The sequence below is a fragment of the Dufourea novaeangliae genome, unplaced genomic scaffold, assembly GCF_001272555.1.
Source record: "Dufourea novaeangliae isolate 0120121106 unplaced genomic scaffold, ASM127255v1 scaffold168, whole genome shotgun sequence".
NCBI lineage: Eukaryota > Metazoa > Arthropoda > Insecta > Hymenoptera > Halictidae > Dufourea > Dufourea novaeangliae.
The window spans coordinates 1,987,459-2,131,637 of record NW_015374062.1 but is presented as its reverse complement, the minus strand read 5'-3'; the positions used below and the strand labels follow the sequence as shown (position 1 = coordinate 2,131,637).

At 36.7% G+C, this 144,179-nt stretch overlaps 11 protein-coding genes across 12 annotated transcripts in view; 4 read left to right on the top strand and 7 right to left on the bottom strand.

Moving 5' to 3' along the window:
• Window positions 1-3,319: 3,319 nt before the first annotated feature.
• LOC107190192 (laminin subunit gamma-1) lies at window positions 3,320-17,195 on the bottom strand. Its single transcript, XM_015578956.1, has 14 exons — window positions 16,973-17,195; window positions 15,456-15,714; window positions 13,332-13,633; window positions 12,572-12,777; window positions 12,033-12,136; window positions 9,420-9,608; window positions 8,625-8,850; window positions 8,037-8,293; window positions 7,719-7,891; window positions 7,412-7,544; window positions 7,114-7,338; window positions 4,179-6,460; window positions 3,646-3,763; window positions 3,320-3,555 (listed from the first exon to the last, which is right to left on the bottom strand). Exons 1-14 carry the CDS (start codon window positions 17,123-17,125, stop codon window positions 3,320-3,322), a joined length of 4,863 nt encoding a protein of 1,620 aa, XP_015434442.1. The 5' UTR covers window positions 17,126-17,195.
• A 2,622-nt stretch (window positions 17,196-19,817) lies between these two features.
• On the bottom strand, window positions 19,818-21,331 carry LOC107190171 (rhythmically expressed gene 2 protein-like). The gene is made up of 2 exons (XM_015578924.1): window positions 21,029-21,331; window positions 19,818-20,300 (listed from the first exon to the last, which is right to left on the bottom strand). Exons 1-2 carry the CDS (start codon window positions 21,311-21,313, stop codon window positions 19,818-19,820), a joined length of 768 nt encoding a protein of 255 aa, XP_015434410.1. The 5' UTR covers window positions 21,314-21,331.
• Window positions 21,332-29,419: 8,088 nt separating this feature from the next.
• LOC107190236 lies at window positions 29,420-36,169 on the bottom strand. 2 transcript variants are annotated; one of them, XM_015579011.1, is made up of 6 exons: window positions 36,120-36,169; window positions 30,921-31,019; window positions 30,669-30,822; window positions 30,401-30,578; window positions 30,147-30,312; window positions 29,420-30,041 (listed from the first exon to the last, which is right to left on the bottom strand). In XM_015579011.1, the coding sequence occupies exons 2-6, from the start codon at window positions 30,992-30,994 to the stop codon at window positions 29,420-29,422; spliced, it is 1,194 nt and encodes a 397-aa protein (XP_015434497.1). In that variant the 5' UTR covers window positions 30,995-31,019; window positions 36,120-36,169. The 2 variants fall into 2 exon arrangements, with proteins under 2 accessions (XP_015434497.1, XP_015434496.1); XM_015579010.1 differs by lacking the exon at window positions 36,120-36,169 and adding an exon at window positions 31,095-31,108.
• On the top strand, window positions 34,636-35,749 carry LOC107190170. The gene is given in 5 exon segments (XM_015578922.1): window positions 34,636-34,641; window positions 35,171-35,297; window positions 35,300-35,324; window positions 35,496-35,600; window positions 35,695-35,749. Coding segments are annotated over 5 exon segments (318 nt in total).
• An 848-nt stretch (window positions 36,170-37,017) lies between the features above and the next one.
• On the top strand, window positions 37,018-38,271 carry LOC107190242 (ras-related protein Rab-21). The gene is made up of 4 exons (XM_015579017.1): window positions 37,018-37,207; window positions 37,577-37,744; window positions 37,802-37,920; window positions 37,997-38,271. The coding sequence occupies exons 1-4, from the start codon at window positions 37,067-37,069 to the stop codon at window positions 38,235-38,237; spliced, it is 669 nt and encodes a 222-aa protein (XP_015434503.1). The 5' UTR covers window positions 37,018-37,066; the 3' UTR covers window positions 38,238-38,271.
• Window positions 38,272-41,821: 3,550 nt separating this feature from the next.
• Window positions 41,822-45,484, bottom strand: LOC107190231 (rho GTPase-activating protein 1). Its single transcript, XM_015579003.1, has 10 exons — window positions 45,287-45,484; window positions 44,531-44,638; window positions 43,797-43,940; window positions 43,352-43,532; window positions 43,045-43,263; window positions 42,841-42,939; window positions 42,571-42,758; window positions 42,296-42,496; window positions 42,108-42,214; window positions 41,822-42,018 (listed from the first exon to the last, which is right to left on the bottom strand). Exons 1-10 carry the CDS (start codon window positions 45,333-45,335, stop codon window positions 41,845-41,847), a joined length of 1,470 nt encoding a protein of 489 aa, XP_015434489.1. The 5' UTR covers window positions 45,336-45,484; the 3' UTR covers window positions 41,822-41,844.
• A 2,653-nt stretch (window positions 45,485-48,137) lies between these two features.
• On the bottom strand, window positions 48,138-104,945 carry LOC107190269 (protein-methionine sulfoxide oxidase Mical). Its single transcript, XM_015579048.1, has 28 exons — window positions 104,658-104,945; window positions 82,682-82,867; window positions 73,825-74,122; window positions 73,316-73,640; window positions 72,593-72,951; window positions 71,735-71,992; window positions 71,132-71,334; window positions 69,928-70,061; window positions 66,166-66,413; window positions 65,818-65,940; window positions 64,662-64,892; window positions 63,137-63,376; window positions 62,034-62,175; window positions 60,940-61,061; window positions 60,667-60,870; window positions 59,857-60,016; window positions 59,593-59,756; window positions 59,306-59,508; window positions 59,063-59,244; window positions 58,512-58,636; window positions 51,350-54,820; window positions 51,211-51,240; window positions 50,386-50,530; window positions 50,163-50,310; window positions 49,968-50,077; window positions 49,722-49,895; window positions 49,517-49,631; window positions 48,138-48,379 (listed from the first exon to the last, which is right to left on the bottom strand). The coding sequence occupies exons 3-28, from the start codon at window positions 74,110-74,112 to the stop codon at window positions 48,283-48,285; spliced, it is 8,001 nt and encodes a 2,666-aa protein (XP_015434534.1). The 5' UTR covers window positions 74,113-74,122; window positions 82,682-82,867; window positions 104,658-104,945; the 3' UTR covers window positions 48,138-48,282.
• An 872-nt stretch (window positions 104,946-105,817) lies between these two features.
• LOC107190248 (UPF0428 protein CXorf56 homolog) lies at window positions 105,818-106,910 on the top strand. Its single transcript, XM_015579022.1, has 4 exons — window positions 105,818-105,950; window positions 106,051-106,207; window positions 106,408-106,636; window positions 106,713-106,910. The coding sequence occupies exons 1-4, from the start codon at window positions 105,830-105,832 to the stop codon at window positions 106,857-106,859; spliced, it is 654 nt and encodes a 217-aa protein (XP_015434508.1). The 5' UTR covers window positions 105,818-105,829; the 3' UTR covers window positions 106,860-106,910.
• A 281-nt stretch (window positions 106,911-107,191) lies between these two features.
• LOC107190279 lies at window positions 107,192-117,947 on the bottom strand. Its single transcript, XM_015579061.1, has 9 exons — window positions 117,754-117,947; window positions 116,252-116,476; window positions 114,653-114,781; window positions 110,798-114,543; window positions 110,312-110,727; window positions 110,032-110,223; window positions 109,416-109,952; window positions 109,102-109,335; window positions 107,192-109,004 (listed from the first exon to the last, which is right to left on the bottom strand). Exons 2-9 carry the CDS (start codon window positions 116,443-116,445, stop codon window positions 107,925-107,927), a joined length of 6,528 nt encoding a protein of 2,175 aa, XP_015434547.1. The 5' UTR covers window positions 116,446-116,476; window positions 117,754-117,947; the 3' UTR covers window positions 107,192-107,924.
• A 2,306-nt stretch (window positions 117,948-120,253) lies between these two features.
• On the top strand, window positions 120,254-122,414 carry LOC107190280 (cyclin-dependent kinase 9). Its single transcript, XM_015579062.1, has 7 exons — window positions 120,254-120,360; window positions 120,458-120,542; window positions 120,804-120,894; window positions 120,991-121,157; window positions 121,404-121,645; window positions 121,717-121,864; window positions 121,925-122,414. The coding sequence occupies exons 1-7, from the start codon at window positions 120,254-120,256 to the stop codon at window positions 122,231-122,233; spliced, it is 1,149 nt and encodes a 382-aa protein (XP_015434548.1). The 3' UTR covers window positions 122,234-122,414.
• Window positions 122,415-123,811: 1,397 nt separating this feature from the next.
• The window catches only part of LOC107190244 (SPARC-related modular calcium-binding protein 2), a 26,940-nt gene continuing 6,572 nt past the window's right edge, over window positions 123,812-144,179 (bottom strand). The window contains exons 2-10 of the mRNA XM_015579019.1: window positions 134,309-134,468; window positions 133,162-133,533; window positions 132,351-132,575; window positions 127,289-127,369; window positions 125,191-125,271; window positions 124,511-124,744; window positions 124,271-124,443; window positions 123,996-124,161; window positions 123,812-123,900 (exon numbers count right to left, since the gene is read on the bottom strand). Coding sequence (XP_015434505.1) covers window positions 123,812-123,900; window positions 123,996-124,161; window positions 124,271-124,443; window positions 124,511-124,744; window positions 125,191-125,271; window positions 127,289-127,369; window positions 132,351-132,575; window positions 133,162-133,533; window positions 134,309-134,468 — 1,581 coding nt within the window. The remainder of the gene's footprint in view (window positions 123,901-123,995; window positions 124,162-124,270; window positions 124,444-124,510; window positions 124,745-125,190; window positions 125,272-127,288; window positions 127,370-132,350; window positions 132,576-133,161; window positions 133,534-134,308; window positions 134,469-144,179) is intronic.

The following is a 144,179-nucleotide window of genomic DNA, read 5'->3' as shown; positions in this document are numbered from 1 at the left end:
CTGATAGCTTCCGTCTTGACCAAGCCTTCCATTTATAGCTTGAAGAACGTAGATTAATCCCCTGTCATTGATAATAGCAATAAGTGTCCAGAACACTGTTAAAATCGCATTTAATCGCGGAGTACCACTATTTTTTGACCAGTGGCGCCATGCGTGGCGAATCGCTGAAACTACTAGCCAATTATATGGCTACCAGTTTCAGCAATTCGCCACGGATGGCGCCACCGTTCAAAAAAATAGTGGTACTCCACGATTAAATGCGATTTTAACAATGTTCCGGTCGTTTATTGTTATTGTCAATGAGATGGGATTAATCTACGTTCTTTAAGCTACAAATCGAATGCTTGGTCAGGATGAAAGTTGTTAGTATAACGTTGTAAGAGTTGTTCAAAGTGAATTAACCGGGGTACGCATGGCGAGATACAGTGTCAACCGTTGCAAACAAATGCGATTTTAACAATGTTCTTGTGATTACTGGTTTCCAGCCGTTAGAGAATAGTAATCTACGTTCTTTAAACGTTGTATCTAATGCAAAACGAAGAAGAATCATGCCCGTTTAGCGGTGTAAATGCAATCGAAATATTTTGCAATCAAGTTGTCGCCCCATAAGAGGTTACGGTAATGCAGGCATAACTAATTTTATTAATTCAGGGGTTCTGCACTATTGGGTCCATACATTAAGTCCTGAGGGACAATTTGAGACTAACGATGTTTATTTTGAGCTCCTAATTAGTGAGATATTAGCATTTTTCCACCGCCAGAAAATTCACTCACCTGTCGGTATAATTTGGCTAGCAGTTTGAGCAATTTGCCACGGGCGGCGCCACCGGTAAAAAAATAGTGGTATTCCGCGATTAAATGCGATTTTAACAGTGTTCTGGTCATTTATAGTCATTTTCAATAGACGTGGATTAATCTACGTTCTTTAAGCTTCAAATCGAATGCTTAATTAGGTCGATATCTGTCCACATAACGCTGTAAGAGAGGTCCAAAGTGAACTAAAAGACGTACGCATGACGAGACACAGTGTCAACCGTTGCAGATAATTGTGATTTTAATGATGTTCTTAATATTCCTGGTTCCCAGTCGCTACAAAGAATTAATCTACGTTCTTAAAACTTCGAATTTAATGCGTGACGAGGAAGAATCATGCCTGTTTAGCGGTGTAAACGCGATAGAAACCTGTTGCAAGTAGGGTTGTCGCCCCATAAGGGGCTACGGTAATACAGGCATAACTAATTTTACTAATTCAGGGGTTTTGCCCTATTGGGTCCGTGCATTAGGTCCTGGGGGACAATTTGAGATTAATGACGTTTATTTTAAGTGATTAATTACTGAGATATTCGCATTTTTCCATCACTAGGAATTTTCACTCACCTGTCGGTATGATTTGGCTAGAAGTTTCAGGAATTTGCCACTGGTGGCGCCACCGGTCGAAAAAATAGTGGTATTCCACGATTAAATGCGATTTTAACAGTGTTCTGGTCGTTTATTGTTATTGTCAATGAGCGGGGATTAATCTACGTTCATTAAGCTACAAATCGGATGCTTGGTCAAGACGAAAGCTGTTAGTATAACGGTGTAACAGCTGTTCAAAGTGAACTAAACAGGGTATGCATGATGGAATACTGTGTGAACCGTTACAAATAAATGTGATTTTAACAATGTTCTTGTAATTACTGGTTCCCAGCCGTTAGAGAGTATTATTCTACGTTCTTTACGTATTATCTACGATTCTATTCTCTTACGTATGCTCCGGGGGTTCTATGATATCCCTTTCTCACACACGTGGGGTCTCTACGTATGCTCTGGGGGTTCTTTGATACCCCTTTCTCACACACGTGGGTCTCTACGTATGCTCAGGGGGTTCTATGACCCCTCTTACCAAGCTACGACACAGTATCATGGCTCTTACAGGAATAACAATGAAATAATAAAATAAGCTACAATTTTTTCATCCTGGAAGAATAGTTCGCATTTGATTCACTACACTCAACACTCACAGGGAGTTGAGGTCTTCAACGAGGTGTGTATATAAACAAGTGAAATAATACGAAAGATTTAGCATATATTATATGAACAAAGGTCGTTTAAAACTTTATAAAACAGTTATGAGAAAAATTCGAAATACGAAGGGAACAGTAACGAACTGCGACTCGATTCGATGATTGTTTATTTTCTTATTCATATCAGATATGTAACAGTGCTTTATAAAAATGTTATACATAAAAAAGTTTCGTAGCGATATACATTGCATAATATATATTTAGGCTTCTATTGTTCTCCTTTTGATTACTCAAATGTTTCTTCTCATGTTTCAATAAAATAGTCGACATAAATGTAATGCATTATTCCGCTCTTACAATCATATAAATAAGTCACGCAATGTAATACATTCAAGTGTCTTGTATTGAGAATTAAAACACTTGTCTTTTTCTCAGAGGAACTGTAGAAGCTCTACTAGAACTTAAAAGAAAAAAAAAGACTTAAAAGCGTGGAAATTATAATGAAATGAACATATATAGATACTATATACATGTTTGTACAAAGACGTACAAAAATTGTATTACAAAGACATTAAAAGAACTGAATAATGCAAAAATGGTCCGGCAATGAGAGCAGAGGGAACATATGTCTACTATATAAAATCTTTGGTATAGGGTTCGTTATTGCATTCGCTTGTATACGCACAAGCGTAAAGAAAGAAGTCTTCAAGAAGAATGTAAAAAAAAAACAGTTCTAAATATTCGTTAAATAAAATAATCTAAGTATAAATGCACAAGTAATATCCTGCTTGGCTAATGATTCACTAGTATGATATACTATATCTTAGCAAGTATAATTATAATTTTGTAATTCATATAAAATAGATTTTTATAAATTTCGTGTACACAGCTGTAATGTACAGTACACCCACGAGCAAACATGGATTCCGCTAGAGGAAAAAGCGGCGTAGGGATAACGGTTTTCTATTACTTGGTATCAGAAAGTACTGAAATTTATGCTAAATTAACGTTATATTTAACATTTATTTCAGTACTTGAATTAAATTTACCAAGTGGTAGGAGACCCTTACACTTACGCCACTTTTTCCCCTAGTGGAAGCCGAGTTTACATGCGAGGGTACATAATGTTTTGGTTTTAAAGGGAGGTCTAAATTGATTTTAAAGTTACAACTCTAAATACGTTATTCAGATCTTTAGTGTTTATCTTAGCTCATATTCTTTTCTCATAAATGTACGTAAGGCACCTGTAGCGATATGAAAATAAAAATGGAACGATCGCACTTTTAGTATAGTAGTTCATAACGTACTACTATTTATGGTTCCAATCGTACATGCTTGTGACACCTTTTTGGCAAAACTTTTCTTATGTCGCTAATATTTTCAACTTCCATTCTTAATCTGCTAACTTCGTTTTCATAATTCTTCACCCATTGTGTCTGCAAATTCTTTGCGTCAGTTAACGACCGGATTCTTTGATCCAAATTTGCGGCAGCAATCTCTTTTTCAGCTGCCACCAGACGTTCTTCCAAACGATTTAAATCAGCGTCGTCTACATAAAAAGGTAGAAATGTAAGGGCGTAATATAAAAAAAGAAAATGAAATTGGTTAAAGAACTTTCAATAATGAAATATTAACCAACCTATTTCTGGCAGATTTTCAAGCTCCTTTATAATTTCCGCTACTTCGTCTAAAGCTTTATCCACTTGTTGCGATGCTAATGTTACATTGTTCTTCGCTTGACCAACTTTATGGTATGCCTGAGAAAGATGAGCAAAGTAAAGTTTATATTATCTAGTAAAATGAAAATGTACTATGAAATGTACTATGTAGTATGAAATGATAATATGAATAATAACGAAAGCATTATGTAATCGATTAATTATATGATCAGATGGTGAAACGTGATTGCGCGGTTTTCCTAATTTTACGGTACTGTAATTTTTAAATATTTTTAGCTGTGAAAAATTACTATATTTTTCAAAATACAATTTTTTTTTAGTGGTTCGAAGAAGTGGTTATTAACTCAAATTCAATCAACTCATTTCTGTTATTAAATAAACTTAACTAAATCTCTTAAATATCTCAATTTCTACAAAAATAGGACGTATCGCGTTTTGTCACCTGACCACAGAATTATAATCTGCACTTTGACACGTATGATTCATGTCTTACTTCCGCTGTGATATTTGTGTCCTGGCCAATTTGAATTTCGTACTGTTTCATCATGGAGTCTGTAGTGTCAACTCTGAGGTGCAGCTTCTCAGCTTCATTTCCAACACGAAGTGCTTCTATTTTAGTCTTGTTTGCTTCAGTTCTAATAGCATTTGCCTTTGCACTAGCCTCCTGTGCATATGTCTGAGCATTTTGGGCCACCTTACGAGTATATTTGGCGTTATCTTCAGATCCACGTAATATTTCTTCAGCTCGTACAGCTAGCTCTGTCGTGTCTATAATCATGGTCTCGATGTCTTTAAGATCTTTCAGAGCTTCTTGTGCCTTGATACGTTCACGCTGTACTTCGGCATCAAATTCACTTAATTTCTTCAATGTTTCTTGAGCTTCTTTCAAAGTCTGATCGCCTCGTTTTACAGCATCATTCGCTTTTTCATTGGCTCCGTCCAATTCCGCCAAGAGTTCAGCAGTCGCTGCCTGCTGATCCTGCGCTCTTTCAATTAATTCCTCGCTTTTCTTTACTTTCTCTACCATTTCGTTAATCAGACTTTCATGACGATCTAATAACAATTGTGCTTGCTCTTTTAATCGCAATCCCTCGGCATTGACATTATCGACTTGATTTCGTAACTGCTCGATGTCAATGGTTGGGAGCGTCAAATCTAGAATCAATAAATCTATCGCCTCCTTAGACACAAACGACGATTTAGTGGCCGCTATGCTGGTAAGATTTTTCACCTCGTTCATGCGGTGCTCTAGTAATTCCAACTTATTTTCCAAGCCTCTAATGTCCTCGGTCAGGTTAGAATATTTTGATATAGCCTTCTTTGCAAGATTGTAAGCCTCTATAGTTGTATTCCGAGCTTGTTCCGCCAGGGTATGAATTTTCATAGCTTCGTCGACATTTGAGTCTGCCAATACGCGTGCTTCTTGTGCGATTCCAGTCATCTGTTTGTTCTGTTGACCGACTTGTTCCGCGCGGGACTTTGCATCAGCCAAAGCAGTTGCCCCGTCCGTGGCCAAATAATCTTCTGCGTCGGTTAACTGAGCATGAATCCTGTCGAGCACTTTTTCTGCTTCGTCGATGCTCATCAATCCTTCAGAAGTGGTTTTCTGTGCCTCGGAAGCAGTCAAGACCACTGTTTGCGAGACATCGCTAATTTCGTTCAACTGATCGCGCAACTCATCCAATTGTTCTACCAATGTTTTGTTCTCGCTGCCAGATCCCTGTTTCGCAATCTTCAGGAGATTTTTCACTTTGGTCTGAATATTCTGCAATTCCTTTTCAAAGTCCGTGTCTTTTATAACAGTCGGGCTACTGTTAATTTTTTTGAGCGTGTTCTCCAGTTCAGTCAAACGTTCTCTATGAGCGTCGGCAGCATCTTGAACGAGATTATAACAATCTGGACAATCGACGCAACCATTCTGTCTGTTGTACTTGTTTTCTTTGCAACGATCGCATCTTCGTCCTTCGACATTTGTAAGACACGGACACTGCCCATTGGCATCGCACTGTAAATCCTGCGAGCCGATGTTGTCGCAATCGCAAGGCTTGCATCCTTCTCTGCTGAAACCATACTGATACGGAAGACAGGCGTCACAACGTTGGCCGGTAACGCCAGGTCTGCATTCGCATTGGCCGTTAATGGGATTGCATGTACGATTGTAGGAACCTTCTGGATCGCAGTTGCATGGTGCGCATCCTTCCCCACTCAATATGTGATAATACCCTTCCTCGCATTTGTCACAGTTGCGACCGACTACGTGCGGTTTGCATTTACATTGGCCTGTCAATTGTTCACAGGGTGCTACTCTACCATCGTCAAGTTCGACCGTGCCCGGTGGATAGCACTGACACAGCTTGCATCCGTCTTCTTTCCGATCGGACAGCGCTTCTCCGTAATAGCCGGGAAGACACTCCTCGCAATGAAAACCAGCCGTATTATTCACGCATTTCAGACATTCGCCAGACTCGTGATTGCAATTTCGAACAGCGTTCAAGTCGATATTGTTGTTACAGTCGCAAGGTCTGCAAGCTATGCCCTTCTCGGGATTTCCAAAGTATCCGTCCGAGCACGTTTCACACCTGGGTCCCGTCCTACCCAATGGACATTCGGAGCAAATGGGGTCCGGATTATTGCCAAGCAATATACACGGCCCATTGTCAGGGCAAGGACACGGTTTGCAATCGTCGGGTGTGCCCTTTAACGGATGGCCGTAATATCCGCGTCTACACAATTCGCAGTTGCTACCCGCCGTGTTATGCTGACAAATACACTGACCTAAAAGTAATTAGTATTATTAGTAAACAAAAAATCTTAAAAAGAGAAACATTTTTATTGCGAGAAGCTTATACTTGGTTATACCGTTTTCATGGAGCGGGACCCTCGACTGATTTTACAACTAGGCACTAGGTTTGGGCGTAAAACCTGTAATATGAGACTTTTATCGCATTCGACCTTCGTTCAGGGCCGCTAATGTCAATTTGGAACTGCTTTTTTGGGGGGTATATTTAACAAAATTTTGTACAGCATACAAGTTAAAAAACAACCGGTTTTATTACACGTCGTCTACCTTTTCAGAATGAAAGAAACTAACTTGCCATTGTAAAATTGCTATTATATTCGTGCAAATCTATATTCGTCGTAAATAAATGTTTAAGTTGTAGCATTCACGGAAAATGTTCATATGTTTCTTAAACTTTCAAAACTATAGGTTACTCTTCGTTAATACGGAAATTACATATTACTGAGCAAGAGATGACGGGGGCCTGAGATGCAAAGTAAATGTATATATTTTCGTAAGATACACACGGCCCTGGTTGCGGTTTCATCAATGAGCCTTCGGTCACCCTCAAAGTGCCTCATTGTGGAACCAGTCGGGAGTCCCGCTCCACGAAAGCGGTATAACCGACTATATTCGTCTAAATAAATACCAGTTTCAGCTTCACAAATATCTGCGTGACCGTTACAATTGCATGGAACACAAAGAACGAAAGGACCACCGTTTGGCGGGTCGTGGTGGAATCCAGGTGCACATGATTCACAAAACTGACCCACGTAGCCGTGGGGGCATTGACAATGCTCTACCCAATCGGCAGGATCACCTGCCGCCCCCCGGTGTGCTGTTTCCAACTTGACGTCATCCAAAAAACCTCTACCTGCGAGAATATAGCCGTTAGGAATTTCACTAATGTAACCATAGCGTAGTTTCGAATGTCATCGACTGTGTACCTTGATGAGTGTAGGTTCCACGAATTTTTATAGCAGTTAGATTAGACAAGATGGACATGAAGGCTCGAGCAGGCAAATGTGGTTCCCAGCCGTATTTATGATGCTCATGAAGTTTAAAGTGGTACACTTGCGGCTGTAACAACGCAATGAATTAATTTAACACCAAACCTTCCATTTCTAGCTTGTAATTACATAAACAAACATGATTATGTAATACATTAATTAGAACAATCGGAAGGATGGATAATAATTTTTTAGATCTCAATAGATTCGACTTACAACTTGATAATTATGTTACTTCACTTACCGTCACGGTGGGTAAACGATTGCTCTGCCCGAAGATCGGTTGTGTTATCTGTTCGCCATTTCCTCCTTCGAGTATTATATCCCGAGCTGTAGGCGCAGGACCAGCCTCCCCAATTCTCAACGTAAATGATAAATCTTGATTGTAGGACGCTCGTTGATCACCAAGGAATCTGTCTGCGCATTATTGATTTTCCCTTAATATTACACATTCATAGTGCTTCTTTACTATTGATTTTTTTTCCATATCTTAATTTAAATATTAATAATAATATACAACATTATCATTGCAACACGGGATGCTGCATGCTTGTATATTTACCAGGGGCAACGAAATAAACGTTGTCTCGGTCCAATGCCGTAGCAGATATCGTTTGAGTAAGGGGATCATAATGAAGCGGTATCGGGTTTCCAGCAACGGTAGCTGTCCAGCGTTCGGCTGCTCTCACAAACATACTCTCGATCACAAGCTTGGAATAGCCAGTTGCTGGTCTGCACACCGACGAGTGTCCGTAACAAAAGCATGGCGTACAACCGAATTCATTCTCTGTTGCAAGATTGAAATACCCTGGTCGACATCTATTATCAAACGCCATTAAGTATAATTAGGACAAATAAATCGAATCGCTTAATTCAAAGATTGTTTAGAGTCAGCACATTAAAATCTCTATAACATTCTTATTGACATATCCGTTACCATGAAGTATTTTACGAAATGTTTCCTTTCTATATAGCATCGATCTGATGAATGTTTTCATCTGTACTAATGCTGCTTCAGTCACACTGGCGAGTATGAAATAATCAGTGCCAGAAAAGTGATTATTTGACTATTTTTTTGCTTTCTTATTTCGTTCTTGGAATAGAGATTCTACTGTACTATTCAAATATAAATTCTAATATCCGAACTAACACTCGACAACGTTTTCCTTCAACGTTTTCTTTACAGCGGCAAGTGCCGCTGACAGGATCACAATTTGGTGTGTTCGCAAATGAACCAGCTGTGTCACATTCGCAGGACGTACAACCGTATGAACCGAAGTTGTAGTAATTAGCCGCACAACGATCGCATTTGTCTCCTGTCACGCCAGGTTTACACTGACATTTCCCTTCTGTGTTGCATTGCAAACTTCTAGAACCTGCAACAGAGTTCGAATTATAATCATTTTTCGATAATACCATAATAGTAATTTTTTGTTTCGTTTATAAATATAAGAATATCTAACTTCACAAATGCTTTTTCTCCAATTTCCTCTCGAAGTTATGCTTTTATGGGAATTACAATTCTCTACATTCTGCTAAGATAATCAAACTAGTACTACATAACGTTTCCCCGTTTATCAGTTTACACAAACTAAATTCGCCTATTAGTACATACGAACTTCTAATAACTATTACCGTTTAAAGCCGAGTATAGTTTATAGTGTGTACGACTTTTAATCTTAATTACTCGGAAAAGAAGCAATTACATTTGTAATACATTTTTTACTAAAGTGGACTGATCAGTTTTCAATCTCATAACACTCCGCCTTGCGCGCAAGTTCTCCAGTTCTGACTTTAGAGAGGACCATAACCTAAATAATCATTATTCACGAACAAACTTGGAAGTTAATCTGTGGATGATACTATAGAATATCCATCGAGGTAACGACCTCCTTCTGTATGCTAATATTCAAGACACGGTTGAACGATGAACGCATCGGTTTACCAATTTCGTTGCAGTTGCAGGCAACACAGTAATTGTCTTCTGGACGCTGGTAATAGTTCTCCCGGCAACGTTCGCAATTCGCGCCATCACGATTCGCTCGGCAATCCAGGCAATGACCACCGTGGCCAGTCGCCTTATACAGTTCCTTATCGAAGTAGCATCTCTCCGAATATCCGTTGCAGCTGCAAGCTGAAAAACGATAAAATTGCAATTTGTTAAAACGGCTGTAAAATCGTAAACAAGCATAAATGACACAGTCCACGAAACATCCTCCCCCCCCCCAAAAAAAAGAAGAAATAGAAACTACTTTATGGTAACATAAACATTCATTAATAATAAATTTATCTAGATATTTACTAGATCCTGAGTACCACGGAAGAATCCCGTCCCATCTCGACGATGTTGATATCGTTACGTTCACCAATACCAATGCCACGACTAATATCACATTCCATAAAAATCCCATCGTAAATATTACAAACCGAAACTATGCCTGACACCAGATTATCCTCACTTTTCACGCGAATTCTTATTCATAATTCCAGGTCTGAAGAAAAATACATGAAATTCCGGTGCGACATGATCGCAAAGAATCTAATATAAAATTAAATCTACTCGGGGGAATTGTATATAGATTTAACAAATTTGTTTGTCGTTCAGAACCATCGTTTAAAGGGGAATCGATCGGAAACTCAAAAAAAAAAACAAGCAAGTGAGTAATTAATAATCTCTATCGAGACGATCACGTCGATTAGCAAGTGATTGATCACATCGTTACAGGATCACGATCATTCTTTCTATTCCTGGATCGATTGCATTCACGATATCCGGCGTAACTACGCGGCTTAATCGTCCCCGATAAATAAACAAATAAATGATCGCCGTGTGTATCGCGGTGTGTATCTCGGCCACTGAGCTCTCGACGGTCTCTACAGAAAAGCTGCATTGTGTGTGCCCCTGCTGCGCTGCCAACGATCCCCACTTCAGAACGCGCAATGAACGTAAAAGGTAAAGCTGGTTAGGTAATGCCAACGTGATCGTGAACGCAAACTCTCGTCGCCGCCTCGGGAACGCCGATACCCATAATGCCGTAGAAGAAAAATGTTTCGCCAACGCGGAGTACAAAAACACTCTTCTGAGGATGAACCGGCAATAGTACGGTTAAAAAATAGGTGGTAGGTGAAAGTCAAAGGTGTTCTTAAAATAAGCGAATGTATTTTGAGTGGTGCATTCTTAATAAAAAAATAAAAAAATCTTGTTTGTATTTTTTCACGGGGCACCCTGTCGATGTGTTCACCCGTATGAGGAAGTAGTATTTATGTTAACTAAGTAGTAGTATGAAACATATTTATTTAACATTGAAAAATTATTACAACATAAATTTGTGAACCAACAACTTTTAAAAATGGTTCATTCATATTTGTGAAAATCTATTTCGCAAATAATATCATTGGGCCAATAAAGTCGATTTCTATGCGAGGATATTTCTTTCGGTATTGCTTGACTAATAGCAACAAATATTGTTATAAATACTCTATAAATCCGACTCCAATCCAATCGATTTGTTTCGCGATAAGCAGCTTGTCTATCGAAGGCCGGCTGATTGTTTAGATCTACGTGTCCGTATAATAGAAGATTGTCAAACTATTTGAAATAATAACAATACTCCCGTATGTATTTGATAATCCATGAATGCTGTGAAACATTTTTGCTGAAGGAAGACAATTTGCATATGATTCATCTAATAAGATACTCTGAAACACTGAAAACCATCCTGCATACACTCGCAGTATTAAAAATATTTTTATACGAGATAAAAATGACAAAAAGTAACTTCTTCGTCAACTATAAACGTTATCCCCCCATTATTTTTTCAACCTAAGATTTGAATCACGAAATTGACGTATGATTTTCGAAATTACATTTCTGTCAACTATTGTAAAAAACGGATAGGGTACATGAAACCGTGATTTACGATAATGGTCAGCACTGTTCTTTGGACACCGGATATAGAACGGTGAAAAACGGTCGTTTGAAGAGCAGGTTTGCCAAGGCCCACCTACACACTGACCAGAATGCCGACCTTTCAAAGATATCCTCTCCCATCGCCCATACAGCTGACGGGTGTGTGTTAGTTCATAGGACACACACTCTTACGGCACGTTCTTTTTCGTACACTATATAACGTTCTAACATATATACATACTTATATTACGGGTCCCAAATACTGCAGACACATAATTTGTTGATAAAAACTAACTATCAGATACTACATATATTATTGTTTAATATGCCTCTATATAAATCTTTCTTTATATAAGGTTTATTCAAAACATACAGAGTGTCACATAATACCGACGTATAATGTTAACGACGAATTATCTTCACAGAAATGTATAAAGAAGTTCACATACCCATTCATTGTACTTGATCTTGTCTGTGAATTATGGGGTTTTGTCTTATAACTTTGACCGAGTTAACATGTGTACCTTTGATAATATGTACAAGATCTGCGGTTTTTATTTTGGTTCCAGTTCCAGAAAACTGGGTACAAATATTTTATAACCGAAAAATACAATATAAAAATTTGAAAAAGATAGTTTGGGTACTCACGTTTACATTCATGCGCATCTGTAGTGGTAGCCCGTCCCCAAGGTGCATCGTTGAAAAATGGCAAACATTCATTGCAATCGGGTCCCGCGGTATTGTGTTCACATCTGTATAAAATAAGTTTAATATACACTTTAACAAGGTATTTAAAAAATTTTAGAAAAACTAGAAAACCTAATCAGTTTATAATTTGCATAAGAAAATTAAAACAAAACCTAACGATCGCAACAGAATAAGAGGATTAATGCAAATTATTTTTGGAAACTGTTGTGTATGAAAATATAACATAAATCTACAAAATCTAATTGTAAGAGACTTCAATAATAGGGGAGGGGGGGATGATAAGACATTTTTTTAACTTTTTTAACAGAGTATATTGCATAAAAATGGATAAATATTGACCTTGGTTTTCAAAGGGAAAATGAATTGTGCAATACTTCTGCAGATGTTTGGTTTATTTGAGTAATAATTAATACCCATGTCGATCTCTGATTGTGTTAAGTAAATCAGTATTTGCTAAGATAAATACGTCTGCATCTTACCTACATACTCTGCGAGTTCTTCCATCCACGCTGGTACTGTTTACACATTCCCCCGCGTGGCCATTGCAGGCACAACGTGCACCAACGGCGACGTCAGCGATCGCATAGTAGTAGGATTTCAATACCTGATCATCGCCAAACACTTCGTCACCAAATGTGTTCAGTCTATCCAGAGTAATTCTTAAGTCTATAGCTTGAACCCAATCCTAGAAACAAAAGCAACGTTCAACATGAATATCTGACCATTAATTATTATTAAATCTTTTCCGCTATACAACCGACAAAATTAACATGAATTATATTTCTCAATTATAACAATCTCAAACATACATTTTAAAATCACTGTTTCATATAAAAAAAAAGACATAATAAAATCGAAAATTCGATGAACCTAACGCTATTTTCATATTAATAACTCTCTTAATAATGAACCTACATTTCTATTTTATTCTATTTCACGCCACTTCTCTTACTTTGTATTAGAAAAGCGTTATCCATGGAGCTTTAAAATCCCATAAACAGTATTTACTTCGAATCTTCAACAATTTTATGTTTCATTACATTTACTTCGTATTCGACAAGTATCCAAATATTTATGAATAGGATTGTATGTAACCCCTTAATATGTTACATTCCGTTGTGTCTTCTATACTTTAACCGTTATAAATAAAAATAAAACATAACAGCCGATATTTGAGCAGTAAAGTTTCACTCCTACCGTTCGGTAGAGCAATAAATGTCCAAGGGAACGAAGTTATACCTGCAACGCCGCATTTGTTTCGAAGTAGTAAGCGGAAGGTCGACCCTCCAGCGTGGAGAACGCAACCGTACCCTTTGTCAAGGGTGATATATCGGAATACTCCGAGGTGCACAGCACCCTCGTGTCGTCACCTCTCACGGTCTCCTTCAAGTCCGGCAGACCGTAATTGTCTCTGCAAGACGCAGAATAAAACTGATAAGCCTCCCATGACGAGTCCTCGTTTCTCCTTTTGTAGATGCCCCAGCTTTCCGGACGCGGTGACTCGAAAAGCACTCTGACGTACGTTATGTCGAACGTCTTACCTGTAATTAGATTCGTTTCAAAGAGCTTTGCGAGGAACAAAAATGTGTAAATTAAAATATCTACCAGGCGTACTGAACGACTTACGTATATAATAATGTCTAAAATATTTCCAACTTAACCTTAACCCTTTACACTCGATTGTCCCCTCTGGAGGGACAAAGTGTATGGGGAATTAAGAAATTCGGAGTGCAAAGGGTTAATCTGATAGAGAGAAGTTAATATTATTTTTAGCTTTCATTATTCGCATAGTATTATTATTATTTATTATTTACGTAAATATAGAGAGGTTGTGTTATGAAATAAAACAGTTTTTTTTCATTTCTTTCGTGAAACTTCTGGACCTTATTACAAAAACCAAAATAGTATCGAAATTAATATTAATATTTTGCGAGTTTTCGTTTAATTTAGTTAGCCAAAAATATCAGTATTATACGGGTACTTTATACTATAAGGGATGTCACGAAAGCGTTAATGAATTCTACGTTACCGTATGCCCTCCCGCTATCATTTAAAGTTAAATCACATTGACTTTGAATATCAAAATTACGGAGAAATAAATTACATTTACGCCACTGTGGTTCACTCCCACGTTTGCTTATATAGAGCAAACGCGATTAATTAAAATCGTTATTCTACATTGTTAAAATTATATTTCATAAATGTTATCATTGGACTGCAGATGTTTACATAAGTTCAAAATTTTGTTGATTAATTATTAAAAACGGGATCGGAAGCACAATTTATTTCCTTTACCAAGACTAGCATTCGATTGAGAATGAAATAAAAATTTCATTAAACTTTGTTGATAAAATCGTGAAATGTGGAGACACAATTGTAAATGCAGTTACGATCAAAACTAAAAAGAATTACGAAGCGTTATGCTGGTATTAAAAATTTATTATGGGACGAGTTCTACGCCACTGGGATCTTCAGTGTAAAGCCAGCGGGGTGCAAGTGGCTGATTCTTTCGTGAATGAACATGTGGTGCACAGACAGAGATTCTACGAAGTTCCCATTTTTACGAAGTCTACTATTATCCGGATTCTTGGTGCCGTCTTATAAACCGTCTTCTATTCATTACAATTATTTGTTAATAGAATATCAATTACACCGCGATAAGAAATGGAATTTAATAAGTGCGAACGCGTTTGTGGCCTCGGAATAGTTTAGAAGATTATCTTCTAACGGCACACGCTATTAACGAATGCAGAAATTGCAATGTCAGCCTTCTTCTAATCGCAGTAGCTTTCCTTTCGCTGCAGTGATCTTTTCTGTACTTGTTTATTCAATAAGAAAACACCTGTACATTATTCAATATACTTATAATTTTAATGAGAAACTTAACCGATATTATAGCGAATGATAATCGAAAATGTCCAAATCCCCAAAGATCAAATATGACAGCTTACAAAACGAGAAACTCGAGCCCGTCAAAAAATAAAATATTCAAGCTCGAGCTCCATATGCCATGCCTGTGTTTCTTCATCGTTCGTGTTCCGAGAATTATCTCATCGTGCACGCATCCTGATAGATAAGGAAGTAAAATGGAAAAAGATGGCGGGGCGGCGCTGAGAGAGACAGAGAATAACAAACATTGAGGACGTGTTAAAAGTTCATCGGGGATACCGATGAATGAACTCTCGTTCTCTCTATCTGTCGTTGTGAGATTCACTAAGCTTTATCTAATTCCGAGAAGAACTGTCACGACGGTAATTTCAAGTAAAGTAATGAATCTCGATTGAAGGTTGGCCGAATCAATCTTAACATTAAAGATCTTTTGTGTTAGCAATTATTTGTAAAATAATCTTTTCGAGGTCCTACCTAAGTGAAGAGTGAGATTAACTTGGTTCGGATATTCGATGCCCTCGAACATTGTTTCGGACTGCCACCAGGTCGCATTGTCATTGTTATCGTGATCGGTAAGGAACATGGCCGGATGATCGCCGGGCCGACATATCTCGCAGGACTTCTTTTGAACGCCAGTCTGTTTACAAAACTCTGTTGGCCTGTCCTGCCCACACGTGTTCGTTGCTTCCATCGTCACGCTGAACGCTGCGTTCTCGAAAGGTGGTATACACCTCTGCAACACAGCACGTTCGACAATAATTTCTGATTAATAAAATTCAACATCCTGTTCCGCCGTTTTATTATACGTAACCTAGAATTATATTTCATTTTGTTAGAAACGAACAGTCTGCAGATTTTTAAATAAATTACCTTAAATTATGTAATTTTTAAATAATTACCCAAATTTACTTTTTTGGAGGCAAAGATTCAAAAATGAACGTGAAAGTCTAATTTTATTCGATCGAAGGATTTTTTTGATCAGACTTAAGAGAATCAGAAAACTTTATGAGGTTTTATATTATATTATATGTATTTTATTTTGTATATTATGAATACATAAAAGACGTAATCTAACTGTTAACAATTTTTCAATGTTACCTATTTTTTTTCCAAATCAATAAGAATAACGAATTTGTAAACATACGATGTACGGAAGAGAACAATGCAAAATATTTTCTGTAGGGGTACAGGCATTACTATGGAACCAATTCTGTACATAGTGTGGTCATACATTTTGGTCGACTAGCCGCAGGTAGTTTCGTTCTAAACAATTCCAGGAACAATTTTTACGGGGAAATCCTTATAAGGGCATGCTAGCATTCCAGAAGGGCTCTGAAATATCCTACTTGTTGGAAATTAAATTTAAAAAATAAAGATAATACGCAGATTTATTGAAAGAAGAGTTTGTAAGTTTGATAATTTTAAATTCACAACACTTCCGCTCCGATATCTGGGTTAGCTGACTAATTCATAAAATTTCAAGATATCGCTATTTTACTCTAACCCTAGACGCTTTGATAAGGAACATAAATTTTTAAAAACCGTAAATTTCCATAGATATTCATAGATTAGTTACTATTGGAAGCGTCCAGAATTTTCACTATTTATTACAGAGTAACAACTACTACAGAAACAAATTTCGTTTTCTAATTTTTACATTTCTTAAATGCTTTAAAGATTAGGGTGTTCGTCTACTTTTATCTTCCCGTGGCTATCGACGAACGTTGATGTAACTTCGAACCTTACTTTGATAACCTAATGTAGTAATATCCTCCAAAAAGTCGAAACTGTGGAGACTAAGAATAAATAGAAGCCTGTTCTGGGCTGTATTTATATGTCTAGACTAGTGTTATTACTTATAGTTGATTTATATCAGAGAAAAATGAGATAACAAAATGTTATAGCTTAACGTAACCCAGAGATAAAAAATATATACACATAAATTAGTTATAAGTATGAAATAAATCGATAACAATTGAGAGAGTACGAACCTGTGGCTTTCCAGTGTCATCATAACACTTGTCTTCATCTCTAGTTTTTGCGAATCTACTGTAAAGTTCTTCCGAAGGTTCAGGCTCCGCAAATACTACCGCCATGGAGATAACAAGTAATATTAACATCTTCTTGTGTCTTCCTCGCGTCATATTTAAGCTTCGCTCAATAGCCACTTTTTGTTTAATTTTCGATCCACTTTCTTCGGTGAAAATCCGTAGTCTAATTTGAACCCTAACTTTTTCCTATTTTTTTAAAGGTTAGGGTAAGCACTGTTTCTCGATCGAGTCCATCGGCATCAATGTGATCCACAACAAAATTTTTTACTTTTTACTTCCAAGGCCGCATTCCGTGAACTGTCCTCCCCTTCTTATCTGTCTAAGTTTTATTAATCCCCATATTAGTCTTGTGAATTTCTATTGCATCCTAATACCGAACTATAATATCACCGGCTTTTTTCTTTTGTATATGTAGTATAATTAAAGTATTGAGAATAGATAGATACATACATACATATAGTAATTCTGATATAGTAATTATATATGTAAAGTAATTCTCGATTAAATTACACATTTCTTTCAGAACCAATAAAACAATATTACATAAGTAAAATGAAACTGTCAAGTCTAAAATTTTAATTCAAAATAAGCGTTATATTAAAAGTTATTCTATAGGTAGCGTTTAGTTAGGCAACGTCTATGCATTTGGATAACTTTTGAAACTACAACGATTCTAAAACTACGTTCAATACTCCAAAAACATTTCTAAAATTATTTTATCGTTGCCTGTATTCAATCCCGTGAAAGCAACACATATATATATATATATAATATAAATCACTGAACGAAATTTAAACAGATATCGACCAAATGAAAAGAAAATGAAAAAACCAGAAGTGTTACTTCACGATTATCATTCGAAACAAGCGAATAATTTCGAGCTAAAAAAATCTCGCGCCTCCTATGGAGGGAGGAGTGATATCTGCAGATAGTTTACATTCACATGTGGAATGGAACACAAAACTGACTATAAATCGTTCACTAATTTATAAACGAACAATGCTCGCACCAAGTGTCACGGACTCTTCGAAACAAAAGGGTAAATTCTCGTTCTAACCTCTTCGACCGATAGAAGACTGGGAAACCGTGAAGAAAGGCTCTCTCCACGCGACAGTTCACTGGGAAACTGAACGAGAGGAGTCGTGAGTGAGGCTGTGCGTGGGGAAGTCGAGTGTCCGACGCCGGGCGTTTGTGGTGGTAACACGCCGCCACTCGTGGTAGAAAGTGCAGGCCAAGAACAGGCCGAGAGAAGCGCAGTGATGGAATTATAGGGTTTCGTTATACATATTATTATTAACAGAAATACATATATACAGGTACAGTTATTGCTAACCTAGATATTAAAGATTTTTAAAATTATTATATAAACAGTACACATAATTATCGAACATAACACATAATTTTTACATCGGTGTTTTTATTTCATATATAATTTGATTTAAATTCTCCTACCTATTTATGAAATCTGCAGTATGTAACACTCAATGAGACAACAAAATTTGACCCAGATTAATAAACTTTTTATCTTATTTTGAATTCAACAATCTATTTAATTGATGAAATTAATTTTTCCTTCATTCCGAATTTGATGAAATAGTATTTAAAAATAGCAATTGGTATGAAAAGTCGCTGTTTAGTTATCGGTACCGACTAAACAAATTTTTGGAAATTTACAAAAATTGTTTGGTTTTGTTACTTCTTTTGAAGATAGGTTTGTATTCGATGGAGGCCGGTACAAGAAGAATGAATTTATAGATTTATATTTCTATACGCGAATTGGAAAATTATAGATCGCTTTATTAGTGCTCGTACATAACAATCAGTATCTCGTTAGAACGGAAGTAAGAAAGAGATTACTCAGGAAACGATGACTTCTTCCTTCTCTTCCTCCTACACCTTTACATGTGACTACTTTTTAACTCTTGTTTTTGTACATTTTGTTCTGTAACACTAACACTGCAGGTATTTAAAATTCTACCAAAAGTCGAATTGTAAATTTTTGAAATCATAAAGAAACTATAAAAATCAGGCACGCTGACGATTGATTTCAAAGAATAAATGTTTAAATATTGGAAAACCGAAAATCTGTTTGGATATTTAGTCGCGAGTGTAAAATTTACTAATGTCTAAAATTTACTATTCATCGCTTAGGAAGCGTTAAGACAGTTATCTTTTTACCAGGAAATGTGAAGTGATATCATAATACCACCTACACGTTTACACTTCTTTGAACAGTAGACGATTAACTAACAAAATTTCGTTAGAATTTTAGTGTCTGATAAATGTTCGGTTTTACATAACCATATAAACGAATATTGAATAAAATTTTAAAAACCCAACACCTTAAATATTCTATAAAAATCATTTAAGCTGGTATAACAAAAAACTTACTGTTATATAAAAATATAAATGTATACTGTGTATACTTTCTGAAAATCGCTATTGCTAGTTATTGAATTCAATTATCGTTAAACGTTTAAAGCTTTAATTACTTAAATTAATATCAGTACGTACTATATTGTTAATTTTAGTACTTAAATAGACGTATTACTACATGTTTAGTCTATAGTCTATATAATCTAAACACATATGTACATCAGAATAACAATAGTTAATTCGTTAATTATTATGTCCATTGAGAAACGTTATCACAGTTCAAATGTTAACGAGCAAATAAACAATAAAAATCATCTACGTCACTTTTTTTTTTACGAAAAAAAAGGTTACATCCATGCTTGAATATTTTTTAAGGAACGATACGTTTTGTGACAATGATTTCGCCAAATTATGCATATTTAATTTTCCTGTCGAATAGCGTTGAAAAGTGTAGTCGCAATTCTTCAAGATTTTTAACGGCGTCTTCTTTAGGGATTTTCTGCTTGGTTGCTGCGTCGTTATCACGTTTAACGAGAATGGCATTCCAATTGGAGTTCTTCGCGCCGATGTAGTCGTTGCTTATGGAGTCGCCGATATGTATCGCCTCCTGGGGAGTCACATTGATACTGTGACGTTCTTTTGTTAACTTGATCGCTTCGTCGAAGATCGTGGGGTCCGGTTTCTCCACGCCGAAATCATAAGATGTTAAAACGAACGAGAAATAAAACCGTATTCTGGTGTCCAGAAGTATCGCTTCCAATCTCTCATCGAAATTTGATATCACCCCCAATATCAGGCCCTTTTTCTGCAGATACTCCAGTAACTCGATCGTGCCGGGATATTTCTGCCAGCACATGCTTGTGCTGTAGCACTTTATCAAACTGTTAGCAACCTAGGGGTCATAACGATAAACAGGGTCATCGATAGTTAGTAGCAAGTTCGGTTAAATGAGCTAAATTCGGCGCTTCACATTTTTTTATAACCTATTTTTGGAATTCCTTTAGAATAACTTTTATACGGTGTACTAAACAATAAGTAACTTGCAATGATGAAAGTAGAAATATTTACATCGAATAACAAGTAACAAGTTTATTAATTATATAGAACTTTTTATACAATTGTTTGTTATATAAATATTAACAAATTGTTAATTTACTTTAGCTTTCACTTAATCTTTTTTACTTCGACTGATTGGAATGGGTCGTACAAACAACATCGAGTTCTCGAAGGTTTAATAGCCCCGGGCCTGCGACTATGAAGCAGAACAATTCACAATATGTATACTTACATATGTACATATATTATATCAACCATCCGCACTTCAATTATAATATTTCGTTGTTTCACATTCTACTCGCGTAGTATTCGAGTTTGCAAAAGCACGATAATAAAATAAGTCGTACGTAATAATAAATGTAGTTGATTGATATAAATACAATTACTACGTTGTTTATTCGTATTTTTCAATAGTTTCGATAATTTACTCAAAAGTCTTAATGCGCATAATTTATCCGGATGCCAGCTAATCTTATTCGCGATATCTAATACAATCATGTGGCAGCATCCGATATTTGTTGTATTTAGAATAATGTACATCCCTGATATTATTACGATTATCACCTTGTCCAGTGTGGCTTGAGGGATGCAATTGTGTTGATCCTTGAAAACATTGTGAACTATCCGCCGCCACCAGTTTTCCCATCCAATACCTGTATGTTTGCCGTACACGGGATGCTCAATGCTTAACCTGTGGAAATTATTTTTGAAGCTTCGCGCCAATTTGCAGGGATCAACTGACAGGCCGTGCTGAGTCCCGATTTGGACGTAATGCTCCTCCAACTTCGTCATGAGCAACGTACCGGTGACATCGAATGTTACTAGTCGCGGTCGGACGAGCTCAATCATCGTTAAATTCTACCTACAAAGAATAACACCGAATATGTAACACATTGATCCCGCAGCACGTCTAGTTCGCGAAAAATAAGTCATGCCCGTTTCGCGTCGCGAACAGTACTACCAATCGACTTGCCTGAACGAAAGCATTTTCCAACACCCCGAGCGCCGCCAGAACACGATAATGAAAGTTCGAATTTTGACATATAAAGACGTATCGACTGATATTTTTATGACTTTTTCGTTGATGAATTTCGTATTGTTTTTTCTTGTGTAGTATTGACAGAGGTTATAGTTAATATGTGTATTGTATCGTCGGTGCTATGAAACGTATCTTTGTCGAAATAAACGGTATTCTGTTCAATTATTCGAAGGACTTACATAAACTGTTTCTTTCTACTGATACATCGTAAAATGTTAACAAGCATTTCTTCGATGTATTGAAAAGTTTATAACAACAGTCGGTTTAAAGGATAATATAAGAACTTACCTATATTATAACGAAAGCTGTATGAAATGTAGGCAGGTTTAACAAGTAACTCCTTAGATAAACTCATCCACCTCTTTCATCAGCAAAATGTCAAGAGTAACAAAATGATGACTATTCTCACGCCGTCGGCACGTGACATGTGTGCGAGAACAATGTTTAAACACTGTAGTATGTATGCCCCCTATTTATCAATATATCTTATCAAACAAAAACTAAATGTTATTCTTTAACATTACCTGTATAATAAAGAAATATTTTTAATTTTCATTATCTTATAATTGTTTTAAACAAACTGTATATTTGATCATAGTAGTTTCTGATACTATTTTAGAATTACGCACATTTTAATCTATTAATATTACAACGGATTCATGTTTAAATTCATTTGTGTGAAAAAATCTACAAATAAAGTGTATGTCGCGCAAGTATGCAAAAACTTTACTGCACAAAACAAGTTAAGAATAATGCATGAACTTTGTGTACAACATTTTAATCAATGCTCAACAATTGGAATAAGTACATAATACTTTTTCGCAGTTTGATCACGGCGCAGTAGTTAAAAATGTTCATTCAGTATGCGATTTACACAAGCATTTTAAAATACGCATACACGTATATATATATATATATATATAATGTATATCATCCGTACGTATATGATGTAAAAAAACTCTTATGTACAATAGTACCTATACAAAGACGAGTATAATATGTATACTCGTGTAAGGATATAAATTACAAAACATTGCTATTCGAAATATTTATAGAGTATTAATATAGCGGCGTTAAACGGTTGATTCTTGCCGCTCGTAACTGGGCGGCTTATGGATCGACCGGTAAGAATCATTCGAACAGTGTGTACAATAGTATGTACGTATGAAAAATTGCGAGATCTTATTGGAGCACGTGTGTTACCAGGGAAAAGGATCTCGAGTGAAAGTTTGACCCTTGAGCATTGTTATGCCAGTAATCCTAGTTATTGCGTGTGTGTGTAACTATCATTTTTCTGTCATTCAAATCGCACTGCGTCGAGTTTGACTACACGTTCGATGACCTCGTTTTCGATTTTGTTCACGAACGAATTACGATCAAGATCATCCATCCCTCCGTATCGCTATTTGGCTCGTACTAACGATATAAAAAGTTAACGAGGAAAAACAGTGTCCTTAAGAACATAACTCGGTAGAGCAGGGTTTCTCAAATTGCCTGATACTCTTATCAATGACATTATCTCTATTGATCACTTAATGTCAGCCGTTCGTTTTTCATGGAATTTTGCTACTTCTTTCGGTTTTCATTCTGACTTTTCTTTTATTACGATTAATTAAATATAGGATACAAGGAATTTCTACAAAATGTTTTCATTATGGGATTATGTATATATAATAGATTTTGTATAAGCATTTTGCACTTTCATCGGTCCAAGTTTAAATGCGAGTACTATGATACAATTGTTCGAAAATATTCAATTTACAATTTAACCCTCTATCTGCATAATTATATCGTTCTTCTAAGGAAATGTCTTCGGATTACCGCAACACGTCTTTAATTGCACTTTCATCGTTTCTTTTTTTTTAGACGTTTACGAAAAGGCGATTCGTAAAACTTTTCAATCCCGAACACCATTTAATTTTACACAAACCTATCGGTCTACTATAAAAACATAGAGGGTTAAAGTATTGACTACTCGATTTAAGACTTAACAGTTACCAGATAATCAAGCTTCCAAATGCAAAATGCTTCGAAACAATGTTTTTTTTTAAATAATCACCTAATCTTACCGAGATTCAAATAAATTTTTAAAGATCTCCAAACTTTCAAATACGAAATAGATTGAGAATCCCCGCAATAGCTCGATTTCTCGGTTACAATCGTTCATCAAACTGATGTACCTTCATAAGACCGTCATGTCGTATTGACTAATCATCACAGCAGAACAACAACGACGTAATATAGATAGATAATTCTATTTCTGTAAATCTGTATAAACCAAAGAAACAAAATGAGAGATACACTTAATAAAGAAAGATATATTGCGCATCCCCTAAATGTTTATGTATATACTATATATATATATTCACGTAATTCTTTATTTATCTATCAAAATTTGGTATTTCACAGACTTCTTTTATACGCGTGTATATATATAGATGTATATATAATTATTATTTCTTTTTTAATATAGTATAAATCCATTGATTCACGATTGGTGTTAATTTGACTTTTCTTTTTTTTTTAAAAAAACAATTTCACGACACACGATGGTGAAGAAGAATTATATATTTAACGCATATAGTCTACGAAATCGAATCAGAATAAAACGGACACGTTCCGTACGATCGATCGATTAGAAATAGTTACCCCCATGTTTCGCGTTCGTATTGTTGTTCCGATTTTGTACGACTGATGGTGTCTTAAGTGTTAAACTGTTTTATTACAAAGTTGTACATAGTTTGAAAGTGGCATATTCTATTTTAAAATAATTAATGTTTATACCATACAATATTTAATAATCATTGCGATAACGAGATATATTTGTTGCGGCAGTCGTCGTTCCTTATTATTAGAATTTCATGAACGTATGCACGAAATGGTACAATATACTTGCCTATCTCTAATAGTTGTATGTAAATAAAAGTTATCTGCTAAATACATCGATCAGTCTCTTAATCGTTAATTAAATATTGATTTAAAAGTTTCCGATCTTCTTGTTACTGCAGCACAATGCACGATGATGGACTAAGTTGTATTACAGTCGGAACAAAATCAATTGACCATTAACAACCACCGAACGCGACTAAACTTTACAATGCACCTCAAAATGTACGAATATCGTAAAAGTAGAAATTCCTGCGTCGTTTTACGTTAAGGGCGATAGCCTTTATTAGCCAATCGAGTTTGATCTAACTGTAAATATCTTCACGATATATACATATATACATATGTATTTTCTTTGACATGTTACAAAATCGTTTTATCAAATGCCTGTCAATCTCTCTCTCTCTCGATTTATGAATTACAAGAATCTAATATGCTACCGAGTTTTGTAACTGAAGTTCACTTTATTCATAAAAAAAAGGAACAAAAAAAAATGTTGTTAGAGACTAACACCAGTACTTTCGGCAAACATAAATAACAGATGTACAACGAACCGTTTAGAATTCCAAATCGAGTCTTGCACCACATGGTTCTTTTTGCGCGATTACACAAAATAAATGCAGTTATAAATTATCATGCCTCGATAAATTACTTAAAATTACAAGACATACAGAATCACTGTGAAAAGAACAACGATCACTCTTCACTGCCAACAGACACGCACTGCAGATCGTATGATCCTTCCCATTTAATTCCTATCTACTTTCGAGTCACTTACGATCCTTTAACCCCTTGCCTCGTAACATCAAGTCAGACACGCGATGACAATTTTAAACTGGATTTAATAAACACGTATACTATTTTTCGAGTCGAACTGAAATTCTGTTTCATTGGTATTAATATTTAAGATTTAGAGTAAATTGTTACACTTGCCACGAGAATAAAGATCCTTTTGTATCTGAGAAATTATTAACGATAAAATAATTCTCGAGTGTACAGTGTCAGAACAGACCGTAAGGCAAGGGGTTAAAATCTTCGATATAAAAAGTCCGACATAGAAAAAAAGCTTACAGGGTACATTCAGAAAGTCATTCGTATGTTCCATTTTCTCTTCTATCATCGTAAAATATTCAATATCGGAATCTGCCAGGTCACTGTAGTAAAATACTCGCACCACATCTTCCTCTACCTATATTTCTTTCTCGTTATCCCTAGCTCTCTCTCTCAGTCAGTTATATTATGAATTCCGAGGGCATTCGGAAGAATGATCGTGAGAAGGTGAAACGTGATACGACCAACCAGTGATTCCCCAAAAAGTCACACGCAGATCTTGCAAGACCACATTCATCATTATCATAGACTATATATATGTGTATATATTCATTTCTTCGCATTCTGAGTTCCTTGCCAACATGTTACATTCTAACGTATTCCCAACGATGCATTGCGTATGTTTGAATTTTGACAGTAGTAATGTACACGTTTATTTAAATGCATATAAAAATCGAGCAACGTGTTTTTTCTCTATGATTTGCTTTCTGTGTTCGTTTCATATAACAATCACTCCCCGCCCCTAAAAAAATGAGAAAAAAAAAACTGACACGTCGCGAACGTGTACATTCATATTTCAAAAGGACGCACATCCGAGGGACCATATGTGATGTTTTCTTTCAACTTAAAACTATCTAAATGATTGTAAGATTTACTGAAAATATGGAACAGAAGGTCTTAATAACGGAGTTGGTAATTTTAATGGTTTGCTTTATTATCACCAGTTTTGAATATCGTTTACCAAGAAATGTTCATACTTTTAGTTTGATAACTGGGACGATAAAGCAAGTATATGGAAACACTTTAGAAAGACAAACTGAGCAGAACAAATATTTTAAGTACATTGTGCTGTTGTTCCCAACATGGGTATTTCAATAGATCTTACAAACTTTATGGTTTAAAATGATAGTTTTCTGTGAATTTTCCATAAATTGTAATACATGTTAAATATTTACGAATTATTAATGTGTGTGTATCTTCATACAAAAACATTAAATTGAACTTACATGATAGCAATGCACGAGAATTTCAATTATGTTACTTTATTCAAACAGTTCTGTTTTCTCAAGGATGTCTAACATATTGGAAATGACATACGTTCTTCCTTAAAGTTAATGTAACATCTCAATACCTATGTAAGATAATTTGATGTTCATCCGCAGCTATTTGTGTTATTCATAAGTAATATAATTTTAATAGCTGCACATACAATATATTCATTTATAATCTTTTTATCTATAAAGTTTTAATTTATTATCCTCTTTCTGTTTTAAAAACACACGCAATTATTTATATCCTTTATGTATCACGCAATCATGTTATTTTCACTATGAGACCATTTTATATATATGTATGTATATCCATTTACAAAATTTCATTACGCAAAACTTATGAATGGTTCTAGTGCCTAATCAATCTGTGGGCACTATTTATAGTTCTCTTAAGATTTACATAATTCAAAAATTCGATTAATATTCATGCTAATTGAAAATAAATAATTCACCGAATATTGCCAGCAGATTGACCTGGAATTAAACGTTTCTCTTTACGTTCTTCTTCCCTGGCAGTGCTACAGAAAGTTTATTTCATAAAAAGCAAAGATTAATTTGTATAAAAATATATATATAAATTTACGTAGAAAAGGAATAATATATATTGCAAGTAAATAAACTTACAAAATAAATAAGTTAAACAAGTATTTCTTATTCTTTCATTTAGAGGAAGGATCATAGACAGATATAAAGATCATTTAAAAAATTATATTAGCTATGTGCTGAACGAGTATATCATAGAAATCTTAATTGTAATTTGAGCTTCGCGAGTCGCAAGATTCATTATTTCTGACTGTTAAAAGATCGATCTTACACGATAGTGCTAAATATATGGCTGTTAATCTATGATCCGTCCTTAATTCTTCACATATATTAATTATTATAAATCATAACGTGTGAGTTACAACAAAAAAAACATAGCTATTAATATTCACAATAAAGAGATCATAAAGTCTCCTAGTCCAAAGAAATGTACAATAAAAATTTGTCAAAGGACAAGGTGATCAACATTGTCCTTGGACAAATTGTAGTTTCGATGTTTGATTCCATATGAAAAACTGTTATCGTTTCCTTGTTATATAACGATTGTCAATTAGCTTAAGCCAGATGGGCAGCAAACGTAGTACTTTAAAATATAAACCCAGTGTTTGTCAGAGAAAATTCACTATGAACATTGCCAATATCCCAGAAGTAGAGTACTCTTAAATTTTGCTATTACCTATATTAAATTCAACTATAAAAATCTCTGATATTTTTCTTTATTTTTCAATATTAAAATTAAAAGTTCTGTATCATGTTCGATGTTATATAAAATCAAAACTATGTATTGCACATTCATAAATTTTTAGTTTCAATTCCGCAGTCAGATATTACATTTTAATAAAAATTTTTGTGACTGACCAAATTATTTGTAGTTGCTATAATGTAATGTCAATCTTTCGCACATCTTTGGCTTTATCATTAAGATTATGTTAACTGTACTTTAAAACTTGTTACGGATGTTAGTTTTCAATGGTATTGTGAGTTTATACGTTGCTTGAGATGTACCTTATAAAATATAATCTTAAAAACCTTGTTTGTTGTGATCATCACTCCTGGGTTCCGCCACAAAGAACTCGTCATAGTTAAATTTGGATACTCTTTGTGCGTGTATCATTCAATATTGACCATAGAATGAGAAAACAAAATAGTTTAAGAAAGTGAATAATCCAATGATCACAGTTAATCTGTTTCCTTCAACAGGTACTTTTATGTGCTTTTGTTCGGTAATGCGCCCATCTCTGAAAACTAGGAACTAACAGTTTTCACTTATTTAGCATTATACTTATTTCATATGTCAATAATTTGCTGTTAATCCATTCGTTTTTTACATTAATGTTGCAGTCACCCTGAAATATTATAACAAATTTTACTGGTCCAGTTTGCCAATCTGATTGCCATATTCTCGATCAATTTTCGCTCTCTACTAATACTGCCTAAATATATCATCATACCGATATGATGCTATTCAACAGACTTCATTTATTTTATTATAAAGTTACTCTTCGTTATTATTGCTATTAATGGGTCAGGATTTACAGTACCCGAACACATTCGTTCCTTAAGTTGAATTACTTACTTTTAACGTCATGGACCTTTGCATGAATCATATCAAATGCATTTGGTACAATGTAGCTATCATGACCCTAAGAAAATTTTAGTTTTTAAAAACTTTTGGACCCAAATATTTGAAAAGTGATTGGCATCTTGGAACTTCTGTACAAATCTTCACATATACAATTGCAATGATAGATAAAGCCCAGAAAACAAAAAGCTATGGATAAGATTTTTTACACCCATATATGGTACTTTAACTAATGCTTAGGACGAAGATACCATAAACTGCCACTTGCCGAATAATAATCTTATATCTCATGTTACATTATAATGTCATCACAGTATTTTGATGTACGTAACTAATTATTACACTTAGAAAATAATTGAAAACTCTCCACATAGTGCAGAACAGTTTCTGGAGAGTTAACAATTAATAAGTTCATGGCAGTTTATGAGTATTTTTTCTTTATCTATGCTACAAACGGCATTCAGTAGAAACATTGTGCTCTTTCTCAACTATCTTCCATAAGAATTATCTAACAGACGTGAAACGCGCTTCAAGAACTCACGTCCATAAAGACAATATCATATATAATTATATATATATCTTTTTTCAACAACCAACGATCGAGGACACGAATCCTGTGCAACCTTTCCTAAGAGCACTATCCATCTACCGTGTATTATAACAGTTATTCTAATTACAAGAATTCACTTTTTACCATTCATAACGTTATAAACTCTCTGTGTTCGATATGATAAAACTTATGTATATATATATATATATATGTATAAGAAAAAAATAAATTAAAACTCTATAAGAGACTGACATTAATTAGAGACTGATTGCCTTGAGGAGGCTGCGTGCATGGCAAAATCGACGAGTGGATTACTTGGGACGGTAACAATGGAGTGTGAAGTACTACTGCTTAAAGTAACATTGGCAGAAGAAACTAAAGATAATGGCTTACAGGATAATTGATCAATTTGTTTTATAGGTACCAATTTGATTGGCACATCTGTTTTTAACCTGACAGCTTCCGATACTGGTATAGCTTTTAGTTGAACACTTTTCAATGGTTGTATCTTGACTGCTTGTTTTACAGTAGCACTCGTATTTTGAATAATTTTGGTAACCTTACTCTCACCAACTCCTTGGTTGGAAGATTCATCGTAGCCTGAATCTGACGACGAGTCACTAAACGTCTTACTTGTCTGTTTAGAGACTGCTGTCTCTGTACCAGACTCTACACTGTGAGCAGGACTAGCAGACGCAGAACTATGGACAGGACTCGCTGATGCAGAGCTATGCGCTGGACTGCAACTTAATGCATTTGTTTGTTGTTGTCGTTGTTGTCTAGCTATACAACCAATGCAAGGTTTTATTAATGAAGGATCCACTATTACTTCTCCATATGGGCCTTTGAATATTGTTCCACAACAAATAACCTCCCTAAAATAGCGAAACAACAAAATTTATATATGTCAAAAAATTGAATATTTCTTTAATTATTAGTAAAACATGAATTATTTATATAAAATTAATAATGAAACTGACCTCTTGAAGTAAGACAGATCAATAAAACCGTTAACAGTTAAATCATCCTTTGATTCTGAAATATCCTGCACATCTAACTGTTTTTCAGTAACTGGAATATCATCACTACCTACAGGACTACCTGCCCGACTGGAACCCTTACTGCCATTTCCATTCAAATAATCCTCTGCAAAGCGAGACAACAACATTGTAATCTAAATTTGATTTTATAGTTTAAAATGTTTTTAGTCGATACTTGTACTCTTAATACCGACCTGTTAAATCATCACTCATTGCTGGACTTTGTTCACGATCCCTGTCTGTTTTCAAATAGATGTGTTTCTTCTTCATAATCTTCTCAAACTTTTCTGGTATATCTTTTATTTTCTTTTTATTTTTTGATTTGAATTTTGTCAGTGATTTTATACCAGGTCCAGCACGCGCGTCGACAACCTGAAATACATTAAAAATTTCATACTTAAGTAATACTATAATGAATAAAGAAATACAACTAAAAAAAATAATAAATTTGGTAAAACTCACATGTCTCCAATTGCGATTGCTGCCTGCTGGTAATTTTTTCCACCTTTTTACTAAGAGTACACATGCGTTACAAATTTCTCCTGTTCGTCTTTCCTCAAGTTGGAAACATTCTATAAAGTCATCCTCATACTTTTTACTGTCTGTAAATCTTGAGCTACACATAAAAAAAAGTATTCTTAATTCTATTGTTCCTCTTCTTAAAACAAGGGTTTCTTATTTCTTTATGGGCATCAAAATTATCTTTGTGTTTACCTGCTAGACTTGGCCTTACAAATGCAACACCCAGTACTAGATCGATACACCTTTGGCTTGTGAAAACTAAACATTTTGCACGTTATTTTGAGGCAGCTCCTGTAAATGCAAAATCATTGAATAACACTTTTAAGTCGGTGAAAGGTATCGGATTAAAATTTTGTAAAACCTTACATAAACAAAGTATATCACATGATAACAAATTCATAACAAAACCAATAAATGTTTATTCCAACCGAATTCACTCCAATATTGTTGAGAATTTATACTCGGTTTACACTTATAATTGTAAGTAATTACCTACAAAGAAGAATTGTATATAGGTACAAGGATATAATGCACGTTAACCGTATGTTGAACGCGTCCTGAGCGTAATGTACCTTTATTGAATACAGCATGTTTCGATGATCGTGTGTGACAGTAGCCGAAATTAGCTTCGTTCTGTCCGTACGGTATGTATAAAATCATGTATAAAATTCATTCGCGATAATTCGTCACGACGAGAAAAACCGTAGATCGTCACCATCTTTATTATACTCGTTTACATCGATTTGTTGCCAGTTTTGTAACTATGTAACACCGCGATTTCAGCTTGACAGTGTGTATACGTGCAAGACGCTACGCGCCGTGACGCACGCATGCTACTAGGGGGCGTCCATAATCTCACGAATCCCCCACTTATATTACACGATAAAACTGCAAAGAAAAACAACGTGCTGATCTGAAATCGACACTTCACAAAACACTTCTTTCTACATAGAATCACCACTAAAATCTGTCACTTATATTATACATCGTGATTGCTTATTTTATATGCATTAATGCTCAGAGTGTACAATAATGCGTTTTGAAAAAGAAAATCACACTTTCATCCAGCACGAATAATACCTTCTTTCCAGAAACTTATTAATGCCATCTGCCTTCTGTCGTGCGAAATTTATGATTACTGAGTAAATAAATCGTATTTTATACAATTAATTAAAGTGTGAACACTTACGATGCAGCGTATTATTTGTTACACATAATACAAACAGAGAGGAGTTTTGTAATTGTAAAAGTACGGTTTCGTGTGAAAATGGCTGGAATTAACTAGAAACACTTAATTCAATTACAACCCATAATTCAATTTACAGAAGCATTTTAAGTAGCAATTTATCAATGAATACATACATAGAAAGGCCAAATAACTTTGATATTAGTGCGATAAGCTGTCTCCAGCTTTAAAAAAGAATAAGAAACAGGAATAGGAAACTGTCCGTGTGCCGGCAAAACATGGGTCTAAAAATAGGAAGCGTGAAACCACAATAAAGTGCAATGCGAGGCTAACATGATGAAGAGTTGGGATTTCGTGAAATATCATTTCTGTTCCTTCGATAAACTTTTGTAACGTTAATTGAACCGTACCAGCTAACAAATGTATGCATATCCTTTGACTTATATCTGTTGTTCATTAAACATTAAACATGTACCTTACAAGATAGTGAGGTACTTCTGAAATGTCAACGAAACAGAATGATCTGTCGTTTTCACGACCTCATTTTTACAAGGGATGGTCATGTCCACTGATGCGACTTATATTTCCGAGGTGACCGAATCAATTTCGATATCTATTGTAAGTATTTTACAGCAAATTTTTTGTATTTATAGTACGCAGTGTGTGGATAAAATAACAAAATAAAAATTTTTATAAAACCAATAGAATTTTTATTTTAATCCATCAAAATTCTGAACGAAAAAAATACTTGTTTTGCGGTTGGTCTGTAAACCAGTACAGAAAAATGTGAATCTGCATAAACATCTAACAATAGTTATTCAGTCTTTTATTCTGTATTCCTTTTGTTTTAAGTAAATTTCGAAAACAGGGCAATGATGTCGCGTGGTACATCACAGACACCTGCCAATGAAAATTTGTAAATTAGAGGGGAGCGTTTAACTTAAAGAAGTTCGTTGTTCAATAGAGGAATATACGCGTGAAGCGGAATTCGAGATACAACACGCATCGTAGTAGGTGCAACGCGCGGAGGCAAACCAGTTTTCCTTCGATATGCCGAATTTGCTCTGTATAGTACCCTATCTGTCCTTGTCTTTCTCAAGGATGACTTTGCCCAGGAGCGTAACAGTATGCTCAATGATTCGCATGATGTTGGTATTACATACGTGCCTACACCCCCATACTCATATTGATTCATCTCAATTAACCCCAGGACTAAAAGAGGCCAAAAATCACGAGACGAATTCATTGCTGTTAAAATAGTTCTTCTTAAAAGATACTTTGTAAAAAAGAGATATGAAAAACGTAGGTGGATAACAAGCATCTTTTCTTAGTCCTTAACACGACGATTGTTTTTCTACAGTTAACATTTTATTTAACTGCATCTTAAGAAGAATTCTTCTATAACTATCACGGAATACTAATTACGGAAATATGTTTATAAACATATAATTAGGAAATTTATGCAAAATATAATTAATAATTGCAATAGATATAGTTTTTAATAAATTAGGTAAATTAATGTATTGGAAAGACTGAATGCAATTTTAAATCCCTATGCCCGACAGTGCACAGCCCTGCATACTAAACGTCTTTCTCCGTCCAGACGCACGACATATTTTTTTCCCTGATTCTGGGAGTGGCGCCATCGGTAGTTGAAACGACAAAGCAAGAATGTTGCAACGCACCTATACGCTTGTTGCCACGTGGTTTGTTGATCGGTTGCTTCTTCATCCCGATACGACTCAGATCTCTGACCCCACTGTGCGTATATTAAATAATACTCATATTTTGTGCACACGACTGCATGGCTTTAATATCGATAAAAATAACAGTAAAAACTGACAGCAATTAGTAACAATTTCCCCGATTATTACCATTCTAACAAATTCATTGTACATATATTTCTTTTTAAAGTCATAACATTAATATAAATTTAATCTGTTTATCATTATAATGATTAATGTTATCGTGAATGTGTCTGTAAGGAGATAAGTAGTAAAAAGGAATTAAAATGCATCGACGAGATTGTTCGCGTTAATTTTTTGTTATTTTGGATTGAAAATGAAAAGAAATGTACGACAAAGATGCTGTAAATAGTCACGTTAAAATAAAATGTCTAAATCGAATTCTCATATTTTTATTGTAACAACTGGTGTTTACGACATATCGTATCTATTTAAGGGAGAAATGGAGAAACAAAAAATGCATCGTGTCTGAACGACATGTCCCTGACACGCTAACTCAGTAGTTCAACTTTCGTTCTCACTTTTACAGTTGCTCTGCCGTTTTAAAAATAGAAGAAGGTACCATTTCCCCATGTAAATACGTGTCATCTGATTATACGAGTTTTTAAACAAATTGTAGAATGAATCGCGTAATTATTTACAAACTGAACAAACAATTAGTAAGATTACCACTGACGATAAAATTACTCCAGTCCGAGAGACTTCGATTTCGTTCAGACGATGTTTAACGATGTCGCAAGTATCTGATCGAGATGACCTACATTATGATAAAACAGGTTCCGGTATTTTGGTTGGAATAAAAATATCAAGACATATTTCTCTACCTTTGTGATATATAAAATCGAAGAGGCGAGATTTATTGCAAGTTATAGTGTATATTTAAAAATTAATTATATCTTGAATAGTGACAGTTAATTATGAGCAATATTGATTACAATTAGTATGTTCAATTATAACTTGTGTAGAACATGTCACAATGACTGTATGTTCACTTTACAGGATTATCGATCACAACTTTATTACAGAAAATAAATATAAATTTACATAAAAACTACTATAAATTTGATTGAACATTGCGATGACCCGTGATTAAAAAATTAGAGAGCGTATAATATTAAAAATTATACGTGTGATTTTTAAAAGAATCAACGATCTCATTTATCCACGACGCAGACATTTGGCACCATTGTTAAATTTTCTTGTTATAAGAATTGTTAAATTAGCAAAAAAAATATTTTCAAAGTTATTATCAGAAACAAGAAATGAAGCTGCAACGAAAAGATACAATGAATATGACACCATCGTTTCAAAATTCCCGTAGAAGGAGAGTGGATAGAGCTCATTCGTGAAAAAGTGCATAAGTCGGTAGACCGCGGATCCCGTCTAAAAATGTCTTGGGTTTTTTTTTTATTCAGCCGGAGGTAAAAAAACCTATCAATTTTCATAGCATATATAACATTGAACGTGGCTGTGAGACTCCCTTTTATAAATGTGTTGGGCTCCTACCAAAGATCGCTTGTGACAGGTCGTGTGCCATTTTCACGAGCAGAGACAAAAAAAGAAATCCACAGACAAACGTGGTGCACCGAACGAAGGACGTGCGCGAGCAGGAGACCGACATGGCGCGTGGCACGGTACGGTCGCCGCCATGGTCGGTTCCTTCCCTTCCCTCCGCCCTAACCAACCCCGTTCTGATCAACTCGCAGTATGTCCATCCGGACTATCGAATAAATGTAACATTTTCATTGACCGATTCCCCCGAAATTATTCGAACGGTTCCCCTCGAACAACCTGTGTGACAATACAGACTGACACGAACCTTAAATGAACAACAAGGAGAAAAGTCAGTGATACGATACCCGCCACAAGCGGGCACGCCATGACAGATGATACGGCACGCACAAACAAACAAGTCTACTTGCCAAGTGGAGCACCGCGCAGGTAAAAACGCGGGAATCGTTGTCGATCTGAAAGATGAACAACACGTAACGACACATTGATCGCTCTGATGATCCGCGAATGACCATTCGTGTAGGTTATTCGGTGTCCTGTCAATGCAACAGCCAGTGCCGACAATGAAAAATCCATGAAGGTACGCGCGGTACCTACGGCGATCTGGTGAAAGTTTCTTGTCGCAGTTGACATAAACTATCAAGATTTCAGCGATTACAATAACGTGCTGCGAGAACGGATTAAGAGAGGAACGAGTGAATAGGCCGGATCGAGAAATAAATGTCAAATGTATCGGCGATAATACAACAGCAGCCTGGCAGATCTCGTCACAGAGCCGAAGACGCTGACATCTCCGAACATATTTGTCCGTAACACATGAATAGTTCTGTGTGACAATCCACAAAGCTGCTGACAACACGTCGCATTATCAATACATCATATTTTTGCGACGCGTGCTCACGAAATTCACATTAAGATGTTAAGATTAATGACAGCAGACTCACTTACCTTTTCAATACAGGTGACGGCCAGATTTGAGAACTCCTTTGCGCAGACTCACGGCGCTGGCTCTCTTGTATACTCTAATCAAACGAGCATCTGCGAGCATTAAATTGGAAATTATTATTTTCGCGTGTCGTCGACTTTTTTCATTCTCAATAAACATATTTCTGTACAAATAAATTTTTTCCACACTGTTTCTGATTCATTTTAATCTTATACTGAGTTTAAAAGATGAATTTATCCTTATTCGTATGAGTTTGATTTCCGGTGAAGGATTTGATTTTTGTTGGACATCAGTTCAACGAAATACCACCAGGGCTCCGAGACAGCAAAAATTCATTTTTTCAGATACAAATACAACTGAATCGCTTATGTCAATCAAACTTCGGCTCGTAAATCTATATGTAAACGAGAATGTTCCTAAAACTTGTACGAAAATGTCTCCTATCAGAATAACTCCGAGACAGTTGCGGCAGCTTAGTAACAATGAATGCAGCGCCATCTTTGCGAGCAACGAACATGCTGAAAAAATGCGTAGATACTGGTTTCTTAAACATAACGCATTAAAGAGAAAAATTCTTTTATACGCACTATGTTAAATTCTGCCTGGATTACATTGAGTTAACGCATAATAAATAAATCTTAATAGTGTATAGTTCTTTAATATTGAGATATTCGTGATGGATGTTCAGTACTGCCTTTTGAACTTGGTGCACGGAAGAAATCTTATTGCATATCCATGACTTGCCATCTACTGGCAATACGTTTGAAACGAGAGAATAGATGTTTTTGCTTTTTGTTTGCTCAGTGGTCACTGAAATGAAAACAGCTGATTGTCTCGTTTTAACCTTATTTAGCGAAAATAAAAAAATAAGTACATATTGTCGTAAGCCCGTGACAACTTCAAATTATTGTGTCGTCTTCTAAGTAGATAGATTAGTCATTTGCAAATTATGGCCAGTTCAGTTAGTACTATTAGTAATGGTTATAATTTCAAAGTGGTTCTACTTGGTGAAGGATGTGTCGGAAAAACCTCTGTTGCATTGCGATATGTTGAAGACAAATTTAATGATAGACATATCAGCACGTTACAGGTAATAAATAAAGTCTTAATTAATTTTGTCACACTTTGTATTTTGTTTTATGTTTCACTTGTAACATCGTATGTTTTTGAAATACATTGATATAATGTTTTCATACATTTATTATCTTTATTTTGACATATCAGGAGTATGCTACAGGTGATATAAATTTTCATGGATTAATGTACTTCGACACAATTCAAACGGAAAATTATTTATTTTATTGTGGATTCTATTTCATTATAAATAACATAAAAACTTTATTGAATTTACTATATTGAGTATCAGTCACTCATTAATATGTGAAATCTGCAATCTGAGCATACAGTAGGAATTGTTGGAAATACTTCAAGATTTATCGGAAGTTTTGCTGTCCTTTAGGCCTCATTTTTAAATAAGAAATTGACTATAAATGGAAAGAAGGTGAACTTGGCAATATGGGATACAGCTGGTCAAGAAAAGTTTCATGCACTTGGACCAATTTATTATAGAATGTCTAATGGTGCAATTTTAGTTTATGATATTACGGATGAAGATACATTTCAGAAGGTATGCATTTAGAAAAAAATTATTTTGTCGTGGTGTCTAATATTGTTTGTTTTACAGGTGAAAAATTGGGTTAAGGAACTGAAAAAAATGTTAGGCAGTGACATTTCTTTAGCGATAGCAGGAAATAAAGTAGATTTAGAAAAAGATAGGAGTGTTTCTCTGGAAGAAGCTGAAGAGTAAGTCTTATTTATATTGGAAAATATTTTGATTTATCATGAATATTTCCAATAAAGGTAAATATTTTAATATTAGATATGCAAAACAAGTGGGGGCTATGCACTTTCATACTTCTGCCAAGTTAAATCAAAGTATCGAAGAAATGTTTGTGGATTTAACAAAACGGATGATGCAACATGCAGATGAAGTCGAACAAAAGTCTACATTAACAAGGACAAGCAGTACACGACGTAATGTTGTCGTAGTTGAAGATGAGGTTGAAGAAACCGAACCAGTTAAGAGTTCCTGTTGTGGTGGCTCTTCACAGGCATCTTAAATTCAGATGTTTGTTTTGAGATGGTTTCTACTTTTAAGAGAGTCGTATATATAAATGTATGTGTATATAAAACATGTCTTTGGTTTGCAGGCTACCATAAATATTTCCTGTCAAACTGACATACTTTTTTTGTAGACTTATAAAATGATCATATAATGATTATAAAGTTATGTTAATGATGTTTCTTCTAAACTGCATTGGTACAATGCAAAAAAATGTACTATAATATTTTTGTACAGAATTGAAACTATTTTTTGTTTATATTTTATATTCTTTAAGTCGAAAATATTATTAATTTATATTTATATGAAGTTTATATGTTGAGTGTTTTCTTCTTCTTTTTTTTGAACGTTACTGCACTAAAATGAATGACTAATGAGAATTAATAATAGAAGTTAAATAGTACTGCAATATTACAAGGATTCAGTGTTCTTATAGCATGGACAAGTAATTTTGAAGATTTTGCATCTACAACGATTGAACAACTATTATAAACATTATGAATTGAAAATCTTTTATACATATTTACACAAGTGAAAATTAATTTTAAATGTCTCTTATAATATCTTGAAAAACACTAATTAGTATAATTATATAGGGTATCTCCGAATTAGTAGTACAATCCAAATACAGTTAATTCTACATGAAAAAATGAGTGGAAAATGTAGAGTAAGATTTATGATATGAAATTTTATTTCCGAATAAATCGTTACTGAAAGTTCCTTGAGTACTTGTGAACTCGTCTATACCTTGATTTAACAGATCTCGCAATAGCTTAGCCCTCGTTGTTTTCATATTTATAAACATTGTCAAGTCCATGGGTTATAATCGTGTCAATTTTACTAGCTTAAACTTGTGAATACAAATTGTTAGTTTCTATCATTGTGTCGATATGGCTACGCACAGTATCTGAACAGCTAGGACAGAAAATTCTCTGGAAATACTTTATAGAAGTGTAATACACACATCAAAATTATGTTGCCCCGAAAAAAAGCAGAATTTATTTCCAACAATATTTATCTTAATAAAAAAATTCATGCATAAAATATACTTTTGTTTCATTCTTTATCCTTCAATTAGTGATACGATAAACCCAAACAGCAATATAAATATTTTGCAATGAGATCTGTTAGACCTGGGCGTACATAAGGATATACGAAAGTAATTGTTGAATATTGAATATCGATTGAAAATAAAACTCATATGAAAAAATGTTACTCTACACTGTTGACTTATTTTTTCATGTACTCATCACCTTTCGGGTTGTAGCAGCAGTTCGAAGACAACCCGGTATACAAACATTAATGATAATGTACATATTAATATTAGTAATGTTACTGTACAAAGTCTACGAAGGCAGCGACTGATAAGCTATGTATATCATGAAAGTTGTAATATTTTCTTTCTTTGAATAGAATGGTAAATTAGCTATAAAATGCGAAGCCTAAAAATAATTTAACTGAACGTAATATAAGAAATACTGATTATATTTTGAGAGTTGATTTTCATATATTTCAATATTTCATTACATTGACAAATCCTCAGTTGAGTCATAAACCAAATATATTGCTATTAATGTATATCATACAGCTGGAAGATTTATTATAATTAGCAGATGTATGTATTTCTGTCATATAAATGTATGTATATTTAAATACCATTGTGTTTTAATAAAAAGTTAATTAACATGTACATACGTGTAATATAATGTTATTTCTTGGGATGTTTTGTTTCTTATAGTTCACAATTTAGATTAGTTTATAATTAGTTACAAACTAAAAGACTGCTGGAAAATATCGTTATCTTAATTTAATCACATGCACGGCATTCATGAGACTAAAATACAAATATTCTACTCTATCACAGGTACATACGTGGATCACAAACATCCACAAATCCATCTATTGTAGTAATATAATCATTTTTCACAAAGAGTCATTAATTTTAACATAATTTTTAACACTAGTTTTATGTAGTTTTATGGATGGACTGCCCATGGCCGTTTGTGTGTGAGAAGAAAATTTTTTAGTATTGAAAAAAAAAATGACAATTCAAAAAGAACGTTATTAATTCCATAATATGCATTTCATGACACAGTAATTATCCTATTTTTGTATAAATAATCATGTTTTATTACAGTAATTTCATTCTATCGATAATAACAAGGAATGTAATTGAATTGTATCAGTTCTATATAGGTGGTCTGGGTTAGTCTTTTATGATAACAAAAAGTGATATTAGACAATTCGCCTCTATTTTATCCCAGAAACCCATAATGGCAGGACTATTTAAGAATATGTATAAGGATACATATTTAATCCCAGAAAGATTAATGTAAGTCTTTTATCCTTGAAGCAATAACAGACATTATGCTAAATATTACTATTACACAATACCCTGACAATGATTTTTAATCTAATTGTTAATTTACAATAATAATGATTAACAATTTCTATATTCTCCATTATTGTTTTGAATTAGAAAATAATCATGTAGATTATTTCCTTGTTTCCAGATATCTGTTGCTTCACAAGCTACAATTTTGTTGAAAGTTATGGGCCAAACATCACATAAACATGCTAATCACATCGACAATGTATTCCACTGTATTTACGCTGTAATAAGAAGTTTTATTGCAATTTAAACTCAATTTCACGGTGTAATGCAATCCCTTCAAAAATTCATTAAGAACTTTCATAGTTATGTTGTTACGAGGATAATTTCATTTAATCCGGCAAAAATTTTATATTACTATCCACTTTTGAACGTATATATATATAATTTCAATAAAGGATGCCATATATAATATTGATAACTACTAATTCGTTACATTTCGCTTTGGCTATACTAATTAACTATAACAAGATATAATTAATCGTTAAATAATTATGACTTCCATGAATCTTGTCATATTCACTTCTCTTAAATTAATAAAATTATGCGATCAAGGCATCCTGTACATCTTCGTACTTTTGCTTCTCTATTTTTAATATGTTGTACTAGTCCTAAATAATCCTAAATTTTACAATAATTGTATGAGATTTGCATGTATCTTTGGTATACCATTAATTTCCACGTACGTTTACACATTTTTTAGCTAGCATTCACAGTTCACTGTATTACTTCAATAACCAGTATTGTTCATACCGAAATCATCGTACCAATTCATTAAAAAATCTTGTGCAGACTGTATATAACTAAGCGCTATTTGTGACATTAGTAGGTATGCAAATATTTATCTGTCTGTATATTCAAATATAAAAATATTTTAATCAACGAAGTACGGATGTTATAATTAAATATGAATATTATACATGATTTGTTACGTTCGTTCCTCAAGTTCCAACAAGTTTGATATGACTTCGAAGAGCGAACACCGATAAATGAGATTCTTTCATTTTTCACTCTCTACAACGGAAATCTAAGGAAACTTGTCGAACTTCTCGTTAAAAAGCCTACAAAAATTTTCCTTCGAAGTTAGTTTTGTGTTAGTTTATACAATATCCAAACTTGGCAGCAAAAATTTGTAGGATTTCATTTCTATAACACTCGTAAAGTACTAATTTCGTTTCAAATTAGGCCTCCAACATTTGCTTCTATAATCCCTTTAAATAATAAATATTGTATCCTGGTGAGTGAATAGAAAATCTATGAATTGATTAATAGGACCTATTGCAGAAAGTGACATTCCACGCGACGGTGGTGCTCTGACAAGATTTGGACCAAATACAACAGCAAGATTACTGGATGTCATTTTGTTTAAATCACATCTATCCATTACCTGTGGAAAAGAACATATTTTATTAGAAATCATTATTCGTTATATTAAAACAGAGTTTAACATAATTATTAGAAAAAACAATATCTCACCCTTGATAAAAATTGTACAATGTACTTTAAAACTTGGTAGTTGTCCTCTGGAAGTTTCTCAAGAACTAATATCTTGACTTTTCTTGGACGTTCATCTTTCGACACAGCTGCAGTAGGAGTATTTAATCATTGTTAGATAGTTTACATGAACTGAAAGCAATGGAAATGTAGTAGACGGTTATACATACTTTGAAATTGTGTTATTTCGTCATATAATTCGTATGTCATAAGTGGTTCATCTAATTCACGCAGAAATGTTTTAAGAAGAACCGCTGCTATATGTGGATCTCCATGGAAATTGACAGGCAGCCCCTGATTACAACGACTTTGTAGTTCTTTAATGACTGCTACATTAGCCGATCGTCTAAATATCCCTTCTGTTTCTAATGCTGCAAACGTAAGATATTTTTATTATCACACATAGTAAAACATACTAACAAAATAATTAATTAATTGTACATACCATCAGGAGTATCAAGAAATTCAACACATTGCCGTACTATTGGTGGTATGGGATCACCACTGCTGTTTTCTTTTATGAAATGGAGACTAGCTCCGAACTGAGTGGTACCAACCGGTGTTGTTACCGTACTCTGAGGTGGACTCGTGGGTAAATTTTTTTTATTCTTTAACATTAGCTGTTCATTGTGTCTACAAATTAATATTAATCAATTAGCGGAGCAGTAAGATTACGGATGTAATGAACTTTTATAATAACAGAGATGATGCTCACTCTATTACTTGAGGAGGTATAATAAGTTGATCAAGATTAATATATTGTGCTAGTTCCTCCAAATAATTAACATACATCATTTTACGACCAAACTTCACACTGAAATGATAAAAGCAATAACAACATCGTTCTTATTAACTCTTTTTTTAATGACACAGGTTTAAGAATATCAAATATCCAAGAATAAAGACATAGAAAAGTTACCTAATGACTGGCTTGAATAGTTGCCATACGAATCTAATAAAATACGTTGGGTGTACTAAATATAAAGCTTTTAAATTTTTTTTATACTTTCTATCAAAAGCTTTATATGCTTGCCATAACCAGGAAAGTGGTGGTTTATTCTTCGAAGTGAGACCATAGTGAAAATAAACAAGGCTATAATCTTGTTCCACAAACGTATCTAAAGTATGTGTAAGATACCTGTTGTATAAAAATGTTATTATATGTACATATATATACACAGAAAAGTGAGTAAATTCGAACAATTTCAAAAGAAATATAAACAAACCTAAGGAACTTAGCATGATTAAATGTTTCTTTTCCAACGGGAGGTAATTTGCATGCAGATACGACAATTACTTTACGACCAGCACTGTCGTCTCCAACCACTTCTACAATACCGTATCTTGATATGTCAAGATAATCTTCTTCGTCTGCGAGTTCACCTTCCAATGCAGCCAAGTCCTCTGCTACTTATCACAAAAGATTACTTTCACAATAAAATTTAACATTACCTTTCTTCTTCTGTGTTCCCACTCTTTTTTTTGTACGAAATAAAAACCCAATATGATTTAATGTTAATACATTACAACAACTTGTCAAATAATGTTTCACTTCTGTGCACTGTTATACCATGCAATAATAAACTGTACAATGGTCTACATAATTCACCTGCTATGCCCCAAATGCCATGACATTTAGTGGCTACTAACAGAAGATAAAAGGTCACACACCGGATTCGATAACTGGAGCATCTACCAAAGCTTCTTCAAAGTTCTCTTCAATTGTGCCATCGCTCACTGGACTCTCCAGATAATCAATTCCGGTACCGGCGGCACTGCTAATTAAATCCAATTTTTCTTCTAAAAGCTGTACAGCTACGAAATAATTATTTTAATTATATTCCGCAGTAATTACGTTGAATTAAATTTAACATACTTTGGCAGACAGTTTGCAAATGTTATTTATTTAGAATTTGCAAACGCTACAATAACATTAACAATACGGTCATGAATATACTGCTGATTTTATACATTTTTAGTAGATGCAACTAAATGAAACACAGTAAAAGAAAAGCTTTATTGAAGTTTATGGCAGCCTTTATTTTTGGGTTTACCTAATGTAACTATTAACCCATGATTAATCTGACAGGTATCAGAAATTCCATGATTTCTATTTTGTCATATTTCCATTTATTTTGGTAACATTTCCTGCAATTTGAATTTAATTATTCTGCAAACTTTACCAAGAAAAATGTTTCAAGGTACCTTATATCCCACATCCTACATTTTAATTTCCATTTTTTTTTATATTAGTAGTGTGTGAATGTAAATTTGCATAAACATCTGCAGTCCAATCACGAATTTAGATTCATTAAAACAATAACATATTTAATACCTCTTTAATATACAAGTACATAATCCTTATTTAAAAAGTCAGTATTATTATTTGTGTTAAAATACTTTACCAGTATTTGAAGTAGTCTGTAACTCAGTATCGTCGAACTCCAAGTTAGGCTCATAATCATGATAATCTGACAAACTTGGGTATGGGTCTTCGACGTCATTAGCTATTGCTATTGTACAAACAGAATGATGCGCATTATTTTCTTTACCAAATATGTATGAATGAATCGCAGAACACTGCATCGACCAATGCAGTTCTTTATTTAATCAATGAGGTTTGTCTTATAAACAGGTACTTAAATATTGTTAAGCAACAATTAAGAAAAACAAAGGAAAACACGTTTGCGTAAGAGGTATCATAACAAATTGACGTCTCATAAACAGCTCGCGGTTTCGCGTTTATATATCATTTTCCCGATCACATTACACGGTATACGATCTCCGATTAACATTTCGTCGCTTTTCATCGATGTTTACGAACCGTCGTGAAACCGTGTATTATAACGAAAAACGAATTTTTAACAGATACACATATTTTAATCAGTCGACAGGACTATGTTCAAATACAGCAGAGTCTCCGATTTTGCGACACGCACTATCGTACTGATACGCGAAATTATTCGTCTCTTATTGACGTGCGTATTCACACGGCGGATGCCCATTGTAAAACGTTCTTTTGTAAGAACGAACAGAAAAACAAAGATACATGTTGATCGTCAAGTTATCTTTTAAATCACGATTCGTAAAGGGATACGTACTTGACGTGACGTTTATTTGACACCTCGGGCAGCGTCAACAATCGCGACATATAAGCTCACCTGTCAAAGTTCGCGTTGGGCTTAGCGTCGGTTGATAGCCCGCTTCCATTTTCTGGCAACTGCACGAACAAACAGTGCCGTGATTAATTAACGGGGCGTTTTGCCTACTATGCTTTATAAACGAACAACGTTTCTCTTCTCGAACGACATTATCTCGACGCGGTATGGCAAGCCGACGTATTCACGTCACGCTTTCATCTGTTGTGTCGCTAATTGTAATTCGTAGTCGCTCGTCACTCCCTTTCCCCACTGCGCGACTAACGAATATCTTCATACTTCGCCTCCTATTGGTCCGTCCTATGCTTTCGCGGGTACGAACGATGCGCGCTAAAAATATTTAAGAGTCACGTGATAAATTTAAACGTTAAATTAAGGTAATGTACATATCGATATATTTTGTAAATAAATAAAAGTTAATTATAGATGATTCGCTACACGACATCGTTGATTCTCTGAGTCGTGACACGATTTCAAAATAACATCGAAGGTAACTGAACTTTACGTGAACTCTACAAGGCGTAGGCTACACCTGTTCATCGATTTATGTTTCTCTGTTTTACGTTGTATCAGTTTACGGCGTAAACTTTACACGGTCAAAAATAGTCTTTTTTCTACTTTATGTGTACGGTAGGTAAGAAATAATTGTATATTTATCTGGTAGACTCGATTTACTGAATTTATGCGAAACTCGTACCATTATATTTAAATTGAACGATCGAGGGGGTGTTCAACTTAAGGTAAATACATGCATGTGTATACAAGATCTTACGATACTTGAAATTTATGTGATTAAGACAAAAATGTTAGATTAAAATAATAAGGAAATTATTTTAATATATACCTTTCTTTATAGCTTAAAAAAAATTAATGGTGTAGACGCTACTGTTATAGAAAATTCTTTTTATGAAAGTATATTACACCTGGAAAACGCTTTTATATTTTATTATAAGAATTACATTACAATTACATATCTATGCATATATAATTTGGTAAAAAATGCAATTCCTGTTACAAACATAGAACAATACAATTAAATTAAGTACTCCAATAAACGTTATACAGATAGCAATACAATTATTCATTTCCTTTTTTTTTTAAGAGACTAGCTTTATTTGTAAAAAATTACACAGTTTCATGAGGATTTTCACAAAAAACTCAAAATGAACACATGAGTTCCCAATTTACATTCCTTTTCAATTACATGTGTTGCACAATTCCAGTTTCTAGGCACACGTGGTTCCTACAATGGTAATACAACTTTCCCAAACAAGGTCGAATATTGTATTTCAAAGTCTGATGAAAACAGATAATTAATTTACAGTTATGAGGCACATTGTATGATGAAGTATTTTTAGTCGTAAAAATGGTAACTAAGTAAGATAGAGTTTTTGCTCTATCATGAAGCATATATTATACAATAGAAATCCAAGTGAAGACTAGTATAGAACTTGAAAATATGGATATATTAAAAATAAAAGTAGTTTATTGGTCTTAAATGTCTAAACTTCTAAATTACTGGTCTATTAGTTAATTGCATGAGGTCTATGTAGTACTATAACATTTAATCCAGGTCTTTGTTATTTGTAATAACTTACATGTAAAGAGAAAACGTATTTTCCATATTTTCTTGCTACACTTTTTCATTTTATTCTGCCCTAAATGTTTATATTGTATAAATCTAATTAGCACATCTACAATGGCATTTCTAATACATGAAAATAGTTCTATATGTTATGTTTATATAAATTTTCATGATTATTTTGATGTTATATTTTCTACTTATAATTTTAAACTTTTTTTCATAAGGTTTACAGAGAACTTTCATGTTATATATGTTTACTTATACATTAAACGTTATAGTTTTCTTCTGTGTCATTTAACTGTTTAAATATCTAATTTCTACAACTAAAAAATTGGCAGTTGGCTTCGATGTATGTACCTAATGATGTAAAGTGTTGTGTGTATTTGTGGATGTGTATGCTGACCAGAGCAAGGAAATTAGAGGCTGACTTTAAAATCGTTTTCTGATTGTAAATATAAGTTCATTTCTCAATTGTGGTTACATTTCATACAAAACTTTACATGTTTGTGGCTTATTAATATTTCATAATTTTTCATACATTGTGTTTACCAGTCTCTTTGTAAACATAAAAATAGATTTATACAATCTTATTGAATTATAGAATATACATATCATTCATGTGTGTATATGCAAAAGATATTTACTATTATCACTTCTTCTTTAGTCATTTTGTTAATTTGCAAAATACAACGTTTCCTGTTCCTAATAATCGCGCTATGTATGAATAATGATTATATTTTGATTGATTCACGTGAAAAGGCAGAATGTTCTTTTCTGTGATAAATTATTTCACAGCTATGGTTGATAATATTTCGCGGTGACAATATATATATATATATATATATATATGTATTCACAATATATTTTTCAAATCCGTATGTCACATTTGTATTTCTATACAGACAGCACAATAAATGTGCAATGATGCTCGTTATGATTATATAAATATTATTGATCGTATTGTTACTCGTGATTAGTCTTACCTTACGATTTAAGCGATAAGAAACGAAATCTATTTATAATACAAGTCCACGTGCTTGGACAATTTGTAAATGCACGGTATGTATGTATGATACAAAAAATGTATACTGTAAATGAATGAATTTAAAGAAACATACAAGTGTACGATTCGAAATAAAAATCCGTTCTATATGATTTATAACGTCAATGATTCAAAAACAGAACATTTGGTCCGTGTTTATAAAAATCAGTATGCACGATTCATTCGTAATCGAATGAAAGACTTATAACTCAGTATATATTTCGGTATGCATAAAAATTACATGTAACTTAAGCTTCGATTCGTGTAAGTTACTACGCTCCATATTTACAGTATCATTAATTTAGTTATTTGCTAAAATTCATCAATGAAAATATAGAATGGAGTATATGTACAATAGTAATGTGATGCCTATTAAACTGAATACTTAGGACCACATTTTTTTATTGGCGTTAATCTGAGGCCTTTAGCCAACATTTGAGCTTCAAGGTCGCGATCTTCATCTTGATACCTAAAAGAAAAGTATGTTTGCATTAACTGCTAAATATTATAACAAGATGTAATGATAACATCTTTATTTCGTGCAGATGATTGGTCGTAGTTAATAATTGATGCAAAAGCAAAAAAAAACATTCAAATAATTTGTTACATAACAAAAATGTTCATTATTATTTATTACAAATTTTTCTTCTATATTTATTATCACAGGCAAGATTACGTGGACATGTAAAGTTATACAATATACTTCCATTCTTTTAAACATTTGTGTATATATTAGTAATTGCGTTTTTCAAAATATGTATGTCTAAAACACTCCTGGTTCTTACCAGCTTGTGTAACAGTGATATGTGTTTCGGAAATAATTACCATAAACACATGAAATAACATATTTTATTCCTTTTAAATTATCCATTAAAGGATAGTTAAAAATTTAACAATAGTTACATCATCATAATTGTTATGTTATGATGTTATATTTTTAATTTCTTTACACGACAAAAAATACTGTTAAGTACAACTAAAATATTTTCATTCTTACGGTGGCACTTGTAAGAGAAAACAATAACAAGAAATAGTATCTAAAGGAATTCCATGCACAATTGGATCATGATTAAGGTTTAAACTGTATAAAAGAAGTGTATAAAAAATCATGCTTATATGCCATGCATTATAAATTCACGAATAACAAGTGAATGGAAGGAACTGTAAGAGAACACTACTTTGTTCATTAGTGCCGACTCAATGAACCTTTGTTATTTAAGAAAGCAAACAGATATTGAATACGTATTGCACTATAATAAAATTCAACATTTATAATTGAATCTTGTAATACATGATTATATTCAAAATTAATTAAAAAGATGGAATTCATTATAAAAAATTACTTTTTTGCATTTATGAAATTGTAATTATGTACACCATAAAAAAAGGAAGTCATCAAGATTTGAAAAATGTTAAAGGCTCTTCGTAAAAGTTAACAAAGAATTCTATCAAGTTAGTAAAGAACACATACGCGAATAATATGACTAGTAATGTGAGCGCCGAAGATGTATCGTTCAAGTCATGAGAAAAATTAGGTACATGCGTGGAACAGACAGTTCTATGTGTAGGAAAATGAGTGAGTGTTTGGCATGTAGTTTTACACCACCTCTGTCGCTCTTCTTCTAAAAGGGCGATGAGGGAATCCCTCTTTGCGACTATTTCCAACATTTCTGTCAAAATTTCTCCTTCCTTTTTCACATCGTCACTGGTCTTCTTGTCATCTGCGGAATTTTCGTACATTTCAATGCATGTAGAAATGATTTAGGGGTAACGCATTCATCGCTATATTAACAGAATGTGAAAATATTTACCATCGTCAGCTAAGCGTTCTCTTAGTTCTTGCTGTAATCTTTCATGGCGGTCTTCAAGCTGAACCTCCTGAGCTCGTACTAAAAGCTCCTTCTCATATCTACGTAATTCCGTACGTTCTTTCATGAGATCGAACCACTCTCTAAGTAAATCCGCTTCTTCTCGATCGGAACATTCTAAGTAAAAGTAAATTCTTTTAAGTATGCACGTTAAGATTGATTAGTAAATCGTGCGATGTTTAATCCAACCTCCTTCTCCGCGGAGTGCTTTCTCGACGCTGACTCCTCGACTCTCGAGTTCTCTCTGTTTAACTTCTGTTTCTTCTAGTTTCCTTTGAATTTCTTGAGCCATACGCAACCTTTAAAGTTTTTACAATTTTAATAGTTGTATCGAAAAGTATTACTTCAGTTAATATTCGTGATAAAAGTTCTGTGTGATGATACCTCTTTAACTGTGCTTGTCTAGCTATTCGTTTTGTAGTCTTTGATTTTCGTGAAAAACTGTTACACGATCCTTCAGTTACTGTGGCTTTCAGCATGCACGATGTCGATACTGCTGTTGTTTTCGTATCATCTTCGGATAGGCTATCATCTGTCAAATGGAATTCAGTCGATTCTCTTTAAATGAAGTTTATAAATTATAATGGTAAAAATATATTACTCTTACCTGACACTTGTGTAGTAGGAATAGTATAATTAAGCGGAGGAGGTGGGATTGGTGGTGGATTTTCATTTCGGAAGTTTCTTGTTAGCATCCCCTCGCAAATACTTTTTGGTCTTGCATTAATCTTTGGTGGTGTGACTTTGTCAAGCTGAAAAAAAACAACCATACTGTAGTACTCATTTTTTATTATAACTTTTGGGTATATAAAAAGATTGAATTGCTGAAATTGTACACTGCTTTAACATTGAAAACATAAAGTGTAATAAAGAAAAACCCTGGTAAAACACTGCAAGCTCAGCTATATAAAGTTAATGCAATTATAAAATAAACACTCACACACACAGAATTAGAAAAATTATACAGTTTGAAATTTCTGAAACTTTTACCCGAAAGGATAACAGATTGGATTTATCTATTAAAAAAGAGCTTATTAAAAAGATGAATGTAATATTAATTGTCAAAGTAGACAACCCAGCAATTTGTAATGAAGTAATACTGTTATCGATTTACATTCAACACTTATGTTACAGATACATAAAACAGCATGTTAAAGAAACAAATGACCAAACAGCACTTTATATGTACAATCAACATGCTTGATTTTAGGGAAGATTATTATTACTACAAGCATTTAACTGTACATGGAAAATAAAATTGAACACAGCTTATATGGCAATCAGTATGTTACCCCTTGAAAGCGGACGATAAAGTGCAGCAAACGAAAAATAAAATCATAGTACCTGCACGATATACAATAGCGAATACAAATAGTGGCATAAGAAAGCTAATACTGGAAAAATTAGTATCAATGACTTATGAGTTGCTTACATCAGACCCTTCCGAATACGATTTACATAACTGAAACATTTTAGAACCTAATTAGTTGTGAGAAGATCAGGAACATATTTACTTTTTGTACAACAGAAGAGATGTAGAGTAATACGTGAAAAGACGACTGTATACGTACTTTGCCTTTTGATTTAGATGTCAGACGGAACATAGATAACTTGTCTTTCTGATGGGACGGCGAAGGAGAGGACTCCTTTTTGAAAAAGAAGTCTGACACTGCTTGAATAATACTCTTTCTTCTTTCCGGATCCTTTGTTTTTTGCTTCTTATCTCTTTTCACAACTGTAATAGAATTGTTGGATTTCGGCGAACCACTAGCATGTAATAGTTGGTCCATTGATTTTGCATTAGCAGCAGATAGACCTCCGAAGTTTATCGCTTCTGTCACAGCCTTCATATTATCTGTGCTCTTGCTTGTCTGCAATTTCAATCCAGTGTTGTTTGCCCCGGCACTGTAAACTCTGGCTCGAGGTTCGTGTTGCACTTCTTCACTTTTTTTCTCGTCCATCGAAAGCTTTTCCCTGGCATCTTGTCTTGCTTTTTCAGCTGTTCTTTTCGCTTCTTCGTGTTTCAATCTGGGTGGAGCTACTGGCGTTTTAAACAAATTTCCTGCTTCACCGCCTGTTCTAACTATTGTGGTATTTTCAGTAAACGGAACGTTACTTATATTCTTATCATTGTATGTATCTTTCTCATTCTCTGGTGTCCATGGGAATTGCCGAAAATCTCGAGTGGATTCTGCCTCTAATAATTTCTTGGTCTCAGCGAAAGTGGTTCGCAGAGGACTATATGTTGGTGTTGCTATTGAGGCTGGTACAAATTTATTATTTGGTAAACCACCAGGGATAGGTGGTTTTATAGGCGACAAAACAGGCGTAGAATTGAAAGAGGAAGCTCTGGCAGCTCTTCTCGCTTTCTTTTCCGCGGACTTCTGTTTGTGAGCTTCTACTTTGTCCATCAACAAATCCTGTATCACATTCTTCTGCTTAGACCTTTCTCTGGTAATTTCTTCCAATTTCCGAGAGGTAACTGGAGAATTAAAACTGTTATTTACTGCAGCTTCCTGACTCTTGATCTCCTCCGCTATCATTTCAGCTGTACGAGATTGTACAGAACTTTTTGAATTCTTCCTCTTTGATTTTCTAACGTCTATAGAGTCTTTGGCATTACTGAACTCCGCGATTCTAGATTGTAGACGCTTCACGTATTCCAAGTAATCCGGATTGTTAGAATCTGCCACAGTTTTCATGTGCTCTTCCTGATTTGGTTCTTGGGTCTGGGAACTTAGATTTGGAACTAGTGACACTTGTGGATTAACAGGACTAGCAAGAATTGTGATTACTTCACTGGTAGTGGTATCTTCAGCTGGTTCGACAATCAACAGACTATCTTCTTCCATTGACGGATACATTTCCCTGTTCACTGCTTCTACAACGGGTTGATCTTGCCGTGTACTATTCAATTTCGTTTCTATGTTTAACTTAATTTCACCGTCAGGTTTGTTCACTGTACTATTCAACTTATTCATTACATCATCCATGGTAACTGGGTTTATCTCTATAACATTCCTGTCATTGTAAGCCTCCTCTTCTGAACACGAGTCATTTTCTATTTCCAATTTCGCTATGGGAGCGTCTGTAGTTAATTTATTTTGTAAACTCGTATGCATTGGAGTGCTCTTAATGTTCACAAATTCGACATAACCCCTGTTCTTGAGTAGAACCATATTGGAAGCGTCTTGTAGACTGTCGTCTAATAAAGAATCATTATCCGTATCCATGAAGTCTATGTTTTCGCCATTGGCTAGAAGCTGGGAGGTATTGTTAACTGGTATGCTTAGCTTCTTGTCAGATTTGAAAGAGTCCAGATCTATGTCTGTCAGGTCTTCTTCTTTGGCTATTGTGATTGGAGTATAACTTAATTTTGTAGAGTTCGATAATGCAGTCTTCCTTCTTGTAGTTATAAACTCTGGGTTAATATTGAACTCTACATCTCGTAGATCATCTGAGACTAGAACATCCCCGTCGCGAGCCCATTCTGAAAATTCAGTTTCAGTGAGTGCTGCAGTAGTAACATCATTCTCCTCGGAATCATCACGTTTATTGGATATGCTCGAAGCCACTGATGTCGGACTACTACAATTGCTAATACTTCTCTTGCCATCATCTTGCAGTTCCAACTGTTCAATTTCATTTTTTACTATTTCCAGTTCAACTGACGTTTTATTTGCAGAAGAAATTTGATTTCGCATAGCGGGGTTTATATTTTCATCTAGTTCTTTGTCTCGTAAAAGGGAACACTCTATAGAATCAGGTTCGAATGACTGGCCGTCATCGAAATCCTTGCACTTATCAGCTTCTTCGTCTAATAATAAATACCCGTCTGTGCTGTGGATTTGCAACCGTGGTGGGGATAGATTGATATTAACTACTTGTTGGTTCTGTGCCCTTTCTTCTGCTTCACCATCACTAGAAGATAAGGAATCACTATCTATCTCCGAGTCTCCGGTGCTAGCAACTTCCTTCGCTTCTTCGTTCTTTTTACTCCAATCTACATGCGGTACAATGATTGTTGTCTCATGCAGTGGACTCCGTGGTCTGAAACCATTGTTTTCATTTGCATTAGCTGGAAAGTTACTTTCCGTATTTTGCGAGTTTCTTACGTTTTCCAGTATTTCGGTATTTTTTATATGGCTAGGTACTACTTGATCCTTCTTGAGTTCTTTGTCCGCTGCGTTTTTTGACTCGCTGCAAACAATATTCGGGGCAGTTTTTGACTTCAGAATACTAGATTCCTTTACCAAATCTGGCAACTGAGTTTTCGAGATTTCTGGTAAAATCGTAGCCTTACAAATAGGGCTGTCATTATTCAGTAAATTCTGAGGTGAACGATTGGCGGTGTATGGTCGTATCGGAGATGAAGAGAATATAGCAGTGGGTGATATTGGGGACAGTTGAGTATTGTTTGATCGCAGTTTGCTCGTTCCCTGTAAAAATGCTTGCATTGTAGGGCTTGGCTCTGGAGCTGGGTTTAGAAGCTTCTGATGTTGAGAAATAGCATCGCTCAGATTTCGTAATTGAGTATCCACGTTTGATGTTGATCCAGATTTCATAACAGATCCGCCTAAAGCTGAGCCACCAAGTAAATACTTCTTTTTAAGTTCTAAAGACAATTTGGACGCGATACCCTCTGTCGAATGAGTTCGGTTCAATAAGTAGTCGCCTTTACGTGGATTCATTAGAGGAACTCGGTTCCTGTTATTGGATTCTAATAAATTCGAGTTACCTTCCTTTTCTGTCTGAGAAGGATTTGCAGTATGATCTGTTTTCGTTAACTGTAATTTCGGATCCGAATTTGTAATTTGCTTTAGGTTTCCATTGATCGATGATATAACTTTACTCTTCACTTGAACTTTCTTTGGCTCCACGTAATTTCCTCTGGTCTTTCGGACGTATGAATCGTTGATTGTGATTTTTGGAATCTCATGTTGGTTTGGAATCGCACCATCATGTTCGAATTCAGAGTCCGTAGATATTTCCGTGGCCGAGTTTTCCTCACTCTCTTCTGATGTTCCATCGCTAGAGGCGACCTGTAGGCAAATACATCGTTTAATAAATGAAATTAGCATAAAAATATTGTATGTTATGACGAAACAGAAACTTATTTTTAGTGGATTAGTGAAAGATCAAATAAAATGCTAAAGAACATATTGCATACCATCCGTACAATGCTCTGCATATAAAACTTCTGACTCTCGACACTCTTTAGAACTGAACCAAACAGATGATATAAGTGAGTTGTAAGTGTAACGTAAATGTATTAAAAAAAATATATGAGACTCCTAATTTATTAATTACTTGTAATCATTCACTCTTTACTGTGATACGAATCATGATGCTAGCTGCTTGATTTTTTTTTAAGATGACACAGTGAGATTTTTAATAAAGTATTGGCTGGTGGTAATTTCAGAATTAATACAGTATTGGTCAGTTACATTACCAGTTTTAGCATGAACACTAAACAAAGCACAAACAATTAATCGGTTTGAGTCACTGTTAATACAAAATTAGTTTAATAGATCACTCCATTCATATATAAAAATGCTTTACCTTTTCTTCAATGGCCTTGGGTACTTTTAAAAATGATACATCACCATCAGCCAACCGTAAATAATATCTAAGTTTACTTTATTAACATATCTCACAGAATTTTTCTAAACGTAAATCATAAAACTGAAAAATACACTTTCTTATATGTATATATGTATATGTATATGTATATATGTGTTACGACACTACACATCTATCTTTTTTTGATCTATCATTCTTAGGAGGCACGGATTTTGTAGATTCATACTGGTCAGTTTTGATTGATGGTGAAGACTTTGTGGGATAAGACTGATTCTGTTCCATAGACGTATTTTGCAATGCACAAGAATTTTTGGGTATGTCATTACTGTTATCAAATTCTACCGACTGTTCTAAATTAGTTGTTTCTCCTTTTACTATATTTTTATGTTTCTCATTAAGGATATCCGGTTCAGCCAATCTTTCATTCGTTGTTATAGAACTTGGTTGCATAGTAATGGCAGCCTCTTCCAACGCAGATGAAAGATTAGATTTTCTTTTTGCAGACTTTTTCCTTACAGGAACTTCAGGAACAGATGATATGTTCGAAGTACTAGAATGTACCAATGAACTAATGTCCTGCTGTACATGCTTTCTTTCTGGTCTTTTCGGAACTTTGTTTAGAATATTTGCAGAAACCGTGTTACTATTTATATTGATTTTGTCCACTTTCTTTAAAGTGTCGATATTTTGTTCGACAACTTTAACTTTCGCTATCGATTCATATTTCGGCGAGAAGCTTGCTAATTGACAAGAAGACTGAAAGCTTTTATGTAATCCATCATTAATAATACCTCTTGTTATGTTTAGATTACCATCACTTGCATGCAGACTGTTGTTTTTGTTAATTTCCATTGCATTCACTTTGTTGAGTTGCGGATTCAGCATTGTTTGCTTTATATTAATTTTAATATCTTCATGGGATTTAATTATATTCTTCGTTTTATCTCTATTTGATATACTTCCTGAACTACCATTGTTACATTGTGATATTAATGCTGGATGTTTCATATTAGTTTCTATATTGTCATTAACTGTAACATCTGTTTTATTTGTAAGGAGCTTAGTTTCTAAGATGTTACTGTTCACTTGAGGTAAAAACGTTTCTTTACCATTTTCTTCAGACTGTTGTATCATGACTGCTTTATCTTTCTGTAATTTATTTTCTTTCGAGTCAGTAGCAATACATTCATCAGATTGGATTGTGCCTTTTATTTTCGCTTTACATAACTTAATTTCCAAAATATTATTGTCTTGTTCTGGACATAATATTGTAATGTTTGTCTTTCCTTCGCATAATTGATTGTTCAAAATATCAGTTTTTTCCTTTATATCTTTTTCCTCTACAGAGTGCATTTGAAGTGCAGAAACTTTATCTTTTGGTTCTTTAGATGATTTCTCTACCATATTTACATTTTCTATATGATTTAGTACATTTGTGTTCTCTACATGCAATATCGTGGGTGGGACACTGACATCTAATCTACATTTTATATTTTCGTTGTCAATTGAAAATATTTCTTCACTTTGTAATTCTATTTGGTCAAACTGCTGACGAATACCATCAATATCGTTATCACAAAAGCTTACACTTTTATTGCATTCATTCTCAGATTTTCTAATATCACTTAAAATTTCCAATTTCTTAGAACTCTCAAGTTGTGTTTTCTCATCGTCACAGAGACTTTCCAATTTTTCAGAAGATTCAAGTGCTGTCTTTTGAAAGTATTTCATTATGTCTTTAGCTTCAACTCTTGTAGACAGTTTAGGTTTAATGTCCAACTCAACAATTTCAACGTCGTATGAATTCTTATCCGGAGGATTTATATTTGTCTTCTTTGGCTTTTGTTTTTTCTCCTCGACAAAATATTTATTCATCTTTTTTTGAGCATTCTCTGTGGATAACGGTCGAAGTTCAGCCACGGGAATTTTGTTTTTCGCTTTCCTCTGTCGTAGATCTCGTTTCAATTTATCGAATGAGCTGTTCCCATCAGACTGTACTGGTTGCTTACGGACCTCTTTAGGAACCGTTAATTTAGCGGCTTCGAGGGATGCTTGCGCCGATGGTTTTTCATTGGTCGGAGATGGAGATGTTATGGTTACAATTGGAATTTGTTCAACGTCCATTATGGATAGCTTCAGTTTGTTCTCCGTTTTGGTCAACGGATTATTTTCCAATCCCTTCGTATCATCTGATTCGAATTCATCTGTAGCTTTATCCAGATCATCATATATATATGATTCTTCGTATAACGTTTCATTTGATTCGAAAGTTTCAGACGAGGTAGATGGTGATGATTCTCCGCTGCGTTTTGGGGAAGAAGTTACCAGGTCTGGAAGTTTGTCCGTGAAGTTTGCAGCTTCTTCGGTGTCAAGTTGCATTCTACTATCGAAACTAGCCTGACTAATTGGAATAGCATCTGGAAGCATAATTCCTGCAAACTCTGTTTGCAGATGAGAATTTAATGTACCACTTGCATCTGGAGTTGTAATATCTGGACCAAGGGTTACATTATCATTCAATTCATTATCGGTAGTAATTACATTTTGAGGTGATTCGTTATTAACAAAATTTATTTTACTTAATTCATCATTGGCAGAAATTATATTTTTATTTAATTCATCGCTATCACTATCATTGATCTCTGACGTAGAAAAAACAAGATAATCTGCACTTGGTAGATCATTTATAATTTTTTTTATTATATTTGAACTTGTAAGAACATTATCTTCTATTAAACTTGCATATTCTGAAAAACATTCTTCTGCTTTGTTGTACTCATTTAAGTTACCGTCCTCTATAGGTTGATTGGGAGAAATATCAAGTTTAACAATATTACTTATTGTTGTATCTGTTATTAAATCGAATGGGGGATGAGGTATAGGAATTACGCTTCCACATGCTTCACTTCTGCGTGTGTTCCCTATTTGTTGATCTGTATTATCTACGGGTGTATGAATCTTTAACGTTTCTGTGTTTGATAAATTTCGAACATCGTCAGCGCCAATAATGTTCTGATCAATTACGATTTCACTATTTTTCATGTTTTTCTCCTGGGACGATATTAAATTAGAAGCTTGCACGGAAACAGATTCGGGGGCTACGAGTGACTCTTGAATTACATTCTCTACAGAATCTTCAGAAATTTTCACCTCCGTTTCCGAACCAGTGTCCGTGTCAGAACTGCGTGTTGGATGTTTCAACCAAACTTCTTGCTTTCTGAGTTCCCGAGCGCGTATGTCATCTTCATCTTCCGTTGCAGTAGTACTCTCATCATCTGAATAATAATAAAAACAAAAAAGATAATTTATTTTTTTTTTTTAAACTGATAAACGAGTGGGACGCACTTCTGTGTCAGGTAACTTTGGTGTTTCGTAATTGTAATTACATATGATATATTATATCTTAATTGTATCACAAATAACGGAAATAATGCGATCGTATCTTTATCCTGTTCAATTTAACGTCCGAGTATTCAAGTGATAATTTATAAATGTCGAAGCCTTCTACTATTGACGTTAGGGACTGATTGTGAGTTGAGTTTAGTTCGCAGCGCCACCGTTTTTATTCATAGGTGGCGTAACGCTTGGTATTTTAGAACAGATGATACAAACGCTTACGGCTCACAAAATGACAGGTCTATACTATAGTACATTTGTTTTTCTTTTTAAATTTATGATAAGCAAAATTATTATAATATTACCATCATTAGTATACTCATTACTGGAATCCTCATACTCGTTGCTGCCGGTGTCAGATTGCCCCATTGCAGCATGTGGATGAGAATACCGTAACGTCCAATTTTTAGCAAGTTCAAGGGTTCCTTCGGTCGTTAAAGGCTGATCTATTGCTTCTTCGTATACTTCGTTGTCGTCGTCCGAATCACTATTGAAATATTATAAAAAAAAGTAATAATAATACTCTTAGCGAGCTAGACGTGACTTACCTCATATCCGAGATGTCGTCACTGGAACCCATTTCCGCAGTGGAAGCACCAAAATTTCTATCTGTCCATTCATCCTCGTCCATTTGACTTTGTGGTTCTTCAGCATCCGATATGCCTGCCAAATTTTCAAATTCTATTCTTTCGGGCGTTTGCCCACGATCGAGCAAGTCAAGTCCAACAACGCCTTCCAATGGTATCTTTACCTGAAGAGCAATGTAATTGATGTAAATCTAATTTATATTATTGACTTCGAAAAAAAATGTGTAAAACAGAAATTTGTGTGATACCATTTCAGGTGTTTTTACATTTAGAGCTGCAGTAGGTATATTCTCTTTATTTAGCGTAGTAAGCCTTTTCTTCTCTGCGCGGGCTTTTATCGTACCAGCAAAGCCTAAATGTTGCGTGCAATAGAATCGTCCGCCATTCTTTTCTCTATCAAATGTATGGTTTCCTAAAATGGGAAAAGGAATAAATAAAAATGAATTAATGAAAAGAAGTGTCGATTATTTAGATCTTATATACTATTTGCATTACGAAAAGGAATATCAAACCTATTCTTAATGAGGTAGAACAATATTCGCAACGGAAACAGCCCCTATGGAAGAATTTTCCTTCGGCACTAAGTCTCTCCATCAAGTAAACTCTCTTATTGCAGAAATGACACATCTCCGAACCTCCTTGAGCCGGTAACGTTATTGTAGGTTTAACGTTCTGTAAGATAAATTTGAAATGCCGAAGTAGTAATTATTAATTACAAATCTTCAATACAGAAGAATTTTAGTCAGCACATTTTATTATGTTCCTTAAATATGCAATTATACAGCATTCTTAGTAACGGTGTTAATCGTTGTATTGTCATGTATAATTAAAGATTTATTATTTCGTATTATTATAAAAGAATTATTATTTCGTATTATGAATGTTATAGGATTAACACGAATAATAGAAGGAACCTTAACAGTTGAATAATATGTTTAGTTGGGGACAATTTATGTGATACTACGTGTTATATTCGTTACATGTTAACCCTTGTGTAGTAAACCGGGTGCCTGGGTATCCAGGTATCCATTTCTAAATTTCCTTTCACAATTTTTTATGTTTATCTAATCTGTCAGAATAGGGGTATTCCGATTGCTCAATAACCGTGACTATTTTGGTTGCCCACACAAAGGATTAATACAACGTGTATACTTTTGTAACTTGTATAACCTAAATAAATCAGATTTCCAGGTGGACGGGTACATAAACACGATTTTCACCAACTAAATACTGCACGATATAACAACGAACGTGGACAACGACTTCGTAACATCTTGCTGACTACATCCTCGAGTACTGAGATTCTGTAATATCGTATTTACCGATTTCTGCACCTTGGGCTCCGCGTCCTGATTTTTATTCGAAAATTGCTCGGCCATAGCCGAGACTTTATTGTACCCGAGCACATTACCCTCTTTGATCTTCTTGTCTATATTCTTCAGGGTACTGTCAATATCAGCGTACTTACTATCTGACTCCTTCTGATCCCGTCCCTTCTTCTCCATCTTGATTTGTCGAGCTAAAAACTGAATCAAGCATATACACATCTGAAAAAGCGTTGACTACCGACGATTGTTAATGTTTTATGTGCCAACCTGTTCTCGACTCCATTTTGGCACCCGTTCTAATTTGTCGTGTCGGGCTGAACGACCCATCTTACTCTCCTCAATTTTCTTTTCGATTTCCTTCACATTCCAGTCGGTCTTCTCAATTTTGCCTTTATTATAATATGGTATTATTAATGTGCAATGTGTACAAGATCATGATTTAATTGAATACGGTTGTAATCATTTTGGCAACTCTATAAATATTGATATCAATAAAATATAGTGAAGAATAATACCGTACATTTGAAAACAGTTAATATATTGTACCATGAGAAACCTTTTTCCAGTTATAGTTTTCAGATATTATATATTTTTTTACACTGGAAAGTTGACTGTAACATTGTGATTATTTGTTTCTTAAAAGGATTAATTAGGCGGAGTGAGGAGACAAGAGGCACTCTGGCATGGTAGTGACTGGCGTGAATAGGATAGCTTTTCAATAATCTTGAACCTAACACGAGATTTGATTGCGATTATATTCGCACACCTTTCTTGGAATGCAATACACCTTCAAAGAAATACATCAACACTTTCCTTACTGGAAGACTATTTAACGAGTTTTCTGTGGAGATATTTTAACAGCCCAAGACTTTGGAATGTTTTGATCCTAGAAGCAAATGAAAAGCATAGTGTAACGGATCGAACTTAGTAATATTATGTAATATTATGTTCCTACAAATTTTGATTTGATAGATATGGCATAAATTAAATATCGATTCAATAAACCAACAGTGTGTAAAACGTTAAGATTTAACAAGAACGATATAGAAAGAACATCTGCAGCATGGATCTATCAAATACAGACTCTCATTACACGTAGAAGGCGATGGAATTTCTTTTAGGATTACCTACAACTTTTCTTAGAAAAAAAATAGAAACATTGATCTTCACTTAAGGAACTGAGGGTACAGTCTTGAAGGATGTCTGGGGCATGTTTGAGAGATGTCCTGAAATTTATAAGCGATAAACAAAATTTTTTAATATTGCAGCGGTACGTTATCGATCGATATTAATTTTTATTAAAGTCAATATCTATGGAGAAGCGGTTACGAATTTAATCAGAAATAAATAATAATACAAACCAATGGCGCGTAGAAGATCCCTGGGTTTCTTCTCGGACGGTGTCGCTCCCTTTAATTTGTCTTCGATATTTTTTATTCGTCCCGAAAATTCTTCATCTATGCTATTTCTACGATGACCAGCATGTATCTTCGGTTCTCTGTCCTAAAAGAGATTCACGTAATGAAATAAAACTGGACGCACGATGCGAACAAGATGATGGACAACCACAACTTTGTCAAACTTGTAAAAAGAAGCAAAAATGCGGCACAATTTGCAATCGCAATACGTATACATTAGGAAACTAGGAATCTCATTAATACGCGTTTCTAGGAATAAAATATTAACATTTCACGTTTATTTTTGCCCTAATATGTAATGTTAGTGTGCCAGCTTGTAAAAAAATATATAAACGCAATCTCTTTACATCACAAGTATTGTCTTTTTGTCAAACTAGTTAGTAGCATTCTTTGGAGTCTTCAGTTTGCATATTAATAATATACAGGGTGTTTCAGCTAACTTGAACACCTCGAATAATGATTTAACGGTAGCCTTTATGAAAATTTTGAGGTGTGGAACTTAAATGTCATCAAGGGGCACGTCTTATAAGGTGCGTGCGTTGTTTGTGGGTGGAGGCATTTCAGAGATTTCCAGGTCACCTTGATTTTTTTAAACGGAATCCCCTATTTTTAGGTAGTATCACCCTCTACCCAGTTGTACCACCAGTTACATAACACCCTGTATATATGTATATATTACATATTGTATTAATATGTATATTACATGCATAAAATTCATGTAGTCTCTTATTCCTTCCATATTGTTAGAACAATATGTGAATACACTCGGTATTTAATTTGCAACGAAAATTATTCGAATGCATTATAATAAGATGAATTAGTATGTAAACGAACAATCCATGCTCGAGTCATTCACATAAAAAATTCCTTCAGTATTATAACAAAACACATTTGTCATTATATCACGGTCAATCTCGTTGGACCAGTAATAACAAACAACGATCGTTTAATTACACAAAAACTCGTTTAGTCAAAAGGAAAGAGAAAAAAAAAAAGAAAAACGAATTGGCACACTCCGAAATCATCGTTCAGTCTCCAGAGCTTACTGGGTATAAGATTTTCTGTTCAAGGTATTTCACTCGATCCTTGAAATCCGGTGCGGTCTGACGGTACAAGAATATCGAATAATCCTCGAACGGCTCGTCTTTCTCGCGTTTCGCGTTCGCCTGCAGCATCTGCATACTTTTGTAGAATTGCTGCGTCGCCATCTTTCGCAAATATTGCCGCCTTCGCATGCGTTCCACGCGATTCTTTTCGATATCGGCCAGTCTCTTCTGCCTTTCCTCCTTCGCGCGCGAAAAACCGTGCAAACACACACACATATCTTGACATTAATTTCATCCCCTCGAATACAATCGTTGCGTCTCTTCGTTCGACTTTCAAGACAAACGGTCTGAATGTCCTTAATCTGCACGATAACGCAGACATATATCTCGTGTTACGGTGCCATTTGGGTCATTTATCAAGTCTATACAATCACACACATGACAAAAAGGGGTAAAATAGACGATCGAGGTTTCTCTATCTCGAGTCTGGCTACGCTACAATCTCGTTACTTTCTGCGGATTCTAATCTACTTGTTCCAACCACCAAGGGAAAAAGTCTACCGTGAATCTATATATGGTATTGATGCGTTCTGTTTTTGTTTAGTAAATGGGGACAAATACAAAAGCTTGCGTCGCAAGTATAGTACAACAAAAACATATGTATATGTATATATATATATATAGAGAGAGAAGGAAGTATAGAAAAAGTTTACAACATAACCGATACGTATTCGTAACGTTCCCACTGATACTTTCGTCGACTATGCGAAGCGATTAGAATGCAATGACTTCCTTCAGCGCCATGGTAATGGTCACTCCAATTATTATGATTAACGTTACGATTATCCCAGAATACATAACTGGTTTAATCTTCTGCCAGCGTGACTATATAGGATATAAGCATTGTAAGTTTCGTGTAAATGTATGTACGAGAGACGTTAGTGGTCGGTTCTTCAACCCCTTATGGAAAATATTCTTGTGCACGCAAAATATGTAGGTACTTGTCACTTTGGAAATTCAATATAATCGAAATAAACAGGAAAAAAAAAAGAATAATTCGTTTTCGTTTAATAGTCAGCTCCAACGTTATACTGTTTTAAAAATATTTTCTTATTCGTAAACAAAAGGTAATGGAAATTAATTCATTAAAATAAATTTAGTTGTCAAATAATAGTTGCGCAAGAATTTCTCGATTTCTGTCAATTGACACTCCACGAGCAACGAATGTGCATAAAGGGTTGAATGTACGAGTCAACCGTTTGCATTGGACTTTAATCGTTTCTATCGACAAAGGTTCGAACAAAATCTCGAGTTAAGATGCGCAAAGGGTTGATCTCAAATATATAAATAGAGAAAGAAAAATTAGACTTTAACCTCGGACGGTCTGCTAACTAAAAGCTTTCGAAGAAACGTACGATTAAAAAATTGATCGATAAAAGACGATCGATAGAGATCGTTGTTACAATAGTCGGACACGTTGAATGGTTTTCTTGGATCGCAGAGAGAAACAAAGATTGGAACTTACGACTGTCGCGCCCATTTTCTCCGTGCTGCGTCTCTTTCGAGAACGTCGACTGATGGTATCCCCTTTTTTATCAGCGGGATTCAAATTCTCGTTATGCCTCGATCGCGAGTGTCTCGTTCTCGTCGCGCTCTCCTGCCGACTCACGATTCGGTCGAGTAAATGAACTTTTTGGTCGACCGTCAGCTGGCTCAATTGTTTGCTGTGCGACGGCCTCTCTTCGTTTTCCGGCTCCTTCATGAAACACGATCAGTATCACGTTAGTATAGTAATTAGACCTGTGACTTCATAAACAGATTTTATTTACGAAAGTTGCACGGTAGCAAGGGGGTCATGTATTCCAGGTGATCAAAGTTGCACCACTCTATATAATCGTGTGTGATATAGAAGAAAAACATTTCGTATAAACTACAGAAAGAACCCGCTGCCCCATTTTGGATTTAATTAATAGAGATTCGGTTAATTCACTTTACTATTTTCCATACGAAAGCATTCGTGGCATTCTACATCGGTACGATTAGTGGATTCAAACATTTCCCTCAATGATCCAAATCTATTTCGTGTCCAGCCTTTCGTGGACCTTTCATCCTCTGCAGTAATGTTATTTGATGATATCCTATTGTTATTACAATCGAGTGAACTGTTGGCTTCTTGGTGGAACGGTCGAGGAATTGAATTAATGGATATTTTTGATCGTCGATTGTGAACGTTGTATGATGGAGTACGATTGTTCATGCAGGATGAAGGGTCAGGCATTCTTGGACGAGGATTGCTGAGTGATCGGCGGTCTGGCGGCGGAAAATGGTGCTCGGTCCGTGATTTTTGACGCGATGATAAATACTATAAAATAGGAAGTTTGTGTTAAAAATCTTTGGATCGCCTTTTTCATTGGATCTACCAATAAGTCATTTTTTTTTTGTTAAATAAACTATGGTTATCTGGGAATTTGCCACTAGAGAATTGCTAGATAAATCCTAACTTTTGGATAACAGTTTAGTTTAAATTATAAACATCTTCCCGCCCTTTTCATTTTTTAGAGTGATGGATGACATTACTGAATGAGGACGAACATTAATCCTAAAAAGTAAAAGTGAACACTTAATAAAAAATAGTGTATTTATTATTAGTGCACCTAATATTAAGGTACCAATCTACTTACGAATTTTGGATGTTTAACGTAAGGAATTTCGCCGCGGAAGACCTCGTATATCTGCGTCAAATAGGAAAACATCGCGAGCTTGTCAGGAACGTCACATCGAGCCATTTCTTCTCCGGTCATTATCTGAAAAATTTCGAATGTACATTACAATATTTTATTGTTCAAAATAGAATTTATATTATGCTTTTCGAAACAATTCTTCCGACTCTGTTATTCCATTTATATTTCCTTTTTCTATTTTTCGAATCTAGAAATCCAGGATAAAGCCTGGACAATAATCGTGTAGAGAAAGCCAGACAATAATCGAGAGGAGTCTGTAACTTTTACTTGAATAGTCGATCGACTCACCGGCGGTATACCCAGTTCTTTCTCCAACACGTCGAAGGCCAGTTGATTGTTCTTTTCCACGTCGTTCGCTTCCAAGCTGTGGAAGTCTATCAGATCTGGACGGTATCTGTGAATGATCGCACAAATAGCCAGACCGCTTTTGAACGAGGCGCCCATGTCTTCGATCTGGACGGTGTCGTACAGGGCGACCTGCTTTTGCAGCCAGCGAAGCAACATGTCTGGATGGATCTGTGAATCTCCATGGAGATCTGTACAATACACTCGAAATTAATTTAAATAAATCAAATTGACAGTTAATTTGCTATATCGAGCGAACACTTTTTTTTTGGTCTCTTTCTTTAATTCAATAAGTACTTTAAAACGCTGAATTCTTCGACGTTTTCTTTTTTAAATTATACGGGTATAGCGACATAAGAGAACAGTGCAGTGCAGACACGATGATCGATTTGATTGCTTTAAATACAATACAATATTTGGACCAAGTTAAATATCATTTCGAAACCGTAGAACTGCGTTTATAGATACTTCATTACACGGTACATGAATTATTTTCGTGCAAGGCAAACAGGAGCATTTGAATGGCGTCCGAAAGGGACATTTCCGCAGAGCTGACATAATTATACATTGTCCAGAGTACCAAATAGAATAAAGAGATGAAAAGAACGACAATGAAGTAAATGTAGAAAGCATAACATAGTAAGAAATATATATAGGCGAACAAATGAATGGTAATATGGACTCTAACTATATTGCCACTAAACATATTGCCACCTGAGGCACTTTCCTTTCACACGTACTTAGCATGGAGGGGGCTCTTAACTCATTGCCATTTTACTCCCCTACAGCGAACCATGGCAATATAGTTAGAGTCCACTGTACTTGCAATTTTTTCAATACTATCGCTATTATAACAAAAGCCGCTGACCCACAGTAAGATGAATGCACAAACAATAATTAGACTACGGATATTCATGCAAATTGCCATTTTCTCCGGATAGTTCGGGAAACGCAGAATCACTAAAAAAAATATGTTTCTTCGATCAATGAGTTTAGTGAGTTAAAAATCAAATAGAAATAGAATTGTATGATTTTCATTAAAGTTTTGTAAATATAAGCATCCGCAGTCTACTTCACATAGTGTTTTACTCTTACATGAAATTGCTGCATAAATTCTGTATTTTAGTTTTACATCAAATATAACGATAGTGTTTCATTCATCTTAACGAACCGTCCTCATCAAACCTACTCAGACAATATAAAAGTAATCTGTTAAATATATCAACGAATTCACAGCATATTTTTAAAAATTGAATTTCTGATCAACGCGTTGATTGCCATTTCGGTGACATTAAACTGTTCGGAAAAAGCAACGAATTTTTAACAGTACCATTTACAATCTTGCAAATATAACTGTACAAGTCGACGTATAAATATTTATTTCGTAAAAGAGCAAGAACGTACACAGATCTATTTTATTACGATACTGTTCTGACTAAAAATTTTTAGCAGTCAACATGTTAATGTATGTTCACTAAGGGTCAAAATTTTCGCAGCGAAACAATGCATTTTACGTAGAAGAGAGGTCATTCTGGCGCGCAGTGGGTAAAATTTAAAGGCTCATCCGCCAGTGAATGTGTTATCGTTAGATTGTTGCATTATTAATGTCATTTTTCAACGTGATTCATTTCCCTCGCTCGAGAATCGTTAAATATGGGACCAAGAAACTTTGTGACTCGTTGGTAAGAATTTATCGGCTCGAATGGATTTTTCCTGGATGAAAAATATTTCCGTTCGTGACAAGTTATATAAATTATGACTCATAATCGTTCAAGCTATTATAGTTTAAAATCGACATTTATTATGCAACAATGTAACACATAAGTCTCGATAAAATTAAACGCTTTGCGCCTGGTAGCGGTACTCCCCAAGCGTTGAAATCACCGAAGCTTCGCGGACGCTCACGCGATACTCGTGATGTTATTAAAACGGGTCACATTATCGGTTTGAATTTATTCTTTATACAATTGCACGTTCAACAACGTGTTACAAAATTAACATTTAGGCAATTAATGGCCGTGGTGTTACCTTCCTTTTTCTCTCGTGGGATGCACAACTGTATAATCGATACAGGAGGATATACAATTCACATCACGTTTTGGTTTTCATTTTGCTTTTGTAATTTTCCTTTTATTGGGCGAAATATTATTGGATTTACAAGAGTGCAAGTCGAATACACAATTTCAGGGGGGGGTTACGAAAATGCTGTCGAAAGCGTCTTCACTGATAAACGGCGTAAATTCAGCGTAAATAAAACTAACAAACAGCAGAAGCGACACATGTCGTGGGTATACGTTATCCGGTGCATATATGATATTTGTAACTGAATAAATGATATAGATGGAAAACAATGATGAATTAAGATTAATAAAGCCTTTTATTAGATAATTATATATTTAACTTAACAAATTGTGAGACAGTCTATTTTTTTTACGAGACGATCTATAAAATTAGAAATTGGCACAAACATCTGCAGTCTAGTTAATCGTTTGTTTATCACAAGATTGCGGATATTATTATATATGAAAACTGTACTAAAATTCAATACAGCTTCACTTCAGTTCGAATTTGATAAAATCCTTAATGAAACGAATAACTTCTCGTTTTATTCCTTTTTTTGTGAAACTTGCCCAGAAGAATTTGATTTTACATAATGATCCGCAGTCTTTTCGTAACAGAAGATCGAAGGTGTTTCGTGTGAATGTGTTCTAGATACTACAAATATTTATTTCTACAGAACTAGCTACGATCTGGATGAAACTCGCTGTAAAATGTAGTAAACAACAGGCATAAATATGACAGTATTGGGTTGCTGCGTATGAAACTGCAACTTTATTGGCAGGGATATTTATGAAGAATTATCGAAACTTGTACTGAAAGGTGACACGAGGCGATTCGTTTCAGTAGACTTCAGTCCAGAAATGAAAAATGTATTGAAAACGAAGAAACCAACGATAATGAAGCGTGTGATTCTTTCGCGAAAACGATGCAAATATCACGATTCTATCTTCTTTAATCTGGAATTCAATTCAATTTCTAAAAGGAGTAACTCACTTTCCTAAAAATCAGTGCTTCAGAAATAATGCAGCAATAAAAAGCACGTTACGGGAATGTATTTAATATAATAGGAAAAGAAACAAGAAAAAAAACAGTCTTTAATAACTAAACTAATCTAAATATGACGAAAACTACAACCCAGGCTCAATTAAATCGATTTTCAAAATTGGGCCTATATACCTATGTAAATGTGTGAACCGTTGGTATGCATCAAGTCAACAAAATATCAATGGTTTGTTTGTCAAAAATCAGACATGTTAAAAATTAGTGAACTAGCCCGAGTCTTCCCTACAGAAGTTCAGTAGTTAATCGTGCCGATGAAAACTGATAAGAAAAGAATGGTGAACATTCCTTTCGTTCGCAACTATCTCGATTAAAACGACACTTTCATGTGCACCAGCCCAATACGCACGAAACATTAATGGCTAACTGTCGGATTATTTCTACGAAATAATATTGTCTAAACGCTAAAACTCAACAAAAAAAAAAAATTCGACGAACAAATATATCATGCTCTGTATGTATATTAAATTTTCGAAGATGCATCGTCGGAAAGTGATCGGCGCCCTCTGAGCGGCGCCAAGCTTTTTGGGTTTAGCAAGGACACGTATATTAATCGTTGAATAAAAAGTGATTCGCCAAACTTACCGCGACGACGCCGTTTCTTAGGGATATCAACGTCGGATATCACAGGGGGCTGCTTGATGCTGTCGGGATCATCTGTATCGAGGAGACTTCGCACTTGCATTGGAGTTACAGAGGATACATTCAGATTTGGGTATCTTAAAGAGAATTGAGTTACTGTAGACGGCGAGAGTAGAAAATTGTCCTGAGCTAATGAGAAACGTGCAATCACTGGATCGGTGCATAAAGTATATCAGTTTTAGTGGGCTCTAATAAAAATGTTACCAACGTAATTATATTTGGTAATCTTCCTTCAATTAATGAAATGTATTTTAAGTTCAGTGGAATGTCAAGTGTCATTAAAAAATCCAACATATGATATGCACCGAGGTGATACGTTGAAATTTAACCCTATAACGACATAGTGCTATCCTTATGGAATACTGTATACAGAATGTACAATATTTTTGAGGTATACAAAGAGAACAGTGAAATGTTTTCAGGGGCGTCGACGACCCCAAAATGTCGTTCTAGTGTTAACATGGAATAAAAATGAAGCACTGTTTTAGAAACCAACGGAGCGTCTTATTACTCACTGGTTTCATAAAAAAAAAAAGATTATTAGGAAGATAAACTGAAGAAAAAGAAGGTATAAAAAATAAATGGTCAATACGACAGACACCATGAAAGATTGGTAATATTCACGCTACAAAGCTATAGATGTTAGTAATTCCATTCTAATACATATTTCTATTTAAATAACATATCAGTTTAGCAATCAGAATCTGTCATTCATTTACAAAATATTAAACTAGAAAATGAAACAGTGAGACTCTGTTCAAGAATTTTCAGGTGCTAAATTGAATACTTTCTGTCGTTTGTAGTATTTGTTTTTCACACTGTGTTTGTGGGACTGTTTTGTCTCCTCAAGGTACCAGTGAATATCAGGACACTCTGTCTACGAATTACGAATCTAGACTGTAATTCAGAAAAAAAAGTGACCACATATTTGTAATTTCATATCAACGTATAATTCTAATTGTTATCTGAACAAGTGACGCTACTGGTGTACTTCCTTTTTACTTTTGTGGAAACGTGTAAACTGTGCTGCTATTAAATTCACATGCATCGAGTTTAGTTGTATAAATAATACACACAGGTATCGTGATTAAAAGTAGACACAGTAATTAAGCCGACCGTTGTATCATTTTTAGGAACTACATTGTACCTGGTGTGAGGGTCCAGAGTGTACGCCGCGTAATCTCTGTTCAAATTCTCCGGCGTAGTCTGCCCGAGTAGTCTGTAGATCGATTCTCTCTCCGCGATCATCTCCAACGGCGACACCGAGGCGCCCCATTGCTTGATTGCCCAGCAGGCGTCTAATGAACTCAAAAACCCCCTCGCGCAGCCAGAGCCCGTCGGCCAAAACGGCTGCAATAGGTTTTCATCTCATTATCTGATGCTTTCCAGAACTTAAATAATATTGTGTCCCTAATTCAGGGAGATGCGCAATCTATACTTCAATGTCTATGGTTATAACTAGACTGCGGATTTTATGCATTTATAGTTTACAGAGGTCTCTAGAATACAGTAAACAAACAAAACTTTCATTAGAACCAATCAGTTTTCTAGTTTAATCCGAACTTAATATGATACTTAAGAAAAGAAACATTTGCTTTTCACTGTATCAATTACTTTAGAAAATACCATTTTGCATAGAAATCCGCAATCTAGTTATAACGATATCTTGCAGAAAACAACTTTCCGTTCAACCCAATAATATTACAAAAATAAAACATGTGCACGACAACGAGGAAGCAACTGAATGTACCTCGAGTAGGCTGTCGCCGACAAGGATCATGAGCAGTCTATGACCGCGACGCTCCAGAACCCGACTGGCATTCTCCGCCGCATACATTGATGTGAAATCGAACATGGCCACGTCTGGTTGCCCGTAATGATTCACTGCGAATTCCATGTCCATCATTTGGTATTCCGTGGAGAATTCAGCCGCCTCGCGAGCGTAAAGCATCAGTGCCTCGCGATCCACATTCTCTTTGGCGAGTAATTTGGCAGTGTCTGCGTGATCCTGACGAACAGATAAAAAAAAACATTATCACCATTTAAATACCGTCAAAACTTGTTTCACAATAGGGGAAGTCGAGTTGGATCATGAGGATACATAAGTATTAAGGCATAGTAGGTCTAACGTTGGTATTCACTGAGATATTTACAATGAAAGTTTCATTTTAAAAGGTGTTAGAAGTCGGTGTTAGATTGACAAACGACACATACACAGTTTCTAGTGCACTTTCGGAGATTTTTGTACGCGTTCTCGAGTCGTAGACAGTATAGAATTTTCATTGTAAATATCTTAGTAAATGCCCACTTTATACCTATCATACTTTAATAGTTATTTACTCAGTTTTGAATGCTTATTTAATTTCCGTAAAGAAATACAGGTTGTTTCTATTTAAAAAAAAAATCAAGGTGACCTTGAAACTTTATGTGCAAACGATGTAGAAAAAAATTATTATTTTAACATATGTCCTTCTTGAAATCATGCAACTTTCGTTCGAAATACTTTCTCGTACAAATAATTTACGAGTACTTAATTTGAAATTGTCGAGTTAGATGTAGCTAGTAAGTAATTTGTTAGACGAAAAGCCCATCGTAAGAGTGTTATTACCTGCAGAATGACACCCTTGTCGATCAAACTGTGCTTCTTGGCAGTCATCACAAAATAATGGGTATCGTCTTTGTAATAAACGATATTCTCCAGATCGATACCAGTTTCTTGGTACAATTCTTTAAAGAACTTCTGGTTGAAGATAAAAGCCACACCACTGATTTCTTCGACCCGAGCCTCCGCCTCAGTCCGTTTGTTTATGAAATTCGCTGTAATTGCGATCGCCAATTTTCCCCGAAACTCTTTGCGCTTGAAGCCCTCTAGCGTGTTCCTCTTCCCGTCCGCGCCGATCAAAACATCGAACTCGTACTGAGAGACCGGATGATCGGCCGGAGTTGTTTTCGTCCTCCATCCGATTTCTGGAAAACAATAGCATGTTCATCGTGGAAATATTCGGTTAATTCGGTCCTCTCATATTTTGGAACCAACAAATGAACGAATTTTTTATTATTCATTAATTTTCTCTGATTCTTCTAGAAAAAGTGTGTGAATAATTTTCGGGATATCTTTAAAAATATGAGAGTCACAAAGTTTAAACTTCACCTGGCGTCTTTAAATGGCTTTTCTTACGTTTATTGTTTCATTACCGAACACACTTTTTTCCTGTGTGTATTTCGTTCTAATAAACAATCTGTATGAATTTTCTTTAATTATCTAGTCTTTCAAATTTGGCACGAGCCACCTTAATTGCACGTTAGAGAATTGATTTAGCGGATTACTCACTGTCTTCTTCTTGGTTCTCTGGCGGCGGTACCAAAGAGTCGAAGCTCACACTCTCGTGGAACTCAACGCCCAGGATCAGAGCGACTTTGAGCAAGATACACTGAAGCTGCCGGATGCTGATGTGATCGATCGACCCCGCGCAGAATTTCCCGAAGAATTTCTTCGCCCCGAGACCACGCAGATCTTGTATAACGAACGGCCATAGGTGAAGAACATTGTTCCTTGACATACGATCCCTCTTTTCGACCACGACGACCTTCGCTCCTAACAGCTGCGCCTCTATGGCTGAACGAAGCCCGCAGGGACCACCCCCTATGATCAACACCTGAAACAATGAGTTCCATTTGAGACTTTATTTTTATTCGTTTGCAATTCACATCTGTGAATTCTAACCCTCTGTAATCCCCTGAGTCTTACTTAAATCTCTCCACAACGAAGGGATTGTTATTAAACAAAATTTTTTAACATTCAGCTTTAACATTAGGGATAAGAAACAGAAAAGTATTCACCCTTGTGTTAGGGCATGCTTTGCCGCGATTGTAACACTTGTGGTTCGCCCTCTGATCGAACTTCTTCCAAAGCGCCTGTGCCTTCCACGATCGCAGTTTCCCCTTCAATTTCGGATAGAACTGAGTGACCGTGTTTGGCCTGATCTTCAGCAGCTCGCAGAGATGCCTGAAGTGGCCGAGAATGGTCTTGAGTGTGGTCGCATTGCAGAACTGATCAAACACCTCGTTCGCTATCGCCAGTTCCGGCGAGTTCACAGCCTGCTTCCGACTGTTTTGCTGATGATCCATCTTTCTGATCCTGGAAAATGTATAAAGGTATCTTTTCAAAAAGAGAAAAATAATATGAAATTAAGTGGATGTTGGAGTCGAAGGAATAGATTTGCTGAAAGAAACAGCGCATGTTTTACAAAATAAATATAACTTCGAGGGGTGGTTTCATCCCTTAAAGTCGCATCTCAGCCGATAAAAAAAAATACGTATCCCTTATTTTTGACTGCTTAACAGATCCGCGGAGTAGAAGTGGAATCGACGTCAGGACGGATCGGTCGTGGCCCGTAGCATCCTTTAAGCCGCTCGAAATGTCACGAGGTGCTGCCCGAGAATGCCTGCTTGCGTGCCTTTCGCGGCTCGACTCGGGCCGCATAGATCATGCGCCGGTTGTCTTCCAATAAGTGTGAGCCAAATGTAGCGGAAGCGAATCGAGAGTCGCGACGATAAACACGGAGCCGTTCGTATCATCCAGAAGGATAATACAGTCGCGAAAATAAGAGAGTAAAGGGGGGAGAAAGAAGAGAGAGATAGGAATTGATTCGGTCACGTTTTGCTATTGATTTACGAATCAATTTAGAGACAACTTCCGTGATACCTAGAGCCATAATTCAGGTGGACTAGTCGACTGTGCCCTGCGGTTTTAAACGCGCTACCGAGGCTGAGGAAGATAGTCTGACGATTGTTCGGAAGGTTGTGCGGTAAACGAACGACACGTTTTCTGTTCGGACCGGTTATAGAGCAGAGAACAGAATTTAATTAGAATTTTGAAAAAAGAATGTTCTTTGGGAATTTTTTTCTCAAAAACTACAAGACCTTTTTGAAAAAATGTGTTTGTGTTTCAAAGATTGCAGTGTCTAGATTATATGGTAATTTTTTTATTTAAAAATATTTATTAGTAAATAAATGGTGAACGATCTCCCGGATGTCTCTTCACAAAAAGTGGTCTACCGTGACCACTATAACTTCGAGCCATTTATCTTTCTCCTTTGGCATTTTTTCATAAATGCATTAATAACGGAGTTATGAACCGAAACAATTGCGTTTTTTTACTCACTAGTATGTGTTCTCTTCTGTCGCGGGTTCTTTGAACTTACGACCTGATAACTCCGCGCGCACGTCTCATCCTCCTCCTGCGGATGCTTTCATCGCGGAACCCCCCCTCCGACGTGGGATGCTGCCAGGAAAACGGAAGCAACGAGGGAACTTTCTCCGATAGACGTCCTTCGGAGATCAAAGGCGGGTCCGCTGGTAAAGCACGCGCCCGTGACCACCGAGACCTTTGTAGGCCGCATATACCGCTTTGATTCTTCTTTTTTTTTTTTTTTTCATCCGACTAGCCGATGAAAATAGGAGTTGCTATTATCAGGCACGCTTGGTTTCGTTTTAATTTTGCTTCCCTTCCCCGACGGGATGACATAATCGGCGAGCAGGGTGAATAAACCAGCGTCGCGGTGCAACGGAGTTACGGCGAGATGAGGAGCGTTTCTGTTTTAATTGGATTTCGCTCGATTGAATTAGGTTAACGTGGCATTTTTCGCGGTTGCATAAGCGATCGTGGAATTATTGCTGGGGGAGATAATGTGGTATACGGACTGGTGAAAGCGTTCGTGAATAATCGAGTGTGTTACTGGTGAGAATCAGTGGGAATATACACTGACGACAGTAAGTATTAAGGTAGACTGCGAATTTTTTATGGAAAATAGAATTTCATGAAGTAGTTTATAAAGATAAGGACAATGGTAGGGATTTCTTTTTTTTTTAAGTATCTTATCTGGGTAAGAATGAAATGGAAAACTCGTTGCATCTGACGAAAGCTTTGTCGTCTAGTGGATTTGACAGAGCTCTAGAGACTATAGGGTGAAAGACCCAATTACTGACACTTTAAGAAATGACTCGAAAGCTATTACTGGCACCCGTTAAACGTGTTCGATCGAATTACTGATATCCCAATTACTACCACCTCACCAAATATTGTCACCTGCAGGCCGTATTGGTGACATTGATCATATGATAATAGATTCTTTATTATAATTTCCTGTTATTCCTAAAAAAAATCGATAAACTTTGAAAAGGCTAGATTGAGTCTAACAATTCATACAGCTTTGTGAAAGGCAGTTGTAGTCCCATGCATATTCAGGTACGATTGTTTATCTTATCCGACGATGAGAACAGTTATTATTATCATCAATTTATTTTCTTCTCAATTCCGCTGTCGGATATGTTATAATCAGTAAATAAGGTTAATAAACTCGTATCGTCGAACTAGTTTACGTGAAATATAATTCCGAGCCATATTAACAAGAAGTAATATCCTGAATTAGATTATTTTCGATTAATTCAGGTTAACGCAGTGTTTCGAAGACGATTAAAATATTAGAATCCTTGTATTTAATTACGCAGGTATGTTACCACTTGTGGCTATGTTTTGCAACAAAATCATAATTGAGGTATGTGGGTCGGCCAAGCAACGCGGAACGCGTTAATAGGACGGTGCATTACACGCATGTGCAAATTTGGTCAAGTATAATAAACGCACAGCGTTAATTCGCAGAACGCGTAATTGTGGAAAATTCATTCGAATTTCCTAATTTATTTGTGGTCTGTTGTGCTCCACTATGACAACGGGTTGAACCTTTCCATTAGGTCATTAAGTAATGCAATGGCAATTAATATGGAGATATCTTGCCCATTAGCTCATATTTTCTTTACAACGTTGTGTTTCAGTAAATGATCTATGTCGCATAGGAAATGAGGCCATCTGTGTGATCATACACGCGTGTAAACTTAGAATCCGAACTGGTCCAGTGGTTTCGGGAGTCGCATTCTTCGGCTGATTCTTCAACTTAACGTGCTTTTAACTCAGTGACCACTATATGGTTCAGGATAATATTAGCATACAATTTTCAGTTGTTGGAAATTCATAAGTTATACAAATAACAGTCGAAGTTTGAAACCTTCGCAATTATTACCGTACTCGTCATCTTCGTCAAAACAATGGAACAGCTCCAGTGCCTTTCGAGCGGCAGTGTAAGTACATAGCAACCGTAAAAATATTAATGTGGGCATGAATGGAGGCAGGACTTAATCTCCTTAAATTGCATTTAACACGACGATCTCGATTACTGAAACTCCGAGGCCCGATGTCGAATCGAGACACAGGGTTTCACGCCGGCAGCGTAGGAATAGTTTCTCCTTGTCCGTCCACGATCAGCTGTTCCGGCCATTACAGCAAATTGTCGGGGCAAACGAGCGTCATCCGACGTCCACGTTATACCTACGCGAATACTTCACGCCTCTCGTACCATTGTTCCCTCGAGAGACTCTTAGACCTTTGGCGGTAAGACGAAACGTGATGTCTTTAACGAGACTGGGCAGTCAGATTTAGTAAAAAATGTAATTTTTTTTTGGAAATTAATTACAGGAAAAATTAATATAAATTATGACTAGTACGTTTGGGTAACGTTTATTAATGTTCTAAACTGTAAACAACATTTTTCTTTACATATACCATTTTTTCCCCTAATTGAAGCCGAGTTTGCTCGTGGGTGTACCTACACCACTTTTGATTACGGTATTGATAAAAACAACGTGACAGAAATATTGGTAAGGTTGCGTCTAGGTCAGAGATGGGCAAACTCATTATCTAGGTAAACAATTTCGAATAACGAATAAAAGATAAAAAAGTATTTCGTCATTTTTAACTGTTTAAACGTGTAAATTTCAATTTTTATAATAAAATAATACTTCTTTATGAATGAATCGACATTTTTCGAACAATTATTTAATCTCATTAACTGTTTAAAGCTCAGAACGACACCGTTAGATACTGCTGCTTTTAACTGTGTATTATTCGAATAAAATGCTGCCCAGCTCTGGTTTAGGTGGAATAATCCGCAGTGTTCCCGTCGCGAAACTCGCATGCCAACGAGACAACCTGCCTATCCACGGGTCATTCTGAGAGGCCTATCGAAAAGCGGTGTACAGGAAAATTTACCGTAAGGTTTGTGCCACCTGCGACGCTTGATCGGGCAAGTGACCCGAATGTTAAAACGTTTTCTACGTGGTTGAAGAACGAGCGCAACTGGGCAAGCGGTTCACTGGGTTATCTATTAGAAGTCTCGGGACACTGTTGAGCAACGGACCACGCCGCTGTAGCAAGGTGTCGGTGATACGTTTTGGAAGAACTTGGAACGAAGCCACTATCATTCGCCGCCCCCCGTACCCTTGTGTCACGACAGACGTCGTTGAAACGATAATCTGTCCTCGTTTCGAATGGAAAAATTCGAGAAACAAAAAAAAAAAGAAATAGTGCTTACAAAGTACGGTATGCATTGTAATATTAGGACCAATCTTGCACGAGTGACCTGATATTATTTAGTAAAATTTAACAAGTTACAAGCTAAAAGTTACCAGTAGTTATTAATAAATAGACTGCGGATTTTATGCATTTATAACTCATAGAGCTCTGTTAAATAGAATAAAAAACCAAACAGCTGAAAAAGTCAGCTGATTGTCCGTTGAATAGAATTTTTTTATTGTATTAAATTACCAATGAGGTTCCTTTCCTCGCGTGTCGTCCTTTCCATGAAACACAAAATGAACACGACACGAACGATGCTGCGGAATCGCAAATTCACTGCCTATGATTCGTGACCTGCTACGTACGTCTGTATTGTTCAATTGAATGTTTCACGTTCTGTATATTTAGGAGTACACAGTCCGCTCAAAGGATTCTGGGTCAGAGAAAAATCGTGTAACAGTCAGCAGAGAGAGAAAGAGAAGACTGGCTGAAAATGGTTATTGATTATTATGCGTCGTTTCTGAGGCTGCGTGTACATTTTATATTGATCTTCTATTTTTTTTTTAATAAAGAATACCTTGTAAAATGTATAATACTTACATTGAGCGTAATATATTTTTTGTACAACTTTATTCCCATCGTAAAGCTGAGTCTACACTATACAGCACAACAATGTTATATAACAAATTGTTATATAATTTAACTACACAACATGTTTTTATAATTTGTTACAAGACTATACCTTCTGGACAAGTTTGTAACAAATTTGTATAATATTTCCTATGATATTATTACTAATGGCTTCACATTTGATGGGTAACATATAACTCGTTATATAACATGAAAAATGTTACGTAACATGGTGTTATGTAACATTTTTCTTTCTGTTTTTCTAACAAGTTTTATAACTTTGCTATACAACGTGTTATGCTATTTAGTGTAGACGCAGCTTTACATACATTGAATGAAACGTTCAACAAAGATCAAACTTCTAAATAATCCGAATCACATCGAAGTGGCTATGTATACAATTTTCCGCGCCATGATCCATTTTGTTCGGTAATGTGCACCGAGGTTCCCGACCTGTTCGCCATTTTTACGCCACCGGTGGCACAAAGCGCGACTTTCAACCGTGTCTCGATTCAAAAGGCGACAAAGACACGCCTCAATGGCTTTCCCTCACCTTTTTCTTTGCTCGTTCCGACGAGCGACTCGAGGTCTCGTCCCGTTTCTCGATTGATTTCGCTCGCTCGAGGTAAAAAAAAGTTCATTAATGTCCGACAAATTCTGGCGGAGGCGCGTACTTTATGAAAGAAGGTCAAGCGACATATCGCAGCGGCTGAAAGTGGCCATCGATTCGAAAGGGGTTTCGCGGGAATATTCGGTGACAGAGTAAATCTTCAAGGAACCCGAGCGTTAAAGGGGGAATCACATATAGAACACTGAAAACAAGCTAACTTTTGTGAGTATATTACAAAAAAAACTATTAACCTAACCCAGGCCTATTTTTGTTCCATAGATCGATAGAGTACCAAATTCTGAGTAAAAATGTGTTGACCTTGATACATTCTGAACCTAATAGTTAACGAGATATTTACAAATTAATTTTTAATACGTACTTACTATCTGGAAGTTATAGGTGCTCGAACTGATGCTCCTCCACTTCAATACAGCGATTCCAATACAGTAATTATTTTGTAAATATCTCAAAAATAGGTCATTCCGTTAAAAAAAATCAAGGTGACCTTGAAATCTCTGAAATGCCTCCACCCACAAAAAAAGCACGTACCTTTAAGTCATTATTCGATCCATTAGTTTATGAAATATCTATGTACTGTACAGTGCCGAGGAGTCTTCGATCACTCAAGGAGGATTTACTGTAGTAGCCACCAACGGCGGGTCGGGGCCGGAAAAATTAGATTCGCGACGGTTTCGTTGAAATTCTTCCGCGGAAGTATGCCGTCCCATTTCGCTGAATCGATTCTTTTTTTCGCGAATCGCTGCCTGAAAACGTCTCATTCGTTGTATTTATAGACGCCTCTGCCCTCGCTTCTGATCACTTATGTATAAAGGCCGCCGTTACTTTGTTCCACGCGAAACTGGTATTCCACCAATGATATCCGCTCGTTCCCTGTACGAGATACCCGAAGATAAAGCCGTGGCGAACGAGGAAAGTAGCCAGGAATCGAGCGTTTCTTTCGCGACACACGCGGAACCGGGACAAAGAGGCTTCTGACGTGCCTTTTCCCTTTAGGATGTAAAAAAAAGTTGTTTCTCCTCTATATTCAATACTATTAATGACTCGCGTTTAGCCCGGTATTTCCTGATGGTACTTTATGGTACCACTAATACAGTGTGTTCTACGAATCACGTGCGATTTAAATTATTTGAAGTATTCGAGTACTTCGTACTATTAGAGTTCTTCGAAGAAATTATTCGTATTCGAAATTTTTCGAATACATAGTTCGAATATCCGAATACTTAGAATCCTACTGAGAATCTTATTAAGAGATGATAAAATGATATCTAGTTGACAGATACAGAGTAACGATTAGCAGTAGCTATTTCCAACGAAAGTCAGAACTTCCGACAGCAACCGAATATGCATTTTCAGGACTATAAACATTCAAAATGCAATAAACCAAAAACCAATTTTTCGTACCCTTCTAAAGAGAGTGGTGCTCCTTCAACAAGTTACTGATTACAAAAAAAAGAGGGATGAATAGCCATTCTAGTCGATGGAGAACAACAAACACAGTGCGCGAGTGGCCACAAAAGAGAAGGTGAGTGTTCCTCTATAAATACGATGGTCGAGGTGGGCGAGGGAGAGATGCGATCTCGTGGAACTAGAACGACCAAACTGACGAGCAATTTTACAGGAACCTGTGGGCGTCGATGAAGAAGCTGCCGATGTCACGGCACACGTAGGTACATACAGGGTGTAAAAAAATTAATGGTGATGGATTTAGGGAGTTGAATCTACGCCCCTAAAAAAAAAAAAAAAAAAAAAATAATAAAACAATACGCAAAATTGTTTCTAACATGTGAATAACGCCGTTGCTCGTGTCGCATTCATCGAGGAATCACTGTACTGTATATCGAGGAGCCCGATAGACGTGCAGCAGACGAGCATCGCAGGTTGCGGACCTCTCGGCGATTATTGCCAGCCGTGGGCAACGACACTTGCAAGGAGCGTTCACCATGTGCACAATATTATGCACATCGTCGGCGAAGCACGTGGGCCTCGAGTATATCGTTCGACGAACGGACAGACGACTATTTTCGTTCGCATCGATTTTATTGGACGAACGTGTGTCGTCTTTCAGACTGTCGCACCACACGTTTCTCGATCGTCTATTATTGTCGCTTCCGACAATGAACGTGTTTCGATCGGATTGAAAGACGGAATTAATTAGAGGATTTGCGGATGATTCAGAGAATATTGATAAGGGAATGGCTTGTATACAGGGTGAGTCATTTAACTTGCTGACTGCGTTTGTCCAATACAGTAAAAGTTTAATTTATCACTTTAGAACTCTGTCGCTATTAATTAGTTTAGATTAAAAAAATTACTGAACAATCTTCAAATAGTGAAAAATACCTGGGATCTAGTCGTAAAGGGGGTTCTGAAAACTACTAACACATGACCGGTTAAATTCTATCCTCAAATAACTACTTACAGAAAATTTAGCCTCAAGTTGCATTGGGGTCGAACAGACCCCATGTGACCGTTGAGTGTTAAAGTTATAGCCGTTTCTGTAAGACTGCAAACGGTTAATATTTCGTACAATGACCCAATCACTGTGAAAGCTCGTTAAAAAAAAACAAGAGTAACGCTCCAGTACCTCTCTTTACAAATCTCATTATCCACGGGGTTTAATTAACGGTCGACTCCGCGGCAGCGAATGAACGGGAATACCCTCTTGCGGTGGAAAGTGAACGCGAAGGAATTCGTCAGCGTCGCAATTAGCGAGGCTTCTTAAAATCCCTCGACAATTAGCGCGTTCGTCAACGACAGCAGACAACCCTCAGACGTAGGAAATGGAAAGAAAAAAGAATGAACGGCGTTGCGGAGTTCATTTAAGGAACGTGTCCACTTGGGGCCGGTCGCGGAAGAGTATTTCGGTCTTCCCATGGCCGGCTCTCAAGCCCGAGAGGGTCACCAGGTGGTTTTTAGTGGGTAAAAATCCCACATAGATGAGGAAAATCCGTCATTCCATCTCTCAGGAAGGGTCCACCCGTCATAGTATCAAACAAAAAAAAATAAGTCGATCATGCGTAACTCACCCTGTGTAGCGTCTCTGCTGTTCCGTTGCAGATGTCACGCGACATGTGTCCTAGTGTATACGTAGCTTAAGTTGCGCCTCGGCCACTCGAGACTCAAAGCGTGGATACCTCCGCGCGCGTGGCCAAGCACACGGATGAAAGTGCACCACCCGCAGCACAGTCCGTTACAGTTTTGCCGGAAGACTCCTGGTAGAAGAAAATCGGAATTGTATTAATTGTTACGGCGGTTCGCGTTCCGTCGTGTTAATTAACGCGCAATTACGGAGTGGAGAATCTATTAGGATGGATCGGTCTCTGTATGTAGGAATCATGCATGGACTAAACTTAGGTGCGTTTAACGTTTTGCTTTGATTAGAAAGTAGAGCTGATAGAAGTTGGGAAGTCAAAGAACCATTGTTACGTGCGTTTTGGACAACTAATTGGGTCACGAGGAGGAGGTACAGGGTCAGAGAAAATAGTTTGCAGTACAAATTATTCTAATTGCAAAAAGAAAAAAAAACAGTTGAATATAAAAAGTGTTTTTGCGAATGGTGGAACTAGAACGGTAAAATTAACGGTATTTAAAATGAAATACTGACAGAAAGATATATATCTTTATTCATTTTTAAAATTTAGTTTTTATTTCTATGAATTATTATCTACATATTCTAAACTTTCAACATTTTCGTAATGCCTTATTATATTTATTTCATATTCGATGAGTGTCCTAATATTTATGAACTGAAGTGTAGATACATAGCAATCAGTCTAGCAAAACTTTATTCGAAAGAATCATTTCACATGTAACAATAAAATACAACAAGCGATATGCCTTAGCACAGACAGTTTCCTAGGTCATAAATGCTATTACAGTTTCCGGTGATCTATCCTCCTCCGAACAAGAGATTTCAATCTAATGCGTCAAATGGTTTATAAGTCGGCGAGGAACCGACGGTTTTCAGTAATTTGAACTTACTAAACCGCGAATCCTTTAAATTGGCAATTAGTTGTTACTGATATAGATCATAATCCAATGAGACATTGGCCGGAGAATTTTTCCATTTTCCTTAATTCAGTCCACGAAAGTCTACATTCGTATGAACATTCACAGTCTATTCATCGATAAAGTTTGAAGCTTTCATGGACCACAGCATGACTGTTTCTTTCTCTAACAATAAAACAAATTATTCAAAAATCATTCAAAAATGATCGACGATACGTCCCCGGTAATTATTGGAACTGGTATCGATCGTTGAAAGTATAATCCATAGTCTTTGAAACTGAATCCGTGCGCAATAGATATTCGATATCCTGCAAAACGATTCAGCCCGTAATTTGTTCTACATATCCGACGGTATAACGTCGTAATTCTAGATACTGAGCACCAGAAACTGGACTACAGCTGTTCCTTCAACACGTCCACGCCGACGTGACCCATCCGGTGGATCGTGTGTATACAGATAGTATTAGTCCGTAACAAAGAAAATATTGGTCTTTCAAATAGCACTTTATATTCTCTTTTATTTCAACGGATTTCATTAGTCGAAGCATGGTTATTGACGTTCCTCGATGGAACACAGATAAGTGCGTAAAATTATTTTTATAAAAAAGAAATTTAGAATTCTATATTTTGACGTAATTTATGGACCTAGTGTTAATCATTCTGACTGGTTATTTCATGTAAAATAGCTCGATACCAAAGCACAAGTACCAGTGGTATCGCTCTGTATTTTCGCACGAAAGCGACATCGTAACCAGCGGGCCGACACGAACACATCGTTGTTCTATTTGCCGTCGTGGAATCCTCGCACGAATTCGAAGAGCTTGGGCGTTGCACAACGGCGAAAAAGCGCGTTTCGACGAGTGAGAGCCGCCGTCCGGATAGGTCACTGGTTACGCGTTAAAAAAAGAAACTGAATAAAGTCTTCGCGTAAATTTGGTACGAACTGGGGCAATCGAGGCGCTGCCTCCGACCTCGCACCATACCCCACGGATTCGTTCAATACCGAAAGCGCGAGGAGCAGAGGCGTCGATGACGTCTTTCGGACGCCTTAAAAATTCGAGCAACTTCCACGAAATGCGCTACAGTAGACTCGCGTTAAAGTAGCGGTAGAAAAACCCCCAGTTACACGCATTACTCACACACGTGCACGCACCCCACTATCGGTCGCCATCTGTAACCAAAGTTCTGATCCAATTGGTGGATCGATCGACCTGCCACGAGATCCTGCATGCCCATTGGCTCACGTTAAAGTAGCGTTACCAGGAAAAACCCGTCTCGAGAGACCTGCACTATGCTACTTTAACGTGAGTCTACTGTACTTTCAATTCTACGACGGTAGTAGAATATTAATATTTAACATTTCAGAGTAAATGTACACTTGGAATTAGTATATAATTCTTTTTGTTTCTTGGAAGCTAGTAATAGTAAAATATTTCTGAAGACTGTAGACGTCAAGAAAATCGTAAGGCAAGGGGTTAACCCTCTGCGGCCTTATGTAGAGAGGAATTGGGTTCATTCAGGTGGAAACAGTGTAAAGGAAGAAAATTAAAATATAGGTGCCAAGCGTGTGCTTTCATACTATTTAGAACAAATACAAGTACTTTAATGAAAGTAGACATTTTTTTGCAGCACTCTATTGTGTTTATGTCGCTTAAAGGATTAACCCAACTATGACGATACAGTTTACTGGAAAAGAAGAAAGCAGAAAGACCCGACAGTTCTCTTTCACCAGTAAACACAGTGTATGCAGTGAATCAAAATCGTTAAATGCGATGATATAATAAGCGGCCGCGACAAAAATAAAACGTCTCTTCGATGGTTTCGCTGCCAAGAAACGAAAATGGGGTTAAAACTCAATCCGAGGGTAGAAATTCGATACGCTGGACGACGGAGGCATTAATCTTTCGGTGATTAAAGTCGACATACTTCATTTTAACGCGTCTCTGACGGATCAAAAGGATGCACAAATTTTTTTTGTGTTTTCGACACCGTATTATTTGAAAATGAGTACATTGGTTACCCAGGTATCCGGTTGCCTACACAAGGATAAATGAGTTTTTGTTTTTTTTTTTAAACGACGTGTTGAAGTGTCAGCTTTTAGAATACGTATGTGTGTATTCGGAAAATAATTCCAGAAGAACGTGGCTCACACCCGAAGCCTCAACAGTAAGAATTGCATTGTCTTTTTAATTTTCTTCCATTAAGTGAACGTTCCATCTGAAACTCTTGCAACCCCCATTACTCAGCCCTTTTATTTTCAACCAAAATGATTTTATACCCCGATTTATACAACGTTCACTCAGAAGATACCAATTAATCTCACAAATCGAGGGTTAGGTGTGCTCTATTAATAGCCACGAAACGTTAATAACAATATCGATCACAGAACTACCCCGAATTCGGTGCGAAGACCTCAAAGGCGCCGGAAGACGGACTCGAGGAAGTAAAAGAGTTATCGCGATGTAAATGCAAATCGGTGGAACACGGAGGGCCAGTTCCAAGTGGATCGATGAAGCAAGACGATTACCGGATAAGGTTATCGCGCGAATGCTGTCCGACCGCACGGTAGTCGGCTTCTTCGATCTACGTAATTAACGCACGCAGCCACGAGTACGTTGCCTGATAAGGATGTCAATCAAGAAAGTAGGAAAAAAAACATCGTATTTCCAAAACGGTGAAGATTCTATGTCGATATTCGGCGCGATCATAATTTAACATGTTCGCTGGTGAAAACGAGCGAACTCGTCACTTGATAATAATTCCTCACTGGGAAAGACAAGTTAATAGATGCCTCTTACAGATTTTTCTGAGCCGAATACGAATCTGCAAACCGTTTTTTTATCCAGAATGTACAGTTTTTGAAAAAAGCAATTTTAAATATTATGGTTAGATTTTTTTCTGATTAATTAATTAATCTTATAATAAATCTCATGTACTGATCCGTAAGTAATTCTGAAAAATTACTTTACAGACAACCGACAATTTTTTTATCATTTTGCTCCCTCCGGATTTATCTTCGCTGGGATCTGTTCCTGAAGGAAAAGAACCGTTTCCTCTTATAAGAGACTTTTCCGGAAGTCGTGCGCGAGCATGATAACGCATTTTTTTTTCTACACATCATTTAGTAAACTAATGTTCCTAACTTAACAAAACGACTCAAGTTACTTGGACCAATTTTAAAAAAGTTGTTTTACTTTAAAGGGTGTGCGAATACTTTCCTTACCCACTATACATATAACGTTAACGCTGGCCAGCGAAGGGCTAATTCGAAGTGGACGATAACAGCAACACGGCGAACGACAGACAGAGACAGATAACCGCTTAGCCGCGATATCGCTTATCGTGCTGGGGCGGTCTTGTGTCTCTTTCTACGTCGAGCGACAGGTTCGCCGCCCGTTTGTGGATACTACACTCGACTCCGATGATTCACGGGTGCGCCGTTTGTTTTATAATCCCGTCTAATCAGATCGCTCATTTTTCGAGTACGAATGTACATGTACTTATTTGGTAACGAGATAGCTGGACTTGGCTGTTGACGATAATAATACGGAGCGATGGAGATTGTAACCTACGTATGTCGAAAAGTTAGTAGTTCAGGAGATATTTCAACTAAATAATTCTAAAATACCATTACTGGCGTACTTTATTATCATTCCTGTAAATAAACGCTAACGTCTTAGTACTGGGTGATCAAGGTAGCTGAGACACCCTGTATATCTATCTATACCAAACGCTCCCATTTTCCTGTCGTTACGGTATACATTGTACCGTACAGTTCACTTTGTCCGGTACAATTCACTTTGCATAAATAACAAGCTTCAATTAACCATTGAACCCCGGGGGTAGACGTCTCGTTCATTATCCCCCTCCCCGTCGTGCGTCGGCGCGATTATGATCGTCGATGGGGCCACGATTTAACGGCACGGTTTAACATATAAAAGACGATCTCACGGTTTTATGAAGAACGCGTACCAGGGGACTGGGGAGAGAGCTAGAAACGACGGCTCGCGAAAACGTACGCGTAGGTAATTGCGGATAATTGCAACGGTGAACATTTTCACGCAATCATCCGAAAGGAGTACATGTTCTATAGAGGCTTAACGACGCTATCGTAATCAAGGTGGCTCGCAATAATGCGAAGTATCGTGTTGAATTATAGGCAACAACAGCGCAAGGACGCGGGAAACCGAGCCGTTTAGCATACAATGAGGACGAAAAAAAGAATATAGAAATACAAAAGAAAAAGAAGGAATCGCAAGCAACGAACGGGGAAATTAGATGAGATATCGGATTCCTTCGATCGTGTTGATAGGGGCTCTTTTGATGGGATAAGCGATCCAAATTTCACCCCCTTAAAGTGTTTTGGTTCTTGTTCGAAAACTAATCTCCATTATAATGTGTCAAAAATTGCAGTCGCTTTGAAAGCTTAATTACGAAACCCTACTATCACTTTTTCATAAAAGTTCATACAAACAAAATCGAAAATAGAAATGCCAATAGGTGCACTTTTCACTTCACACGAAGTTAGTATCGAAGCAAGGCAAGCTGTCTCGTAAGAATCGTAACTTTTGGATTCTAAAAAGGAGAGGAAAGTGCGTGGTTCGTAGATAACGACTGGTTACCAGACGCATTAGTTAACTCGAAAGCACACCAGACGCAATAAATGTCCCGGGTACGTTTATCTAGATAGCCTCGGTGAATCAGACGGGGTGGTGGGCTTTCGGATTTGGTTCCGATGAGTAATCCACGGTTTCAGAAAGTGTATGCAAACAAAATTAAGCATTAATGTGTGCACACGATCGAAACTGCGAATGTGGAACCACGCTAATTAATTCTCACTCAATTTCTGCATTAGACAACTCTTCAACCATAAATCCTGTCTAGACATCATTAAAAACGAATAAATACGGAAATTATTCGAAGTTCTATAACCGATCGAGTATTCGAAAAAAGAAATTCAAGATAGAGAACTGGAACACGATAGAAAAAATATTATCACCATATTCATCGAGCTTCGAACGCGAGCAACTGCATCGAAAAATGTATTTCATCGATCCACCATATCGGAGCTATAAAAGAAAATAGGTGAAAGTAGTTAATTAACGAAGTATCCTTTATAGTAATTATATTGTAATAATTTTTAAAACAATTTTAAATTTAATTATATAGAACTTTAAAATAAATTTAATAATTTCTTTAGATAACAAATTTGTCCATCTCCGCTTTAGTAGTTCTAGTGGCAAATAAAAGCATCAGTGACTTGTTCCAGCCTGGAAGATGTGATCCCACCCCTCCTACGTTCTATTCCACACAATCCTGCTGGTTTGCGTGTGTATAGGGTGGCACGATCTCTGCCACTGACGTCACTCTGTTCCCAGGACAAAGCTCCTACCGAGTGAGGGTGAGTTTATATATCCCAGAACAGAGACCGGGGCTGTCCGAACGGCGCCGGGCGTCGAGACGCTTCTCAAACTCTCCCAACAAAACGTTCGTCGGCCCCCATAATACTACCGACGTCCCCACGGTTCTCCTTCAACCCACACACACACAGGTCTACGCATTGCTTTTCCTCTCGCTTCCAACTTTTTCGTCTTTTTCCTTCAACCCGTCCCACACGATTCTCCTCCTGTCGCGACTACGCACCTACGTTCGCAAGAATCGCTTTATCGTGAAATACTATATCAGGAAAATAGTGATAGCAGGTTGCAGATACACTCCCGCTCATAAGTATTGGGGTATTATGGTACTGGATACTGCGGTACTGTGTACTATGGTACTGGGTAATATAATACTAGGTACTATGGTATTAGGTACTAGGGTACTAGGTACTACAGTGCCAGATACTACAGTACTAAGTGTTATGTTACTACATAAGTACTATACCGTAATTGTTACTATCAAGGTATGTACTTAGTAAATCAAAATTCCAAGTGCCTCAGAAATGACCTGCTATAGACCAATGAAGAATTAAACACTCTCGTGTGAGCTCATCCTATTCCACCCTCATGTTTCTAGTAATCCATCCCTCCTACTTCCTTTGTCATCTTTCTACTCTTCTGTTCGCTTGTAAGCGCTCCTATGTTTTTATTTTCATCCTCCTTGCATCTGATGCAACTTCCATACTTCGACACCACGTCGTTTCATTGTTCTGCACGTGCTACGTGCGACTCCGTACATCGTGACCCGTGTCTGACGTCTTTCGTGTTTGCTCACGTACGAATATTAGCGTCGTTACTCATCCGTGGTACGCTGACAACGTACTGAACAGCTGAGGGGAGCGCAGTCTGCGCTCGCGATGTTATTAAACACTGCAAAGCTAATTATAATAACCGCTTCTGTCCTCAACCGTTTGTCCATCGACGTTGTTGACTGAACAGTGGTATTAGTGGAGAAAGATGAAATAATTGATCCTTTTACAAATACTAATTAATAACATTTATTATTAGGGATGAATATTTGTCTATTAATAAATGTTATTATATAAATTATTCAAATAGCTTTTGATACTATCCTTGCACCAAAAATTTTCTTCTTTTTCGTATATTCAATATACAAAATATCAAATGTTTAGATTGCAAAGTAAGAATCCATGACTGAAAGGGTTAATATGAGTATTACCATTATTAAGTTCGGTGAGCCTAAATTGATATCCTAAGCTTCGAACATATTTCACGAAGATGAAGATTTTTCAATCTCGCCGCGGGAAAATCCAGCGAATCCGAAAACATTTGATCAGAGGTATGTAGCCCCATTGAAGAAGGGTGGCGTTTTTATCCTAGCAACACGCGAGGGTGCCGAGCGTCGAGACGCTTTTCAGACTGTCGCAATAAAACGTCCGTCAGCCCCTATCTAATACAACCAACACGACCGCTCCCCAAGAATCGCTATATTTGCATGAGGACGCCATTTACCCGCGGAGAGACGTCTTCCTATGAGCATCGTCATCATGAAAATACGGTTGGTTTTTCTCACTAATTATTCCTCTCCTCGTTCTTTCTTTCTTTCTTGCAAATCACGGTAAATTGCTTTATTTTTCGACGAATAATGATACCGCATGACGGCAACCTAAATACCTATTATTTTTTATTATGTATCATGCAAAACTATTTCTATACAAATCCTCTTTTCAGGTAATATTTTAACGAACAAAGTGCTGTTTATTAAAAAGAAAATCCATTAAGTGCTTGTTTTTGGGTGATTATTTTATCGAATAAATAGGAGCTTATAACAAAAAATTCGCACCATACGAAGAATAATAAGTAAAAAGTTATTTCTATAATATTAAAAATGGACTTTCTATTAATAAGACTCGTTTCAGTTACAAACCGGTCAATTACGGTCGTCACGAGCGCGTAACAAGTTTGTCATTTGTAACGAGGCTATGAAACTTCGAGCGTTCACCGACTTCAAGGTCAATATCATCGAACGAGCTCGCCAAGCGAGCATTTTCACCCAGCGAAAAAAAAACGGAATTTTCTCGCCGAGTTTCCGCGAGTCTGCCTGACTTTTCCAGTGATGACTTTCTCTTCGCTTCTCTTCAGACCTCTTCGCGCGAACTTCTCCGTCCTCGTTAAACGGACGAGAGGGCAGGCAGGGCCCACTCGCGCGTCCGTTGCACCGTGTTTTCAGGGTTTGTTGCTCCGTTAAGGTGGTTCATCCATGACTCTCCAGTCAATAAAGCATCATATTACGAATTGGTATTAACCCTCATTCATCCCTCATGTCCCCAACTGAAATTGTCCCTCGGTGTCACATTGACCAAGTGGTAAAAATTAGTACAATGAAGTGATAAATAGCTAGATTTGCAAATTCCTTAAAATTTGAAGCTTTTAAGAATGTTCTGTTAAATTTTCAACTAAATGTATAATTTTTAAAAATTTCCATGAGCCACCTTAATTGTGTAGATCGTGCGCAACGAAACCGTCGCGGCGATCTCCGATATAGGCGTAGAGGAACAGGTCTCGACGATTGGAAATTTAAATTCACGGAGTCGACGAACCTTGGGCCCGCCAAGACATCGGTAGGGATCTACACATTGCTTGATTAAAGCCGTGTACCTCACGAATCGGTGTTCGGCATTGAAAATTGAAGGTCGAAGTTGAGAATTATTGAAAGCTTGAATTTAGAAAGTATAGAGTTGGGTATAATATTTGGGCATAATAAAAAGAAACTCAGATTAAAACAACTGGTTTGAATGATTTTGACCAATTAGATTAAGAGAAACTGAAATTCAAGGAATCGATGTACTTGGGATCTAGAATCGTATGTTACAGATTCAGTATCGATTAAGAGGCATTAACTGCAGGTAACAGAACAGATCATCGACACTAATAAAAGAAAAATGAATGTAATCAACGTTAAAAACAGTTTAAAAGCAAATCGAAGCCAATATCGATCAATTCCTTCGACATTCGAATCATAAACGACATCGATGTACATTAAGATCTAGAATCGTATTTTACAGATGTAGTATCGATTAAGTACAGGCATTAACCGCAGGAAACAAAATAGATTACCGATACCAATTGCAAACTAGATTTAATAAGCGTTAAAATCAATTTAAATCAAATCGAAGCCAATGTCGATCAATTCCTTCGACCGTTTCTCGATCCGCCCCGAACCATCAATGGACTCACCCCTCGCGTTTCCAAACTCGAACCATTCGAATCCAAACCAACGAGGGCCCCCGATTGGTATCAGGTGAAACTGCACCGCGCAGTCGTCCGAAATACGAGACCTTTCGGGCCGGCGAAAATAGAACCGAAAGCGCGTTCCTCTTCTTTCCGTCTTTTCCGGACTCTATGCGGTTGAAGTTACATCTAAACACGGCGCAGCCGGCCCGCCACTCGAGGCAATTAAATACGGAACATGATTCACTGGGATGATCTGCGAGATCATGATGCAACGATCCCTTCTATATGAACGGACAACGGGATACAGTAGACTCGCGTTAAAGTAGCGGTAGGAACGCCCTAACTCACACACGTCCACGCACCCCATTATTACCACTAACCAAAGTTGTGATGCAATTGGTGGATTGACCGAACTACCACGAGACCCTGGATGCCCACTGGCTCACGTTAAAGTAGCGTTTCCCTGCATCGCGCTACTTTAACGTGAGTCTGCTGTACGATGAAAAGGTACAGCGTGAGTCACCTAACACTTTCACCTAAAATATCTCCGTTGTTTTTAATGATACGAGAAAATGTGTAAGAACGAAAATGTTTATTCCTGTAGAACAGTTATTGTGATAGAGAAGATTTTCAGAAAGCTCCAACTTGCAAAGAAAGAGTAAATTATACAATGCCATGAAGTAGATCATTAAAATTAACTATCTTGTGCAGTCTGTGCCGTGGCAACGGCAGAACAAATTTTCATATATGTTATACTAATTCAGCGTGAAATAGGTCGTTACACGGTCGTAACAATTTAATTGCATACGAACTATTATGCGAAAACCTTCATCCCTTACTTCCATAGTTCCACAGGCATTTAAGATGGTAATGTTAATTGATCCAGTGAGTGTACTACCTTTAATTCGTAACTAGCCTAAGAAATTCGATATCTCCGCAATTTCACTCGGAATTACTAATCCCGTTCGGTATTCCTATTATCGCAGAGTACTCAGTACTCGCGTTGCAGCATCGTAAAACGTAGATCGAGCTTAGTTCTACCTTCTTACGAAAGATTTTCTTGGATCGCGTTACGCAACACGCGCTCGTGGTTGAAAACTCAAATCCCCCGTCCACGTAACGGATGACAAAAAAGCTCATTTACAGTAATCCTTATTCCCAGGAGACAGAAGAAAAAAAGAAACGTTTCGATTGCGCCATTTCTTTTGACTTCGACTGCAAAAATTGGTGCATTTCGGGTGTCTTTTCCCCTTTGACCATTGTTTAAACATGTTTAAATGTTGATAATGCGATAACAACGTCAGCGTCTCAAGGACTGAATCGATCTTTACAAGTTCAGCTTAAAATAACAACCATGGACACGATTATCGATGGATTGATCACGAGGCTTTCCTGCGGTCGATCTCTTCGCGATCGTACAATTTTTCCATTCGCCCACCGGTGGTTTCCGCCGAACGAACGGCTTTGGCGAAAAGTGTAGGTGCGTGTCTCGTCTTAACATGGGCGAGGAACGATGATTAATGGCACTGTACGATAATTTATTTTTCGTATGGTAATTTCGTCCATTAATTCGAATCCTTTTTTCTCGTTTAGACTTCAAAGAAAGAATTTATTTCATGGAATTTTCTTATTTCTTATTCTATTTACTATTAGGCCATTCAATAAGTAATGTGGACTTTTCGGTGTATATGTTAATGAGAATGAACAACTTTTTGGCAGTGATTAGTGATCAATATATTTTCAATTTCTGTGCCGATTCTTTAATAGCCATTGACGAATTTTCTTACAATGGAAGGCACGGAAGTGTCCCCCTCCGATTTTGATGAAACTTCGTCTGTCTATTAAGCACTTAAAAATAAGGAATAGCTGAGACGCGACGTTAAGGGGTGAAACCACCCCTCGAACCGAAAGTACTATCTTGAAAACCAAAGGAGATACATGAAAACTTCTAATGGACGAGGTTTGCGGTTTTTATATAGAATAATATCGTGCTAACAAATTCTCCAAAATATAATTTGTTGATAACAAAAAGTTTTGAAACACCAAACAGTCAAGTCACGATCACGTTGAATTATATTGTTTTAAATTCAAGTCTGAGAAAAACAGAATAACTTACAGGATGACTAAATTAGAATCCTCCTTTTTGCTCAATTACAGAATTTTCTTGTTTCTTGTACGATAATTCCATTTATTAACTCAAAGCCTTCCACATTCTTGATGCCTGGCCAATCATTTTGTGCCCCATTGTCGCGACCGAACGTACACACCGACAACGATCGTGTGAATTCCGCCGATAAAGCGTTTTTTCCAATGCCAAACTAGTCATTCTCGAGGACTATTAGCGCCGGAGAGACTGGCCAGAAGCAAGACAAAAAGATTCCGTGACTCAAGGTAAAGATAATGCGCTCCCAGCTTGGAAATCGTTAGTCATTGCGCGTCCAATCGCGTGATCGCTCGAGACCGGCGACATTAATCATTTGACGAATAGAGAATCGAACGATTTTTCCATTGTAATAGCTGAATATTAAGTCTGTCAATCTACTGTGACATTTTTTTCAAAAGCATTTTCTTAAAGTTTAACCCTTCAAAAACACTATCTGAAAATTTCATATCGATATTCGAAGAATTTACAAAGATACAGTGCATTTGGATTACTGATGATTGATACCAATGCATTTTTGTTTCACACAGAAAAGATTCATCGAAATACTGATTTCCGAATCGAAGTCGAAATTTGAGAAAGTAACCTACGTAGTTTCGCCTTGTTCCACCGCGGAGATATCGCGAGTTATAAATTATTCTTTCAATTTGTCATCGATATCGCGACGTTATCGATCGAAACCTTCAAACGCTGATATTACCACGGACTCGATCCAATTCGAGAAGTTCGATAACAGCGAGAATAGTGAATCCAAACGTATGTACACTCGAGTTACATTTTTGTCGGGCTACGTGGGAGGCGTACACCAAGAATAGAGATTAGAACGGTATTTCGGTTGAACACCCGCCCAAGCCATGAATGCGATAATTTGTAGCATTCGCCCGTTCTTCTCTGGTGGATCAACGGTTTCTCATACTTTCTGCTCTATTTACTGCACGCGCTGTAATTTCGGATTCTCTTGTGATTGCGCGGCTGACGATTATCTACGGGTCTATCAATCGCCCTTTCTCTTGATAATTCCTATTTACAACGTTCGTTGTTTTCAATTGATACTTTCATATTTTCGTATTTTCAAAATTCTAGATCGGTCACGAATATTTCGTACATCTTTCCTTACGATGGAATTATGAATATTTTCCTAGAATTTTTTTTAATGTTAAAAAAACTTGTGCTGTCAAAGAATAAACATTGTTTTGTCCAACACTCTCTAACTACGCACACGATATTAGTGAACACGTTCCCGAAAAATTAAAATCTTTTCAAATATAAAAGTGTACAAATTTCTCACAATGATATCAGTGTGACAGAACTTTTGACAGAAAAGTAGTAATTCACACCTTCGACCTAGAATCGGTATTCGCAGGTGAACAGTGCAGATACGTGACGACTGTATCGCACGTGGGAGAAACTCGATAAAATCGTAGCTGGGTCCTTATTGAACGATCGTCCCATTTTTGTCCTGTCATTGAAACGTGACCGGCAGACCCGATATCCGTAGACAATCGATATTCGGGGTCTGTGCGCGGTTGACTCACGGGACGGTAACGTATAGGGTGTTAATAAAATCAGCGAGACAGTTTCCCGGGTGAATTCTAAATGCAAAACTAAGATAAAAATCAAGAATGACGAAATTACGTTCGAGGAATCGTTTCCGAGTTATTAACCCTAATCCGTCCCTTGTGTTACTTTGGCAGATTTTTCTCCCAAGAAATGATTTTATTCTGTCATATTTTCGTAAATTCAGCTGAGGCTCCGTGACTTTTTTGTTTTGAAGACTTCGCAAATTTAACTATTTATTTGTTCATTGTGTATTAATTTTTTACCACTATGTCGATTTGACACCGAGGGACGAATTAAGTTGGGAAAACGGAGGGACAGCAAAATACGTCTGGCGCGACAACTTATACTACTTGAACCGCTGATTTTCAACTGATAGGGTAAAAGACCCAATTACTGACAATTTAAGAAATGACACTGACATTATTGCATAATTTTAGTATTAACTGACCGAAAACATAAGTTTTTATTTGTATTTAGTATTATTTAATATGTTTAATTGAAGGAAAAATTTGTTGTAGCTTTCTGAACCTCTACTTTTCTTTATAAATTCATTAGTTTCAAAAATACATTTATCTTACTCCATCGATGTCCATTTTGAATGTACAATTACCTGCGTCTCTGTTCTACCATGAATTACGCTGTGTAAGCTGGTTAATAAGTCAGAAGGATTCCGATTTGCCTTTATAATTTTTTCAAAACAGTCTAAACAGTGCATAAAAATTAACAAGTTAAAACGGAGATACTTTCATTCGATAATTACACGAGTAAATCGAAACATCTTTTCTAAACATAGAAATTACATCAATGAACATCGCCTATATTTAACGTTAGAGTATACCCACGACCTAATAATAAACAAACTACTGTCTCATCGTTAAAAATAAACAGAAACAATCTGTATATACCATAAAATTAATACTACCAAGAGCGTAATGTCTTCAACGATTAACGATTTACAAGATTCATACTAAAATCCGCACTTTCACCTGCATTAAGATCGAACGATTTATCTCGATCCAGTGCGATGTTACCGATTAATTTTCGAAACCAGTTTCCACGCCAGCGAGCGTTTCAGAAATTCAGAGAACTTCGTGAAGCCAGAGGTTGGAGGAAGATTTGCTCTTCCACGATCTTAAAATAAAATCGAAATACACTTTCTAACGGCACAGAAATCTTAGGGGTGGAACGAAGATATCTCTCGTTCGCTTTTTCGACATAACTTTTCCTTTCTTTTCTCCACTCTCGTTTTCGCCGGCTCGAAAACACTTTCTAAGTGTATGCTTATAATTACCATAGTTTCGAGTCGCGTAATATCGACCGATCCATCGAATAATTCTTTTTTTTTTTTCTCTCCTACGGGTGTAGAAAGCGTAAAAAGCTCCGTAGGAATTCGATCCGCGAGCGTGAACGACGACGATCGCGGGATGGACAAATTTCAACGTGAACAATTGGATCGTGCCTTCGATTATCTTCGCCAGGACGTTCTAGTTTCCTCGCGAGAAGTACATACCACCTGCTTGCTTTCTCGTAATTTTCGAGCCGACCGAGTCCCCAATTCTCCCTCGTTCCCGTTTATTTCGACGTTTCGTTGTTCGAGGCTAATGATTTTTCTTTATAGAGAGCTACTTTCGATAGATATCTGTTCGTTACTGCTACATAATTATCATCAGGGAATAGTGCTTAAGAAAGAGTTTGAAATAAAATTGAGACCATTAATGGAAAAAGACAGATGATTATATTATATAGGCTTTTGTGTCCTTTTCCCGTAAATCGTCTAAATCCACTCAAGTATACGTTATACAGGGTGTCTCAGCTAACTTGATCACCTCGAATAATGCTTTAACATTATTCCATGTATATTGCATGGACCACCCTGTATATTCCTGGAAATCTGTGAAATATATTAATCTACAAATATATCTGTTTACTGATTTCATTATTTTCTTTCATCCTGATATCTATGAGTTGGTATTACTGGAAGGCATTTGCCGAAAGAACCTTTCCTAAAAAAAGATCGTCACTATCGGGGATACATTGGCCTCCGAGGAATTTCACCGGGCATCCAAAAACACGCGTTTCTGCGGAGAATGCTCCACGTGCAAGAAATATAGCAAACATTCTTGGAGTATTTTTATCGGTTACAGTGTTTACGAAAAGTATTTATACACTCGAATCCCTCGTAGTATGTATTTAGTGATTCTAAAAGTAATGGCGACTTTCTATCGAAAATTTTTATTAATATTCCCCACTTTTCTGAGAAAAGTCGAATTGCCCCTCAATAACATGAAATAAAACCGTAATTTCAACTTGAATGCGATGGACCATTTCATTTTGGTCGGTCCCATTTACTATAAGTAAAATAAATGTGCAGCTCAATTGTAAATCGTTCAATTTTGATAGTATAAAAAATGTGGAATGGAAATGTAGGTAATTTAATATCTCGAGTTGTATAGTTTTCAAGCCACCTCGACCTCTTCAAGTGGGACACAGTATTTTTCACGATCTATTCATAGCTTTCTCTTTCATAATTTTCATAGACATTTGGCTGATGCAAATATCAATTCAATCTGACCCATAATATAACACAACCTTGGTATATCATTCAATCTCAATGCTCACACTGAGACTTCAAGTATTGGATCTATCGATCGTCAAGTGATTCCACTCTGGATTTGCTTGAATTTAACAAGATATGGCAGACTGGTAAAACAGCATAAGCTCAATATGGATGTTAAAACCGAAGGTAAATACAATAAAACCAGCTGATTCATTTTTGCATCATTCGGAATATTCTAGTCTTCGTACAAATAATTTAAAAACCTGACCAACCACAATTTCTATAAAGATAATCGTTTTCAAGTGTCGCTTCATCCTACCCTAAATCCTCTTTTCACTATTTTTATTGTATTAAGATGAAAATTATTTAAAGATAATCTTTATACAAAGTGTCTCGGCTAACTTGATCACCTCAAATAATGACTTAACGGTACACTTCATGAAAATTTGAGGCGTGTAACTTAAATGGCATCAAGAGACACACCTTATAAGGTACGTGATTGTTTTGTGGGTGGAGGCATTTCAGACATTTCAAGGTCACCTTAATTTTTTTAACGGAATCACCTACTTTTTATATCATACATTGATAGAGTATCAAGTTCTGAGTAAAAATGTGTTGACCTTCATACATCCTAAACCGAGATATTTACAAAATAATTTTTAATACGTAATTCAGTACTTCTCGACCGTCTAGAATCACGATATAATTTCGTATTTCACTCGAGCCAAAAGTGTCAGGGTTCGTGAATGGAAGAAGACGAGCCATTGATCCTCAGTCCCCTATTATACTCCGCAGGAAGCGAAGAACACGAAAGCTTTCATTGTCAACCAGAGAAACGAAGGATATCGCGTCAGATAGAAAAAAGATCGATCCCCGCTCGGAAAGGTCTTGCATTTTCCTGGTCGCCGTTGAATGGCTGCCTTTGAAGGAGCAAATCTGGCACGGATGTTTTCTTCCGTTTATTTTCCACCGGATCTAGAAAAGTACCTGCGTGACGCAGCTGCGCCAAGAAGCTGCCCTCGACCACTCGAATCATCGTAAATACACTTCGCGCCATGCTCGACTTAATGCTCGGGATTCAGCTGTAATCGCGGCGTCGTGATTGCCCCCCCCCCTTTCCCCTTGGTTCAGGTTCGATATTTACCAGCAGCAGAACCTGCAATTTCCTGCCACTTAGAACCGAGGGATGTTTCACCCGTTATGAAAACGAGGTTCCACCATCGACGAATGGACAGACGAGGTATAGGAGTAGACATTTCATCTAATGTATTTTTGCAGCCCACTTTTCCGGGGTTACGTACCCCATTTCCATTTTAGTGTCACTACCCACCGCAGATTCACCGTTCTCAAAACGTAGAAGTCCCTAAAATCGTAGGCTTTTTAAGGTGTCGGTACTATAGTTTAGGTGAGCGACCAACTCCCATAAGATGAAAGGTCTATTCTTATACCTCGTCAGTGGCGAATGGATAGCTCGTGGAAGCTTTCGTTTATATCAATAAAAATAGAAATTTAAAAAATTGGCCATATTGCATTACCATTTGAACTACGGGAGATGGAGGGTGGCAATTGCCGTGTGAACGTTGATGATTTGGATAAGATTTGACAGGTTAATTCGACGTTTGCTTTCTAACATCTTCGACGTCGGTTATTTAAAGCTAGTCTGCTTGATGCCAATGAATTATCAATCGAAGGACAATTCGATATTCAGACCGCGTCACCGATACTTTAATAAAAGTTCTTTGCGTATCGATTGCAACAACCTCTGCGTTACTCGCAACTTGAAATGGTGATTAGACGACATAGGGCGTCGTTCGAGTGTGAAAACTGCAATTCTTTTCTTTCTCCTATTCAGCGGGTATAACGGTGTTCTAGCACTTCCGGTCTTTTTAATCGGCAGCAGTTCCATTTTTATGATTCCTACGATGGTCTTTCGGTTTTTTCCCGATCTAATTTCTTATTTCTTAATAATCTTCTCGTTTGCTTCGATTTAAACGTTGTCGCTTTTTTTTTTAATCTTTTCGTTTCTTCCGTTATAAGTGTACTTCTATTTTTTTTTAAATCTTGTATAAATCTGAGAATTCATAAGAAAGTTTCTTGTAACCCAACATCATGTAAAATCTATATTCTAAGGTGAACAGACGATAGAAAAAATGTCTGGTGCCTCGAAAAAGATTCTGTTATTATTAAAATCATTCGGTCTGGTGCGAAAAAAGGGAATTATTGAGAAATTAGGGTATTCGGTATTACAATTATGTGAAATTTAACTTTTCTATCAAAGAAACAGACTAATAAGATACACTAATAATTTCATTAAGACGTACCTAAATTCTACGTTTTATAACCGAAAAATTCTTTTGAAACCTACTTAACGTCTTCGTTTCGTTACGTTTCACACACTGATTTCTGCTACGAATGCATGGAATCCTACAGTCTAGTTACTACTATCCGAACCAAGAATCACACATCTTGGTAGGATGCTCCGCTTTTCCTTTACGACCAAGTTTGTATTCCCATTTACACATCGCAGATAACACAATTCGCAGCTTTCAATTTTTGTTCGCACGAGACGCATATTCTTACGATTACTAGGCGATAAACTGACTTCGTCCCGTGTGAACTGTTTACTATAAACCTATGTTCTGCTAAAACTTAACCCTTTAAGTCCCAGTGTTGCAACTTATTTTGTAAATATCTCGTTTACTATTCGGTTTAGGGCGTGTGAAGGCCATCACATTTTCCCTCAGAATTTGATACTCTATCGATTTATGGTACCAAAAAATAGGTCATTCCGTTAAAAAAATCAAGGTGACCTTGAGATCTCTGAAATGCCTCCACCCACAAAAAAAGTAGTTAAGTAAAAAATTTAGTAAAAAATTTCATAAAGTGTACCGTTCAGTCATTATTCGAGGTCCTCAAGTTAGCTGAGACACCCTGTATTATCGAATAGAACGTATTAAAATGTAGTTGAATTACATGATATTTATGCAAGGCCAAAAGGGAATCACCAAGAATACACTTTGGACCGCAAAGTGTTCGGCATTGTGTGGTATCGTGTTTTTATCCCCCACCCCTACACGTTCTACAGTGTTTGTCGCCAAACACCGGCCGTCTGTGTACCTTCTCGGATCTCACGGAAAAAATCTCGTTCGCGGCGGTGCACGTGCAATCCAGGCGCATCCACGAGGCGACTTACACTGTCGTCCGTGCAAACAAATTTCTATCGCGGTGTAACGTAGGTAGCCCGACCGAGCGAGCGATAGAGTGACGCGTGTGGGCCGTCGTCGTGTCCACGCGTGCAAGCTACCACGCTTGCCTCGCCTCTCCTCTTTAGGGAATAGACAGAGTAGTCCCGTGAACTGATCTATTAGACTAGCGGTTCCCAACCTTATTTAACTTGTGTAGCACTTGTCACAAAATTTCCCTAAATCGTACTCCCCTGTGTTAGCAAAATTGTTGTAATTTATACAGAGTGGACCACGAACTGTTATCAGCTTAGATTATTCCACTGCTAGCTGTTCGATCGAAATTTCTTTTTGCACATCGTTTAATTAAGGTCAATGATATGTTGGTAATTGTTTCTTTGGTTTAGAAAAAAAAATTATTTGTTATGATGATTGGAGAATTCGTTTCAGTACCTGCTAGAAGATGGGCGTAAAAATATTATAGGATTATCTATGAAAAAGTGATGATAATCTTGAAAACTCTGGAAAATAAGGGTTGACGGTACAATCGTCTTAAAGCTTTCCTTTAATCATGTGATACCAGCCAAACAAATTTTCGATCGAAAGAACTAGAATAATCTAAGCTGGTCACGTTTCGTAGTCCACCCTGTTTTGCTGTTGTTTTCATTTTTTTCGCGTAAAAGCAAATGTACCGTTTGCAATTTTATAAGGAATACGAAACGCAACGTCTCGCGCACGGGATGAAAGATAAAGCCAGACGCTTGTTTATTTGCTAAACAGAAGTTCTTTCACTCTCGCCGATGTCCTTCGAGGACATCCACTACAGATAGATCGAATGCCTCCGACGATTGTGCACGCGCGAGATCCGTGTGAACGCACTCTGTCCGTGGAAAAATTAAATATGGCTTCGGTCGAGTCAACCTGCGCCCGCGAGCTAATACAATTCAATTTTCGATCTGTCCCGCGTCACTACTGGCCATCGTTTGTCAGGTTCTTAAAGAAAATCACGTTCACTCGAATTGAATTAGCCAGTTCGAGCATCTTACATGACAGAAGCCTTTTCACAGTCATGAATAAAAGTCGTTATGTAAGGTCGAAGAGGATTTAATGATTATTTCTCTTCTTTCGATCGCTTCGACGAATTACCTAACCGGATCGTAATACGCGGTCATCCTTAACGTGTCAAGAATTCTTAAAATATCGTCAAAAAACTAGTGACATCTATAAGCACGTTAATTTTTGTGCTATAATTGTAATATAAAAGTTCTTATTTAACCCTTCTGTATGCAACCAAAATATTCACGGTTATTGAGCAATCGGAATACTCCTACTCTGACAGATTAGATAAACATAGATGATTTTACTTTCATACCTTTCCGAACTCTTAGTTTTCCCTTCCTATAATATACCAAGTGCTGTTTTAGACAAGACCATACATCGTTGTGAAAGAAAATTTAGAAATGGTCACCTGGGTATCCGAGTACCTGGTTGCCTACACAAGGGTTAAAATAAGGAACGTCATAAACAATAATTCGTCCATGCAACGTTTGAAAACTTTGGACGGGGGGAGAGAATGATACGGAAACTGAATGGAAGTTAAATACATACATATGATGTAGTTTACTCTTACTCACGAGGCGAATCCAGATTGTAATATCGGTCTTTGATCCTAGACATACGAAGTCACGACGACGTTACGAGGAAAAAGATTTAAAACTACCATAATATACGCATGCATGCGGAAATGATCGCGAGTTGACATGACATGGCTGACTTGCCGCCAGCTGACAGATAAGCGAATCCGAGATTTTCCGATGCGTGCCGATATTTCTCGTAACCTAAAACACCCACGGTAACGCGGCTGGTTTCATTGCGTGGTATGCATCGTGCGTAACGCGACTACGATATATATATATATCTTCGTCTATGTTACAAGCACCGTTTACATTATTGGATTGATGGGAAAGCAATGTCGTTTGTCTATGATGTAATGATCGTACATTCAGCATAGAAACCGTATTAAGTTGATATGCATAAACGACTTAAAAGAGTCATATATTCTTACGATCAATTGTAAATATGCAGTACACATTGGCACAGATTTTTAACAATAATTTTCTTCGCAGCACAACCATCGAACGATAACGATACTGATCATTCAAATTGGGAAACACCACATAAAACTTTATAACTCTACCTATGTTATAAATTTGATCATTGTATTCAGTGCAGACAGGGTGTAGATACATCGCACAAGTAGTCGTTTCTATACACTTTTTAATGTCTTTACTGCATGTACTTTAATGTACGTGTTCAGATGAAAGTTAAGTGTTTTATAAACATACAGCTTGTCATTGGTAAAGCTGGTTGTTGCTCTTATTAGTAGTATTAAAAGTGACGTTACTTCTCCACTAACCTAGCCTACCAAAGATGTGCGAATATCACCATGTTTCGTTCAGTCCGCGACTAGGCGAATAGTAAACAAAGAGAGACAACCTTCGATCGAGCGAAACGTCGCTGCCTCGAATTGATCGAATGTTTAGCGACTTATAAAGGGACGAATATCATAGCAATTCCATGTTTCCACTTTTAACTTGTTGACTCATATTTCGAGCGAATATACAGTGTGGACCCACGTACCTCCTCCATTCTCCTCTGCCTTTTTTGTCCGGGCGCAAAAGACTCTAGAAATTCGATTAACGTACAAGTAGAGTTCCAGCGAGGAAGCCGGTGCGAGAATTTCGAATGTTGTGTGTTCGTAACAAGTTGGAAAATCGTAGAACGCAATGGGTACTAGTGGAGAAAGATAGAGACAAAGTGGCAGAGAGGAAACGGAGAGACAGAGGGAGAAAGAACCGTCGTGTGAGCCTTTTGTGTATAGGAGCGTGTTTTAATACTTACGTGTATATGCGTGTGCGCGAAGGGCCGCTCTTGCATGCACCACCAATCAAACGTCGAGTCACTGCACTTTGTCGCCTCTTACTTTTTACAGATCACATTAGCACGCGAGGTTTACGGGCACGATTGCTATTCGATTTTGCACCACGTTACCGCCGAATTTTATCACTGTTCACATTCTATCGGACGAACGTCGCGCGACTACTCGTTGCCCACCCACCATTGGCATCTCGTGTTCGCTTCGACTGGTACCCCTTCGTCTACGCGTCAAACGCTGTACCGCAACTGAACGCCGAGTGCAGTCGAGTGAAATTTCCGACCACAGGAGGTACTGGAAAATCCTCTTACGCTCGTCCTGCGTGATACACCACTGGGACCGCCAGGTGACGCCACATTTTCGCATGAGCACTGTCATCTTACGGTTGCCGCAGATATCAGATCTGGACGAAATTTATTTGATAAAATAATTTTGTCAAGATATATTTTTAACCCTTCGTGAATTTAGAATTTTATTATCGCAACGTATTATAAATATTCATTACATTTTATTATTCTGCTTAAAATCTGTAAACAGTACGGAATGCAACGTATTTTATAAAGAAAGTTTATTTTTAAATCTTGTCGATATAAAAGTTAATATCTTTTAATACCAATGGCACTTTACGAAATAACAGTACTGCTTCAAGGAGCAATTAGTAGTTAATCTTATTACAACCCGACAACTTGGAATATAAAGAACAAATTTTAGTTCATCCAATTTTTATTAATTCATACAATTTACGAAATGTAACTTATGTAATACTGCTATTGAAAATTAATATATTCGACTAATGTCGAATGGAAGACAAGAGATGAATAATTTAATTTATTTGTGGATAGAAAAATTCTTCTAATAAAGAAAAAAAAATATATAATCATTCATTAAGAGATTAAGTAAACATGATTTGTATAAAATTATACGTTAATGATGTATTTATTTATACAATCCTTCATAATGTTTACGATTGTTGACAAGCAAGAAATGGATCTCAACGACTTCTGAAACAGTCAGTGCAGTCAGTACGATAACAGGCTGAGAAACACTGATGCATTTAACAGAATTACATAGATCTGTCAACACGACGTGATAAGTGTTATTCGAATTTTGTGTTTAAAGTGTTTAATTTGTAGTGAAAATGCCGAAAGTGGTCTCGAGGAGCATAATATGTTCCGACACTAAGGATCAAGAAGAATACAGCGAAGAAAAGCCGCTACATATTTATTATTGTTTATGTGGACAAATGACGTTGATTTTAGGTTAAATTCAGTTTAATTATCGTTTACATTGCTACTTTATTCTTATAAAAACCGTAATTACAGATACAGTAAGAAACTCTAATTATTAATTTTTGTATAGATTGTGCGATAGAAAAATTACCTCTGAGAAAGAGAGACGGTGCACGAGTTATTGATGGAAGTAAACATGCTCATAAAATGACCTGCGAGCAAGACGAAGTCGTGTATTTGAAACGTTCTGAAGGCATAGAAAAACAATATCGTCAAAAATGTAAAAAGTGAGAAATGTTTCCATGTATTTGTGTAATTTATCTCAAAAGAATTTTGTATTTTTTCTATATACATTTAATAAAAATCTTTTAAATTATAAGTAGATTTCACATTGTATGTATTTATAACATACAATATAGGATTCATATAAATATTTACAAATTATAATAAGAAAGATTATCTATAAATTGTATGTATGCATTTACAGGTGTGGACTTTTTCTCTATTATAAGCATGATCAAGGAACAAATATTGTATTTATTGTGAAAGGTGCTGTAATTAAAAGTTCTGGTGAAGGTCCTATGACAGACATATACAATCAAGTAGCTATTGAAAAACCAAAGAAAATAATGGTTACAAAGCATACAAAAAATATGGGAAAATTCAGTTCCGTTACTGTGTCTACCATTGATGAGGAAGAAGATGAAATTGAAGCTGTAAGTAAAGTGTTTGTAATATATGTATGTATTTTCTGTATTTGTATATTGTGTATAATATGTTTAATCTTTCCAGAGAGAAGTCGCTGATTCATATGCAAATAATGCGCGAATAATAGAAAAACAATTAGAGAGGAAAGGAATGAACAAACGAAAGGCCATGCCTCCTCCTGAAGCAGATCCAAAGAGAACACGACCTCGGGGCACGCTATTGGATGTATAATATTTAGTTGCATATTATTACATATTTAAAATAACTAAAAATGTATATAAAGCAGAGACAGAATAAGAAATTACATAAATTTTTTTTATAAATTTCAACTTAATTTTTTCCCACGTGCATAAATTATTTGGAGAGTAAAGACTTGACGAATCACACCATTTTTAACATTATATCGAATTATTTATTAACATTACATAAAAGTAAATATTTAAAATATATAAATGACTAGATACAAATATTGCATAAAAATGTACATTGCAAAATATAGATATAAATGTAATAATAAATAAATACAATAACTACATACAATTCATTAATCAGGATCACTGGAGGGTAAACGGAGTTCTACTTACAATCAGAATTAGTAAGATGGCAACATTAAATGGTAAGACAAGGACGTACTTCACATACATATACTGCCACTGGTTAAATTAGTAAATAATTCTACCAAACAATTTTGGGTGATATGGCTTTTTAATGTGGAAGAAAAAAAGATCTATCTACATATCATCTAACTGGCCACGTTAGAGATCTACAATCTATAAATATGCGTTGTGTAATACTAATGACATATTAATGCGCACATTGGTTGAAAATTGAGTGAGACATTAAGTTAGCTGTATTTATGACCAAAAGTGATGTCTTCATCGATACCCTAGTTGTGCAGTATAATAAACTGAATGCGACCGATATCCAAGATGCAGCTAAAACACGTACTCCTACTCTCTCCGTCAGAGACCAGATAATTGAAAAATGATTTAACCCGAAATTGGTATATCCCTAGTGCCATATTTCATTTATAGATACTTTTAACATTACAACAAAATCATAGCACATTTTCTATATACCTAATAAATGCATTTCAAATGTACTCCCTTTGACGATTATGTCAACTGCAACCTTGCATTAAATTAAAATTATATAGAATTCTATCTTTACACATAGTACGATTTCGCAATTGGAATTATCACGTTTGCGATTACAGATGCCAGTTTTTATATATAATCCGTAAATCTAATGGTGCAATGTACGTATAAAAACGTACACGGCGACCTGTCTATAAATTTAAGTATTGATTTGAGAAGATTTAATATCAGCTTTCTTAAGTATTGTTGGCTCGTCTTTTAGAAAGGTTCCCGATCTAGAGCCGACCGTTGGTTGCTTCGCAACTTCCCCATTATGGCACTTACTTTTCACCCTCTCATCGTTTAGGGCCTTACTTGTTGTCCTCTTAGTTGCGATCGCAGATTTACTTATCTTATTAGTGCCAGATGATTTCGGGGAAGATCTTTTACTAGGGCTTTCAGAACCCTGCTGATTCGGCAATACTTCTTTCTTTTCTTTTTTTAGGTTCGGATGATTGATTACAGACTGTGCAACTGTCCGCGTATTCGTGGGTTTGTACGACGTGTTATTCAATGACTTACTTGGAACATCCGGTGTCTTTGCGGCGTCGAGAAGATTTCTTCGCAAACTAGGGGAACCGTGATACGCGGTTATAGCTGCCACCCTGCTTCTGCTAGCTGCAGTTGAACTCTCTAGAGATCTAAGTGGCCTTCTTGCTGCTGTGAGCGGGCTTCTTTGATGCACCGGTGGTGAACTCTTCTTCATTTTCTCATAAGCTTGCGTTTTATTAATTGTTTTCCCTAAAGTCGGTGATAGTTTGTTTGATACGTTTGATTTTGGCGTTGCTGTGATCTCAGTCATAAGACTATCCGTAGACATCGAGGTATCCATTTTACTGGTCTTCTTTTTTGCAACCACGGATTTATTCTTCGATTCTGCCAACGAATCCACGGACAAACCTATTTCTGCGTTCTTCTGTTTAAAAGATGGCGATTCCGGGCGCGTAATACCACAACTTTTACTGATCGAATCCTTTTTATTATTTGGTCTACTTGCATTAGCGTCGGTTAAACTGTCCGAAGAGAGAGCTTTCACGTCTTTCTTTATTGGTAATTGTATCTTTGCCAGTGGCTTTTTATCAGTAGCGCGTTTCATTGCGGGGCTAGACGTACGAGATGAATCCGAAGACGAAATCATTATCTTTCGACGTTGATGTACCATTACCTTTTCCGGATGCGGTGGTTGCACAGTTTCTTTAGGGACAGATTTATTTCTGGGTTCCAAATACCGCGATTTCACCTGAAAGTCATAATGTGAAAAATATCAAATAGAAATATAATTTATCCAGACTCGACCTGATTTCCTGAATATGACGTTATACTCAAACTAGAATTACCTCTATTTTATTGGGCCACGATTTTGGTCTACTTGTTTCGATGGTAGCTGGTTTATCCTCTTGCATTTTACGTTCCAATGGATCGCTTTTTGGTTTATTAAATACTTTCTTTGTTTGTTGCACAGCTGTTATTTGCTTTAAGGTTTTATCATTATGTTCAGATATCACCATTTTTACACGCTTCAAATCCAAATTGCGATTTACTGTTGATGGACTCGATGCCGGTTTAGGTTCCTGCAAGAATAAAATGTTTAAGGTATACACTAATGTTTGCAACAAAAAATAATCTGTAAGTAATACATAAAGTCACTTACTTTGACAAAGTTAGAATGCCTTGATTGACGTTTCGCAGTTTCATGAGGTAGAATAACAAGGCAAGCTAACTCCTGTATTCTACGCCGAAGTTCCAAATCCATTTTTAACCATGTAGTAGTTCTTGCCGCTCGTGCTGCGTCTTTAACCAAGCACTTCTCCACTCGGCTTTGAATTTTCTTCAAGAAATCAACAAACAAGGGTCCCCACTTGATTTTATCCTGCGCCTCATCCAGTTGCACCGAAGTTAACATTTTATGTAACTTCGAATAACTTCTACACGCTTGTTCGGGAGGCAAGTGTTCCGCGGCAGCTAAGAAATTATCCTCTAAACGACTGATATTCCATGTCAACTCCCGGCCAAGAGACTGAAAGTTTTCATTTCCCAGTACCCCTGAGAAATTGTCCGATAAAAACTTTACCGACGTTTCCAACAAATTTGAGACCATCCGGAACACTGGTTCTGTCCAACGGACATTTGGCAGCGTTGCGAGAAGTTTATCACAATCCATCATAGTTTGAAGTACATTGTCCGTAGACTAACATTTTTTGTTACAAAAAGAACATAATTATTACAACGTTAAACAATTATTGAATAATGTATAAAACATTGTATACCATGTGCACAATGTGTTGATGGTAACACTTTTCCATGAGTTCTCTCGGAAGTGTTGCAAACGCCTTACATGGCCATATTCGTACAAAATGTCTGGTGACCCATCGAAGAGACTTTCGATACACTTCATCCAGACCGTAAGCTGCTGCCAATGGCATGCATTCTAATACACCAACAGCGCATATTTGACAAGGCTGTAACGCAACAATGGTGAATAATTATCATGTTTATTAAAAAAAAGCGTCTATTGTAATTTATTATACAATAAAAGAATGTGGATACCTTATGAAACAGATGACAATATTTAACTTTAAGCGTGTATCCTATAACTTCTTTTAGACCCTCTAAGCATAGCATATCAGCTAAAGTTGCTAATTCAACTATACTTATAGAATCTGGTATGTTACTTTCTCCACTATAAATATGACATAATGCAAAGTGCACTGCATCGTACGAGTATCCCTGCAAGGAAATAACATTTCCCGCACTTTCAATCCATCCTCCGCTAAGAATCGCTGCAAAATACTGACAGCGAGAACTCAATATACATTTGTGAGCTCTTATGCGACGACCAGCTACATCGATGGTAACATCTGGATTGATTTCTTCTAAGAACATTCTTAGTAAATCTTCCCCTAATCTGTTGTATGGTCTGCCTCCTGCTAAACTCGATGTTTCGGTTTCCTCTGTACTCCCCTCTGCAAAGAAAACAATTAAGTAATATAATTTTAAAGTGCAATTATTCATCAGACAACAGAGACTACATACCAGCCCCAGAACGTCCCATGCTACTCTGCATACTGCTCAGATCAGATTCTGATACAATGCCTTCGCCATCGTACTCTCCTGTTAAGTCCTCAAGAGGAGACTTTTGTTTGGACGGTAAAGAGGTGCTCATGATCGATGTGAACTTTCTGGGAACCGGCCTAACCGATCCGTTTGTTCTGGACATAACCAATTTACTTTCAATCCAGGAAGTCTCTGGAATACTATTACACATCCGGTACGCAGCTCTGTCTTCCTTCACAGTTACAATATCCGACGTATGAGAGACAATGGGCGTCTTATCCAGATCCGATAATCGAACAAAGTTGGATGTCGTTGCTTTCAGATTAAGCCCTATCGTCCTTTCGCTTTTCTTCGACATTGTGTTATGGCTATCGTATGTTGGCTTCCCATAATCCGGATCCTTGAATTCACTTTCGATTTTCTTGATTGTCTCGTTTAAAGATTTATGCGTTTCAGATATTTTATTAGCAACAGCGGGAACTGCTTGCGTTCGATCTATGTTTGGCACTTCACCGTTCAACAATTCGGACAATTCGTAATCATGATTATCGCTGTCGGGCGATGGTCCGCTACCACTACTAATGTCAAACGTCTCGCTCTTACGGGTTTGTCCCTCGGTGCTCTCCGTGCACGTTTTCTCCCACGCAGACGTCTCTGAATATTCATCTTCGTACGCTTTAACATCCGTAGTGTTCAGGTTCTCCGTATTTCGCTCGGCTTTTAATTCCGTGTACTCGTGTTCTTTTATACTCACACGAAGTTCTTCGTTGATTACTTCAACATGAGAATTCGGAGGAGTGTCCCTTGTGTCATATTCGAACGCATCTTCTGAAGATGTATCCATATTACTCAGGGCGCCGTTTCCATCTTGATGGAGTTTGAAATTTCGTTGGCCGGAGCATTCCGGCTTTGTCGCATCGCTCAAAGAATGACTCGAAGCACTAGGCTTTGCTTGTAGATTCTTCAAGTCCCCCCGATCCACAGAAAGGCTATGCGCCCGTTTGTGCTCCTTTCGGAACATAATTTCTTTCGCGATATGCCCGTTATTGTTAACATTTTGTGTCTTATCGACGTTCCAGGAATGTCTTTTGAATGCTGGTCGTGACGTCGATAAAGTTCTTCTTCTAACCACTGGCGAATCGGACTCTATGTACATAAACACGCTCGGTTTAGCTTTTTCCCTAAGAGACTTTTGATCAATCAACGGTTGGTCCTCCTTAGTTGTACTATTTTCGCTGGAATTATTATCCTCCGACTTAATTTCCACGCGTTTATCACAAAATGTAGAAAAGCTCCTTCTGTGTGCTGTCTGTACAATAGTTTCCGGTTTTTTCGGTGGATCACTTAAATCGATAAACATAGAGAATATATTTTTTTTATCGTTTGCTTCATTGGACTTCTCCGGTTTATTAGCCGACTCTTCCGTTTCGAACTTTTTCATTTTTGTCGTACAATTCGTATTGGATATGTCAACGTAAAATTCGCAGTAAGATTTACCACTTTCGTTCTGTTCTTTTCTTTCTATCGCGCAACTTTGTTGCGGCACAATAGGCTTACGATCCATATCTTTCAAGTTAACAAAGAAACCTAAACTACCGTGTTTGTCGTGGTTACTTGTTTTTCTGATTGGTTTCTTAATACATTCGGAAGTCGAAAAACTTTGGGACATGCCTACATTGGAATTACTCGTTGGCTTAGAGTCATTTTTACTGCAATCACTCATATCGACTACCCATGCAGTCATGGAAGACGCCATTCTGACAGGTTTCATTCTCGATTCAGGCTCGTTCATGATAACAGAACCCCCTGAAACAATTGGCGTGGACTCTGTTTTCCGACGCACAGTAGGACTATCAGTAGGCTTCGAATAGTCCGAAGTGCTAACCCCACCCGAAATAATAGGCGTGTTCTCGTCACACTTAACCTTCTTTAAAGTGTCTGTTTTAGTGTCCTTTTCTAAAATACAATTTAATGTGACGGGCAAACTGTTGCTACAACTGCTCGTCCCATCGTCCAAATCTGTATAATCGATTATCATTTTGTCACTAGCGCTTTTTGTTACAGGATACATTATACTAGAATTACTGTCATTTTGCAAAGAATTACTAGCCTCTGGCGGTGTCTGATTAATCTCATACTTCCCATTATCTAATGGCAGATATGGCATTGCATGGTACTGAGTAGTAGACGGTATTTGAACATCTATGGTAAACTTGTTTAGTACATTGTTCATGGGAATCGCAGGTTCGTCTGACGGATTGAAGCACGAATCTCCGTCGACACGATGTCCTGAATACTGAGGTATTGCATTTTGGAATACCAAAGTACCTTGGCGTCGTTCATACTCTTGTCTCAGCACTGATAACTTTTCATCGTTAGAATCCAACTCGAACGTGTTTCTCCTAATCAGAGAAGGTCGTCGAGTGTCTTCCGTTAAATTAATATCTTTGTCATTCGTTTGCTCAGTTATTTCGTTTTTACTATCTACTAAGTGAACAGGGATGTCATTGTCGTTATCCGTTCGTGACACGACATGTCGTTCGTTATTCATATTTTTATTATTGTCGGGATAAGGAGAAGGATGCGCGCTCTCACCACTGTCTGCTTCCTTAATTTCTACAACTAAAGACTCTTTGTTCATTTCAGCGCTTATAGTTATTTTATCTTCGGATGTGGAATCAGTCCGCCTTATTTTTCTTGTGTCTGTAAGCGGTTCCAGATACTCGGTAAGCTTTAATTCCCGTTCGAATTCTGCTACCCTTTCATGTCCAGTTTGTAAATTACTTGTTTTAACAGATGTGAATTTGTAAAATTGCTCGTCCGCGAAATCATTCGATTTACTTGTGACATATTCAGTGGGATAGGAAGAATATAATTGTGGCTTTTTATCAGAGCACTGATTTTTAGTTACATTCGAGGATGGTACTACAACTTCATCATTCAGGGTCGATGCATCAATGAAGTAATAATTGCTTGCATTACAGGAACTGTTTTGTTGCGGTAAATCACGGGATACTTCAAGTCTTGCATTTTCCGACTCTGCATTTTCAACGCGAAAATAATTGGAATCACACGTCTTTTCGTCCTGCGACTTTTCTGTAGATTCTCCTTTAGCCGATTCCTTCTCCACGTCAGTACTTACAGACGACGCATTACCAAGGTCAACAAATTCGAACGACCCATTTTCATCACTGCCACAGTCCGATTCATAAAATGGATCACTAAGTACGTGATTTTCATATTGAAAAATTTCATCTCTCTGCAATTTCGCTTTTTGGGCATTTTCCGTGGACGAACTAGATGAATCTAGTTGCGGTTGCTCCGCATCAACAGAAGAACACGTTGCGCTGTGTTCGTTTGAAGTACATTCCATCAAACCTGATTCTACCAACTCCTTTATATGGCATCTATTGGTACAATTGTTGGCTGAATCATAACGTTCTGATTCCACAATTACTTTCTGATCTCTATTAACATATCTTACACGTGTCTTATCAATATCCTCATTCGCAGATGCATACTCAGTAACTTGTAATTCCTCAAAATCAGTACTCGAATTCTCAGACGTTGTGTTTTCATGTGGACTTACAGAACCAGTTTCTAAACCAGAATCAGCCATATCGGATAAAGTAGGACTCACATCCACTGCAGCATACTCTCTTACATTTCTTGGTGTTGTAATGTTTGTTGTTGAATCACAATCTGTTGTTGTGCGATTCGCATATCTTTGAGATAAAGACAAATATTTATGAATATAACATACAAGTAAATAGAAAGAGAATTAACATAGAAATATTATAGAATAAATGATAAAATACAAGTAGAAATTGTAACCTTTTATTGATGTCGGAAATAGTATTAACGCAGGATGCATTCACAAATTTTGATGTGTAAGTAACATTCAATATAAATTGTACCAACAGTTGTTCCTCTCGTGACAAATTTGAATTACTATACAAAAGCCTGAAAATATATGAAGTATTAGAATACATTTCAGAAGAAATAAAAACAAAGAAAAGTATATCTAAGGTATACAGTTTTCTATCATGTGCATTCTATGGTGTTTGTAATAAGGATGAAAAACGAAATAATGTAACATGCTAATTGCTATAATTTGTACTTTTATTCGAGTCATATATAGTTACATACAGGTAACTGTGAAAACACCAAAAAAATGTTATGTGCACAAAAATAATAAAAAAATAGTAGACTAAATAAAAATAATCTGTTTTTGTTCTATCGGTAAGGACATGTGATTGACCATCTTCTAAACAATTGTTGAGGAAGAACAGTTTCTACATTGTCTACATCAACTATTGATTTACATATGTACAACAAAATTACATATAAATTTTAGAAATAAGTGAATACATTTTTAATAGGGTCGAAAAATACATAATATTCAGTTAAAAATTCATACAAAATGCATGCAGAAAAATATTTTTTTAATTCGAACAAAAGGAATACATGGAATTTATTAAGTGTTAATTCAGGAATACTTGTATTTATTTTTTGGTGCAGCAGTATTAAAATATTTATTGTTACTAAATTCAATACTTTTCGGAAATTATATACTTTAGACATTACAAATACTCCTGAATTAAGTAAGACTCCATGCAGGTATGACCTGCAGAGTTTAAATAACAAATATACATAGGTTTCATAGATACTGCTTCTAGGTATATGATTAGCGATCTGGCAATACCTCACAAAGCCTTCAATATGATGAAAAATTTCCAGGTTATCAAGGATACAATCAATGTGACTGTTAGTGTATATAAAATAAGGTTTGAGAACCTTATAAAAATGTGGAGCTCTTGTTTTAATAATACACTGGTTTGTTCGTATTATATTATATCCATGTATTATGTTAATATCACAATACAAGGAGCCCGTAAATATTCTACAATAAAACACTCCATTCAGTTTATGCATTTAAGAATCTATATTTTTTACACATAAATGGCTTTATATATACACTCTTATCAATTACAATTTAATAATAATCATAAAGACAAACCATAAGTGGATGCAACAATTATTACATAATAAAAGAAAACAATGGAATTTTAACATCTTTTTACAGTTTCACAAATCAGGTGTCTCAAATGTCTTATAATTTTGTACAATATATACCAATCATTTCAATACTCAATATAGTACATATTTATAATACAAATCATGTTACATGACTATCATCGATTCACTGGCACAGTAGGCACATGCATGAATGTGTAATACTAATATTTTTCTGGTTGTCAACAGCTTATTTTTCATTGATAATGAATTATCTCATACAATATGTAAGATAATTAATTACCAAGAAAGCATTCTTTGGTTCCAGCTGTCTTTTAATTAAATTGCTTCTAGAACTTTACAATTAATGATATGTAATATTCCTTTAGTACATATAATATGAAACCACTACTTTACCTTAAAATATTATTTTGTAGATCACTAAGACTTTTCGCAACGATACGGTTCTTCTCTGCAAGTTGATACTTTTTAAATATTTCACTCGAAGGAAGTTCAGGCCTGACAGAAGCATAAAGCTGATGGTAACAGAGCCATTGATGTGTTCTGTCTAAATTTCCACTTCGCTTGTTGTTGCTCCTGCCTCCAGCCATGAGGCATGTTTAATGTTTCATACTTGTCCACCTTCAATGTATAATAAAAATAAGAATAAAAATAAATAAAAAGACAAACATTACACAAAATATATACTAAATTATTATATAAAACTATAATGATTAACATTTTATCCTTTCATGGAAAAATTTGTATGGAAAATGTTATCTTCATACATGAGATTCATAATAGTCAATCTGATCAATTATACAGAATAAATGATAAAAAATATCAGTAACATTATGAGATATTGTTATTTTAAATTTGGCCTGGAATTCACAAAGAAACAAGTGTTAGATAGTGAATCATTTGTAAAAATGAAATATTAAAAATATTAAAACTGGCTCATATAAATATTTTATTAATTAACTATTCCACTTTCTTTATGATCATATAAACTAATTTATTGATTGTTTGGAATTAACAAAACTGTAATATTCAAAGTAAAAAGATGTAAAAAATAAAATGTCAATGAGACTCCTTGGTATATGCATTGCTGACAAAGTACATAACAATTTCAAGGTCAACCTAGTAGACACTTCTTGCATGGCAATTATAATTCCTTTTAGGGTATCTTTAATATTCAAACAATAGTTACTCATTCCAATCTCTTTGAGAATTGCTGCAAGATGTAAAATGTTGTATATTTTAATGAAAAATATTACACAATGTTATTCCGAAAAGGTACCTTTAAAAAGATAGTAAGTATTTAAAGAAAGCATGTAAGCATGCAACTATTTATAATTATGTTTAACCTTAAATTCGAAGTGCAATTATATACATATGGATTTATGAATGAAATGTCAATGATGATTCGACATGAAAGTTCGAAACATTGAACGAAAGTGAGATACAGAAGCCAAAAATAAACGTGTGCAATTCTAGCGCAATTGAAAGTAGGAATTCTTGAATCGAGGTGGAAGATACTACGGTGAAGTAAACGATGCCGATCAATCGATCAGTTAATGGCATTTTCTTTCATTATAAACTGAGTAAGATGCAATGCGTACTAGCAATGTGTCAAGTTTCTTTTGACATTTGAAAAGCACCAATGGAACACACCTTGTTAACTGTCATTCAGCGTATCTTTTCTATCGTATCCAGAGTACGTGATCGGTTTGGTATATTTTAACATACACGAGTTAGTATGTTCTGACAGAGTGAATCTATTTTAAGGGAACTCTAAAGAGATGAAAATATGTTTGTCTATATTGTCGAGATACTGGAACACCTTCGCAAATATATTTTCGACAAGACTTTCTCAATAATTTATTGATCGTAGTTGGTACATATACGTACATACGTACCTCGCATTATTTCGGTTCTGAACACCGGTCCGGTTATAACATAATTATGCGTTATTACAAGCCGGAATCCTGTACCGCATTTTATTCAACGCGTCCGGTAGGAAATTCACTAAATATGAACAATATGATACTATCAAACGTTCGTTTGTTTGTTGTTCGAAAGACATAAATATGCGACGACTGTTCCCGATACGAAAGCGTGAGATTGTCTGCCGTAGGCACCGCTAGGTGATGCGCAGATCGTGATCAATTTTTTATTTTGAGGTTATATGCAAGAATGTTCTGTCAAACTTGGTCAAACTCTTCTTTGGATCGTTATGGGTGATTATGGGTAGGGTTGAATCGATACCACCAAGGTATCGATTTTTTACTCATAACTATTATACTATTGTATGAAGGTTCGATACTCGGTATCGAAACAGAAGTATCGATACCTATTTGCATCAAAATATGTTTTCCTAACCTTGATACCCAACACAAAAGTTGTTTCTGCGTTGAGGGAGAATAAAATACAATACTATACTTTATAAATTTATTTAAATATTTAATATAAAATATAAAACATATAAACATACACGAGGTCTCCTATGCATTCTGGGGGTTCTATGACCCCAATTTCCCACACACACGGGATCTCTTGCGCATGCTCCGGGGGTTTTATGACCCCACTTTTCCACAGACAGCATATATAATAGACTGCGCGCTTTACTATATATGCTATGACTAGTTGGCCCCGCGCTGCTTCACTGTCCCTGTGTGACGTCACGGCGTGCGAGCGAGAGCGGTAGTGCGAGCCGCGGTATCAGTGCTATCTGTCACACTAATCAGTGCTATTTGTCGACACGTACCGAACGATGCCGAAGATGGTCGGAGCGGGCGAACGGGAGAGAGCGAGCCGCAGTATCGGTGCTCTCCGTCGGTCCAAGTTGGACCGACTACCGATACAATTATTTTTTTTTGACCGGTGGCGCCACCCGTGGCAATTCGCTCAAACTGCTAGCCAATTATATGGCTAGCAGTTTCAGTGATTCGCCACGGATGGCGCCACCGGTCAAATAAATAGTGGTACTCCGCGATTAAAATGCGATTTTAACAGTGTTCTGGTCGTTTATTGTTATTATCAATTACAGTGGATTAATCTACGTTCTTTCAGCTACAATTCGAGTGCTTTATCTAGACGAAAGCTATCCGTATAACGGTGTAACAGCTGTTTAAAGTGAACTAACCGGGGTACGCATGACGCGATACAGTGTAAACCGTTGCAAACAATTGTGATTTTAACCATGTTCCTATAATTACTGGTTCCCAGCTGCTAGAGAGTACTAATCTGCGTTCTTTAAACTTCGAATGTAATCCATGCCGAGGAAAACTGATGCTCGTTTAGCAATGTAAATCCGATCGAAAGCTGTTGCAATTACATAACCACTAAACAGGCAACATTTTTCTTCGTCATGCATTACATTCGAAGTTTAAAGAACGTAGATTATTACCCTATCACGGCTGATTCGTCTTGACCAAGCACTCAAGTTGTAGCTGAAAGAACGTAGATTAATCTCCTGTCAGTGGCAATAACAATAAACGACCAGAACACTGTTAAAATCGCAATTTATTTGCAACGGTTGACACTGTATCTCGTCATGCGTACCCCGGTTAGCTCACTTTGGTCAGCTCGTACACCGTTATACGGACAGCTATCGTTTAGCTGAAGCACTCAATTTGTAGCTGAAAGTACGTAGATTTAAATAGTGGTACTCCGCGATTAAAATGCGATTTTAACAGTGTTCTGGTCGTTTATTGTTATTATCAATTACAGTGGATTAATCTACGTTCTTTCAGCTTCAAACTGAATGCTTGATCAAGAAGTAAATTGTCCATAGAACGTTGGAAGAGTTGTTCAAAGTGAACTAAACAGTGTACGCATGATGGGATACCGTGTGAGCCGTTGTAAATAAATGTGATTTTAACAATGTTTTTGTAATTACTGGTTCTCAGCCGTTAGAGAGTATTATTCTACATTGTTCAAACTTCTAATGTAATGCGTGACGAGGAAAAATGATGCCCGTTCAGCGGTGTAAATGTAATCGAAATCTGTGCAAGTAGGGTTGCCGCCTCATAAGTGGCTATCGTAATACAGACATACCTAATTTTACTAATTCAGGGGTTCTGCACTATTGGGTCCAAGCATTAAGTTTTGAGGAACAATTTGAGAGTAATGATGTTCATTTTGAGTACTTAATTACTGAGATATTCGAATTTTTACATCACTAGGAATTTTCACTCACCGATCGGTGTGATTTGGCTAGTAGTTTGAGCGAATTGCCACGGGTGGCGTCACCAGTCGTTGGGTAGGTATCCGTGGCGGTGGTTCTACTCAGTATTCAGTTTTACTTATACTATACTCAGTTATACTTGGTTATATTGTGACCACTGAATATTGTTGCTTGTACGTCATGGTATTAAATGAGCAACAACATTTATGTTTACCCAATGAACGGCAAATATGAACACGAAGGAAAAAGAGAAGTACATCGAGGAATTCGATTTTCCCCACTGTGATGAATCCTCGAAATATGAGAAGGTCGCGAAAATCGGCCAGGGCACCTTCGGGTGAGTTCAACGTTGAATTCTGATCCGTCGTTAGGTTATGTTCGAACGAGAATGAAATGATTTCTACCGTTTCTTAATAATTATGATCGCCTCACAGGGAGGTGTTCAAAGCTAGAGATAAAAATTGCACTAAAAAATTCGTGGCTATGAAGAAAGTATTAATGGACAATGAAAAGGAAGGGGTATGTACGCATTTAAATATTTGATAGTTCAAAACATTTCTCACCATCCTTTTATTCACATCGTCCGACCATGTAAATTTTGAATTCGTTTGTGTAAAGATCAGCCACTTTTCTATATTTTTATCTTTTGTGTACAATTTTATATGTGCAAAGGTAATGCATGTTTATTGTAAGAAACTATCGTGAAATAATGTGTATTGTCCATTCATTGTCTCATAAACATAAAGATACAATACAATATTAATTGCATTTTGTTTACAGTTTCCTATAACTGCTTTAAGAGAAATAAGGATATTACAATTGCTAAAACATGAAAATGTAGTGAATCTGATAGAAATATGTAGAACAAGAGGTATACATTTTCATGAATTTATGTATTGATTATAATTTGGAGCATTGCTCTCTTACATAAAACAGATTATAATCAACATTGTGCATTTTGTTTTAGCAACACAATATAATCGTTATCGTTCTACATTCTATCTTGTGTTCGACTTCTGTGAACATGATTTAGCTGGTTTATTGTCCAATGTCAATGTCAAATTTAGTTTAGGGGAAATAAAGAAAGTTATGCAACAGTTGTTAAATGGTCTCTATTATATTCATAGTAATAAGGTAAGAGTCAGTTAATTATGTGTTTAATAAGTAGTATGTGGATTTTATATGTTTATGCCTTATGTGAACAAGTGAACCATTATTTTATATTTTATTTTGAACTAACTGAGCCTTCTAATTGGTATCATAAATTTAAAAATAGTTCATAAAATTGTGAATTCATATAAGCATCCATAGTCTACTAATAAGAAATAATATACTTCGTGTAAATACGATATGCACCCTAATTTATGTATTGTTCTGCAGATTTTACACAGAGATATGAAGGCTGCAAATGTTTTGATAACTAAAAATGGTATATTAAAATTAGCTGACTTTGGGTTAGCTCGTGCATTTAGCGCTAACAAAAATGGCCAACCAAATCGTTACACAAATAGAGTTGTTACACTCTGGTACAGACCGCCGGAACTTTTGCTTGGTGACAGAAATTATGGTCCTCCTGTAGATTTATGGGGTGCAGGATGCATAATGGCTGAAATGTGGACCAGGTCTATACCCATGTTTCTACAAATTGATTATTATTAAATACAGAATTGTAAACATTATTCCAATTTAACAGATCACCCATAATGCAAGGAAATACAGAGCAACAACAACTCATATTAATTTCACAATTATGTGGTTCCATAACAACAGAAGTTTGGCCTGGAGTAGAAAATTTAGAGCTATTTAATAAAATGGATTTACCTAAAGGTCAAAAGCGAAAGGTAAATATTATCAAGATACTTATGTAGCCAGTATAAAGAAACATATGTATTTTTGCATAGGTTAAAGACAGATTGAAACCATATCTAAAGGATCCTTATGCGTGTGACTTGTTAGATAAACTATTAATCCTCGATCCGTCTAAAAGATACGATTCGGATTCTGCGTTGAACCACGACTTCTTTTGGACTGATCCGATGCCTTGTGATCTCAGTAAAATGTTGGCACAGCATACGCAGAGTATGTTTGAGTACTTAGCTCCACCAAGACGACCCGGCCATATACGTCACCCGCAACACCAAGTACCTGGAGGGCCAACGAAATCTACTTCTAGTACGGCCGATAGTGGTTACCAAGATCGTGTATTTTAGCACATTCTGTTCGGATGAATGTAGACTGCCCAATAACTGTCCATTTTTTTCATCTCTCATAATTTTAATGAGTTGTGTAATATTCGACTTCAACTACACCCATAATGATCAAGTTTTGTGTTTCATCTGAATGTTTGATTTGTACAAACCATGGAAGCAAAATGTAAGATTTTCTTATACACGTGTACATATGCAGGATGTTCGGCAACAGATGAGAGGAAATTTAAGGGGTAATTCTACATGACAAAATGAGACGAAAATTGAAAGTAACAAAAATGCTGTTGATATTTTTAATTATAAGTATTACAGAATTGGGTAATCTGCCCATCGTAGTTCTGCATAGGGAAGCTCAAGATTGGAGCTTATAGTTAACGCCAATAATCAGCGGGGTTCAAAAACGTAATCTAGAAAAATTTGTGTCATTTTGTAAACTGTCGTAGGAAAAGTCGCGTGTGACGTTAAATCTATGTTTAGTCGGTGGTATCCACAGGGTATAATAACAGAACCCATCGTATGAGATTTTCGAGCATAACAGGTTACTGTTTTTTCCTCCAAATATACTTGTGTACACATATAATTCATATGTACACAAGTGTCCACCGAAAAGTACGCACGTATAAAACGAATTTCCGCTAAAGAATTTGCATTAAATGTTCTCCCACCTGATGTCCAACTCTCTGTGTATATGTATATATACACCCACCCACATACAGATACTCACGTATATATATGTATATATAAATTTTATACAAACAGAAGAGGTCTCCTGATTTCAACCTTGTATTTTTAGAAGTGTTATTTGCTCAGCTTTCTTGTGATCATTGTATTATGAATTCACCAGTTTCTATTTATACATAAATTTTTCTATGAATGAACTATCAGTAATCGTGAAACAAAAAAGACTAAATAATTACTGGAAGTTTATGTGAATATTTAAAATAACATTAATATCTACACTCACCTTGAAAACTTGTTCAACAAGCATGTCCTGTTAAAACAATATTTATTTCAATAAACAAATTTCAATTTCACAACTTTCTTCAAATCGATAGCGTTGATAACTATAAAAGAAATCTTAAATGTGTACAAGCCTAAATTCACTAAGCCTAAATTATAACAAATCTTGAGTAGTACTCATGCAACAAACGTGGTGACAATTTAGCGAGTTCAATAGCAATCAGCGAATTGTACACCGAATTTCGCGTCCGCATTATCGTAGTCATGACAAGCAGTGTCGTGCGTAGCACCGAGATGAAAATTATTAAATATGTACACGATCGTATGCCCGTAATACTTCGTTATTCTTATCCTTACGACTACACTTCGTTATTATGCTAAAATACAGTATCGAATTGATCAATCTGTGAGGTACAGATAAATATGGCCTATATTAAAGTAAATGACGTGACAGCGATATTTATCACCAGATATAAAAAAATACAAATAAAATTCTGTTAACAGTAATTGCCTTTCTTTCGAAAGTTCCATTTGCTCGTGTTGTGATCAGCGTATTAAATGAATGATCACTAAGAAGACATATAGATGAAAGGACGAACACACATTATATCACATAGACTTTTAATCATCGTCGTTTTTAAGAAGCTGATCTAATGGATTAGGACCCATCCTTTTCGGCTTACTCGTCGATGTTTTTTCCGTACTATCGGCTGAAATACGTTTATAAATATCAATTATGTATTTCTACTGATCAACGTGTATTTGAATATGTTTAAAACAAGTGTATATGAAGAAGTATTATTACAGGGTGTAGGGCGTTGAGCGTTTAGACAACTAAGCCATTCCGTCATGCTGATCCTCCTGTCATTGTTGATATCACAGTACCTAGGCAATCTTTTGCCGCATCTTTGAAGCTGTCTATTGCTTGCTACCATTGTACGGAAACTTTTCCACTCTTTTCGTTCCAAAACCTAGACAGAAATTCTACGTATATATCCACAAATAGTATTCATTTAATTTCTATTATATATACTAAATACCATTCACTATAATTTTAAATCTTAATCGCCGAAAACTTGCCTTATTTTTATTCTTATCAAGCATTACAAAGTGCCAAGTCGCTATTTGCTCTTCTTTAGAAGCTTGCCATTTGGTTGTTGTTTCATCTGAATCTGTACCAGAAGCTTTCATCTTCTTTTGCATTAAATCCATTAAATCCCGCAGGAATAGTTGCTTCTTTTGCTCTGGACAACCTGACACCAGAGTTAGATTTTTCAGAATGGCTACACAAGATAAAATGAAGTTATATGATTTAATTACCTTTCATTGGCCTGCTGGGGGTAGGCACTGGATTGCAATTTGGAGTACGATCTTTAGACGATGTTCCAGGGATTGGTTTACCAGTGTCTTGGTACACACACCAGCAATAACCAGAGTAACATTGCACTCGATGATACCTTCCGTCAGGAGTGCATTCAGGTACATAGAATTTCTCTTGAGAATGCTGCCTCTCGTCTTCCAACACGGATCTTCTATCAGTTAAACAATCATTGGCTGCAAACGTTTCATTAGGTTACATTTAAAATGTCTGTTATGTAATATACATCGATCTTTCATTCAGCATAAATGGCGCATTACACGAAATAATTAAATGATCATATATTTAATTGACTTCATTGTGATTTGAAGGTTCAGAACGGGGCCCCTCTGGAATATACATATCCCAGATAGCACACAGACGGCTTAAGACGACTTAATAACAACGTAAAGGCGCTTTAGACCTAAAATAGCCGTAAAATGGACGTGTTTAAGGCGTCATGTACTATCTGGAATTAGACATTTTGCATAATAGAATAACTTCAATTATTCAAGTCACCATTTCACGTACAACAAAAGTATTGTCCTTGTTTACCATTCAAAATATTCAGATAAATTTCTAGACTTGTTCAGAGATTCGATCTTTTAATTATTTCGAGCACTGTACGTGCAAAAGCGCTCACCATCGCTGTCTTCTTTAGTATCCGCTGGATCATCGTTGAATGTCGGTCGAGAATGCACTGACGCAGGATTTCCTTTTAACACTGTAGATTAGAAAAAACAAAATCATTGCAAAAGCAAAAAGAAAGGAACATTCGTCGTTCCTCGATAACAATAGGTTTCGGAAATCGACCCTTTCATCCGCGACAAAGACTCGGCGATTAAATGTTAATGATTATGTACAAGGACATTTAAACAAAAAGGGAATTTTTTCTCTGTACAGCCGGTGTTGTCCCGTTGTTTACAGTTTGTTAATGCAGCGGTTAATTTGAAAAAAAAAAAAAGAAATATTTACACATACGGGCGATTGGCGTAACGCATTTGTCTTTCGTTCTATTGGTACAAAATTTTGAATAAAAAAATATATATACATATATGTTAGGGAGGTACTTACATTTAATACAAAAAATTCTTTTGGATTTTTTCACGGGGCACCTTGTCAATATGTTCACTATTGCGAGTAAATAATTGTATATAGTGTTTTTTAAATTCTTTTCAGGTAAATATTAGGGGTTGCTATCAGCCATTGAATTTTGTGTTTTCTTTTTAAGAAACCGAATAGAATATACTTTTCGACAATTTTGATTCGACAATGATTTTTTAATACACGTATTTAACATTGGAATATTATTACAAAATAAATTTCTGACCCAACAACTTTCAAGAATAGTCAATTGACATTTATCAAAATCTATTTCACAAACAATATCATCAGACTAAAAACCACTCTTAGATTTATAGAGTTTGGGTGTATGGATATATCATTCGAAATATTAATAAGCTGATAGCAACCTCTAAAACATTATGATATATAATAAAATTTTAAGCAAGCCCGTTTCTCAGCATAGTGAACAAAATGGTTATGGTGACCAAGCAGTATTTTAAATGTTCAATTTTCAGCACCACCCTAATATGTATATGTATGTACCGTAACCGTTAATTTGTATTATTTCTGTGGTGATCGCGTTAATGTGTGGTGAATGAATAGGGTGGTGACGGATGAATTTAAGATCTGAGAAAAAAATATGAGATCTGATCGCGTTTGATGTTTATCGGACAGAGATTCGGGCGATTCGTTTCTTTTTATGGAGCGCATGCTTAGAATTTTTAGCATCGTCACGTTGATCGATAATAATCGACGCCAGTGAATGGATCATAACACGGAATATAAAGTTCAGAATAAATTTCAAACGATGATTCACAGATTCTTGATTAACTACCAGAGATTTACGTTACGTAGAGAATAGAAGATACTTGAAAAGTACAAGAAGTATAATAGTTCTTCGAATAAGTGCATTACCGTTGAGATGTTGCATAGATGCTTATGGATTTCCAACTCTTCGAGTCGTTTCTTTTAGTGTCGATTCTTTTTCCGCGAGAAATCCACAAGAATCTTACCAGCCATTGTACAGTGACGTCAAGTACAGATAGATTTCAAATAGAGGTACATGTATACAGGATGGGCCAAAATTCGTAGTACAAATGAGGCCAAAGAGATAGTACGGCTCGAAATAAGACGAAAATCAAGAATAATGGAATTGCATTTGAGGTTTCGTTTTTGAGATAATCGATTATGAAAATCTGCTAGTTACCCGTGCAATTGAATGGGACTTTGCTACCAGGTCTGTGCATTGCATTCCGTTTCCACTTACTATAATGACTAGACTGAGGATTTTGATGGAAAATCAAATTTTATAAAGTAATTCTTGAAGACAAGAACTATCTTCTCTTAAGTATGTTATTGAGTTAAGAATAAAATAGAAAAGTCGTTGTTTTCGATAAAAGTTTTGTCTTTTATTCGTTTTTACAGTGCTCTAGAGTCTATAAATGCATAAAATCCGCAGTCTAATCATGACGAATACACGCGTTTCAGATTCATTTTCAAATCTGATTTTCTCGAAAATCCAAGCCCCTAAACGTAATTTCGTTATTCTTGATTTTTTCTTCGTTTTGAGTTGCAATATCTACCTGACCTTATTTGTACCACGTGTTTTGGTCCACCCTGTGTACATTACAGAAGTAACGTGACAGGGCTGTTGGATGTGCAGAACTAGGACTCACCTTGGTCCATGGCCCGGGTCCTCTGGGCCTCAGGGACCTCGGGGCGCTCGTCTGCGGGGTTCAGCGACAAGAACAAACGTACTAAATGATAACAATGATGTCACTCAGCCGACCGGCCTTACCTATATGTACAATTGTTTTGTTTGTCATTCGCGCATCGCAGGTTATGTCTAGCAGAGCAGCGAGCAGCGGCGAACATCGAACTTTCGTTTTTATCGTTTTCACATTTCTTCCCCGAGCTTTTCGTGTCTCAGGCAGCAGACTTCACGCACCCAATGAATAGAAATATTCTCGCGACAAACTATGCACACTGGACTGTAGCTATATTGCCACTAAACATATTGCCACGACCTGAACTTATTGCCATTTTACTCCTCTACAGCCCCGACCATGGCAATATAGTTAGAGGCCAATGTATCCTATTCGGACCGTTGGTTCGGAGAGTTTGTACACGGTAATTGCAAAGTGATGTCAGAAAATTTGTAAATTTGTAATTTTATACTCCTGAATGTTGAATTAACAGCAATTACTTTATCAAAAAGGAGTTGGAACAAATTTTTAACTGGTTAAAGGAGTGTATTACGAGAGACTTTCTGTTTATGTTTTAAAAATCTAAAATATGATTTGAAATCACCCTAAAATAAATTCACAATTCACTCTATACTGATGTAAACAGTTCAATAATTGCATTGCAATATACAATATACCTGTAACATTAAGAAAAAAAGTCAGTTGAACAGTGTTACGTCACATCAAGTTTCCAATATGGCTTCCACTGGAAACGTGTTTCACTTAGAACATTTTTTAAAAACTTTTCTTGTAAGATTTGTTTATAAATTTTCTGACATTAATTTAAAATTACCCTGTACATACTTGCTTTTTTACTCCTGTACCAGTTACTACATAAGGGATGTACTCATGCGGTGAATTAGCACGCGATCAATGTCGATCATGCGGAGTACGCGTGAGAAAAGAACATGCATTCTAAGAAAACGTTTCGAAATGATGAAAACAGTCATGCTAGCTTCCACTTAACACGTTGACCTCGATTCTTAAAACTCAATAATTATATTCTGAGAAACTTAATAATCATATTCACATTTCTGTAAATATAGTTAACAGTTGTACAGTTAACTTTTTCAACATTTTCTTAACACATCATTTAGTACACTAATCCTTCTAACTTCACAAAGAAACTCAAGACACTTGGTTCAATTTTGAAAGATTTGTTCTGTTTTAAAGGGTGTACGAATACTTTTTTTACCCACTGTATATTGATTCTACGAGGACTGGATAGAATCGATCGAACATTATTGGACTAGACTTATAGTCACGCAAGTTAGATGTTGGGTCGCGCGAGCACGATAATTGCCATGCAATTGACCACAATTCTATGTGTCAGTCTACGTGTAATTCTACTCTTATTGTTAGCGCTTTGGCATCGATACGAACACGCGGAATCTATCGTTTGGTATCATTTTCATCAGCAAAGTCTCACAAATATGTTAGTGAAATAGTGCTTGAAAAAGAGTAAAAAAAATAAAAAAACATTCATCGTTGTATTAGTGTACGTCCATTAGACGACTTCCTTTTCCATTTACTGTCCTTCTCTAAGTTGAAAATCGGGGTGGAGGGGGATTTTTTGTAATACAGCACAACAAAATACATAAATCTTCAAAAATTCAAATTTATTTTAAATAAAATTAAATACTATTTAATCATAACTAGACTATGGATATTATGTATTTATAGCCCATAGGGTTCTGTGAAATGTAATAAAAGACAAAACGTACATCGAATCTACTGATTTCTCTATTTTAGTTTGATCCCAATAAGATACTTAAGAGGGAAAATAAATTTCTACATTCCCTCCTGTCTTTATAAATTACGTTAGAAACTGTTACTTTGCATAAAAATCCGCATTCTAATCATAACAAAATAGAAGGTTCGGAACAGCCCCACACCCTGGAACGTGGGGCCCAGGACTACAACCCACCCTCCTTCCCCTTGATCAGGTGCTGGCTCTAGTCCCAATTTTCAGGTACTACGTAATTCAAGTTTTACTGTACTTTTAACTGTCTCGCGTCGCGATAGACATGTTACTCTAAGCACTTTCGCGAAACGAGTTAATATGGACGACGTTACTTATGGGATGGCCTGATCGATCGCGTGGGCGCGGATTCACGAAGCGACGAGTCGCGCGCGGGCGGGTCGTTCCCGCGGGCTGACCGCCAGTACCGACCGTGTACACCGACGAGGAAACTCGGTTTCCACTAGGGTAAAAAGTAACGTAGGAAAAGGACCTCCTACCATTTTCTATTTACAATTACTGAAATGTATGCCAAATTAACATTTGATTTAACATTTATTTCACTACCTGGAATAAATTTGCCAAGTGGTAGAAGACTTTTCTTTTAAGCCGTTTTTTCCCCTAGTGGAAGCCAAGTTTGCACGTGGGTGTACGTACACGAGGTCAATTGCTTCAATTCCTCGGGCAGCCGGACCGCGGAGTGTGGGCAAACTTCCGGCAGTATTCACGAATGTTAAGCGGGGCCCGACCATAGAGACGGGGCGGCCCTTCGCGTGCGCGCGACATCCTGTCCCCGGGCGACGCTTGTAATTTATGCCACGATTTAGACGCCGGTGACGACGACCGCGACGACGATCTTCCGGTATTATCCTCAAACGACGCGCGATAAGTATGACTCTTTGTGAAATTTTTATTTATAGAGCCACGTCGAGTACCAAAGTAGGGGAGACCGCTGGTTGTAACACGGGGTAAGTTGTAATTAACCCCTTGCCTTACGATTTTCTTGACGACGGTACATTCAAGCATTACTTTATCGTTAATTATTTCCCAGATACACAAGAAATTTTATCTTTAGGGCAAGTGTAACACTTGCTCTAAATCTTAATATATTAATACCAATTAAACAGAATTTCACTTCGACTCAAAGAAAATTAATAGTATACATGTTTATTAAATCAACTTTGAAATCGTCAACACATTCTTATAAGACAAGGGGTTAAATAATTAAAACTTTTTGAACTTAAAACTTTAAATGGCGATACAGCGAACTTGCTATTTGCTGTAATATTAGTTACTTTTAGGATGAGGACATACAAGAGAGAAACAGGAAGAGGTTCTACTTCTAAAGAAGATATGAAAACTGCACTCACTAAGATATTAAAATAAATGGAAAATTCAATCTAAAGCCATCTATAGATCTGACAATTAGAAGGATGGCAACCTTTCCCTGAACTTTCTACACTCGCGAAAATTCGCTGGAATTTCCAGCAACCACCATTTCCCGCGAGTTACACGACCGCGATGCGTTAAGAAGCAACCTTCACCCAGGAAACGAGGATAGAGAGAGCGCTGAGCGTGGCTAACAGCTCGTAGGCGATTGCAATGCAACGCAAGTAGACAGATTAGCACGTGTTAGGCTGCGTAAGTAAGTATGAGCGTTGCTGTTAATCTCGATTTACGACCGCCATAACGCGTAACCGTGCCCGCGAACATTAACGCTCTCTGCGTTTTCAATTTGTCGCTAATGGGCGTAACAATTAAAACCATTGGATCACATCGAGCATATACAGTTCGTTAAATGTTTGCCAGTAAGTAAATTCACTGGAAAACAAAATGGCGGAAGTTGTAGGAAAATCTGTTAACAGATAGTTTTGCGGGTCGAGATTAACGAAATCGTGTATACCACTCTTGGAAGAGAACGATCCTGGATCCTTTTTGAACAATTTTAAATATCGACACAGTGTGTACTGGGGATGTTCGATTCACTTTTAACACTAGAACTACCAAGTAAGTCAAAATGACTTGTCGATACATTCTCACAACGACGATTAAAATGTTATGACAATACATTATCTCAGGTCTTGTGCACCTTTTATTACGATATAAAAGTGAAGAAATTAATAAATTTCTAAATTTTCAAAATTTTTAGCACGTTTATCCATCGATCGAAGCAAATATGCGTTTATCGTCGGTAGTTCGATTTTCTTGAAAAATCGAAATTAAAGAATCGATCTGAAAATCGTACATAATTGTATACAGATTCTTTTCGATTATCGTCTGGCTTGTTCTACACGATTATTGTCCAGGCATTATTCCCACCATTCGGAGGGGAGTCCGTGGAACCTGTCAAGCAAATACTTTGTTGCCTCGGAACATCCCTAGTGCGTAGGTGTTTTGTAATTGACAGTAAACGCGAAACGAAGCCTCCGAATCCAATCTTCTCCGTGGCGCAACAGCCGCGGCGCCGGTTCGCAAATATCACCGCGTTCAAAATTGATTTATGCAGCGAACAACCTCGGCTGTGACCTTGAATAGCCCGCGTCTACCAGGAACGGCGGCTTTAGGAATGTTTACAGTTTTATTTGATAATTCGGTGGCGAACAAGCGTCGTACACACAGGATTCGAGTGTGATTCGAAAGTGAGAAGGAATCATGTACTCGAGGTGACTGATTCAAATCGAAGAAATCAGATGAAAATCGGTGAAATTTCTGTTCTTCGTCAGCCCTTTAATTATAGTTAATTACAGTTAAAGTTAACGATAACTTCAGGTAAATAATTCGGAAAGACTATTCACTTGAATCAAAGGATCGAAGATCGTTTTCGGGTGAACAACCAAGAGGACTCCGAGTGCTACTTGTCCACCCGAGAATGTTACCCTCGAAGCGTAAATCTCGAGACAGAATAAACCCGTCCCTCGAATCACGCAAAGTGTTTCTTCCATGTGGTTCTTCTTTATGCGGATAAAAACCATCTAAATGGAGTCTGCCTGTATGAAAAAAGAAATTCTCAAGAGAAAAGGCACTATAAGTTATGAAAATGTTTATTTAAAATAATACTAAACGGAACGAATACTCCGCGTAAATCGAGGGACGTGTGTACTCTGGAGGAGGTGTTAACCAGTGGTTCCAGTCCAGAGATCGTACCTCGTGGGAGTCGTATTTTCGAGTGGACACGCAGCCTAAGGCATTCAATGGATTCTCCCTGTTTTATCTTGTGTTGTGAGAAGCACGTGCACCACGTGTTAAACTTACGAGTGAAGTCGTTCGCAAGGCAGGCACCCCATTCTTGCCTGGAGAGTTTCAAATCCCGATTTAGGTCGCACGTGCGGGCGAACGTGCGAGCACATTTCTTCGGCCTTACCGCCTTCTTCGCGAGCCTCCTCAGCTCCTTGTACTCCGCCCTGTCCAGGTAACCGTCACCGTTCTTGTCGAGGGTGACGAATTTCCACGACAGCACGCGCTCCACGTTTTTATCACCTGTCAGATCAACCGATCGTCGGGAAAAATAAACACAAAAAACAGGAAAATACGGAAGGAGGGTCAAACGGTCGGTTAAATGGTAAACCGAATGTTAATTTGGCATTTTCAATGACTCCCGAGACGAAGTTGTAGAAGGCTTTTCCTGTACGGGTCATTCCACGCGAAATCGGACACTTTTTGGATCACCATTTCGGATTTTGTTCACATTTGGATATGTTGTAGTCTTTAGTGATATATCAACGTATTCCGTAGGATTTTGGAACATTTGTTAAATTGTTGATTCTACAGCTGTTTCGAATATAGTGTCAACCTTTTTTCAACGAATCATAACTGTTAAACTAACAATCCGATCAAAATGAGCTTTGTGGATGCTTATAGTGGAGACATGAGAGTACCTAATATAAATTATTTCAGTTAGAAGAAAATATTTTTTAACCATTTATAGCGAGGCACTGTTGAAAAAGTAGAAAAAAATTGAGGATATAGTCTTATTTGTCCTCTTTATGGACGCATTATTCAAAAATATGAAGACTTTAAAATTGGTCATATGAAAATTAATTAAAGTTAATAAGAGAATCCTCACCGTCGGTGGATATATTGGTCCGCCTGTACTCGATCTTGAAGTTCTCGATTAGGTTCCCGTTAAACTTGGACTTCTCCGCGCGATCGCAGGTGTTCCTGTGTTTACTGCTGTACTGCCTTCGCTGCTTCCAGCTCGGCGAGCGCCTCCTTTGCCCGCTCCTGGTGGAAGCAGCAGATCTGGGACCAGGTTTCAAACATCTTGGTCTTTGGTGTCTTACCGAGGTGTCGGGCAACGGTCTACCCTGCGGCGTCACGCACCAACAGTACCCGGTTTCCTCGTGGCACTGCACAGGTGCGTATGTGCCGTCTGGCCGGCAGACTGGTCTTGCGCCGGGCCTGGCGGTCAACCTTGCGGAAAAGCACGCTGGTGTCTCTGGATGGACAGGTTCAATATCACGTGGTCTCGCGTTAGACGGTAAGGAAAAATGAAGTCAGCTGTTATGGCTGCTTGAAGGATATAGCGTTAGCCATAAACCTGGTCGACCCTAAAGTTTATGTGTTTCGGTAGCCTAATCCTGTAATTCGATACCCTTCCCAGATAGCATATGACGCCTTAAACCGTTGCCTTACGACATCGATTCAGACACGTGATAACGATTTCAAACTGAATTTAGTAAAGATATATATTATTCGTTTTCTTCGAGTCGACGTAAAATACCGTATCGCTGGTATTAACAATTCAGATTTAGAATAAATGTAACACTTGTCATAAAAATATAATTCCCTTTGTATCTGGGAAAATATTAACGATCAAGTAACTCTTGAGAGGGTTAAAGATGCCTATTTTACGGCTATTTTAGGTCTAAGGCGTCATTAAGCCGTCTTCTAGGCGTCATGTGCTATCTGGGTTGAGTTATAAAAACTCAATTGGGTACGACGTCAATTTGGAATCGGCTTTTCCGTTTTAATGTAATTAAAGAAATTTTAATAGCGTACTAATTTCAGATTGAAAATACTTCTCTGTCAAGGGGTTAATTTTCGACTGAATTTTCAACGTCGCACAGTGTGTCAATGGACAAATGTCAAAAAGTCAGTGTTGGATCGAAAAATTTTTCTTTAAACGTCCTTATAGGTACTACTCGACACATTGTGCGTCGTCAAGGTATGATTTATACTGGTACTATTTGAAGCAGAGAGTATCACCCTACCTGGACAAGGGCCAGTGTGTTTGATAAGAATAGACATGCCTTGACACTGCTTCGAGATGACCCGACACTGACTCGAATACGTAACACCGTCGCTCCCACATACCGGTGTACTCGCGCCGTCGCTCATCGTGCACTCGGCTATCCTTTTCCTGCACTCCTCCTGAAACACACAATCCGCGCGTGTTGTACACCTGCCAAGAGACATACCAAACGATTTTAATAAAACGCTCGTGACCGAACACCGTTTCGCCGAGTGGCATATGCCTGGTTGAAAAATCTACAGTTTCAAATTTTACAGCTTCAACAGGTATATGGAGTTTTTCAGTGCAATAAACGTAAAACACCATTTTACGGGAAACAGCGCGAGTTTGACCCGCGATGTACACCCACGAACAACCTCGGCTTCCATTAGGGGAAAAAGTTAAACGCGAACAAGTAATATAATATAAAATATTGTACATATAAAGAGAATGTACGGAATCTGTGGTTAAATAAACGCAGGAACGAAAGGTCACGGAAAGATAAAGTCGAGAACGACGAGCTGACTCCCCATTTCGTTTAATCTTTTCAATTTACCAACTATCGTTAACCAAGAATATTTATCATAGCTATCCGTCGATTATTATTCATTGAATTTTCGCCGTCTAATGGCGGAAGCTATATCTTCCTCGATCCGACACGTGCATAATTGAATGGTACACGACTGGAAGACAATACAGCGACTGCATCCAATATCGTCTAGCACCTAATATCGCCAGTCGTAATATCTTGCGAAGAAGGTGTTAAAATCTGTTTGGCGATGAACTGTGGCCAAGCATGTATAGAAAGACACATGATGGTTGCAACGTGTATTAAAGGAGAAGTACATATTTCAATTATGTTTAATTCGACATGTGGCCGGCCGAATGCTAAATTTCATTGCACGATGGACGTCGCCAAGTCACGGTGAGTAATATTTGTGAATCATTTTATGAATACCGCGAGCGTAATCGTTTCGGCCGTGTACAATGTTACTGTTCGCTGGAAGGATGACTACTTACTCTCCCAATCGTGGACGGGCGGGGACGAGAGAGAAAGGAATTAAAATTAAAATCGGCCTGATGTTTCGCGGCGTGACTAATTCTTCGACGATCTTCCTTGAAGACGTCGACCATCGTTCGGTATTCCGAGAAGATCGCCGGCGTATGTATTATGCTATCTATCTGTGACTTCTTCGCCATACACAACACTGGTCTACATGATTTTTGTCTCAGAGAACATTTATAATAATTCTTATAGATTCTTCTGTGCCGATTACGAATCCGTAAACAGTTTCTTCCCATCACCCTCAGTTTCCGAGAAATTTGATTGTTAAAAAAACTGCAATTTTTCAACTTTGAACATTTCCTGTGCTCAAACATTAATAGTTATTTAGTTTATTGTTGCGTCAAATTATTCTGTAGTCTCCCGAATAAAATGGTATACGTTGTTATCGCATTATCAACAATTAAACACGAAAACGGTGAATGGGTTTATTGAACCTTCCCTGTGAACTCTGCGCGAAAAAGGCTCTGACGTGAAAATTGCTCAACAATTAAACACGAAAACGGTGAATGGGTTTATTGAACCTTCCCTGTGAACTCTGCGCGAAAGGCTCTGACGTGAAAATTGTTGGGATCGAAAGGCCTCGGCGCTGTTTCAGGAATGATTCATTCGGAATAGTTTGAAACAGAGGCGTCTTTAACAGTGAGGAGGCGCCTCTATCCAGTAAAGAAGGCGCCTCCGATCCATCAGAAGAGGCGCCTGGATCGTTACGTCATGCATATGCATCGTTCGGAATGTGAACACACGATTTACGATGTTGAACGCACGGACACGGCCGTTCCAGTAATTACACCCGTCAAAATTATTGAATGTATCACTGCGAACGCGTTGCCGATTATCGCGCATGACATACTGCTACCATCGTTTTCCTGTCTGCGTTTCTTACGAGCAAAACATACGATCAGTAGAAATATGCCTCTTTTTTTTTCGACACATTTACCGTTAGGCGAACTTCTCTCTAATTTTCTGTTTTATCGTGTTAATCCTTTCGATGTTTATGTCGAGTATACTCGTCACGAAAAGATGACATTTTTTTGTTTAGTATACTTGTCAATGAGTAAAAAATGTTGTGCTTGCTATTTAAAGTAAAATTTAGGTAAAATAAAAAATATATTCCTGATTTTAACACATTTTAGAATATTCTAGGACAAAAGAAAAAAAAAAGATATATGCAGTAGTATAGAAAAGGGGAAATATAGTTTCAACGATTTATGAGTTAAAACACGAAATAAAGTGTGTCTGACTACGTACGGCCTTTTTCACTGCGGCAGTCAACGTGTTAACGTTTTCTTAAGTTAACATTTTTAATAAGAATTATACTTATTAATGTTTGCTAACAGGTTAACCTAAAAATGTGAGATATTAAAAGTGCAACAACTTTTACTGTACCAAATTTTAAGACTAAGGGAAACAGTAATGTAGGCAAAGGGCCTCCTATTACCTAGTATTGGGAATTATTTAAATTTATATCAAATTAACGTTCAATTCAACATTTATTTCGGTACTTGAAATAAATTTACCAAGTGGTAGAAGGCCTTCCTCTTACGCCACTTTTTCCCCTAGTAGAAGTCAACTTTGCTCGTGGGTGTACATACGTAACAATCTATTCCAGGTCCAAGAGACACCCCGCGGCTCCAAAGGTGGCGCCCAATCATCGCAATGCGCACACGCCCGCGCGTTCCCGGGAACGCGTGACACCGATGCAACGCGATGCAACACAGCGTAATAGAGTGCAATACAGCGCACGGTGTATAATTGCGCTACACGTTGAATGATAACGATCGACGTGTCGCTTGACGCCGCTACGGACTGCGGCGATTAAAGGGAAAACGACATACGTGACGGTAAAATTATACTGTAATCGCCCACGAATTACACGCGGACCATTTCCTGAACCAATGAGATCCAATTGCACTTTTTGCTAGAATCCCTGCGGCTGATTCCTCTCCTCGCCGTCAGGCGATCATTTTCTTTTTTCTTGTTTTTTTTCTCTCCTCTTTCACGACGATCAGACTGTTCGTTCGAATACCAACTGGACGGACTGTTCCGTGATTTCCGGCTGACGATCGAAAGCCTTCGGGGCGGCAATTTAAACGTTCCCGATAAACGTTCGAGATCGAGACGACGTGCGTTGCCTTTCCATTTCGCGTAATCGTATCGCTGCGAACCAGACCGATTTATCGAGTTCCGACGCGTAAGAAAGGACGTAATAAAAATATTGCAGGTCCCTGAAATGGATCACTCGTGAAGCGATTTGGAACAAGTATTTAAATTCATATATTTATATCAAATAGTAGTAGCTCGATAAGTAATTTCATGGAAACAGTTCTGAATATCAATCTCTGAGGAGCTAACTTTAGCCAGGCTTAGTCGTTTCTTCTTCAGACACCCCGTAGCACGTTGCAAACTGTTCAGGCGAGTGAACGCGTGTAGCCACGATGACATAACATGATTAGAGATTATCTACGGCGGTTAAGTGGCGTCACAGTGATGCACCTGCTTGTGACATCCAATGCAGTATAAACGATACCCAATGAATCAGAAGGCGGTCTCAAACGGCGCGTAGATCGGCGAGTCTGTTGGCCTCATCGGTAAATAACGACGAAAGGAAAATAGTCGAATCGTAGCTGTGATCATATTGCGACCAGGCCTATCGAATATATTATTACTAGACTGCGGATTTTATGCATTTATAGCTTATAGGGCTCTGCGAAATCCAATAAAAGGGTAAATTTATATCAGATTACAGTAAAAATACAGTTCCGATAAGTACAGAATTCCTTTCGTTTCTCAGCAACTATCGACAAGAATGTAATTCTGGTGTCTGCAGACGTGAAGAAAATCGTAGGGCAAGGGGTTAAGGGAGACGGTGTGTGTATCCAATGATGGGTTTCTCGGGAGAGGTGTTGTTTCTTTCTGCAAACCCGACGACGAGAGAAACACAGTGATTTGTCAGTGTCTCTGATTATAAGGTCGCCACCGAGGGCGCTTGGAAAATAGCGATTAACGACCAGTCACTTATATGTGCCAATGTAGCACGTTATTAGTCATGGAACTGTATTCCATATGCTGATCGGTCGATCAGTGGCTCTGCCACGAGTATGACTGATGTTGCAGAGTTGATCGTGTATTTAGAAATGGATATTTTTAGCGTAAACTTTCGAGATTTAAAAATAAGATTGGTTTTCACACGACTCGAAATTTTATTGCGATTGTTTTCTTTATTATTGCTTTGTCAATTATTTGTTGGCCTAGTTATCTTTGATTAGTGAAACTTTATACGATTTATTTAACCCTCGTCCGTCCCTAGTTTTCTCAATTATATAATGAAAAACAATTAATACAATGAAGAGATAAGTTGTTAAATTTGTAAATTCTTTCAAATAAAAGCCACGAAGCCTCAGCTAAATTTACCTATACATAACAGAATAACGTTATTTCTTAGAAGAAAAATGTACTCTGAAATTACTGCTGACCGATATTGCTCTAACAAAAAAAAATTAGTAAAACTCATTTCTGAAATGTGTGGAGAAGATGTCAAATAAATTCCCAAAGAACACTCTTTTTTCGGCCTCCTGACTGAGCATGACCCCTTAAGAGGACATGTGCTATAACAGCAAATGCGTAAAATGCAGTAATAAGTTTGTTCGAACTCTTCATTATTCTGCGAGCTCTCCATATATCATCCCGCTAAATCGACTGCCATCGCAAAATCCATTTCTCCGTTAAATTATGCACGATCCTTTTAGCACGTTCCTCTCTTACACCCTCTGTTCGCGAAGCGTCGCTTCATAAACGCGTATTGAAACAGCGAATCGCGTATATACGCCTTGGCCTCTGTCCACAAAGCATAGAGGAAGCTTCACGTTAGTTATGAAAACGTCGAGACACAAAGAGAACGTGATAAACCTATCTAATTATTAGCAATTATATTCGATACAGAAGAAACTGTTAAAGATTCCGTTCAACCCCTGCTATTCTCTTTCACTTGCTCTTCACGTTTGTATCCGTTCGGTTAAAATTATTTTAAATTTCGAAACAAAACTATTAACAACAACATGTTATGTAATGAAGTTTTATTTATTTGTTAGAAAGAAATAATTTAAAATTTTTTCTTAACACTAGACGTGGGTTTGACAATTTTATGATTTTCGCAATAATGCTTTAGGAATACATTTTTAAGAAACCTAACTCTAAGAAAATGCAAGAAAATAAATTGATTTGTTTGATCGGTCACATTAGAATACCCCCTTAGATTTTATTACGGCAGCCACCATGCGTCGCCACGTTGATTCAGGTGACAGAGGCTGACTGTACGCTTTCCATCCACCTGGTGTTTTGAGGAGAGGTCAAGTATGCCATAACAACAGGTAATAGTGTTAATTACCAATTCATATTCCGACACCTGAATCCTCGAGCGTGTCCGTGATGTCATGGAACACGTGTGAGGACGCGCGCAAAAATCCTCGCGGTTGTTTAAACATTCCCGGTCGATTATCGCTTTCAGTCGGCTACGTTAACACATTCATCGCTACAATGGCCATATCTTATTGGCGAGAACAAAATGTAAGGTGAAATACAACTGTAAATGTTACTTGCACCAATATTAGTATTTCGATATGATTAAATCAGAGATTCTGCAGGTAAATGAAGAGAATAGTAACAAATTCTAAAGATACTAAAAATTCTAGGAATTCTGGAAATTCTGAATATTTTGAAAATTCTGAAAATAGTCGAAAATTGTATAAATTATAAAAATTGTAAAAATTGTAAAAATTGTAAAAATTGTAAAAATCATAAAAATTGTAAAAATTCCTCAGTTAACGGGTTAAAGGATCGGTTTGCTCACACGTAAGGATGTAAACGATTCTCACGTCTCGTCATTTTGCGGTGGCGTGCACTTAACACGTTGCCTAGTCGCCAACTACCTTTCCATCGCGACACAACGAACAACTATGTTGCTTGGACTGCGAACTAAGAAGCTCTTCAAAATGGTGTTAATCACACATCACTTCGGAGTACTCTTCTTGTGAGAAGAGTTGCAACCAAATCTGAAACATCACTTTCGGCTACTATCCTTGTGAGAAAAGTCTGAATCAGATGTGGAACATGACTTTTGGGGTACTCTACTAGTGAACCAGAATCGGTCGGCTGTCTCAGGGTAATTACTGGAACAATTTGTTTACCAATAAACTAGCCGCAGCTCACTGCCCGCGTGTTATGGTGTCGCGTGTCAATCGTAAACGATCCAGCCGGGATTTACGAAGAGATTTATCCCGATCAGGGGATCGCGCTTAATTATCGGCAACAGCTAGGTCCGGCGCGGGCTGTCGTGTCGCACCTGTCTCTTTAACGGGCCCGGCAACCGCGATACCAATGCGACGTGGAAAAATGAAAAGCCGGAAAAATCGATAACACGATTTCGAGCGCAGCCGAACGGGTTTTTCGGCATGTAAACGCGTACACGCCGTTTCCCTCTGTCGGAAAATAAATCTTGGCGAACGATAGGCTGACTTCCAGCACGTTGTACGCTGACTTCGTGTATATACCGGGTGTTCCCTCGAAGATTCTCTATTCCATCAGTGTCGATCCTTTGAATGTGAAGTATGACGGAATCTGCTATGTGTGGATTTGGTAAGATTTTCAGTTAGTACGAGAAAGAACTTGAGTTGTTCAACCTGTAATTGGTCACGTCTGTGAGTAGAGATGGGCATATTCATTGTCTAGATAAAGAATTTCGAAGAATGAACAAAAGAGTGAGAAAAAAGTACTTTACCGTTTCTAATCGATTAACCGTGGAATATGGTCTATACTTATATTTAAATAACGTTGCAGCAACAAAATACTAAAACCTCACAGTTTAATTGGAAAAGTTATCCAACCATTCCTGTATTTTTCATTCAAAAATCCAAGCTAATTACTTGTCCATTACACGATTCCAAACTTTCTAACGACAGTATATACATAGTAACAAACTCTATTCTGTTATCATCATAGTTTATCTCACAGTTATTAAATATGGTCTATACTTATATTTAAATACCCCTGCAAAAGCAAAAATACTGAAACCTCAAAGTTTAATTGGAAAAGTCATCCAACCATTCAAGTGTCCTCCAATAAAAAGTCGAAAATCTACCACGTCAAAACATTCCAGCGCTAATGTATACGCGGTGTAATAGATTCTACACTGTTATCCGTGATTATCTGTCTCGTGGTTAGATTTATGCGTTAGAACAGAAATGATCTGCGATTCCTGTGCACCGAGCTCCGGCCACGATCTATTTCTCCGCTGGCTAATTGGAATTCGTCGAAAGAGATCACCGGGTGTGCAGGTTCTACCGACGACGCGCGAATGTAAATTTATACAAATAAGCGGTCGCGACCACCAGGGCGCGATCACTCGTTGCACCTGTCGCCCGATCTCACCTACGTATCCGGAGCGTATTTGGGGTCTCTCCGTGGCGGCTGTTTCGAGAGTCCTGATCACCTGTGCCCCCCCCCTGGCCCCAACGCGCGAATTCAGATCGATCCTGTTTCGCTCGAAGCCGGTTTATCGGTGAGAAGCGAAAAATCCGACAGGGAACATTCGTCACGTTCCCGTCTCGAGACCGTTTCTATTAATATCGAGTCGCGTGGTATCGAATTTCAATTCGAAATCGAATTATATAAAATGCTCCCAGTACGCGTACCGGTGGGAGAATAAAAGTGAACGGTGACGAAACGGTGCTGGGGGGGGAAGAAACAGGTCAAATCAGTGAAATGGAATGGCCTTCCGATGAGGAATGTATCATTACCAGGATTAGTGCTCGTAGAACTTTTCTGGGATACTTTTTGTTTATCTAGAGGAAATTCTTGATGAGTGTTCGAAGGCTCAGCATTAAGGAGAGTGAAGAAGGGCTCGGAGAACTTTTTCGCTAAGGGAAAAAGTTGTCAAATCACCTCAGGAATTAACCCTTTCAAGGACTTACAACTATTTTGGAACACCTTGGAGTTTAAATAAGTACAGCTGAAAAATATAAACGGAAAGTTGATGGACATCACTTTAAGTACTTGTTAAAATAAATTTTCTCCAAATCCAAAGCAAGTCCGATATTTAAGGTGCTCACGTGAGGTGGAACACCCTGTGTAACTGTATTCACGAGCTCACCGTCTATAAATTTGACAAATCACTGTCAAACTTATCACTTTGACAAAGTTGGCCAATAAAAATGAATAATGATTCGTGAACAAGAGGGTGGTACCAATTCCGATCAATCAACCGGGGGACCCCGGTGTCGTTTATTAATTAACCGTACACCCGCCGCCTCTCGAAATTCGCCACGAAACGGAGAAAGGTGTTGTTCTGGTTAACGACGGAACGAGCGTTAATTACCGAGGCATGTCTTCACGGGCGGCGCCGTCGTCATTGACACGCGCGCCAATTATCACAGCACATTTTCCGCGCGTACTCGGTTATTAATTGTAGGTTCGTATCCGCCCGAGCGTCACGAACGATAATGACGCACCAGGAATTGGAACGTAAGAAAAAAAAGGAAGAATGAAAGAGAGAGACAGAGTGAATGGACAAAGAGAGAATTAACAAGATCGCCGGCGGGGGACATGTAACGGAGAGAAAAAAAGAAAACAGATATTCTCTAGCAGTTAAAGAATAATGAAAAAAAAAAAAAATAATACACACACAGAGAAGTAACAGAAGTGTTCCTGGAGCAGGTTGGCGCCACCACGCGGGTATACCGGCTGTGTCCCGTGATTGACACGAAAGAATTGATTACAGACTGGTCGAGGATCGATTGGACTCGCGATAAAGCTTCGCATTACCCACCTGATCAACGATCAAGGTCCTAGTGGCGCACTGGGCCTCCACGGGGACCATTGTACAAATTACAGAGCGATTTAATTACTTTCAGAATTAGTAATGGATTCCGATGGATCGAAAAAAGTTTGGGCGTGTTTACCGTTCGATATTTTCGGTCGAAATCCGGATGGCGCCAATGTCCGAGAAACCGATACATGTACGCTGTGTATCGCTGGTGGAAGTGGAAGAAAACCGTGATCGAGCGTCGATGTCGGCGGAGTTGTGCAACATATCGGGTCGAGACGGCGCTGTCATTAAAGCCCGTTTATATAGCTTCGGGGTAATGGAGACGGAACTTTGTGGAGAGAAAATCATCCGGAACGAATTTCTTAAGGTTTTACTCGATGACGATAAACGGTAGTGATAGTGATTAGTGGAGATTGGATGAATATGTATATAGGTCTGAGGGTTATCTAAAAGTCGGTGTAGTTAAATGTCCGACAAGGTGTAATGAATACATTACGGACGTTTATGTGGAGTAATGGAAATATTTGTCGCATTAGTTGAATGTTAAAGATGGTATCACTTATACCTCCCTTTATTATTAGTACCTACTTGGAAATTGATTTAAAACGAATGTGTATTACGAAAACGTGTAGCTCGCTATCTTGACCAAAATAAGTTGGATACGAATCATTTCATCAATAATACTGCAATGAAATTTGTGGGCACTACGAGTGAATTTAGGGAGTGATGTAATAGTGACTACTATAGAAACTATTATAAATTTACTATAGAAACTAACAGTATCTTAAAAAAAAAACCAATCTCTAACTTTACCGATGCTGCACCAATCGGTTCAATGTTAATGAAGAATTTCAACGTTCAAAACGGCCATTTCTACATGCACCCTACACTGTTTCCCAGTCGTTCGTGCTTCTATTCCACTTCTAATTTCTTTCCCGTGAAAAATGTCCACCAGGATCGTTCAAA

Bases quoted from the DNA above. Each gene is read 5' to 3' on its own strand.
- LOC107190171 (XM_015578924.1), bottom strand. From the start codon at position 21,313: ATGATTGAGCTCGTCCGACCGCGACTAGTAACATTCGATGTCACCGGT. The intron at 20,301-21,028 runs GTGATAATCGTA...TATGACCCCTAG, and splicing joins CTCAAGCCACACTGGACAAG to GTTGCTAACAGTTTGATAAA.
- LOC107190192 (XM_015578956.1), bottom strand. From the start codon at position 17,125: ATGACGCGAGGAAGACACAAGAAGATGTTAATATTACTTGTTATCTCC. The intron at 12,137-12,571 runs GTAAGATGCAGA...TATTTTATACAG, and splicing joins AGAACTCGCAGAGTATGTAG to ATGTGAACACAATACCGCGG. The intron at 3,556-3,645 runs GTTGGTTAATAT...CTTTTTATGTAG, and splicing joins TGAAAATCTGCCAGAAATAG to ACGACGCTGATTTAAATCGT.
- LOC107190242 (XM_015579017.1), top strand. From the start codon at position 37,067: ATGGCCAGTTCAGTTAGTACTATTAGTAATGGTTATAATTTCAAAGTG. The intron at 37,208-37,576 runs GTAATAAATAAA...GCTGTCCTTTAG, and splicing joins GACATATCAGCACGTTACAG to GCCTCATTTTTAAATAAGAA. The intron at 37,921-37,996 runs GTAAGTCTTATT...TTTTAATATTAG, and splicing joins TCTCTGGAAGAAGCTGAAGA to ATATGCAAAACAAGTGGGGG.
- LOC107190248 (XM_015579022.1), top strand. From the start codon at position 105,830: ATGCCGAAAGTGGTCTCGAGGAGCATAATATGTTCCGACACTAAGGAT. The intron at 105,951-106,050 runs GTTAAATTCAGT...ATTTTTGTATAG, and splicing joins ACAAATGACGTTGATTTTAG to ATTGTGCGATAGAAAAATTA. The intron at 106,208-106,407 runs GTGAGAAATGTT...ATGCATTTACAG, and splicing joins TATCGTCAAAAATGTAAAAA to GTGTGGACTTTTTCTCTATT.
- LOC107190269 (XM_015579048.1), bottom strand. From the start codon at position 74,112: ATGGATCATCAGCAAAACAGTCGGAAGCAGGCTGTGAACTCGCCGGAA. The intron at 64,893-65,817 runs GTAAGTAGATTG...TGTTTCATGAAG, and splicing joins ACGTTAAACATCCAAAATTC to GAGCCGGAAAACGAAGAGAG. The intron at 50,078-50,162 runs GTATCATCACAC...AAAACTTTAAAG, and splicing joins AGACAAGCACAGTTAAAGAG to GTTGCGTATGGCTCAAGAAA.
- LOC107190280 (XM_015579062.1), top strand. From the start codon at position 120,254: ATGAACACGAAGGAAAAAGAGAAGTACATCGAGGAATTCGATTTTCCC. The intron at 120,361-120,457 runs GTGAGTTCAACG...ATCGCCTCACAG, and splicing joins ATCGGCCAGGGCACCTTCGG to GGAGGTGTTCAAAGCTAGAG. The intron at 121,646-121,716 runs GTCTATACCCAT...CCAATTTAACAG, and splicing joins ATGGCTGAAATGTGGACCAG to ATCACCCATAATGCAAGGAA.
- LOC107190236 (XM_015579010.1), bottom strand. The intron at 30,823-30,920 runs GTAAACACAAAG...TTTTATGTGTAG, and splicing joins TGTAAGGCCAAGTCTAGCAG to CTCAAGATTTACAGACAGTA. The intron at 30,313-30,400 runs GTCGGTATTAAG...CTCGCTTTGCAG, and splicing joins AATGAGTGATGATTTAACAG to AGGATTATTTGAATGGAAAT.
- LOC107190231 (XM_015579003.1), bottom strand. From the start codon at position 45,335: ATGGAAGCGGGCTATCAACCGACGCTAAGCCCAACGCGAACTTTGACA. The intron at 43,941-44,530 runs GTAAAGTATTTT...ATTATTTCGTAG, and splicing joins ACAGACTACTTCAAATACTG to CTGTACAGCTTTTAGAAGAA. The intron at 42,215-42,295 runs GTATGTATAACC...CTCCTACTGCAG, and splicing joins CGAAATAACACAATTTCAAA to CTGTGTCGAAAGATGAACGT.
- LOC107190279 (XM_015579061.1), bottom strand. From the start codon at position 116,445: ATGGCTGGAGGCAGGAGCAACAACAAGCGAAGTGGAAATTTAGACAGA. The intron at 114,782-116,251 runs GTAAAGTAGTGG...ATATATTTTCAG, and splicing joins CTACAAAATAATATTTTAAG to GCTTTTGTATAGTAATTCAA. The intron at 109,953-110,031 runs GTATACAATGTT...AAAAAATGTTAG, and splicing joins ATCAACACATTGTGCACATG to TCTACGGACAATGTACTTCA.